The sequence below is a fragment of the Epinephelus lanceolatus genome, chromosome 1 (genome assembly GCF_041903045.1).
Source record: "Epinephelus lanceolatus isolate andai-2023 chromosome 1, ASM4190304v1, whole genome shotgun sequence".
Taxonomy (NCBI): Eukaryota; Metazoa; Chordata; class Actinopteri; order Perciformes; family Serranidae; genus Epinephelus; species Epinephelus lanceolatus.
Window position 1 is genome coordinate 44,813,281 of NC_135734.1, and position 144,179 is coordinate 44,957,459.

The following is a 144,179-nucleotide window of genomic DNA, read 5'->3' on the forward strand; positions in this document are numbered from 1 at the left end:
ACTGTTGCGCCAGCCTCTAGTGGCCATTCAAGAAACTACAGTTTTTGGCACTTCTGCTTTGTCTTAATTTTTTAGCTCTGGAGGTTGTCGCATTATTTTGCTCCCACTTGGATCTTTGTCACTTTTAGAGAGTCAAAGAAACACCATAAAACTTAAAGGCAAATATAAAAATCTGAATTTAATTTGATATACTTTAAACTAATGTCTTTAATAGGTAATGCATCATAGCTATCAGACAGCTTGACTAGCAAAGTTGAAAAAGGGCTGTTAAGGACAATTGGAATAAGTGAAAAAATAATTGAAAATTAAATAAAATATACAAAAATAAAAACACATAAAATAATGAGTAAATACTCTAAGATAAAAAATGTATCAAAATACATAAAATGAATATAATTCAATAAATTAAAATAAAGGAAATAAATGAATAAATAAAATATATAATATAAACCAAGGGAGGTTACATCATCCACCTTCTGTTTCTTCATTACCACCAGTGTCTGTGCTTTAAGAGGACATCCTGTCTTTTATCTTCATCCACATGCATTTTCATGAGGCATTTTTCTCTGCATCTATACTTCATCATCACGTCACGACTCCTGTCTTCTTCTTCCTGACCTCCAGAGACACCATATGGATAGCTGAGTTTTGAATACCTGAAATTCATAGAGTTCAGTTACATATGTGACTCGTGTTCTCCTCTCACTGACTGACTGATTGAGCCATTTGCTTCTGCACTGACAAACTCAGGTTCTTTTCCCCCAACTCTCATGTGCAGTGCTGATTAATTACAATGAAGCCATCATACATTATTACACTTGATCAATCAGTGTCACCTGCTGAGCTGAATCAGGATTTCTTAGATGGTGCATAAACAGCTCCCTCTCTTATTAAATATGTGGCCTGTGTGAAATGTCTCTGCTTCTACTCTGAAGGGATATTATAATAACCTCCTCTGAAGTTGACATAACCAAGCTTGATTTCAGACGAGGCATCACTGCTATACTATGCGGCGTCATCCAAGTTGAATGCCGTTTTTATTTGATTCTAAGGTATTTATTGCAGGAAACCACAGAGGCTGTAAAGTGAAACACTCAGTGAACCGAAGCTGAAGTGACTCTTTGAGCCTGCGAAGAGTTTCAGTGCAGCCTTATAGAAATATTAACCTCACATCTGCATCCAAATCCAGCGTCTGATGATGAAATATGGACTCTGACTGCTCCCTGCTGCTGGAGACAGCCTCATACAGAGCTCTTTAAACACACACACACACACACACACACACACACACACACACTGTCCAGAGTCAGGCTGACACAGCTGACGTGGCGTCCACACGGCACGTGGAATGATGTGTGGGAGAAGGAAAAAAAAATGCTTAGAGGTTTTCAGCTGGAGGGATTTAAAGGGGAGGTCCAACTTTAAAGATCTTTCTCTCAAACACTCAGTCACACACTATTTTGAACACATGAGCATTAAGATGAGTACATTCACAGGCAAAATGTACATGTACCCACACAATTCTACTTCCTGTTCTTGGTTAAATTTTGAAATGCAGCTCAGATTATTTCAGCCGTTACTCAGCAGGCTCTACTATCTCTCTCACACACACACACACACACAGAAGGTTCACAGTTCACATCACGCATACACTCATCCACACCTAAAAGCATCAAGATGCAGAGATCCATGTAAAATATGAACACACTTCATGCATGCATTAATATACTCATATGGAAAAGCAAAAAGAGTATCTTTCACCTCCACACACACCTTGTTAAAGTGTGGGAAGCCAGTGAGGGATGGCGTCAATGTTGCAGGACTCTGCAGAGCAGGAGCCTCCCACAGGTGTTCAGATCTCCAGGTGAAGCTTGTCACAGGCAGGTGAAGAGAAGCAACTGGGAAAAACACACGTGACACAGAGGTTGAACACGTCCATCTGCAGCCTTCGTAAGACAACAGGAGAAAGATCGACCTGCGTCAGCCTGATAAACCACAATCAGCCAGAGGTGTTCTCTGAGTCGACTTACAATAATCAGTGCGACTGCCTCGATCACACACACATTTTTTGTTTACTGACTTTAAGCTTGATCCTTCTATTTCGTGCTCAAGTCATTTCTTATGGGATTTTTCAGTCTTGGGAATAATATAATAATACTATATTATATAATAATATAAAATAATAATTCAACATGGATATTCATCCTTTATGCTGCTGTCTTGGCCAGGACTCCCTTGAAAAAGATATTTTGAATCTCAATGGAACTATTCCTGGTTAAAGAAATAAAAAATATATACCTCTATAATATTGCAAATTAGTTCTTTAGCCTCTTAAATATCACAAATAAAGACAAATAATTTTCTTGAATCGGCAGAATAAATGCTGACTTTGCACATTTCTGCAAACCACAGTTACGTTACACTTACGTTATCTTCAGCGTTGGGCTTTTTACGCTAAAAATGTAATAAATTGCTTTTTGCTTGTTGCTCGTCTCAAACGTACTTTACTTATCACTCTTTCCCAACAGTAATTTGTGACGCTACTCAAATTACTTTTCACCAAGAGTAAAATCCAGTTTTAGTTGTTGGTTGTGATGTCCACGGCTGAGGTGGGCACACCTTTGGTGGGGTGGGGTGTATTTCCTGGAGCTTTATGTTGTGTTGTAGGTCATAGTAGGTTTAAAAACGCATTTTTCACAGTGGAAAGAGTTTTAGTACAACTACCTGCAGCAGCAGTGTTCTTGTCATCTTTCCTCCCGACAAAATGAAAGTAATGGGAAAATTTCCAGTCGCTACGGTAAGCGTTTCCAGACCTGCCAACCTGTACGCATTTTGCGTACCAGGCACACATTTTGACATCAAAGTACGCTGGTACGATTTGATGCTCTAAAAGTACGCATATTGCTCGACCTCACATTTCTCCGGTTTTAGTCTATTGGTCTATGCCAGTTGTCACTCTCAAGTTGATGCCCTGTGAGCATAGGCACGTAGGCGGAGCAAAAATTTTTGGACAATCAGCTAGACAAACCCTCTTCGCCCACACCTCTGGGTAGTCCTCAGTGATGACTTTATAGTCAATTCAGACAACGTTGAAAAGGTAAAATGACGTGAGAAATGCAAAAATTGAGAGCTTCTGTCAGCTAAATATTTACCTCTGTTACTATGATTGCTTTTATTTTTATTTTGTATGACTTATTGATCACCTACATTTTGTTCTATTTTCATTTATGTTCGAAATAAAGATTCTACTACTACTATAAACAGTTAGCTTGTGTCTATTAGAGTTAGCTTCTATCTCTTAGCAGTTAGCTTCTGTCTGTAAACAGTTGGGATTGGGTTGCGAGTGTCGGGTAAGGTGGTACTCATAACCTTTCTTCAAGGTTGGCAGGTCTGCGTTTTCATCCTCCAAACTTGCTTACTGCTCTGTAACGTGCCTGCACAGCACGAAGATTATGTAAATGAGTCTGCTGGTGTGATGTTGTATTTCAAGTCAGTAGTGATGTCATTACAGAAGTAATGTTGTAACTAGTGGTTTGGTTTTGGGGTAACTGTAATTTTTACTGATATTTTATTGGTAATTGGCTACACTCCTCATTACTGGAAAAAGTAATATTTTCAACATTGGTTATTATGTAGCCGACATGTTTAAACTTTCCATTTCTTTACGATTCAACAAGGCTGTGGTTAACTTGGTTACATTTAGGCACTTAACCTGCTTGGTTATGGTCAGGAAAAGATTATGTTTTGGCTTATAACACCTGGTTCTGTAGGCATGGTCTCCACTGGAAACATTGCGATGCGTCGCAAAAAAATACCCAGTTTTGTTGTTTGTTGGCCTGGTAAGATCATCCTGATGACATGAGCTCAACACTCTGTTTCACTCTCTGTATCAGTCTGGACTTTGTGCTGCCTTAAACACTTTGAGAGGGCGGGAGTACACACATCAGGGCATCTTCTTCATCACTAACGTAGCCACTTGATAAATCAAGCTTTTGCTAAATCTAGTTGTTAGAACAGCAAAAATTATTTTCCTCTGAGAAACTAATTAATTTAATTGTTGTTATTGAGTCTATTTCTGCATTAACTTCACTTATTGTTTACTAACATTAGAGTTGGTGCTTGTTGCTTTGGGAGGCCCCATTATTGTTCTGCAAGCTACAGCCTGCATTTTATGTCATCAACTAAAACGTGGTCCTGATTGGCTACTTACATCGTCAACTATGGTGCAGATCCCTGATTGGCTCCGATTGGATTTTGATTTCTGGGAAGTGTTTTGGGCGGCAGCAGGACCAGACTGAGACAGAGAGTGAAACAGAATGTTGAGCTCACGTCATCAGGACGGTCTTACTAGGCTAGTGATCTGCAGCTTGGCAGGCGTCTCGCCATCCACCATCCCCGTCACCTCCTGATGACAAAGTAAACTCATATTTCATCTTTCAGAAATGTTGTTATGATTTGATGGAATGCACAAATGCAATTTATTATGAACTACGGTCATGAACTCTGAGTAGTGACCGAAAGAATGAGATCACTGATACAAGCAGTTGGAATGAGTTTCCTCCGTGGGGTGTCTGGGCTCAGCCTTAGAGATAGGGTGAGGAGCTCGGACATCCGGAGCTCGGAGTAGAGTCGCTGCTCCTTCACGTCGAAAGGGGTCAGTTGAGGTGGCTCGGGCATCTGATCAGGATCCTCCTGGTCGCCTCCCGCTGGAAGTGTTTCAGGCACGTCCAACTGGTAGGAGGCCCCAGGGCAGACCCAGAACACGCTGGAGGGATTATATATCTCATCTGGCCTGGTAACGCGTTGGGGTCCCCCCAGGAGGAGCTGGAAAGTGTTGCTGGGGAGAGGGACGTCTGGGGTGCTTTGCTTGATTTGCTGCTGCACAACCCGGCCCCAGATAAGCAAATGAAAATGGATGGATGGATGTTTCTTGAGTTACTGGAGCCCAAACGGATGTATTTTTCTGTCTGGTCCCCAAAACCCCAAAGATCTATTTTGAGCATCTGTAAACAGATGTGTAATATTTTCACTATAGTGAAATTTGTGATCTTTAGATTTCCTTTCATTTCATTTCAGCATTTTTCCCACTGGACTGATCTGAAGAGAGAAACTGTGGTTCATGTCACCATGAGGAGGCAGATTTTACGCTTCTTAAATCTTCATTCATGCATGTCATTATTTTCTCAGCCTTTAATTAATCGCTGAGGTCAGTCAGGGTCACATGATCTGACACACACACACACACACACACACACACACACACACACACACACACACACACACACTGCTTTAAAGGCAGAGAGACACCATGAGGTTTCAGTTGTGCAAATGCACTGTAAAATGATCATACATTACATATTATATATATTCATGTGACTCTTCATGTGACACCAGCATGTCATAAAACGGCTGTAAGGTACAAGAGGGACAATGTGTCTGCAGCCCTCTCTCAGTGGGTGGGTTACACTTTGTCACCACTTCAGTTGATTCTGATGGACAGAGTCAGGCTTGTAGCCAGAGATAATGTTTAACTGAAGTCTAGCAGCAGTCGCAAGGGTGTGGAGAGATTTTTTTCAACTTCCTGCAGTCCTGAGTAATAGCTTCCATCTATTATTAAATACATAGTTTATCTGTCTGATTCTCTGCTGTTTGTATCATCATCCGTCATCGCTCTCTGCTTCTTCTTTTTCTTCTCTCTGTCGAAGATGACCATGTGTGTTTAAAATATATGAAACTGGATTAAATGTTTGGCCCACTTTAATAATTTCACACTAATAACAATAAAAATAGGGCTGCAGTAATGAAGGGATCATATTGTGTAAGGGGGTTGCAGTTTTTCATTATTATATTATTAATTATTATGTGAATAACTAATAACTTAACTTCTGAAATAACTAATTAATAAAACAAAATCAACCAACAAACTCTGATCTTTGGAAAATAGTTTGAAATTGTTGCATTCACAGGAGGCTCAGGTGGTGGACTCCGGTGTGCTCGTTGAGCCTTCAGTGACAAGTAAGTCTGCCGCCGTGGTACTCTGCAGAAAACAATTGATTCGAGCTTCATGTGCCAGAAATCACTCCTTTGACATTGAGCACAAAGGCTTTAAAAATTTTGCACCTTTGGATTTTTGTAATAAGGCGCCCACTGTGCAGGTTTGCCTGTACAGACTCTACAACTCTTCACTGAGAGACCATAGAGACGGTCAAATGACAAACAAAAAAGTCACCACATAATTGCAGTACACACATTCAATGTCTGGCAGTACGGTGGTGTTTATGACTTTTGCCAGGCAGAGTACTTCTCCTCTTTTTTTTTTTTTTTTTTTTTTTTTTTTTTAGGTGGGTCCGATTCTTCTGGTAACACTCGTTGACTTCTTGCTAATCCACAGAATATTTTGGTTTTTCAGTGAATTTTGATAAAACCAACAAATCGTTGAGTATAAACGCCTCTGTGCATGCTCATAACTCATCTGCCATCTACGGAGGCCTGTGCCAGTGTGTCATGCTACTATACAACATATTCTCGAAGAAACAGTACGTATGATATCCTACAAAAAATGCATGCACAACAATTCATATGATATCCTACAAATTTGTGCCCCACGACTGACGTTACATCCTTAACGTACAGTTAGGTAATGAATTTAAAGTTTCGGAGGTTAGGTTTGGGAAAAGAAACATGGTGAGGACGTACGTTAAAATGCCTCAAAGTTCACTCGGAGAGTCATGGGCAAATGTTCAGTTCTTTGTGACCCATCCAACCTGCCACCTTACAAGCGCTCAGGACTGCCGAGGCTCTCTGCCAGCCAACTGAAGTGGGCTGCCGGGGGTTTGCTGGCGCTCCATCTGTAAAGCTCTGGCAGGGTTCGGAGTAGCCAGAGCTGCGATGAGGGGGGTAATATGAACCATCACAAAACTGCAGAGAAAGCCACTCGGTGGCTTTGGATAACGAGGGCAAGCCCGTGGATTGCTGGGGAACTGTCCATTGATCTGACAGCCCATTGGTCCGACATCCTATTGTTCCGACCATATTAAACCCATTGTTCCGAAATCCCGTTGTTCCGAAATCATCATGATGCCCTGTGGTTAAGGTCTGGTTAGGTTTAGGCACAAAAACCACTTGGTTAGGGTCAGGAAAAGATCATGGTGTGGGTTAAAATGAAAAAGAAAGCGACAAACACATAAGCCGTGAGCCTGCTTCGCCTCAAGCCTTTCCCAGCTGACCCAGAGCCGGTCGCGGCGCACCATCAAGGTAGAAATACGCCCGCCAGGAGCCGTTCAGCACTGTGGACCGTCGGACCAATGGGCTGTCGGACCAATGACATGGACCCGCATTGCTGCAGCTGGGATGCAGTCTGAGACTTGATCAACCCCAGATGGGTCACCTGGGTGAGGGGGTCTGATGCTGAAAGACCTGAACCCCTCTATGACCCCAAGAACATCACTGATGATGACCCCAGTGCATCCTAGAGATGTATCTTAAAAACCAACTTTCAGTGCATTCACCAACTGCTGTAAACTGTCAACAGCCACAACAAATGTAATCTTTCATTTGGTCATTTGGGTCAGGGGGTACTTGGCTGGAAAAAAGTTTGAGAACAAGTAAAGTATACGTTATTTACAGACTAGCTTTGGAAGGATGTTCAAATACAATTCAAGCCATTTCTTTGAGAGGCTTATTTTTCATTAAGAGGTGAAACGTGACTTTGACGTGGGCTTGTATTTGAGACTTTTCTGGAAACACCCTAATGTGCCCAGATTTAACAAAAACATTTGTCAGCAGTCTGACCACAGCCACCCAGACACTCTGTACAGACTGAATCCCTCATATTTAGAGGATATTGAATGAAGAACTTTGCGAAATAATTTGAAAAAAAAAATCCCAAATAGATGTGTATGGTTTTGAAAATGCCTGAACTTCCTTCCTCAGAGCCGTAGATGCTGGACTGACTCACTGCACAGTCGTCTGCTGCCTCCAGTTCCTCCAAAACAAAACAACAAATGAACATGAGGAATTAAAGAGTCAGGAGTGACTCTCAATTCCTCATCTGTAAATATAAACCGGGTTATGGTGACATTATGAAATGAAACTCAGACTCAGCGGTGTGCAGGTTTGAGGTGGGAGCTTAATAAACTGTTCACACAGCGTTGCAGAAATAAAATAAACATGGTAGGAACTGGGGCTGCCCCCCTGATAGCCCACCAAATGTTAGTCGACCAGAAAGGTTGTTAGTCTGCAAGATTTCGTTGGTCACTTAGTCGCAAAAAAAAATAAAAAAAACAAATGTGAAACTCTATTAGGAGCTGCGCCTTGTCAAAATAAGTCAAAACCTATATGACTGGACCATGTGGGCATTTAATTTGAAAGGACAGACACAGGAAGTGTCCACGCTCAGCAGTCAGACAGGAGTCAGGTTAATTTCCAGGGCTGGTACCTGCGGTTATTCCACAGGCTAGTTAATAACATGTCGGGCAGGAAATCCAAAGTGTGGGTTCATTTTGAGAAGGTGAAGGACGAACCCAAGGTGATATGTAAACTCATCTTCATTGGTCGACTACAAACATGACGTATCATCTGGAACATGGAAGTAGCTACATGCCCATTAGCCCACAGCGTCATTAACAGGCGGCTCGCTCAGTGTGTGACGTGCACTTGTAGATAAAATATAGTCCTATATTAATGAAGGATCATTAGTACGGTTTTGTATTTCTCTGTAATGTAGCACAGTGTTAACAATGTTACTGATACTATTCTTTCTCACACCTTCAACTCAAACCACCAAAATAAATCATTCAATAATTAGATTAATATCGTAAACATGAGGACGACTAGTGGACTAATGGCCCTAAATGAGGACTATTGGTCCAATATGAAATTTCTTAGTCTGGGGAAGCCCTAGTATGAACAATAACCTAATGTCAGACTACTTGTAAGAAAACAAATCCAAATCATTTATACAACTCTACAGAGAAAGCAGCTTTGTATCGAAGAGGGTCACAGAAATCAAAAAAGAAGGACGTGAAGAGCGAGCACCAAACATCTACATCTTTTTACATCCCTGTAACCATCTCACCACCTCTCAGGCTTATGACTCCATAGGCCTGTTTCCACTGCAGGAACTTTGGGGTAATTTTACGGGGCAACAAAATAGCCGGCATTTTTAAAACTCAGCAGACGAGGGTTAGCTCGTTCATATAGCTTCTGCTGCCATGTAAAAAAACTCACTAAACGGTCCGTGAAAAAAATATTTTTTCCAGCGGATATCTTAGTTACAACATGATTGAGCTAGCAAAGCAGTTTTGTGTTGATATGTGTGGTATGTATTCAATTTTGGGAAATCACGATGTCTAGAAAGCATCAGTGGCTGCAGCTGACAGGGACAGCTAACAGCAGCAGCAAAGCTAACATCAGGACGTCATCTGTTAAAAGCCTCCCGTTGTCGGATACGACATGAAACTACTCCAGTTAGCTCAATCATGTTGTAACTAAGACATCCGCTGGAAAAAATATTTTTTTTCCACGGGCCATTTAGTGAGTTATTACAGACACCGCTAAGGGCTATCAGCCCGGTAACTTTACAGGAACCTTCCTCCTACTCCGCTCTCTCAGTGGAGACACGGTGGTTGAGAGGGCCGAGCAAGAGGACGTTACTGTAGTAGTTCCTGCCCCCCAAATAGTACCAGGAACTTCTTCAGTGGAAACGGGCCTCATGGGTGTCCTCACCCCCTGGATTAGATCCACTAACCTACATCTACATCTACATCTCTAGTGGAAATGGACACGTTTTTTTCTAACTTATCATTATGAAGCTAATGTTGACACAATGTATCTGCTATAGAATAATGACATAATCAGCGTTAAGACTGGTTCCCTATAACAGTGGTTCTCAAATGGTGTGCCACAGCACACTGCAGTGTGCCGTGGGATTTTGTGATAACCACACATTATTATTGCAACATTCAACTGGGCCTATACAAAACGTAATGACGGAATTTTTAAGTGACTCTATCAGTATATTGAGCTCACCCATTAATAAAGAGGCAAACTCTTGCTAAAAAATGTATTCTAATTCAGTAAAATTTTAACAACCTTCATGGGGAGCCTATTTGTTGCCATTCACACATGGGGATTATGAGCATGTGACACACCAAAGGCCCTGATTGGCAGCCAGTGTGAGAGATGATAACATTTAAAAGGAGAAAGTTGTGAGTAGGACGATGGATCACTTTATTGTATGGAGCAAATTACAACAAAGCACCAGCAAAAAATCTAAAAAATCTATCTCTTAGTAGTGAAAATAGCAGATGGTGGAACAACCAGAGTGACTATAGTTGCTTGTGTTATGATGTGTGGTGCAGAGAAACATAAAATCATACAACTAAATCAAGGATCCAACACAGACTGAACTCAAACCCAGGACATAAATGCACCCTGGTCTGATGAGGGGATGAAGTGCAGGTGGAGAAAAAAGGGCAGAGGAGCTCAGGTAAGGGGAACATGGTGATTAAGCAAAGAGGAAGCAGGGAGTTGATTGCCTGGGGAAAACACAGGAGCAGAGAAGGACTAATGAAGCTGACGCAGGGCAGGTGTGTAGATGGGCAAACGAGGGAAAGGCAGCACAGGAACACAGGAGGGAAAAAACACAGTAAATTGAACCTAAAAACAATAAAGACACAATTTTCTTAGTAATAAACCGACCAAATGAAAACAAAGACAGATTTAGTAATACAGGCCACTTAAATGAGTATTTTACAGACACTTAGTCCAGTCTTCCCCAAAGTCTGAAGGCATCATGATGGAGAGGGGGGTTGAAAAGCTGTCTGTTTACACTTTAAATGCAAGTCAAATTAAAGTAGGTAAAAAAACACAAAACAGAGAAATGCGTATTTTAGACAACACCAGACAGTGAATAAAAAACTAACAGATAAAAACAGGTTTTAAAAAAGACCACAGCAGTCCAGTAGCTCTCTTCCATTGGAAAAGATCCCATTGGCTTTTTGTCAAGGGAATCAGGGTGGTGCTAACTTCCGCATCAGCTTACAAAACAATGGGCCTTTCCCAGAACACACCGTACTGCCCACTTTAACCCCGTTTCCATGTTAACGCAGAGTGTCCGCTACATTGAGTGCCATCCCAAACCAATTAGTGAAGAGTGGAAGTGGGTTAGAAAACCCTCGAACAGCGAGTCTGTACTGATGTCGACTTACTGACCATGTATAGCCTCTGACAGTGGTCATCATGGAAGACGCTCCTTACAAGCAAAGTTCTGTGACTACCCTTACAAATGTAATCAAACTAAGATAGACATCTATAGTGTCATGCAGACGTTCACATCTTACAGGTTACATTGTATTTAGGATAATCCTCTAGTCTCTAGGAAACAGCCACGTTCATTTGATTGTGGTGCTGTATATTTACAGGAACTGTTGTGAAAAAATATAAGCTGCTCATAAACAATAATAATTCTACCAGAGATGGGAGTGGTAACTCTGTTTGCACCCTGGCGTCACTTCTCTGTCGGCATGTGCGTGCTACGTTGCTTCCTGTAAGCATCAGCTGAAGGATAATAATAATTAATGATTAGCCCAATATGAAATGTTGCCCATGATCAGGATTGTGTGTACACAACAATTAGCAATATGGATTTATATTTGGCCTAACTAACACAACCAGAAGTGTCATGGCTCTGAAAAGTGTTTTTCTTCTTGACCTTTTTGATTGGTCTCCCACGTAGGGCTCATTAGAAGAATGTCCACTATCACGACTGCCGACAACACCAAATGCTTCTTCAAGCGCCTCCATCATCGAAAATGTTGTAAACACAGATAAATGGTTGTAAACAGGATGTGATGAAATACAGAAGGTAAAAGTCGCCGTCATTTTTACTGACATTTTCCGTAATGATTACAGACATGGCGCGTTCGGACGGGACTAAAATCCCTGGTAATAATTACTTTACCCCACGTCTCCACGTTAAACTAATCCCGTCCGAATAGAGCTTAAGGGCCATAATACACTTGCTGCAAACAACGCAAATGCGACCGCATCATGGCTGTTACGTGTGCTCTGCGTTGGTTTGACGCGTCGAATGCACATTTCAACGCAAGGCGTGCGCGAGATGCAATATTCGTATAACCGCTAGAGGTGCTGGTGCGAATGCACACAGTGACCCGACCGGATGATCAGACCAGACCCTTCTTCTTCTTCTCATGAGATTCTTCACCTTTTCCGGGTTATATTTCTGTTGTCTGCCCCAAGTGGTGACCGCCAGTATTGTGCATTTTGGCTACAAAGTGCTGCGTACACAACGTGAGACATGGCGCGTTGTGTATGCGTATGTTCAATCAAGCAGCAAGTATATTACGGCCCTAAGAAGTAAGTTTTATTTCTATTTATTCATTTATTTCATATTTATCACTTTATCAAGTTATTTATCTCTTTTAATAATAAGAACATAATACACAAAAATTAAGGTAAACAATAGCAGCACATACAGATTAAATATAAATGCTACAAATACATATGAAGAATATGAAATTAGATTAGGCTTTATTTTTCTCCATGCTTACGAAAAGTTACGACAGTTCCCCTTTCCACCGCAGAGAGGGAAGTTTGCCTCTGTGTTAATCCCATAGACTGCATACAGTCTGTTGTTTACCCTCTGCACCTTGATGAAGGGTGCATTATTCAGCTGTAAAGGTGACTACAAACAGATTTACACTCCGTGACAGAGTAGGAGTAGGTAGGGTCTGGTTTTGGAAAGGCCCAGTGTTTTCTCTGCAGCACCCCATAGCTGCCTGGAAGAAAGGAAGGAAATCAATACACAGACAAATATACAACACTTTTGCCAAACCACCAATAAGGTCCATTAAGCAGACTTTTAAACATTTCTACTGATTCATCCGTAGTGATTTCCGTGAGCTTATAAAACACAGAGCGACCTCAGCGTGAGTCACTGCGGATCAGAGGGAGACTAATGCCTGAAAAAAATCGGAATAAAATGATGGTGGATTCTTTTTGGTGCATTTCGGTTCGTGTCTGATGTTTTCCATTTTGCCGTGGAGGATATGACCCATCTTCAGACAACACCGTGAGTCAAATTCAGCTGTCCACTCTCTGAGGGAAGTACGGTGCTTTTCTTAAAGTGTCTGCATCTGGTTGGCAGAGGAATTCAGTGCAGGAAGTTCATCACTCAGTCACCGCATCCGGAATCACTTCAGTCCACTGCTGTCCCCTTATATTCAATCAGATCTCCACTGGGATTAATACAAATATACACCTGCATTATTTTGTTGATGTTTCAGTGAAGTGTTCCCAGCATCAGTTTCCACTGCTCGCTCTGCACTGCATTCTGAGAATTTCTTCGAAAGCTGGAAGAATTTTCGCTCATGTGCAGACTAGAAAACCTCCCTGTGAGCACAGACCTGCTCATTTCCATGTCAACTTTTTTTTCAATGTCTAGGTTACATATAACTGTTGTTCAACAACATTTAAATGTGTAATTAAGACTCACTTTATCCTGAAATACAGTCATTTAAATTCCACAGAAGCAACTTATCTGTGTCCTGGACGTCTGAAAAATGCCCACTTCTCAATCATATGTAGCCCAGTTTGAACTTATTTTTTAGTCTAGACGTCTTTTGAGCTGCAAATCACAAAATTAGTGCTTATTTTTAGGCAGTTCACCACCTACTGAAGCAGGGAGAGGCACGCCCAGAGATCAGATAGAAGACAAGATGAAGAGAAACTAAATGAATACTGAGAAAGAGTGAGATTACTTTTTCTGAGTAATGAACCCAGTCACTGTTCTACTTTTGGTTCTGATTCAGAAAACCAACACATCTGGTGAGCAGAACCACCGACTACGCCTTTTCCTTTTTCTACCAGCGAGCCAGTGTGTGTGTGTGTGTGTGTGTGTGTGTGTGTGTGTGTGTGTGTGTGTGTGTGTGTGTGTGAGAGAGAGAGAGAGTGTAACGGGCCCACTGTGTGTGTGTGCAAATCCCAAAGCTAACATCCGTAGCTGGTAGATCCCAGCTGATAGAGCAGCAGCTCGCACTGATGGCATCATAATCCAGAGACAGGAAGTAGCTGGATGAGTGTGTGAATACAGCGCCAACACACAGAGAGACACACACACACACACACACACACACACACACACACACACAGCTAACAGAGGGGAAAGTATGTACAGGCAGGCCCTTTAAACCTCAGATGGGGTCACTGGTTTGAGTGGATCCAACTTTAAATTACAGCACTTTTAATTTACAGTAAGTAAAGACAGAGACGTTATGTTGACCACACCACAAGTGAAACTCTTCCAGAAGATTTGTCTGCTTTAATATTGATACAGATGATAAATGTGTAATTCAAGATGGCAGACGAACCTCCTTGTGAGCCGATTAATGAAGATAGATGATGGAGAAAAGCTCCGGGGAAAGTCTGAGGGTCAGTGCGATCAAACGTGAGAGTGGTTCCACGGTAACGTCGTATCTTATCTCATTTGTTTATACACCAGTTCCAGTAAGTACGTCAGTCCACTGGAAACTGGAGGGAAGCTCCCAGGCCGAGAGCTTACTCCAGAATTGCCACAAGATGTTAAAAAGAAATAAATATAAATGTGTTGTTGTCAGTAGTTGATGTAATGAGAACATTTATGGGATATTAGTAACTGAGAGGGGCTGTGGTTTCAGTGTTTTACAAATTATCTTCTGTGTTTCTGTTCTCTATATCTGACTGTTGCACAATATTTTGTGCAATAATCCAAGCAGGAAATGAAAACTTGCCAAACTATGTGGCAAACTGAGAATGGGAGGACACACAGATCAGTTTCCATTTGGGACATTAGTATCGTTACTGAACTAATCTTAACCGTCTTCTTCAGATCTTTCAACATTGACCATGAGTTATGGTCGACAGCTACACCTGTTATCTTCACTGTTACAAACGATCACTCGAGAAAAATAAAGCCCTGTTTTTCTGAGTTAAAGAGATTATTATGGGGAAAGTTTTCAGTTATGTTCAGTTCATTCAAGTCAATAGGCTTTCATTTCAATAATGGCATGACATTTCATACATGCTGCCAAAGCACGATTACAATTTGAGATGGTTCAGAAACATTTCACAACAATGTACTAATACAAAATCATAGACATAAATTTTAAAAAAAAACAAACTAATTAAGTGAAGGAGTGCGATCTGTGAGGAGATGACCCATATGTTTATTGTTTTTCTGAATTACCAAGAAAAAAATCTTGTACATTCTTGTTATTCTGAATTAATGACATTATCTCAGAATTCTAAGGAAAGCTTGAATGGAAAAAAAATCTGCACTATTTCTGAATCAATGAGATAATAATTGTGTAAAGTCCTGTTTTTCTGAATTAACATGATTATTACCTCAAAATTCTGAGAAAAGTTCACGTGAAAAAAAATCTGCTGTTTTTCTGAATTAATACAATTATTATCTTGTCAATTAAGAAAAAAAAATCTCAGTTGAATGCATCACAGCCGGTCAACCCAGTCTCTCTCCGAAGTTGTCAGATAGCGATGCTTGGGCAGTGACTTCCAGCATCAGACACGGATGAAAAAGGCTGTCCTCTCTTGTCAGCATCATATGCGGCTGACGTGAAAGGACAGCGACATCAGGGGAAAACGCGACGGGACAACATAAGTCAAGGCAGCAGAAGTCTGAGCAGAGTTGGCGACACAGGTGGTGGATGGGTCCAACAATCACTGACTTTCATCCGGAAGGCCAGCGATTGCTTCCTGTTAGATTGTAAAGCCAATCCCTGTTCTTTTTTCCTAAACCAAACCATGTGCATGTGTTGTTGAAGGAAATTAAAGCATCAATTCGCAGGGTTGTACCGATGCAGTGCATTTATTTTGAAAGAGACCGTTTGCAAACTGTACATTTCCTGTGAAAACAGAGGTGTATTCTGAAAACAGACAGAAGTTGACACAGCATCCCAGAGTGTCAGCAACCAACGCACCCACAGTAGCGTGCACGTCATATCTAGACGTGGAGAGTCCATGACCAAACATTGATATGAGACGAGGTCGGAGTGAGAATGTGTTGACCCGGTGTACGTCAGTTCAGACATATTTGGAAAGCTTCCCCAGTTTCCCTGTGGCCAAGTGCAGTACTGCAACTCAGAAAATTGACCAGCAGCTCCTAAAACTTTACCCACAGACCTCCATTATAAATGACATTTGTATGACTGACAAGACACCTCTAGCTCCAAATAAAAGAAATCATTATTTTGTTTTCTGTTTTTTTAAGATATAAACATAACACAGTTTTGTGCTTGTAACATTTTCTAAAATGCTAAAAAAGATATTTTTACACGTGAGATGCCATCTTGGTGTAGCAGGCGTGGGAGGAAACACTGTGCACATGTGTGTGGAAGTACATGAAGGAAAACAGCAAAAACAGTTTGGGCCCATGGAACCAGGCAATATTCATTCAAATGAATGGGCACCATCTTTCTTTCCTTCATACTTTATTCTTTATTTAATCAGGATGTCTCACTGAGATCAAGATCTCATTTGCAAGAGAGACCTGAGTACAATATGTAATTACACATACACTGGTAACAGTAATGAGGTGCATACAGGAAACCAGTCTGCCCCAGCTCAGTGTTGGTGTGAGGGACTTTTAAAACCAGTCTCTCCTGTGATCTGGCTCCATGTCGATGATTTTGGTACACAACTATGGATGTTAGGTATCCTGGTAGTTTGTACAGCAGGGACTTATAGATGAAGATGCAGGTGTGTACGTGTCTTCTAGCTGCCAGTGATGTCCAGCCAACCTTTTTATACAGGTCACAATGGTGAGTACCAGCTGTAATGAAGCGCAGGGCACAATAATTCTATTTAATGTCTTTTTGTCTGGTGCTGCTGTGATACTTGAATTTCCCCTCTGGGGATCAATAAAGTATATCTTTTCTTATCTTATCTTAATAGACAGCATCAAGGGGCTTGAGGGCTGTGGCAGCAGCATGAGTGTACGGGACATCCCCAGAGTCTATTGTGGACAGTTTGGTGAATTGTATAATAGTTTTCAAAGGAGAGGCAGGCCATATTGCAGTATAAGAATCCATTTTGTATATATATATATATATATATATATATATATATATATATATATATATATATATATATGTTTTCTTTTAAGTAATATGGTCTTTATGAGTTTCGTATGATAATTTGCTGTCTAACCAGATTCCGAGATATTTATGGTGCAAAACTCTTTCATTTGTGTCACCTTTTAAAGTGCAGATTGAATTAGGGGTGTCTATGAATTGTGCTTTTGTGAAATGAAAGTATTTGGTCTTTCTGGAGTTTAGAACCAGACAGTTTTAAGTTTGACAGAGATGTCTGCAAGTCATTCAATGCAGTCTGTAAGTGGCAGAAAGCTTGGTTTGCGGTGGAGCCGATAGCATACAGGATGGTATCATCAGCATAATGCCCTATTCTGTGATCTTAATCCCGTGCGAATGCGCCATGTCTGTAATTTGTAAAGTAAAGTAAATTCCACTGCAAATTACCTACTATATTTCGCCAAACACAGACGTCCTGTGATAATACTAGTCCCGTGTGAATCTGCATCTCAGTGACTGGGGGGTATTTTAGTTGTAGTTGTTTTTATTGCGCGCCTTTTTTCTACCTCTTTCCCAGTTGAATTATGGAGGCTGTGGTGGAAATTATGAATGACAGTTTTGACAGCATTTTAGGTGCAAATGCAGGAGTCTCATCTTCTCGGTACACAGTATGGAGACCCATTCGCAGAAACAGCAAGCTCAGATCCATCAGAAGAGTGAAATTTCGGATGATATTGAGATGGATGACGTGCGTAGCAGCATGCAGTAAGGAAAATTTTTCTATCTTTCAACAGGCTTAATACAAATGCCCTGACGGCCCGTTATTCTGACAGCTGCCCATTGTTCCGAAGCCCTGTTGCTGCTTTGACATTTCATTTACTGTTGCCATGACGACTATCACATACCACGTTAAAAGGGATCATTTTAACACAAACCATAAGCTTTCCATAAACCTAACCAAGTGGTTTTTGTGCCTAAACCAAACGAGACCCTAACAATAGTGTTTTTACAACATAAGATTTTAACAGTGATGTATAAGGGTTTTGGAAAGCACAAATTATGTTGTCCTGTCATCATATCCGGGACGTAATGTCAGTAAATTCGAGTAAAATACAGCCCTGCTTATCCCGTGCAAATGCACCGCAAGAAACACAGACGTGGGGGAGTAATTTACAAATTACCAGACGTCCCCAGGTAATACTAATCCCGTGCGAATAGGGCTTAAGAGTGAGCAGTACAGTGTGGGGTTGGAGAACAGATATGGTTTATCTTTGAATTGAATCTTTTGGTGTCCAGTAAACAAGACACATCCATGGTCAGAAACATTCTTAATTAAATATAGACTTTGAAGCAGCACATGGGTTGTCCATGAGAACACAAGTACAGACAAAAACATGGGCGTGTGATCTTTATGAGCTTTGTTTAGCTCGTGATGTAGATTTCACCTCAGCTAGCTTCTGGAACTTCCTGCTATCACAACAACAAACCTGGAACTTCGCTGTGGTATTGATCAACAACTTGTGACAGTATAAAACAGTCAACAACACCATCAGCTCCTGTTAGAGCAAATGTTCTGTGACACAGATCAGTAAAAATCTGACATGTTTTATTAATGAGTCTGATCTCTATCAACAGAAAAAATGTTGTTTATTTATTTATTTATTTTTCTTCAGTCTGACTGCAGCACACAACTGCAATTAACAAAACCACAAAACACCCACACACACTCAAAATGTGTGTGACACCCTGCTCATCAGTGTGAGGTTTATTTTTAAGTCTACTTGTGAGGTCAACATGCTCTCAAGAATTTCAGCAGAAAATTATTCCTGTTTGTTTGCTAAAGTGTAAAATGTGTGCATATTTGTGAGAGGTCTACTGCATGTGAAAGTGCAGCCAGTAAAGGCTGTGTGTGAGTGTGACTGTGTGTGTGTGTGTGTGTTCGGGGTGCTGCAGGGTGGGACATTGTGTGAGGTGGTGTGTATGTATTTGTGTCGTAAAAGTAAAAGAGATGTCTGTCATAATATGTACTCACTTGTGTTTCACACCAAAACAGATTATAAATCATACGAGAGAGAGATTACTGTCCTGACTCGGCCCCGAGAGAAGAGTCAGTGTTTGTCCTGAGTGGAAACACATTTACACAGCGTGACAACCTACGTCTGCAGATAGCCAAAATAATCAGCGTCCTTAAAGGAACACCAAATGAGGCTGGGTAACGAACATTGATCCTTTTTTGGTACTGACTGAAATGTGTCTGTAGCACAGAGTATCGAAAACATCCAAGTGCCAAAAGGTGGCACTGAATGCTTTTCTTCTTCCTTTGATCACATAGATCCTGATTCAAGTACAATTTGGGCCAGTTTAGATTTTGTGCAGCTGTTTGTGTTTAGACAGAATTTAATTTGAGAACTTTAGTTTCTTTGAGAAGAATGACTGGGAAATGAACTGGGATTTCACTGTTGCAGGCAGATTTCCAATGTTGAAATAAAACTCAGTCTGAGCTGTTGTAAGTCAGACCTTTTCTTGTCTTTATGTTCCCACAAAATCAAGTCTTGGCTCATGCGAATACTGAAGTTCAATGATGTGAACACTGTCAACGACCAATAGCTGCGCTCTCTCCAGCACCAAACAGGAAGCAGCAAACTGGGTAAAAAAATCAAGGGGACTCGAACAAGTCTTGGTTCTCTTGTACTGTGGAAAAGGAGAAGAAACTGGTGAGACTGTAGAGTGAACAAGAGTCAGTGTTTAATTCGGCGTACTGATCCACCAAATGGCACTTGTTTTACTGAGAAATCTTAATTTTTAAAATGGTTCACCACTCATTTCCAGGTTTCTCATTTCTCCTCCCACTCAAACCACCAGGAGCAGGATGTGAAATAAACTCAAAGGAATCTGCAGTAGTTATATTGCAAAAAATGACCCGCAAGATCCTCGGTCTTTGTGAAATATTTCAGTGTGTGACTAAACACTCACATGTCTTCAGATGTGAGAGGGGGTCAGACATTAGACTTTTAAATGTCTTTTCAAAGTCTTCTAGTGTATGGTAGGCATAAGGGATCCATTGTTGTCATGCTGCCATGTCATGTGATCTTGTTGAGAAGGGGTTAAATTTAGCCAATGTTTGGCTAAATATTGGTGAGTGAAAAAATGCCATATTACAAAATGGAGGACTTGAATATTTTTGTTTAATGGGGTCCCTGAGCAGTGCACAGATAGCCACATTACAGACACTGGATTTTTTAAATTGTGGCAGATGAAGAGTGCATTCACTTGTTCATTCATGATTTAATGCTTTGAAGTAATTTCTTGAAACAATGTCTAATTTTACTTTCCTCAAATTATTCATCGGAGGGCATTTTGTCTCTCCTTGTTTTGTTTTTAAAGGAAAAGGAGGAACCGAGCTGTCACAATATTGTATGAAAGAAAGATTTTGTCAGTGTTTTGAAACAGCTGACTTGACCTTTTGTACTTTGTAATCATTTTATCTATGTACGCAAAACAGAGCATGGCCTGGATGAGTCTTTAACGCTGGATTGGGAAATAGTTATTAGAGACTTCATTCCTGTCACTGCAAGGCTAATGGCCAATTTGAAAGCTGGTGTGGGTGGTGCTGCTGGAGTGGTTGTGGATGTAGGGTCCAGGTAGGAAAATTCTGTCCCCTGTCTGTAACTCTGAATGGCTAAGCTGATCAGATCTGTGGTTCCCAAATTTCTTGGCTTTGGGCCCTTTAAAGCAATGGTAGGGAAATATGCTCAGAGATGCTTTATACCGCCCTCATGTCTGTGCAGCTACAGCTAGTTAGCTTAGCATAAAGACTGGAAACAGGTAGCCTGGCTCTGTCCAAAGATAACATTATTCTCCTACCACCTCCTCTAAAGCTCAGTCACAGAGTGTGGAAGTGAAAGTGAGGTCTGTTTTATGGCCTTGTGGCTGCTCATTGTCCTGATTGTCTCACAGGTGCGGCTGCCATATTAGTGTGACTGTGAGCACCTGGGACTGATGCTGCTCAGCTTCTACCTCAGCTAACGAGGTTCTCTCCATGTGCAGTGGTTTGGTTTCTTTATTCCTCACACATCAGTTCACTTATGACCACATCCTATCTCCTTATTTATCATCTTAACTTGGTTTGTAAATAAAAGGCTTAACGTGAACATTTCTGTCTCGTCTCTGACGTTATTTGCAAAAACCTACAAGTCAGTCATGACAGCTACCGAGATAAAAAAAAATCTTTAAATTAACTTTGCTGTGTAAAATTATCAGATTCATCACAAAATGGAAGTTTCAGTAGCAAAGAGAGCTGTTAGAAATTTCACCTTGAGTCACATATTGCTGCTTTGTCAGTAGACCTTTACGTATACATATTACACGCTAGGTATCTTTCTGCGTCTATTGTTGATGTTCCGGGATTGGACGTCAACAAAAGCACATGGTTAGGTTTAAAAGAACATCATGGTATGGCTCTACATTCATATGGGAAGCAAACACCGGGCTCTTGGGTGAAAATCCAAGGTTTGTTGGATCCATCCTCAACTCATCCAACTGGCTGTACATACTACCATGAAAGTTAGCTTTTGATGTCGGTGTCTGACGCTGAAATCACTGATAAAGCGGCAGTATTTGATGACTTTGGAATGAAGACAGGCTGGATATGCCAGTATTAAATGGGTTTTAGGCGCATTCTTTAGGGCAGGTCTAAAGGGCATTCAGAAAATGCGTCTCAACTGAGGTTTTTACCGGAATTTATGACATACATTGAACACAAGCCATTTCCAAACAGTTTGCAAAGTTGAGTAGAGACACATGACCAAAAGAAAAGCCAACATTTCTAGTTGGAAGGACAAACACATCTACTTTTAAACATATTTAAAGACTTGGATTTTTCAAGAAGGTTTTTGCTCCCACGGTCCAAAAAGTCCGCCACCAGTAGGAAACTGAAAAAAATCCTAGGACGCAAAATGACAAGCAACTCCAGCCGTTCCACTTTTCTACATTTTGACGTGATAAACAACATGTTAGAATCTGTTAATTGGAGTGTGCACTGCTGCATATAAACGGGCATATTAGTGGAATATCCATTCTCATTAGACATGTAAACAGCTTAGTAGGACTATTGTCTTTTTTGAAATAGGGCAAAAAAACCCTATTTGGTGCATGTACATATAGCCAGTGTGCTTTAAATTGAATGCAGAGCAAACCTCTTCTTAAACCTCAAACTCCAATCTTGACTCCGACCATAAATCCTGCACCCTCTAAATAAACCACAATCCTAAACTTCAAATTAAATCTCAACCCTAGCTCCTGACCAAACACATTTTAAACCCCAACCCCCCAGAAATAAACACAGACATTGAAACCTCTAACCTAAAGTCTGACCCAACTTCAAACTATAGACCTTAAATCCTCTCCCCAAAACCCATTAACTACTACACTACACTCTAAAGTCCAAAAGAAAGACCCTGAAACCTAACCATAAATTGCACCTAGCACAATGCATTCACAAAGAAACATCTTTGAATCTTGAAAGTATAACCTAAGACTTAAAATAATGACTGGTTGGCTTTACATCCATAGTGATCTTAAGAAAGGCACTGAACCTCCATAACAGCACCAGGGGTAATGAGCTGTGGTTGATTTCTGGCCCCCATGTAGGGTAACATGTGGACAACAAACACTGAAAGTAATCATCTTTTTCCTAAAATAAAACACATCAGAAAACTACTTACCCTGCAAATGAACCCTGACTGATAAATTAAACCTTAATTGTGAACCTCAAAAATGAAAAAGGACCTCTAAATTGTTTGAGTCCTGAAATGGCAACCTGGTCTCACAGAAATTCGTAAAATGACTTCAACCTTTTCACTCCACATTACATGGTGGTGGCATGTTATGTGTTCAGATCAAATGTCGGCAGCACTAGTTCAAATAAACACAAGAAGTTTGTGCTCTAGAGAAAGGATCAGCGCTCAGTGAAGAACCTCCTAAGCTCTATGATAAGCTATTATGGCAAGGCTAAACTATACAGACCAATGAGCAGTGATAACTAACACATCTTTGGGGTCATCAGGTGGGAACCTTCTTTCACCAGTGTTTCGTCTTGTTGGTCCCACGACACCTCCAGGAGGCTAGACAGTGATCTCTGGCTTCCCAGAGACACTCCCCTAATGCCAGGTCTCACTGCTCCCCACACCAACCCAACAACCTCCTTTACCTTACCTATACTACCACAGAGGAGGTAGACCCAGGGAAAGAAGCCTTGCTAGGCTGTAACACTCCCCCGCCGGGTTAGGCTGTACAGTCTACCTCCCCAAGATGAGCCCTTAAAACAACCTCCTTTACCTAACCTTTTATCACATGGCTTTCTCAGCCCAAATAGCACGCAAAACAATACTGATGGAAAGTCAATTAGGATCCTTTTTCATGGTGGACACACAAGTCCCCTGTTTTAACGACATCACATAATGGATGATAGTTAATGTGACAACCCCATAGGCAGTATAAAGAGTGATCAAGTCCACATAGGGAGGAGACCAGGGCAGTGGATGGGTCAAACAAACACAAGACTTCCATCCAGGAGACTGCTTGTGTCCCGTGTGAAACTAAAGTCAAAGTTGACTTCTTTTAACTTTACATATGTCTGTCCATTGCGTAGTACTGCGTAAATATGTCCCGTACTTGACAAACATAGTTATTTTAACTGAAAACAATATTTTTCTAATCCTAACCAAGTGGTCTTGGTGCCTAAACTGAACCGTGCTGAGGTTTGGGCAATTTCATGTGTTTCTAAAAGATAAGGTGGAGAAATTCTCAAGGCCCCTGAAGTTAGACAGCTGTCAAATTAGCATGTGAATCTGAAGATGTGTACTGATGTATTGTGATGTCTAGAACATTGGTTCCCAACTCATCCAGCCATGGGGTCCAGATTTCTCCTTAGCCATCAATTCAAGGTCACACAGTTTAATACATTCTGCATCATACTTGCGTTTGGCCATGTCATCAAGCTAGTGTTCTGTCCCTGCCAGGTAGCTGTCTATCATCTACTCACTCTACAGCAAGAAACTGCACCTCAAAATAGAAACTCTGTGCCAGAAATTCACTGTACTTAAAAATAAAGTGGGTTTGTGAGTGACTTGCAGTCCATTCTGAATACACCTGCAACCCACCAGTTGGGAACCACTGCTCTGGAACATGATGGACCTTTAAACATTACAACTGGGAAATATTAAAGGACCATTTTGAGGCAGGAATATTTCCATTTTATATGACTTTATACTTCTGCTTTTCTACAGTTCAGAGAGAAATATTGCCTCACACTTTCCTATCGCCCAACTTTATCTAATTGACAGTTGGAGTCACCAGTTACCTTGAAGATCAACAGTTTACATACAAAGCATGAGATCATTTTGTGGAATATGACTTTGATATTGAAGAGCGGCACGGTGGTGTGGTGGTTAGCACTGTCGCCTCACAGCAAGAGGGTTGCCGGTTCAATCCCGGGTGTGGGAGCCCTTCTGTGCATGTTCTCCCCGTGTCAGCGTGGGTTCTCTCCGGGCACTCCAGCTTCCTCCCACAGTCCAAAGACATGCAGGTTAATTGGTGACTCTAAATTGTCCGTAGGTGTGAATGTGAGCGTGAATGGTTGTTTGTCTCTATGTGTCAGCCCTGTCTACCAGGTAGCCCTGTGTGGCGACCTGTCCAGGGTGTACCCTGCCTCTCGCCCGAAGTCAGCTGGGATAGGCTCCAGCCCCCCCGTGACCCTCAAGAGGATGAAGCGGTTAGAAGATGAAGACTTGATATTGAGCTCAATCAGCTGCAACATTAAAATGCTGCTTATGTTTTGAATTATCCATAAATACTAGTTCAGTAACATCACATAATGATAATATAACCCTTAGAACTTTTACATTTCATACTTAATCTACATGTTATAAATAATATTTCAGTATGGAAGGCCATTCCCACCAATGTGATGACAAAACAGATCCTGTAAGTCACTGTTATGAGGAACCTTCTCGAATGATGACTTCATTTTTCATTATTTTAGATAAGTCATTTAGCGATATAAAAGCTTCTCTTTATTCTGAGATACTAACTCATTATTTAGAGAGATTCTCTGATTATAATAACGGGATCTTGTCTCGTCATCACACCGGCAGGAACTGGCTTCCATAACTCTGTACTTCTACTTCGGTTCACGTCCAAGTTTTACTCATAATGACGTATACTGTTGCATTACTATTTTTACTTAAGTTAAAGACTGAGATACGTAAATGTGCGAAGCAAATCTCAGTGTGTCACCGTGAGAAATTGACCTGATGATGTCTCTCTGCTCCTGTGAGGACGTCAAACGTACATGTGATGGATTTAATGTGATACAGAGCACTACGCCCCAGACAGATAATTAGATTTCCAGTATCAAACTATTCTCTGTGGACTGCAACAGACTGCTCAGCCTTGCTTGGCTGTGACACACACTCACACACACACAGAGCCACACACAACCACAGGAAGTTACTCAAGCTGGCTGTAATTTCATTCAGATGCTCTGTTCGCTTTCTGCGTGCGTGTGTGTGTGTGTGTGTGTGTGAGAGAGAGAGAGAGAGAGAGAGAGAGAGAGAGAGAGAGAGAGAGAAAGAGAGAGGGCAATAGTAAGAACAGAGGACAGTTTGAAGTACCTGCTTGCCCTCTGGTGGTGGACAGATCTAACAGCTGGAAATTTCAAATTACTGAAGAAGAAATTAATGTTTTATGAAGGAGAAACTAATTACAGAACACATATTATTTCACAATTACATCACATAACTAATTTATGAAAAACAAGTTTTCACTCGTGTGTTTTAGATTTCCTGTTTGTATGATTTGATTTGGAAGAAAAGAGAAATGTATCTGCTTTTGTATTTAGACAAAGGGTCAGAGGTCAGTAAGGATCCACAGCTGAACTCTGGAGTTCATAATTTTGCTCAAGGGCACTTTGACCAGCCTTTGTTGTTTTGTTCAGAAATAAAGTCTGTGGAAATAAAAGATTAGTGAGTGAAGCAGCCAAAACAAGATCTTGAAAAACGATTGTACCAAAAATAAACAACATTGGCACTGAATCAAAAGAGACATGATGGCAGTGAACAGCGTCACGCTCTAGTGTGACATACTCACCGGCCACTTTATTAGGTACACCTTGCTAGTACAGGGATAGACTCCCTATTGCTTTCAAAACCGCCTTAATTCTTTGTGGCATAGATTCCACAAGGTGCTGGAAACATTCACCAGAGGTTCTGGTCCATATTGACATGATGCAGTTGCTGCTGATTTGCCCATGATGAGAATCTCCCATTCCACCACATCCCAAAGGTGCTCTATTGGATTGAGATCTGGTGACTGCGGAGGCCAATGGAGTACAGTGCACTCATTGTCATGTTCAAGAAACTAGTCTGAGATGATTTGAGCTTTGTGACATGGTGCGTTATCCTGCTGGAAGTAGCCATCAGAAGATGGGTACACTGTGGTCATAAAGGGATGGACACGGTCAGCAACAATACTCAGGTAGGCTGTGGTGTTTAAACCATGCTCAGTTGGGACTAAGAAAATCTCCCCCACACCATTACACCACCACCACCGGCCAATTTGCAGACACTTTCCACTGCTTGTTTTAGAGTTAGCTGCTAACTACTATCAGCTACATTTGAAATCTCTGGCTCACAAGCATAACACATCGTCAAAACATCACACTTGTGCTTCCCATGATCCCGTCCTATATACAGACATCATTTCAGTGCTGTTACTACCTCTGGCGCCACCTTAAAGGCGAGACAACTCTGTCCCCTCATCCCGTGATTGTACCCTTTATACGGAACAGTGAGGTGGCAAAACAGCATGACACTCCCATCTTCAAGATGCTGTGTAAAAGGGGTTTAATCTGGTGCCATGATTCGATCATTTTGATTTTGTCCAGTACTTCAATTTATGATTAAATACCTGCAAAACTAATGACATCACTGTCGTCCTCAGTTAGAATTCAATGCTAATAAGCAAATGTTAGCATGCCGACATACTGAACTACGATGGTGAGCATGGTGAACTTTATACCAGCTAAACATCACCATATTAGCACTGATGTCATGAGCATGTTAGCATTCTGACGTTAGCATTTAGCTCAAAGTTGTAAATCTGCTTAAATGTAAGGAGAGACTGAATTTAAATATTAAAACCGAAATAATTAGGCAGACAGTTGAAGCTGGTGTATTCAACATTTATTTTCTGTCATTTTAAAAACTGTTTGAGGACAATCAAAATATAAATACATTTCTCTCTCGCACTCACTCACTCACACACACATGGCAACTGGCATCCGAACACATCCACACACACACACACACCCATCCCCACACACACACACACACACACACACACAACCCCTGCCACTGATTTAGATGTTAAAAGGTGCAACAACCAACCACCAACGACTGAACCATCAGTAACTTTCATGATCAAACGTCATCATCCAGATTTCAGAAGCTTTTGAAACACACACACAGAGGAAATATTGAACAGGTTTCAGACTTATGATTATTAAAAAGTCTCTTTACAGCCATAATACTCTGCTTGAAGTGTCGATGTAACCTTCCTCACATCTTCACATCATGACTGGCTGAATAGGCTGTTACATACTGTCAGCTGAGTGAATCCAGAGGAGGGTCAATCAGATAAATTTAGATAAACAATGACGTGTCTGAAATTTTGTACTTCAAACAATAACCTGTGGCATATTTGAATCAACGTACATCACTACTGGGACAAAACCCTCCAGCAGGCAGGAAGTGAGACATTTCCAGGTTCTAGTTTGATAGTGACAGACAGAAACAGACAAACTGGGAGCAACATGGTGAGCTCCTCCACACAAAGAGAAAGTCAGTCATCATCTAAATGAGTCACAGCTCTGCTGACTTTGATTGATCACAGTGACTGGTGGATTTAGATCATCAAGGATCATGTAAAACTGGTGGTTTTGCATGTTTATAGCCTGATGTTTTCTGTTTTAATAAAACTTATTAAAAGCCTGTCAACTCTGAAAATCACCGTGCATTGATTTTAAATTTGCATGACAGTTAACAAAATAAAAAAGGCAACAAAAATGTTCAACTTATATTGTGCTGTGTGGTAAAGCAGGGACTATATGAAGAGAATCACCCTGACGTCACGCTAACAGCAGACTCTTCCGGGTATACAACTGGCAATTCATTTCAGTTGCAGGGATAAGTAAAATGGGCAAACTTGTTTATTTCTGTTGTCATTTTCACCCGTAACTGTAACGTGTATAGATAGATGGTTAAACACTGTGATCCGACCTATTTGACATTTCTGCTGTGCTAATTTTATGAGCTACGTTGCTAACTAGCCTTTTTGGTAACCTAAATCTACTGGCATAGGAGCCAACCAATGTTCTGTGATGAACAGGGCTGCAGGAAAATGTCATTTAACAAATCTAAAAAATAATATCAATTTAAGTGTATGCTGTATTTGGAATATTTTCCCCGCTTTATCTTACACACTAACCAATCAAGGCAGCAGTAGACCAGCAACTCCGGTGTTCTGCAAAGTAAAATTACTATTTTGTCAGTGGACTACGGTGGCTTTGAGATAATGGCTTGAGTTCCCAGTTGGGAATCGCTGTCTGACGGCAAGGTAAAGCATTAAAAATATACTATATACAACACACACTTGAAGTGGTATTGTTCAAAATGTGGGCCTTTTTTTTAGGCTCAGCACCTTTTCATTTCATATACACAACGTGAGGGTTTTCTACCTTAAAGTTATTGTAAACAAACATAATAATTTGGTCTGTAAAACACCTTCCTGGTAAACTTTGAGAGATTTGAGATCCAACTGTTTCAAAATTCACTACATTAGAGAGCTTTGTTGTTGGAAAAATCCAGTCAGACACAGTGAGTAAACACAGACACTCTGTAAAGGATAATGGTCCATGGGGTTTTCTAACATGGTTAAGAAACTGCAACTTCGACCAGAACCTCTGACTGACACTAAAACTGACCAATCACAGACCACTGCTTCGGTGCAACATTATACAGAAGTCAAATTTGGAAATGGCCTTTAAAGCTCAAAACTCCAAGAAACATGGTGGTGACATGGTGAAACTAGTGACTTTACATTGCATTTGGACGTGTGTAGACACTTGTGACTGTCGTGAATAAACAATCTGAGTGGAGCGACAGAAAAGGAAAACTATTAACTATTTTGATAATTAACATTTTCAAGCAAAAATGTCAAACATTCTCTTTTTCAAGCTTCTCAAATATGAAGATTTTTAAATAATTATAAACTGAATATCTTTGTTTTGGACAGTTGGTCAGACAAAACTTGAAGGTGTCACATTGTGAGTGGTACATTTTTCCAATATCATCCAACATTTTTTATACCAAATGGTTAAATGACTAAAAATAACAGATTAATGCACTTTGAAAATAACTTGCAGTCCTATTTGTTACGGATAAAAAGCTAAGCATCATCAGCATCTGGCATCAGACACACTGAGCCTGTTTATTCCTTGTATCAAAGTGTGTCTTGGACTATTTAATCACAAATGGACATTGCTTAATACTAAACGACCCCCAAGGCGCATTGTAAACCGCTCACGCAAATCACTTGCTGAGGTGGTCTGGGACAAATCTATCCATGTCTTTTGTAGTGGAAATGCGTCCTGACGCGTCTCCGAAAAGGATGCTGGACATGGTGGTCATATTGGTGACACAATGAACGCGATGTGTCTTGGCTGTCCACTTGTATTCGGATCACTGAAACAAATATTAATACTCACTGACTTTGTAGATTAAAGTTGAAAGTGGAGCCTTTTGGGATCTGGAGGCTTTAAAATTGAGAGTTGGCTCTGAAATTTGGGATTTCCAGTTTTCCTGGAACACATCAATGTGTCCAGTTTTGCTTGTAACAACATTACGACACAATGGAAAAGAAAATATCAAAGGTAACTGACTGTTGGAATACCAATATGAAGCAACTTTCAATGTGTAAATTGGATTTTCTTAACAGAGTGAAATAAAGATGGCTGACTCGTGACATAAACTCTGCCTGATTTGTCATCAATGGACCAAAACATGCAAAACCACCAGTGCATTATTTTCAGAAACAAAAATCCTTTTAACCAACAATCTCACTCCTCTGGGTCTGTTTCTGTCTGTCTAACACTCAGGACGGTCGGAATGGGGTGAAAATAAACACAGAGAGGATCGACATCTGGGTCTCATATGGTGACTCAGCACGTGAGGTCAGGAATAAAGTCGGAATCTAGCCGACATTTACACACCGTCTTCTTGTGGTCGGGAGCTTCCTGCTGCCTCCCTGCCGGCCCTGTCATTAACTCACAGTTTCTGGATGAGAATAACACTTTTGAAAATCTCACAGGAGGATCCACATCTGAAGTAGCTGGTTGTGTTATGAGCCTTTAACATTTCCAACTCCGACAGACCAAATTAAAAAAAAAAAAAAAACTGTAAGCACATCGTTTAACAGCACTCTAACAGGGCAGATTGTGTCCTACTATCCATGGAATGAAAGAAAGCAAAATAGAGGCAGCCCCTTTCCCTATTAAAAAAAAAAAAAAAAAAAAAGTCATCTACTTAGTCTGAGTGCAGTGCAACACTAGATCTGGTGGGATTCACGTAGTGTTTAGTCATTAATATCCGTTCTCTGAGGCAGTGGTGGATGTGTCTGTACAGTATTTACACTCCTGAATGCAAACACAAAGAGTTCAAATCATACAAGGGGATCATTTCCAAATCGCTGTGTGAGCATGTCGAGGGAAGGAACTTCCCTGAAAATTGTGCATTTAACGTAGGGGGAAAATAATCTGAATTTCCATTAAATGATTAAAGTCTTCAGGCGAGGTTGGACGCAGACGAGCGGGGAGGAGAAGAGGCAGAGCGCAGTCTGAAAATTAATGAAATTACATGAAGCGACAGTGATTTTTGTGGTCGAGACTCATCTTCATATTCTGAGTTCAACTCAGCAAGCTGAAGTTAAAACGGGGGACAAAAGACACTGAACCACATGCTGCAAATTTTGGCTGTGGCTCATTGGTTTAGCCTCAACTGCCACTTAAACACAAAACAAAATGGACTGTTTGGCTTCTTAAATATCACACTGAAAACCTTCCTTGCCAACTTGTGATTATGTCAAGTCATTTTGTCATTAATTCAGTCTGAAATCAAGTTTTTTAAAAGCCACTATGTGTAAGATTTGAACACGTATGACTCCGGTATCCTCCAAAATAAACGCCTCAGCTTACATCAGAGGAGATTACACATTCTCTCTGTCTTTGTTTCATCTCTCTGATTCAGTTCAGCAAGTTACTGATTGACTAATCGGACACTATGTTCGCTTTGCAGTAATAAAGCAGAGCAGCGTTTCGTCATGTTCTTCTGAGATTTTACAGGCTGGGAAGAGTTCAGACTAACGACCCAATCAGCAACAATCAGCTGCTGCTGGGACAAAAAACCTCCCTGCTGCTCTGCAGGTCAAACACCATCCTGAAGTCAAGTTTGATAATCACCTAGTTGGACACAGGTGAAGTCAGTTTAAAGTTTAAAGTTTAAAGGGGCGCTACTCAGCCAGAACGACTCGTGACACGGCTCTGAGTGTCTATGTTTTTATTCTAAAGTTTGTGTTTCCAGCTGCACTCGTATCATCAATGGCTGTGATCAGACAGGGACGCAAAGTCAGACAGAAGAGAACAAAACTGAGTCTGATGATCCGGATAGACTAACATGTACATCCACTCACAGATCACATGGAGATCACATGGACATGGAGATGAGCAGCATCTTTCATGGGGATCCTTTTTAACAAACTTATAAAATCGTACACATAGTGGTTTTAATTTAAGTGAGACAGAAATCTTTTTTTAAGTATTCTTCTGTTGGGAAGTCTTAAAGGAACACATCACCCAAAGAGTTTCGTATTAACTATTCACATATTAGAGTACCATACGATCCCTCCCTCACATTCATAGAAAACTGAGCTTCAACCAGTGGACAAAGTTTTGTGTAAGTTCATTAAAGACTCACAGAAACATGATATCAAGCCACTTGTTTATCAAACTAACATACTTATAGTCTTCAGAGATCCTGTTTGGTTTTGAACATTTTTACCTGATTGGAATTTAGATTAAAATTACTGTATTTAAAACACTTTAACATTAAATTCTTGACTTGTCTTAAAACAGACTTAAAGAATGCAAGAAACAACCAATCACAGCTGGCCGATATCTTTCCTTTCTATGGTAAATATCAGTCGATGGTAACTATGGAGAAGAAGCTCATCATTTTAGTGCGGGGCTACCCAGAGCTTTACATCTGTCCCACGTACAACACTTTAGGCCTAATACACAAAGCAAAGCGACGCCTGGAAGAAGATCAGCTCTGCACTCAGGATTTCAGGTAAGTGGGCTATGAGACAGTCAAACGAAACGTCAAGTGCAGCCTGCCTCAGTTGGCACAGTGTAGGCACAGCCCAGCACCAACTTCGTGTTTTCCTGGCAGTTGAAGACATGGCATGTGTGCTGGCCCTTATTGGAGAAGGCAGGCAGGTTAGGGAGGCCAAATTGTGTATTTTTCTTATTGTCAACAAATCCCATGAAAAACCAACCACGTGTTAGTGTGTTTCTCACTGCTTCCTGACATAACATGTCTGGGGCTCTCCAAGCCCCAAACCCAATGGCTCCTTCTGAAGACTGATCTTTAATAGCTGGGCACTGTAGTCTTAAGCATGGTCTCTCAACAAGGAATAAATACTCCCAGTGTTGGGGACTATTTTCAGCGGCCGATTAATCCACATTTGGTGCTCTAGTAGTGTCTGTGGTAGCAGGATGGTGAATGTGGGATCAAGTCACAATAAACTAGAGTGTGTGTGCTCAGGATGAATGAAGGAACATGTCACCCAGCGGCTCACTGATGTGGTTTCAATAGTTTTTGTTGGATTTGTTGACAAAAAGAAAAGTAGAAATATCACCAAACTTATGCTTAAAACTCACAACCGAAACAATAATTTTCTATACTCAAAAAATTTGTTACATTGAGATCCCAAAATCACTTTCTTGTACTCACTAGAAAACATCATCTTGTGGACATTGCTTGATTCTGTTTAAAGAGATGTGAGCACAAACCTTTCTTCGTCAAACATTTTGGGGAGTAACTGATTAGAAAACAGAAAATCTGGGGTGACGTGTTCCTTTAAAAGTCTCCATGCCCTCTCATCCTCACCCCTCTGGAGCAAAGGCTCCACCACAGATGGTCCAGCTGACTTCAGTGTAGTGATGTGAGCGTGAAGCGGCGCTGAAGCAGGATGTAAACAGGAGGGAGGGTAGGAAGCTCCCTTTTTCCATAAAGACGCTTCTGTAAACAGACGAGGCGTCATCCTCTCTGCTCAAGTTCAATCACACAAGTCTCCCGTCGGTGTCTGACTCCGACTCTGTCCTGTTGGCATCGAATTTAACAGCGGAGAGTAAAATTCAAAAAGGCCCTCGAGTTCCTCTCCAGTGTTTTTTCCGTAACGAAAAGAGAGACAGAGGAATTAAAAACTTGGCTGATTTCAAATGTCTCTGTCTCTCTCTGTGTTTCTCTCACTCAGTCTGACAGCAGACAGAAAGACTGAAGGAAAACTACTTGATTCTGTTTCCAACCTTCTCCCTCTGTCAGTCTGTCCCTCTTCTCTCTGTGTCCGTGTCTTGATCTGTGTTGCACCGTGGAGGCCAGCGGGGGGCGCTGTTAGGAGGCCTTGCCCAGCTCTATCTTCTTCTGGATGACCCGGGCCGAGTGGTAGATGAGCGAGTCGATCAGACCGGCCACTGCAGGAGACGAGAAACAGAAATAACAGAAGAGAGTCAGATTTCGTCTGCTCCATTTAAATATCTATTCATATTAACGTTTCAGTCTGTGGTGTATTATCAGGTAACACATGGAGGGACTGACCTGTAAATACACCTCCAATAATGGCACAAACTCCTGTTAAGAAGTGTGTGAATGATCTGAACAGAGAGAGAGAGAGAGAGAGAGAGAGAGAGAGAGAGAGAATATTAATGTGCAATGAGATTTAAAGAAGCTCTTTTTTTATTAATATAACTGCTTTTTCCTCAGTGTTTTCAACCTGAACCATATTTTCCCATGTTTTTCAGGCTTTGTTTTTTCTTACCTGTGTTTCTCTGTGAATTTAACCATCATGGGTGACAGCTCATATAAGACAAACACGCCCGGCAGGCCCTGGTCTCCTATTAACCCGTTGGCCACTTTCTCGTGTCTGGTGACTGAGAACTGGTTTGTTTTTACCACCTGCAACAACAAAATGACAAGAAGACACTGTTAAGAAAGATGAAAGGTCAACTGTAGCCTGGCATGGCTTTAATCAAAGATTAGATTCAATGTTGTAAAAGAAACACGTGAAGCGATAAATGACTTTTTGCTTCATGGTACATGACATGTTTTTAAGTCTCATCCAAATGCTGAAGGTCGACTAAAAGATTATGTTTCTGTGTACAGCATTGTAAACCAATGAAATGCAACACTTTCTTTCTCAGTGTGCCTCTTTAACATCTCTCTGGTTTTACCAGTCTTGTAGGTTTAGTATAGTTTGGAGTAAAAAAAAAAAAGAGGAATTTTAGTGAACAAATGTAAAATGAACTCACCTCTCCATCAGTTTTCACGTAGATGGTCGGAACAATTTTCACAAAATACTGGTACATCATTGATGCTGTGGGGAGAGAGAGGAAATCTTGTTAAACTAAACTACACACAAAAGGCCCGGCAGGAAATAATAAAAACAATTTCAAACATCACAGAACAGACCAGAATAAAATTACGATTTTAAGTAAGAATATGGACGATAAGGATTGTTTAAGCAGTGACGTGTGTCAATACAACATAAACCAATGTGCGGTTTATTCTACTCTACTTTAATAAAACAGAAGACCGGCAATTCTTGGGATCAGCACCAGCTGTCTGATAAAAGCAGAGATGGATGAAGGACCTGAGAGACACTCTTGAGTATAAGTGCAGATATCTCACCAGAAAATAACTCTGGCAGAAGTTAAACTCATCTGTTAGAATATTACTTGAAAACACTTTAAGATTTTCCTTAAAATCCTAGTTAAGGTTTCCTCAAAATAAAATCAGTTGCAAAAAACACCCTTATGTCTTCTCCTTATACTTAAGGAATCCCTTGACTGTTGCACAAAAGACCTTAGCAACCAAAGCAGGGGAAAAAAATACAAAGGGTGTCTTTGACTCTGTCTTAACCGCCACATGACCGACTTTATGGTGATAAATGAAAAAACTAACACACCCCAAGATGAGTGTTCTGCGATCAGGAGAACCAGATGGATACACTTCTGATGTCACACCATAGATTTGACTGAATTAATCTTCATTGCAATTTCTCCGCACAATTGTTTTCAGGTATTTGGTGATCAAATGTATGTGCTTTCTATGATAGCATTCCTCCAGAAGTTTAATCTTTTCCCCCTCTGACCAATATGGTTTATTTGTCTTCTGTTCTTCTGCCATTTTTTCACTATCTAACTATAAGTCAACTTTGTGAGACAATAACAGGGGTCACAACCGTGAGTCCAAGCAAACAAACAATCTCCATGGGAACTTTTAACGCTGTAAACTGTCTTTCAACGCAGTAAATGGGTTAACATTTTCCCTTATGCAAGGAAACTGTTTAAGGGATTCTGTGCAACTGTGCAAGTCTCTCAGCTGAGGAGAAATTAAGCCTTAAGTGTCATACTTCAGGAGAAAACTTAGGTGTTTTGCGCAACCGGTCCCTGATATTCACTGTACATAAGCACAAAAGTGATTTTATTATATCAAATATACTTTAGTATTCAACGCAAAAGTCGGTCTGATTTTAGAGTTTAAGTTTATTTCTTTGTAACATGTACACCAGCAGATTACATGGTAGCCTTAAAAACAAGAACAAGTCAAGTTGTGCTGTAAGATCACTGGTGTTATTTTTAATAACCTACAGCATCTGTATGAAGCTGAGTTAATTATCTCGGACTCTCAACACCCCCTCCATGTTGAGTTATGCTTCTATCAGAGCGGAGGTTTTGCCTCCTTAAATGTAGCACTAAGCGTTACAGGTCATCCTTTGTAGCGTCTGCTACCCCTTATCTTAACCAGCACTGACCACTAATGTCCATGATTTACCCCCGGCAGTGTGTGATACTGGATTCTGTGTGTTTGTATTGTACTGTCTGTTCCGTTGTCTGTATCTCAAATGGCGCCTCAGGGACATTAAAGTTTAACTTTACCTTACCTCACCTTACCTTACAAATTTAGCCCACATTACACTTTAAGGAAATTTAGTTTTTTTTTCACAACTTAAAGGATTTAAAAAACAAAATTCAGTTTTTCCTTCCCTCTCATTCCTTCATTCATCTGTCCATCCCTTCCTCCTTCCTTGCATCCTTCCCTATTTTGTAGTAAGTAACTAAGATATTTAAGGGAAATGTCGTGGAGTAAAACTGAAAATTGACTGAAACATAAAAACACAAGTAGAGTTACTACCGGAAGTACTATTACTTTGTTCTCTTTTATGGTAAAAAATAAATAAATAAATAAATAATCTAGTAGTAGTAATGAACTCAGCCACATGTCGGCGCTGTTTCTTTTCCACTTCCTCCTCCTGGTTGTTCCTCCTCTTCATTTGCCTCTTCTGTCTCTATCCGGTTATGGAGGTCTGCTACAAAGACATTTAAACGCAGCTGCGCTCCAAACTACGATAATCTTCCATTTAGGAACCAGGAAACCAAAGTTATTTTAAACACATAATTCAAGGTAAGGTCCGTTTCTGACTCAGTGTCGTGAATGCGTTGATGTAAAGACTCAGTCTGTGGGTGAAAACGTGCCGTGTTTATCTGTCAAGGCCACAGGTGGCGTTAGCCTGCTAGTTAGCATGCTAAGCTAACACAACAAACCACCTGGAGGGATAAAGAATGACTTTTAAAGAATTGATGTTTTTATATGGTGGTGTTTGATCACCGTTTAAAGACTGCAGCGAAACAGCCCGCTGGTTATTTCTTCTTTAACGTTACGTCAACACCGGTGTGGTTGCTAACGTTAGCCTAGCTTACGTGCTAATTAAATAACTGACTAATCTAACGTCTCAGGCTTAGCTTAATCATTAACCAGCAGCTTAACTACCAAATGTCTTTGGTTAAGATTATGTTAGTAGCTTGGGTTGGATTTTCAGCTGAGTAATAGTTATGTGGCAGGAACTGATTTATACTGTATAGATAAATAATGTGTAACTAACAACCAAGGGACAAAGGTCAAATGCAGGGTTGGAGATGGGTACAAGCCACCAGCCAAATGCTGTTTAAATATGCAAGTGGCTGCTGGAGTTGCATCACTCATCAGCCAAAATAAAGGTCGTATTTTGAGTGGCTGCTAAATCCACCAGTCACAATGTCAGACATGTCACACATCTGTACTATTTCCAAGCAGTAACATTACGTAATGTGTCCACACTGGCAAGAAGACAAGTAAGGGAGTGTTTGTTATTTATAAGGGTGGCGCAAACACGGACATGTCACATATTTTTTAAAGTACTTGAGAGGGACTGTGGTTTTTTTTTTTCTTGGCATAGTGGGGCAGCATACAAATTTAAACAGTTGTATTTTGTATTTATTTTACTGCCAATCTTTAAAGAGAACAAGTATTGTTTTCCACGTGTGGATTCGCAAGCCATGTTTTCTTTAAAATCGTCAAAATTACACCATGTATCACAGTCAGAAACTGTTGAAATCAAAAATATCTCTATTTTAAAATTTTCGACAGTCCTTGAACACATCATGTGCAACGAGCACTTCTGTCTGAAAAAAAAATCTGAGCTTTAATAATAAGATTTCATCAAAATCACTTTACTCTACGTCTTCTACGTTTAAAAATGTGGCCCTAAATAAACTGTTTGCATGAACTAAGAAGCAAGCACGACGACAGTGGAAAAAACAAGTTGTTGCAGGATTTTGTCTTTAACTTTGTCATTAAATGGTAAGTTTGAAAAATCTAATAACTAATTTACAGGGTAGGGACGGTCGTGCATTTTCCACCAGTCACTCAGGGAGGCTTAAGGAAAATTATTTGTGGCTTCAGGGAAGGTCAAAAAACAAATAGTCACACCCAGCCACCCCACTCCTCTGATAAGTAAAGATAAATCCCTAATAGCAAAAAAAACATGGGAGTCAAAATAATAAAAAAAATCAGGTGCTCTTTAAGGATAGGGCAAGTAGTCAAATGAGAATAAAAAAGAACTACTGTCCAGCTCACAGAAGTCCATGGTATAGGTTGACAGTCTGAAAAGTATTTGAGGCACTCTGATCCTAAGTAAAAATCTTTTATTAATTAATACATTTTTATTTACAGTCAGAGTGCCTTGGTTGCTTTCCAGACTGCCAATACACCATGGACTTAAACATTAAGTCGAAATGTCAGTATGCTTATTAAAAATGTCTGATTTGAGTGTCAGGAAACACTGGCAGCTTAAAGGTGGAAATATTAAAACTTATTGCCGGTGGTATTAAAAGAAAAGCTCCAGAAAACTAAAAATAACTCTTACTTTTAAAAAGTTGACTGTGTTTTTTTATACACTAACTACAGAACAGTATAGAAAGCTTTTCTCCTCTTCCATGCTCTGTTTACTGATGGACCAACTGACATTAACATCCTAAGAGACCCCGAGGCAAATATGAGCTGCTGAGTCCTTATTAACTCCCCTTTGTAGCTTTTCTGTGTATTCATATGCTGTGATATTACCAGGCCTCATGTTTCATGTGTGATAATTTGATTAAACACACATTATTTAAGGAATATGTACTGTAATTATGAAGGTCTTTCAGCTGGACACTGACATCTGGCCTCAAGATCAATCATGACGGCTAATATTATACGTTAGCAGGGGAAATCTGGAGCAGACCGAGTATTGGTTTGCTGAAGCAACATTAATTACTGCTTCTGTGAGATGTTTTTGTTGTCCTCTGGTGATGAAACTACAGCATAAATTACTAAATCAGGGGACTGGACAATGCTTCTTTACAGTCACAGTGTTGTGCCACGTTAACAGACTGGATCGGGATGTGGTCTAGCTCAGCACGTCCAGTTTGGGAACCTTTAGATATGTTCAGTATTTTGTTCCCCATACTATCAGATCATACTGTATGTCACTGCTGATCCATCTGTCTCACTTCTACCCTGTCTTCTGCCTTTCTCTCCTCTCCAGATGCCCGTGGCTGTAGGTCCATATGGCCAGACCCAGCCCAGCTGTTTCGACAGGGTCAAGATGGGCTTCATGATGGGGTTTGCAGTAGGAATGGCTGCTGGAGCCATGTTTGGCACTTTTTCCTGTCTCAGGTAACTATGAAGTGTGCACCCAAATTATTCTGCCTTTATAGAAACAGCAACTGCATATGTGGTGAAACTGAGTATGTGGACTTGGTTGCTATCAAATGACACCCTGCAAACAGTGGGAAAAGAATATTAGCATCAGTAGTTGATGCTAACTGACAGTATTGAGATTAAACTTTGTATTTCTAACAAAGTAATAGAGTTAATGGTTCTGAGAGTAATTAATTAATATTAAAACAATTGGACACACGTCTGGCTTGCTGTCCACATCTCAGATTGTTTTATCAGTAGCTCAAAAGATCTGGCGTTGTGCTGTTTCCCTGGTTTTTATTAACAAAAACTAAAACTGACAAAACATGAACAATAATTAAAACTAAATCTGTCTCTTCTATCTCAAGGATCGGCATGCGGGGCAGGGAGCTGATGGGAGGAGTGGGGAAGACCATGATGCAGAGCGGGGGAACGTTCGGCACCTTTATGGCCATCGGTATGGGCATCCGCTGCTGAGGCGGACGAGGAGCAACATCCTTCTCCACCTCTATGCAATTACACAGCTATGGGACTTCTCAAGTAACTACAAGTTCGGCTTTCTGTCTGTTCAATGCTGTCACGCTCTCAACCGCAGTCTAGTTTTGTCAATTAAAGTTCAGTTTTGTCGAGTGGTTTTCAGAGTGGATTTATTACACTTCCTGATGCTGTCAAGACGATGATTCGGGATGTCACAACAACCAATACTTTGGTATGAAGATGATGTCAAAATTCTGGAAACATGATGGTATAGCATGGAGGAACAGCAGCAACAAGTGGAGGACGCTGACAAGCGCAGCTGCAGCGACAGCTCCACCTTGGCGTGTCAAAAAGAAATGCATTTTTCCCGAGGCCAGCGTATTTAGTTTATTCTTTTTAATGCTAGTGCTGTATATTTACAGTACAGGCCAAAAGTTTGGACACACCTTCTCATTCAATGCGTTTTCTTTATTTTCATGATTATTTACATTGTAGATTCTCACTGAAGGCATCAAAACTAGGAATGAACACATGTGGAGTTATGTACTTAACAAAAAAAGGTGAAATAACTGAAAACATGTTTTATATTCTAGTTTCTTCAAAATAGCCACCCTTTGCTCTGATTACTGCTTTGCACACTCTTGGCATTCTCTCCATGAGCTTCAAGAGGTAGTCACCTGAAATGGTTTTCCAACAGTCTTGAAGGAGTTCCCAGAGGTGTTTAGCACTTGTTGGCCCCTTTGCCTTCACTCTGCGGTCCAGCTCACCCCAAACCATCTCGATTGGGTTCAGGTCCGGTGACTGTGGAGGCCAGGTCATCTGCCGCAGCACTCCATCACTCTCCTTCTTGGTCAAATAGCCCTTACACAGCCTGGAGGTGTGTTTGGGGTCATTGTCCTGTTGAAAAATAAATGATCGTCCAACTAAACGCAAACCGGATGGGATGGCATGTCGCTGCAGGATGCTGTGGTAGCCATGCTGGTTCAGTGTGCCTTCAATTTTGAATAAATCCCCAACAGTGTCACCAGCAAAACACCCCCACACCATCACACCTCCTCCTCCATGCTTCACAGTGGGAACCAGGCATGTGGAATCCATCCGTTCACCTTTTCTGCGTCTCACAAAGACACGGCGGTTGGAACCAAAGATCTCAAATTTGGACTCATCAGACCAAAGCACAGATTTCCACTGGTCTAATGTCCATTCCTTGTGTTTCTTGGCCCAAACAAATCTCTTCTGCTTGTTGCCTCTCCTTAGCAGTGGTTTCCTAGCAGCTATTTGACCATGAAGGCCTGATTCGCGCAGTCTCCTCTTAACAGTTGTTCTAGAGATGGGTCTGCTGCTAGAACTCTGTGTGGCATTCATCTGGTCTCTGATCTGAGCTGCTGTTAACTTGCCATTTCTGAGGCTGGTGACTCGGATGAACTTATCCTCAGAAGCAGAGGTGACTCTTGGTCTTCCTTTCCTGGGTCGGTCCTCATGTGTGCCAGTTTCGTTGTAGCGCTTGATGGTTTTTGCGACTCCACTTGGGGACACATTTAAAGTTTTTGCAATTTTCCGGACTGACTGACCTTCATTTCTTAAAGTAATGATGGCCACTGGTTTTTCTTTAGTTAGCTGATTGGTTCTTGCCATAATATGAATTTTAACAGTTGTCCAATAGGGCTGTCGGCTGTGTATTAACCTGACTTCTGCACAACACAACTGATGGTCCCAACCCCATTGATAAAGCAAGAAATTCCACTAATTAACCCTGATAAGGCACACCTGTGAAGTGGAAACCATTTCAGGTGACTACCTCTTGAAGCTCATGGAGAGAATGCCAAGAGTGTGCAAAGCAGTAATCAGAGCAAAGGGTGGCTATTTTGAAGAAACTAGAATATAAAACATGTTTTCAGTTATTTCACCTTTTTTTGTTAAGTACATAACTCCACATGTGTTCATTCCTAGTTTTGATGCCTTCAGTGAGAATCTACAATGTAAATAGTCATGAAAATAAAGAAAACGCATTGAATGAGAAGGTGTGTCCAAACTTTTGGCCTGTACTGTACACTCTGCTACAAATGCCAGCAGCATGATGAGTGCTGTTCGTTTGGCTTTTTTTTCTGTTCGAAAAAATGTACAACTTTGAGTAAAACGCTGTGCTCTTCACTGTCACTTTAAATCCAGCCATCCAATCAGAGAGGGGGAGAAATATGTTAATATACTGTACGCTGTAGGCTAAAATGTTTTTAAGAAATCAGTGTATGGTGAAGTACACTTGATTTATTATTTTGTTTGAATTTCACTGGTATTTCTATCAACCAGTAAATATCTGGTATTACAACATGTCTAACCATGATGCAAAACAACACACTTTATCCTGAAGGAAATTTGCAGCACACCTTTTCTCTGCTAAGTTTGTCAAATTCTCCGTCACTACATTGGTTTCATCCTGTGTTTCCTTTCTCTGCTTGTTGTACATGAGTGCAAAATGCAGTATTAGAAAGAAGCTCTCACTCTCTGAGGTTCTGACAAGAAAACCTTAAGTTTAGTCCAAATGTTTGAAAATGGCTGAGTTTGAACACCGAGCTTTGGCGTTATACCTCTGTTTATCCTGCCTGTCTAGCCAGTATCATACTGACAACAGTCCAACCATGAAATCACTGACCTTGAGGCGCTGTGACATCTGTCTCGTCCAGAGGGTTAACGATGCCGGGGTAATCTTTACCAAACGACAGGTGTTTGATAAGATGGGTCATGTTTATCTGCAGTACGACAGATGGGAGGATTAGACGTTTACAGAAGACCTTTATAGTTGATAACAAGTATGTCTTCCATTAATTCCCAGCTACACTTGGTGAAAGATAACAGTGTCAGGTCCTCAAACACAAAATAATAAGGGAAGTGTAATGTGAACTGTATTGCATCACTGTATTTTGACTATTACCTGACTGTCAACTCAAGATTTTGGTCATGATTTTTCTAAAATTATACAAACTGCCAACAGGAAAAATTAGCACACAAAATAATGAGTAGTAAGCAAAGAAAAAACATATCGGTTGCGGTACATTTTTCAAAAATATTAGTTTGCAGAAACTTTGAACAGATACAGAAAATATAATCGCTCGAGTTACTCACGTTGTCCAAGCCGAAACTCTGCAGGTCGTGAACTGCAAACACAAACAGAACACGTCATATAGCTTAACTTGTAAATTACACACTTTAAATACACATTTAGCACAGAGTAAAGTTACTCATCTGTCAGAAATGTGAGTTATTGATCATTTTGGATTGATTAGTGCCCATTGATTCAGCCGCTTAATAGATGAAAGGCAGCGAATAAAGCTGAAGCCCACAGTCACACACAGGGTGATGTCATAGTCGCTGTGTGTCACATCTGGTCTCAGGGTGCTGAGGCTCTGACCTTTGACCTCCTGATTGTGTTAGTGAACATTTTAATCTCTTACATACAGTAAGAACAACCTCAGCATGCTGCCACTTCATGTGGGAGTTATGCCTGTTCACATAACAGTGGCAGTGTTTAAGTATGTTAGCTGTGTGAGTAGGTGTTATTGTCTTTATCTGTCGCCACTGTATCTGAAATCTGATTGGCTGCAGCTTTACACTGCACAACCCTGACCAGGCTTACCCCACAAAACTTATATCAAATATGTTAATAAAAATATTAAAAACTAAAGGAGTTCACATCTGATGTCAGACTTAATATGTATGCATATTAAAAAGACGTTCACAGGGCTCGTCTAAGCGCGCACTGCTACGTCCTGCAAAACCGCAGCCATGCTGCCGAAATACTAATTTTTAGGGAGTCTGCAACTGAGACAGTGGATTTCTTTGCCAAGAATTACTGTTCTGGTATTGTGAACTTGACTAGTGCACACCACTGGCCAAACTATGAATGAATGACACCATCAAAAGCTGAAGCTCAAGACACCTGCAGGATGAGAAAGTCCATCTTCAGTATATCAGCATCATAACTGGAAAGAGCCCTTGGCAAATATAAGTTCTTGGTCAAAACGTGCTGATACCAAAGTAATATTTAGATACTTATATGGTTTTAAAGTAACTTTTTGTCGTATTTGCTGAAACTGTCACTATATCCACACAGTAGTACACGACAAGGAGTCTGTAACACGACTGTCAATCATGTCAGTCACTGCTCATGAACTGCGGTCAAACTGTCAAACTATGAATCAAGATTCTGTTACTGCATTGCCTTTTTCTTGCCTCAAATGTTTTTAGGTGCACATGGGATGAGCTGCGTCTTCATAAACTGTCCTGTTAGTCTTCAGTCTAACAGGATTCAGACTGAAATCTAAAAAAAAAAATATGTGTATTTTATAAGTTGCAGGGCTGTACAGACAGAGAGAAAATGTGCACAGGGTACAAATAGTGCAGAGTGCAGATATATCCTTTACCTTCAAACACTCCATCCCAGTGTCTGTGTTCAGACACTGGGACGGAGTTCATTGTTCATTGACTCACTGTATGTATGAGTACAAGCATTTGTTTGAGACTATACTTAATAGTGCTTGCTATTAGACTTGTAATGATGTAGGTTTAATCAAGCTGCTGATGACTGACCAGGTGCACCTGTAAGAGTGACCTATGTATGTGGTGAACCAGTATGGATGCCTCATTCTGCACTGAGGAAAGTCCATAGTCTGTTTGTGCCACTCAGCAATATGTAAAATAGAGATTTTTGAAATCCAGACTTCACTCAGATGTTTTTAGAAACATATTTTAGTAGCTGTACAATGAGAAAGATTGTGACCCGGCTACCATGTTGCAAACAGCAGAGCCAAAACAAAGCACCGCCCACCAGCTGGAGCAAACTTTTTTATGTTACAGCTAAACAGATTCATATTCGATCAGCGCTGCCTAGTTTGACAGTTTGAACGCAGTTCACAAGCACTGCTGCGTTAGCCTCAGCTCTGATTGGTTGTTTTCCTTCAGATCATGTTTTTTTTCACAGGTATGTCTCATGTACTACTGTCTGAATATCTGAGATAGTTTCAGAAAATATGACAAAAAGTTATGTTTTATAAAACATAGTAGTTTTAAAATGTACACAATAGAACTGTACATTTAACAACTGAGCAGACACTATGTCTTCTGACTTGTAAACTGGATTCTATACAACGAATATCATCCTGCATTAACTTAAACCTTTCATATTACAAAATAGTTGTATACCTGCAATACTTCTTTTCAATATTTCAACAGACAGGTTACTGTACAGGTGTGAGGCTTTGCTTCAATGAAGTTTATATGTATTTATACGATTTAAAAAAAAACTTCAAATAAAGTTGGACTTACTTTCCACAGCGTGCACTGCAGAAAGAAGAGAGAAGAGTCACTATGATGATGCAGGTAGACAATAAACCATGTGATGTTAATGTGTATGAGGGTGCCAGTAGGAGCTGCTTTTATACTATATCTTTTTACAAATCTAATTTTATTAGGACATGAACAGTGATGCATGAAGACAGCTTTTAAAACTTACCTCAAGCTTTTGAGTTCTTGATTTGGTTGTTTTCAAAGTATTAAAAGCTCCAAAACACAAAGTGATTTTGAAGCTGGAGATTTTACAGAACAGCAGCATATCTCATTGAGGAGGATTTGATTTTTTTTTTTCTGTGCTAAAGAAAATGAGCTTTAGAAAATCATTTCAAAGCTTCTGTCAGAGTGACAGTGCAGCCCCACACACACACACACACACACACACTGCGCAGTGTTTCACAGTTTAAGGTCAGAATGAGGGCGAAGCTGATTTATTTCAGCCACAGCCTCGTTTACAGTCAAATCCTCAGCACAAGTGATTCTTGTCTCTTGTTTCTGCTGCCAAGCATTCAAATATAACACCCAACGCAATTAGATCAACACATTTAACCAGATTAATCATCTTATAGTGCAGAGATCAGGGGAAGCTGTTGTGTTCAGAGCAGGAAACTAACAGTGGAGCTCAGATTTTAGCCACTTGCACTTCATCAACCCACCAGATTTTCATCACAGCACAGTATTTTCAGTTGTCCAGATTAGAAGCAGCACATAAATTGTGGCGCTTTTCCTACTGAAGTGGCTGCTAACAAAGATTTATGTGAGCATGTGACGGCTGGCGACTGTTAATTTCCTTCTCTGGTTTTGTGCAGATGATGAAAACTATCAGCAGGCAGGTAAAACAGTGCAGTTCAGTCAAGATAACAACAACGATCAAAACTGACACATTATGACGGCAGAACAAATGTCAACAACAGCAGCAAAGGGAGGGAATGAATTAAAAAATGATCAGTTTTGTTCCAGGGTTGAGTTACAAAGCTCCAGTACTGCCTTAATGATGTCTCTAAGGCTTTTGACTCTCGGCAGGGAAATAAATCTGGACACAAACACTGAACTGGCTTTAAAATGATCACATTTACCCTTAGAGAATGTAACAGCTATACATATAACAGCTAGCTGAGATTATGTCTGAGAGTGAGTTTGAATCTGATATGTTTGAAAAATGCCGAGCAAGTAGGGAAAGATTTTTTTTAATTAATTTTTAATTATTATCCTCGAAAACTGTAAATTTTTTTTACATTTTATTTATGAAAATGTGTGGGAACCCTGCTTAGTCATTTATTTTTAAAACAAAATGAAAAATTAATTCTCTGATGACGATCATAAGATGCAGCTTAAACCTAAAAACATCTTATAAATGGACTTTGAGCCAAAATGATTTTGTCGTCTATTAATTTTTCATTCAAGTTTCTTGCCTGCAGAACACATGAAACCTTTTCAAAATCCAAGATCAAGACTTTTGAAACTAACCTTTGTTTAAATTTAATAAAAAAAAAAACCCACTAAAACCTGCAGCAAACATAGATGATGAATTACATTATCCTTTTAAAAAACTTGTGACTCAACTGGAACTTGAGTACTGATGACTAAGACTTAAAAAAACTTAGACATCTGCTCCAAAACATTTTTCTACTTGCTTAAAACTGAACCGGATCACCTGGGGAATTAAAAATAAGATGTCCAACGTGTTAAGAGAAGGTTTTAGATTCATATTTCCTGAAGGAGGTGGAGAAAAATCCTCCACCTCATAACTCAAGTCAGAGTGACGGCTATCGCTGTCCAATGCTAATGGACAGTGATAGCAATCTGGTTGCCACGGTAACAAATTACACCTAACTATTAACAACACCCACATTCTCCATTTGAGAGAGAACGTTGCCTGAAAAACAGGAAGTAACCCTGGCTGGAGCAGCGTGACGACCCTGCACTACTGCGCCTGACGTCCGGTCGAATTTCTTCCTAATAGTTGTGTTGAGCGACTTCACCGATAAAAGGTTCAGACAAAGACTGAAATCTTTCCATTTAGGGACTTACTGCAGATTCTTAGATCCACACAGGTCTCTAAAATCTGTGTTTTTTAAAAGAGCTAACATGTCAGCCGTTATAAGTTAGAAACATGTAGAACAAATGTCCAGTGTAAATCGTCTGCAACAAGAAACTCACACATGATGTTTAAAATCATTTAAATGCTTCTGTGAGTGTGTGTGTGTGAGCAGAGTGGATGAACAGCAGGTCTTACCGTGGACATGAGACTGCTGGAAACTTTTACCAGGAGCAAAGTGGAAATTTCCTGCCACCTGAGACACAAAGAGGAAGAAAGAGAATTGCCAAATCAATACAGTAGAGCCACTGTCAGGAAAGAAGGAAACAAGGAATGTTAATAAGTCAAAGGGTTGGGGGAAAACCAATAGAGCATAGTATTGCAATATTTATATCGTCACTCAGTGCCAAGTATCAATTTTTTATTATAATAATACAATCAACTGCTTTTTCAGTCCGAATTTTGCTGCTGCAAAAAAATGGCTGAGGTGAGATGAACACAATGAAAACTTCATCTTATTAGATAAAACAGACGTTGACAAAGTTTTCCTTTGGGAACATAATTTACAGTTGAAAAAAGGTAATAATTTGCTCAATATTTTATCGCAATACTCAGCATATCGTAACATATTTAAAACCGCAATAATATTGTATCGTGATAAAATCATATTGTGGATCATCTGGTGATTCCCGCCACTAATAAGTCATAATTTACTGCTAAAATAAAGTCATAGTGTTATTGTATAAAACTTTACAATACGTATATTCTTTTTCTTGTAAACGTTATCACATTATTTTCATAACACTGCAACCATTTCAACCATTTCTTCGAAAAAATATGATTCTATTGTTGTAATATCATGTCATTTTCTTTTAATTACAACTCTCACATCAAGACCTTCGTTTCAAATATTTTAACTAGTGCTGCACGATTTCATAAAATTTGTGATTGCGATTATGGTGGACAATATCGCGATTGTGATTACAATATAATTACAATATACAATATAATAAATAAATGGTATCATGAGTCTTTTTGCTTGATTCAGTGTTTCCCCTACATTATATTAGGGGGGCACTGACCTGACATTGTTATGGACAGACAGTGTGTCAATGACCATCAACAGACTGAGCACAGTCAAACACGCTGCTCACACAGCAGCGCAGCACGGAACTGTACACACAGCGGAGCGAGCCTGTGTTGCGTTCAGTCACGTAAATGACAAATTCCAGCGTCATAGCACAACACAGCAGCATGTCAAGTGGGCCGAACCCGAGCAAAATTGCTCAATTTTTCATTTGTTATGGAGTCCATGATTTCCCTGTGACACTGACAAATGTTTGCTTAACTGTGCTTGGATGTTGTTTTATGAGGCTCTGGCGGCTCTCAGTTGTCTCTTTGTCTTTAACGTTACACGGCTCGGCTTTCTCTCACATGCATCCTTCCTACATTTCCCTGTGCTGTCTCAAGTGTTGATATAGATTGGTCGTGTTGCCGCGGGACGTGGCGACTTTTACACAGCACGTCTTTCTGTTCAACATCACCGTACCTGAATCCAAAGTATCGCCATGTAATAGACATTGGGGTTTTTTTCGCCACCGATTCTGCCTGTTTATGGTCGTGCTCATGCTCTTCTTCAGCGTCTGTGTTGGTCACTGCTGCATGCACCAGGATAGCTTGTGGGCGTAATGTCAACAAACTCCACACACTACAGGAGAGGCAGTCACGTCCACAGGCACACATATTAACATTTATTTACATTAAATCGCAAATCGCAGCCTTTTATGTGGTTATGTAATCGCACAGCCTGATATCGCGATTGCGATTAGATTAATCGTGCAGCACTAATTTTAACCCTGCAGTGGCCCTTATACTCTGTCATCATATCACTGTGTCAGGTAAATGATGAATGAAAGAAAACATGAGCGAGAGCAGAACGAATTTCTTTGTGAGCGGTGATGAACGTCTGAGGAAGAGTTCAAACATGTTGTTTGTTTGGTCTTGTTGAGATCAACCTGATTTTCTACTTTGTTTCTTTAAGGAACTGTTAAAGAGTTCCCAACATGCGCTGGCAACAAACATCAAAGAGTTGAACACTATTCAAAGTTTCCCCAAGGTCTGCACGTTCGGGATGTTTCAGAAACTAAAATCATACAAATGTAATTTTGCAGCTTGATCTAAAGTAAAACTGTCAACTGAGTTGTTCACGTTGGCCGAGGCATTAAATGTCACAGACTTTTTGTATTTTCAGTTCCTAAAGTTTCACCTCTTCCTTGGAACATTAGGTGTCAGGTGTCCTCCAGACAGACATCAGGCTGCTGCTGCTCTTTGTGATAAACTGATGTTTTTGAGATATTAACCATAATTCACAGAGAGGACCTGGAGTACCTTGTTGACCTCCAGGAAGCCGTACACCTGACAGCCCTCGTTCTTCTGCTCCTGCATCCTCTGTGTGAAGCCCTCCCTCTTACACTGCTCGATGGTGTCGGCGCTCTTAAATGCCCAGCCTCGCCGCCGGTACGCCTCCCGCACGTCATCGCAGGTGTTACAGCACCTGCACACATACAAACACACCAAGCAGAGGCACGACAAATGAATACAAGATTATACAGAAAACGCAAAGAAAGAAAAAGCTGTGTGTGTGTGTGTGTGTTTTGGCATCTTACTTAAGGTCTTCAGTCTCAGCTCCGTAGCAGCTCTCACATCTGTTTGGGTCCAGTGAACTGGGGTCAAACACTTCGCCATCATCTGCCATACCAAGCTCTACAAAACAAAACAAATAAACACAACATCAATCTAAAGAATCCTGACACTAGCGCTCTGACGTTTCAGTGTCAGCTGTTTGTGTTGGCAAATCAAAAATGTGCACACAAACTTTCCAGTTGGACAGCTATGTATTGTTAGCTTTTAGCGGTCTGCTAACTCCACTGTTTACCTAAGGGAGGAGAGCAAACAGCTGCTGCCTGTCTTATAGTGATATAAATTTTGTGCAGTGTTTTGACCTCATGGTTCTCAAACTGACCTCCCTGAATCATCAATTCCCTGTAGTCCCTGGATCAGGGTCAGGAAAGCTCACACAACAGTCAAAGTTTACCGTGTTTTTCTGCCTCGGCCGTGACGGGTTTCAGGTCTTTGTCCAGACGTTGTTTGAACAGATTGTGCTCAACGTCTAGCTGCTGCTCACCGGCCACGTCCATCGCGTCTATACTAAGATCTGAGTGAGAAAAGAACGGGAGAAGGTGGGTGAGTGTTCATTACCAACATGTCGTCATTAGCAGGTCACTACGGCAGTGAGGTCACAGCGATGCTACTTACAGGCGCAGGGCATGTGAGGGAAAATGACGTCGATGTTGATTTTCAGTTTGTCCCCTCGAGACGTGTCGACGTACAGCTCAGGGTGAACCTGCGGGGGAAACAAGCGTGGACGGATTCTAATATGGTCAAAACACACAACATGGCCGACACTGACACATGAAACATTCAACTGAAAATATCTGAGATGTGACAGAATAATTCCCCTTTAGTTGTTTTAATTTCTGCCTCTCAGTTTCAAGTTTGAAACCTCTGAATTAAAAATATTTAAATGGATTTTCTAAACACAGGAACATCCACTCTCTCTACACTCCCACTGGTCTGATGCAACATTTTGTTCTATGAAACAAGACACATCAACGAACTTCAGCTGTGTACATTTTCTGTCCTTGATTTATTTATTGGAGCCCACGTTAAAATATGTCGCTAATGTTATCAGGATTAACAGCTGTGAGCAACACAATGATGAAGATTAATGCTGATTCACAGCTGTGTGTCGTGACTTTGAGCCTTCGGCAGTTTCCCTGTTTGTGACTGGACTCATCAGACCGGTCTGACAGGAAGTTTTTCCTAAAGGCTGGAAGCTGGTTAACCCCAGGCTGCTTTCATTATCATCACTACTTACTAATTTTATAATCATTATACTATAATTACATAATGGTGATTTGTACAAGCTGAACATCATTTGTGCAATCAATTGTGTGACGTGTTGATCAATAATTTATTTAGACAATACTCTTTGTTTGATTCTTGATTATTCTATTCTATACTTAACACACTTGGTACTATGACGCACATATTTGTACATGTTTATTATAGTTCATATATTCTTTCTGTATTTATTTATTTAGGTTTATACTGGGTTATATGCTGTGGCATAATGCACATTTCTTCCATACTTCTTATCTTATATTTCTATCTTACTATATAATGATGAAAACTCTGTGTGTGTGTGTGTCTGTTCCATGTTTTTCTCCTCACTGACTTGGTCAATCCATGTGAAATTTGGCACAGTGGTAGAGGGTCATGGGAGGATGCGAATGAAGCAATATTACATCAATTGGCCAAAGGGGGGCGCTATAGCAACCAACTGAAATTGCAAACTTTGAATGGGCATATCTCATGCCCTGTATGTCGTAGAGACATGAAACTTTGCACAGAGATGCCTCTCCTCGTGAGGAACACATTTGCCTCAAGAACCCATAACTTCCGCTTATACAGATTTTCCACCATTTTGAATTTTTTGAAAAACACTTCAAATGGATCTCTTCCTAGGAAGTTTGAGCGATCTGCATGAAACTGGGTGAACATAATCTAGAGACCAATATCTAAAGTTCCCTCTTGGCAAAAGTTGGAAAACTTACTAAAACTGAGCTTCTATAAGGCAATGAATATTGTGGAGGGCGTGGCTCATCACATATAGGTGTATAACATCTCAAGGGTTTCACCCATCACCACGCAACTTTGTAGGCATAGGACCACACATAATCTGAGGGGACCCCTACATTATTGACCCCATCAAACAAAATGGGGGCGCTAGAGAGCTAATTTCTTATCTAGGCCTAACCGCCATATGGATTTTTACTGAACTTGGTAGATATGTAGAACAGGACGCCTCAAGGTGACTGGAGAAATTTAACTCTAATTGGCAACTGGGTGGTGCTATAACAACAGAACAATGCGACCGATCGCTGTGGCTCCCCCTGTGGCCCAATGTTGTTTATTTTTCTAATTTTTGGTATGACTAAGTCATGGTATGGTATGCTGTTCATAATCATGGAAACTGTCAGTGTGTCATTCTGTCAGTCAGTCATTCTGTCTGTCCCACGATTTTCTACTCACTGACGTGGTCAGTCTATGTGAAACTGCACATAGGCATTGAGGATTGGCATAGGTAGAAGGTGACAAAGCTACCAATGGGTATGGACAAGTTTTCTTATAATTATCTGTGCATACATAAAGTAAGAGCAATTTTATGTCAAATTTCCCCCTGAGGACCAATAAAGTATTTCTCATCTCATCTGCATTCTTTATCTTGGAAATAGCTTTGTCAACAGCATAATTATTTTTTTGGGCACGTTTGGGACTTAAAAGTTGAACTAAGTGCTCCAAGAAAAAAAGAGAAACATTTGAACATCTGCAGCTCCACGATAGCTGAGCAAACTCCGTGTAATATGGTTTAGAGCGGGGCTGTTCAACTATAATGTTCAGGGAGCCATGTTTTAAGAGAGCCAAGGGCCCAGGGGCCGAACATTCCCCTGAGCTATTACTCTCATTATGTATGCATACCTGACACGCCTCGGCGTCGCCACCACATTTTCTAGACTTTTCGATTGCTTCTCTCTTCTCTGGGTCAACAGCCTGAAGTTCAGTTAAAGTTCCACTGAATTTTTGTCAAGTTTGTTGGTCTTAGTCGAGTCATTCATGGTTTCCTAGTTGTGCTGAGAAGCACAGAATTTCATGTTTTACAGGATCTAAATAGTGCAAACTGTATATTTTGGGCAAAATCTTAAATAAGACACTTAGAATAAAGTGATTTTGATTAAATATGACACATGATACATTCAAGGACCATTGGAAATGAAAAAAAAATGTGACAATCGTTTCTGTTTTTACAGTTTCTGGCTATGATAAATTGTGTAACGTTGGTGATTATTCAAAGAAAACGTGGGTTCAGAGGCAATAAGGCAAATGTCTGTTATTTTAATTTTTCCTCTTAAGGTTTTAAACTTTATTTGTAAAGCGGACTGATCAATCTGTTGGATAGGCCTTGTCTAAAGGCTGGGAACAAGCTGATAAGTGGATCTTGAGATTCTTTAAAGACCATTTAATGTAACATAGAATACAATTTAATACACTTTCCATGGTCATACAAACATAAGAACGACAGACACCCAGTAAGGACAATAAGGCCTAGAATTATTTCATAAGTACATGGATTTTATCAACATTTATGGCACATTTTGTCAGTACTGTCGAGCTGCATATACATCAATAATTCGTGGTAATTTAATTATTTAACATGACCTGAACCCAGATAAGTGGCTGGAAATTGATGGATGGAGGAGGCAATAAAAACATGTATCAATTTAAGTGTTATTTATTATATTAGTGTAATTAAAATGTTAATCTAAGTTTTTGCCCATTATGAGTCAGTGAGCTTCCTAGCTACTGTGGCTTCAATACTATTCAATTCAATACTGGAACTCAGTAGTATTCTTAAACGAGGCTGTGTGAATATTTCGACATGTTGGGCTTCCCTGGTTGGACACACTACATCAAACAAAGCCAAATGCAGAACTCCTCTTTGGCTGCGCACACATTATATTGCCTCTGTGAAATCTAATTTCACCTGGAGGATTCTGCACACGAAAGGACGAGATCAAATCATCAGGTGCTGTGGATGAACTCACCTCTTTAGTGAGATAGTACTGCAGCTCAGAGACAAACAGGATTAACATGATGACACCGCTGATGATGGTCACTGCAGAGACACAGAGGAAGTTCGCGTGTTAGACATTAGAAGAGTTCCTTTAAATCCCAGTTCAAAGTCTGAGAGTGGAGAGAGGAAAAATTCCTCAGATCCTCTAATGTTTGTTAAATCATATTTTATCATATGCAAGGAAAAAAAACATGCATTTGATCCTTGTTTTTCAATTGTTAAATACACTTTCTTCCCTCTGCGACAACCTGATATTTTCTGTCTAATGTTTAAGTTTTGCATTTTAATCAGGACTAAAAAAACACTTGAATCGTACAGATGACTATTCATAATTATGGAAATGGAGGTGACTGCTGATTATTGGATTTTAGTCATACAGTTAGCAACATTAAAACTCACTCATACAAGACTGTTTACAGTTGGACTCCTTCCTGCATTCACTTTATGTTGACTAATCAATTAATGACTTGAGCACTAAGTCAAAGTCTTCCCAGAGGTTAAACACTACTAAGGCTGAAAGCAAACATAAGATGAAGTGTTCTGACAATGGAGGATAATAACAATAATAATAATAATAGATTTTATTTATAACGCACTTTACATTTGAATACAAATCTCAAAGTGCACAGTACAAAGGCAAATAAAAGCAACAATAACAGTAAAATCGAGCAACAGAACAAAACAATAAAAACAGTCAGCAGATAAAATCAGATAAGATTAGTCAGGATAGGCTTTCTGAAAAAGGAAGGTTTTGAGTCCTTTTTTAAAAGCATCCACCGACTGTGGAGCCCTGAGGTGGTTGGGGAGGGCGTTCCACAGACGGGGAGCAGCAGCCTCGAAGGCCCTGTCGCCCATGGTCTTGAGCCGAGTCCTGGGCGGGCGCAGACGGTGCAGTTGGCCTGACCGGGTTCTGGCTGAGGTAAGTGGGTTGAGGAGTTCGGTGAGGTAGGTGGGAGCTACACCGTGCAGACAGTGATGGGTGTGAAGGAGGATTTTGAATTCGATGCGGAGGTGAACGGGGAGCCAGTGCAGAGTGTGAAGGATGGGGGTGATGTGCTCATGTTTACGCACTCTCATCAGGACCCGAGCAGCGCTGTTTTGGACATATTGGAGCCTTTGTAGGCTCTTGCCCGGGATCCCGATGAAGAGCGCGTTACAGTAGTCCAGCCTGGAGGAGACAAAGGCATGGACGAGCCTCTCTGCTGCAGGACGAGAGAGAGATGGCCGGAGTTTGGCGATATTACCGAGGTGAAAGAAGGAAGTCTTGCAGATATGGTTGATATGATCGTCAAAGCTAAGATGGGGGTCAAACCTGACTCCCAAATTAGTCACGGAAGGAGAGAGGGAAAAGTTGTGGCCGAGAAAAGAGACGGAGGAAATGTGGGAAGAATGGAGCTGGTGAGGGGTGCCGATATGAATGGCTTCCGTTTTGGAGCTGTTCAGCTGTAAGAAGTTTTCACTCATCCAAGCCTTTATCTCCTCCAGGCAGGAGTCCAGTTGAGTGACAGAGGAGGAGGAAGTGGATCTTATCTTATCTTGTTACTGTTGCTAAAATTGGTCAAATTTGTTGCTGTATCAAACTATGCACATTATTCATCATAAATAAAAAAGTTTCAACCATAAAACGTGATCAGGTTTTGTGTCGGGATCAGCTGCAGACTCGGCAGAGATGGCTGCCATCTTGTTTTTACATGGATTATTGTGGTCTTAACGCCACTAAATGGCACAAAAAGTGTCCATGAACAAGGACGACAGGTGTAAGTCAAGTAGAATAAAGTAAAATGTGATGCCCTCTTACAAGGACACAGGGTCTCAGGAGGATATATTAGTTACGCATTATTGTGGACATTACTTATGTTAAAGCTGGCAAAGTTTAGCCTACATTTTATTGATTAATATTCTAGCCTCTTAATATCCCCCTGAGGATAAATGTCATAAAAGCTTCAGCTTTATCAATAATTGTAATAAATGCAGTACAATAAGTATAATAATAAAACATCATGATGTATTTGTTGATTATGTTTTGTATTATTAATAAGAACCTCCAAAGTAGCTAGTGACTATACCTCACAGATGAATGTTACATTAGTGGAGTTAAATGTACAACATTTCTAAATTAAAATAAAATGTTGAACAGCTGAATACGAGAATAAGAAGTGGGCCTGTTTGGGTAAATGAAGCCTACTTAGTTAGTTAGTTAGTTAGTTAGTTAGTTTGCACAGCAGGTTGTCAGCCTGTCTCTGTGCTGATGTAACATGTAAATGTCCCCTAAGGATCAATAAAGTCTTATTTTAAATATCCAAAATCTCCAGCAGCAGGATTTGTGATATTACCACCAGTAATGTAAAGTGTTCATGGATTAAAACAAACTGGCTAAAACATGCAGCAAATATGCAGTAAAAATCCCTGATAATTAGCAGCTATCACAGAAGTTATTTAGTAACACATCTGTTCTGTGTATATTTGCATTTTTATCACTAGCATAGTGTTGCTGTTACTGAATTAGAACAATGGAGGTTAATGTGTGTATTCTGCTGCTGCTGAGACTCACACTGCGTTATAAAGATAACGTTAAGACTGTGACGTGTTTTATAAACGTTGTAGTTTAAAGCAGAAATGATTCAGTTAGCCTTGTTGTTAGCCGCAGCAGCTAACAGCCACAGTGTCTGAATGGCTGCTAGCTGCTCTCTGATAAACTGAAGCCTCTCACCGGTCGCTCCTCCCCACGTCTTCACTCGGAAATCCTCCAGAGTTTTGGGATAAGCGTCAAACTGCTTCAGCTTGTTTAACGTGTCCATTTTCTCAACCAGAAACCCACCGCGAAACACAAATGTAACCGACAGATTCCTGCACCCCTGACACACATCAGTCCTCCGTTTTCACTTCCGGGACACGCACGGGCACGGCTCGGCCAATCAGCGACGGCCGCGTAATTTCCCCATTTTCTTTTTTTTTCTTCCCTTTTTTTGTGTCGAATTTAAAAAGTAAAAACAGTTAAAAATGTAAAAGACGAAGAAACAAAGACAGGATAAAAACATATGACGTGAAGAATCATGAAGGCAGTGGTGGAAGTACTCAGATCTTTTCACATTATATTGGGAAAATGTGGTGTTTGGTTTTCTTAAGAATCCTAAAAAAGAAAACAATGTCTTTTTTGTAATAAATTTGATATTGATTCTAGCCAAGTTTTTTTTATCCATGAGTGAAAATTCAGTTGTAGAAAACCCTGTTTAAAAAAAAAAGTACTCAGATCTTTCATATTTCATCTCATTGCACTTTCTGTCATGATGTTACTGAAACTGTACAACATTTATTCTGGGATATGGAAGCGTATTGCATTCACTTGACAAATAAAAAAAAAATCTGTTTTATTGAGTAATTTTTGTGTTTTTCTGAGTATTTTTTTATTTTTCTGTTTTTCGTGGTATTTTTTTTCTGTTTTCCGCGTTAATTTTGTTACTGTTTTTTGTGGGGTTTTTTTGTTTTTTTTTCTGAGTATTTTTTTCTGAGTTAAGAGAGCAATAGAACAACAGACGCTTTAATTCCTTTTTTGAGAGCTCGATATAAGGGAAGCAAACATGACCCGCTTGTTTAGTTTAATCCAGTTTTACTTTCTTTTGGGTTTGAGACACTGGGAGATACTCTTGTCTTTAAGTCATATAGATGGTGTTATCATTAGTTTGTCGACTTTACGCAGGCACCGGTCACTTGCAGGTGCCAGGTGGGAGCTTCTCGCAAGATTTTTAAGTATCTTGTCTCCTCGTTCAGGAAAAAAAAAAAATACCACGAAAAACAGGGAAAAAATTCCTCAGAAAAACAGAAAAAATTCCTCAGAAAAACAGAAAAAATTACTCAGAAAAACAGGGCTTTTTTTATTTGTCAAGTGAATGCAATACGCTTCCGTACCCCAAAGACTCCAGTGTCTCGGAAAAAGATTTTGTTATTAATCTACATCTATTTTTAGCGACGTTTTATATCCATGAATGTAAATTTGCTAAAAGCCTGCCTCTTTGTCCTTCAAAGGAGAACTGAAAAGCTATATGGCTTCCATTGAACATTCGTCCAACTCTCTAGCTATTAACACACATCTACAATGTGCTATTTTTAATTTGTTCTGATGTATGTAACCTTGTGTCATTCTGTTAAACGTTTTTGTACTTTGTTCTTGTACGTGTTATACATGTCCTTAACATGGATGTTCTGTACAATGATTTTTCAAAAAGAAAAGTACTCAGATCTTGTACATTACCTAAGTAGCAATACTCCAATGCAGTCAGTTACAAGTAAAAGTCTCACATTATAAAATTTTTCTTAAGTACAAAATTATTACCGTCAAAATATACTTGAAGTGCGCAATCAAAAATTAAAAGCACTGCTCCATCTCAGAATAAAGTACAATATAATATATATTTGGATTACTGACGCATTGATGTGTTGATCTCTTTAAATATGAAGCTAGTGAACGTGTAGCTAATTTCAATTACTTTAAATACATGCATATTTATTCATTTATACTGGTATGTAATTATTTGTTTGAGTTGAAGCTTTGTCTGTAGTTGACATGTTTTTCCTATGTCAACTCAAAAATATGAATGAGAAGTTTATAACTTAAACAATATATCATGTTGAGCGCCTGCTAGTCTGAAACAAATAAAAAATGTTGCGGTGAATCTTTTATTTTCTCTCTGGTATTAAAAACACTGTCAAAGGTCTGCCCAGTAAAAACCTACAGTGTGTCTGTAACAGCCGTGAAAAGGTTGATGCATCTTAATGCCTGTTTCCTATGGAGAGGTCAGGGACGGACAAGATTCACATACTTTAGTTTTAATTAGACTTTGTACAGTTTAGAGAACAGACACATATTCACATATTAAAGAACATTAAACAAACTGATCCAGAGCAGCTCTCATAATAAAGTTTTATCTTTAAGACAACAGAAATATTTCCACAGTGTGCCTGATAAACGAACTTTTTGTGTAAACATTTTACTCTTGGTAGGGTTTGTAAGCAAACTGTGACTTCAGTTGTCACCGTTTGTTTTCCAGACATCCAGAAACAGGATGAGTTTATCAGCATTACTCCTCCTCCACCTCAAGCTGCAGACGAGAGGCGAGCCGCTGAGCGAGCTCCAGGTCACCTCCCGCATCCCGCTCAACCTTCAGATGACCTATGACCTCATGTCTGACCCCGAGGTCCGCCACGGCTGTCTGAACCAGCTGCAGACGGGTTTCTCTGAGGGAACGCCGCAGCTTGGCTCGCCGGTTCTGAAACCAGATCTGAGAAAGAGAGCGGAAAGTTAACATGGCAGAGACAACAGCAGAAGAGCTGCTTGTCGTTAGTGCTTTCATGTCGGACGTTCTCCCTTCTTTCTTCTTTAGTTTATATTCTCACACTCAGAATGTTCCCTTTTTTTCAGTTTCTTATATTAGTCACACTATGTTAACATTAAAACACATCTTTGGACAATCACCTCTGTACATAGTTGCACAAATTTTCTGTACATCATATTGTGATGTGCAAATATTCTACATGTCTTGTGCATCTTCATCGTCTCTCCAAACTTTCCAAAGATACTAAATGGGTGTAAAATACATACTTGGTATCTCTGGAAAGTTTGGAAAGATTTCCCTGGAAATTAAAATGAGGTTCTTTGGGTTTAAACAGAATCTGTATTGACTTTGCACACTGGGTTAGTTTAAGAAGTTAAAACAGCAGCAGCAGCAGCAGCAGCAGAGGAGCTATCTTCATTTCACAGAGTTAAATTCTCAGTATGTGTCTGAACCTGTATTCTGTCCTCATCCAGGTCCAGTCTGCCCGCCAGCTGCTCCCTCAGCTGGATACCTGGGTAACAGTTCACCTGAAACACTGTCTCCAGAACATTCACCTGCACAACACACACACATATGAGATTACCAAACTCACTATTTGAATGAAAGAGAGTTCTTTCTCTTGATCTGTTTTTGAATGATTAATTGACAGACTGACTGACTGATTACCTGGCTGTTGGTGAAGGCAGTGCGTGGTCTGCGTCCGATATACCAGTTGGATGTTGGCCTGGCAGAGTTCACCTGCTGAGGATGATGATGATGTGGTTTTGAGCACAAACTGTTTCTGTTCTCCTTCTCTGCTCCGATCTCTGGATACGTAGGAAAACAAAAGAAGAAGAGCAGATTGCACATGAAACACCTTTTGTAATTAATTATCAGTTCTTTCTCACAACATTAAACCTATTGGGGGAATTTTTCCAGTACTTTCAAATACGATTTTATGTCCTTGATCTAACACATTTTACACATATTAACCCTTTGAAATCTGAGCAATTGGCTTGATTTCTTTTTTTAAAAAAAAATGGCAAGAAGGCAGTGATGAACAAAAGAAGAAATGACCGATAAAATTAGCAAGAAATTACCAAAAAGAGAAAATTAAAAACAAGGAAAGAAAGAAAGGCAGAAAGAAAGTTAAAAACATACAAACAAGGAAATTACTTGAAGAGTGCCTAAAAATTATAATAATTCTGTAACATAATTTTAAACTGTAATGATAATAATTCTAAATATTGTAGTAATATATATACATAATATGTCTTTCCCCTATTTTTTCACGGTTTAAAAAAAAAAAAAATTCTAAATCTACTTTCCCCCATGTTTTTGAAAGACATTTGCCAAATCAATTTGTGAAAGGTGTCTGAAAGCAGCACAAGAAAAGTTTAAGGGTTAATATATTACAAATCTATATGTAAAAGTATATTAATGAGTTAATATTAGTCTTGAAAGAGATCAGTTTAATATTGATATCCAAAAGAAAACTTTGAATTGTTATCCATTGTGTGCTTTATTCCCTGACGTTCAGTTTTACTACTTTACAGTTCAGTTGTATTTAGTTGAACAATGAACAGAAACACTGAAGAAACTGAACGAACAACAGCTTGTTTAGAGGGTTCCCTTTCATCTATTGCCCCAGAACAGCATCTTGTAATAACTTCTTAAAGCCTGACACAAATTTTCAACAGCAATGGGTTTACTGATAGGAAGGATGGAATTGTTTTCTGGCTTTCCAAAACCAAAATGTTCAGGCAAAGGAAAATATTGCAAAACTGAAAGTGATTGTATGTGTACGCATGTACTAAACATAGCAGCTAATTTAAAGCTAAGCTGTAGTTAATATCTCTCAGAGGTCTTATACAATCACACAAATGAACCAAAAATTATATTTCTGCAATTATAGACATACACATGGAAAATTCAAAAATAATAATAACAATAATAAAACAACTTTTTACATTTAGTAGAGCAGAATTTTATATTATCAGCTGTAACTTTTTATACAGTTACAGTCATAGGTATAGATTCAAAAAAGAAAGACAGCAGCAGACTTTTCTTTTTGACAAACTCAAAGACATGTCCACCATATATTAATGCAGGAAAGGCACAAATTGGTGCATAAAGAAATCACCAGAATGCAGCAAATTTAAATGTTTGACTCTTACATGTTAAATTCTCTAATGGAGGACCCCCAAATGTTAAAACAATACCTGTGCCTATGGTTACAGCACTGTATGCAATACTGTGGTGCTCTGTGTCATATATTTTTACATCAAACTAAATGGTGTTTATGTCCGCAGTAATAATGTTGTACCATCTCAGCTGTGACTTCACATTTTATTTTCTGATCAGTTACATCACACTAATTTAGACGAGACAGAAAACATTGAATCAAATGGCATTTAAATACTGTTAACACATGAAACAAGACAACTAGTAATGAGTCAATTTGATTCTATAACGATATCTTTACTTTTTAGCACTACAGTAAGATTCAGATCAGACTGGCGGTTGGTGCTTTGTCACTAGTAAACAAACTTGTACAGAAAATAGTTCAAGATAAAGACTTTTATCTCCTCACCTGCCCACGGTCGGTGGAGTTTCAGGCAGGTTCCAGGTCTTTCCAGCTCCAAACCCAGAATCCGCTCGATGGAGAACGCCGGCCTGCTTTCTGCTGTCACAGGAGCCACAGTGGATGCCATAGTAATCGATCTGACTCAATAAACAACCTAAAAAACTACTGACGACAACCAAAAAAAGAAAACTGTCCCATAAGTTGATTTTCTCTCAATTAAAAACTGATGATACTAAAGGTTCTATGCTGTGGACCTGTGCTCTGCAATCAGCTGCAACAGTGAATGGATGATGAAGTCTGAGGAACATGTGAAGCAGCAGGAAGACAAACTGCTGACTGCTGGTTTAAATGGGAGTGGAGGATTTACAATGGCCACCTATTAGAATTAAGAAGTGTTTTTTCCATGTGAATGAGATTCCCTGAGGTTCCATGCAGCAGCTAATCTCTCACTCAGTGTGTGTGTGTGTGTGTGTGTTACTGAGAGAAAGCATATTTAAATTTTTAGTTTACTTAGTTTAACAACTCTGCTAAAAGAGAGTATTTGCAAACTTTGCAGGAGACAAAAAACATTTTATGTGTGAGGACGAACACGTGTGTGTATTTGTATCAGTGTTTTCCCACAGTGATTCGCTGAATGAGTGCGTGTGTGAGATTAGGTTGAGGAGCCTTTTTAGAAACTGTCACCGGTGTCACACAAACACAAAGCATAATTCCACCCTTTTCATCGGAATTACCAAAGTAGAAAATCAGTTTAGTTTTCCAACTAAAAATACGTCCATGCTTCTGTTACAAGTCTGTGACGGACTCTAATCTAATAATAATAATAATGATAACGACGGCAATAATTACGATCCGGGGAGATCCACTAATACTATTAGCCTAATCTGTGTGTGTTGTGATGCAGATGAAGCTCGTAGCGTCTGAATGCAGGTTGAAGCAGCAGGGAGGAAAACCTTTTCACAACCAGATTAGCTCCTAATGAAGGCCTGAAGCAGCTTTAAACTAACCGCACACTTGTTTATTTATCCCTGAATGAAAGGAAGGATGGGTGTAAGGATGTGATGACAACAGGCAGAGAGGAAGGCTGTCTAAACTCAGCTTTAGTGTGATGATGTGTGGAATACAGCTGAAGGAATATTTCAGCTTCTTTGGAAGTAGACTTCACTTTCTGCCTGAGAATGATACAAGAAGATTGTTATGAGTCTCATTTCTGTGTGTTAAATATAAAGCTGGAGCAGGAAGGTGATAGTTTAACTCTCCTGGGAGTCAAAAATGCCTGGGCAGTGGCCTGTGGTGTCAGATATGGACACAAAATGCACCCTTTAGCATCTGTATTAGATGCTACAGGCTTTTAACAAACTCCAATGTGAACCCATCAGTGTCATTATTAGACTATAAGAGCAATGGGCAGAGGATAAAGCACGAAAAGTCTACCTAGGGCGGGTGGTAGGGGAGATGGATGGGTCCAACAAGCACAGGACTTTGACCTAGTAGACACATGTATGTGCCCTGGGTGAAACTAAACATTGACGCTGAGTTACGTCGGTCATTACTCACTTGAGTCTGAAAGGTTGTGGTTGATGTTAGCCACATCCCTCCATCCATTCATCCATTTTCAACCACTTATCCAGAGCCAGGTCGTGGGGGCAGGTGGCTGAGCAAAGTCCTCCAGATGTAACTCTCCTCAGCAATGCTTTCCAGCTCCTCCTGGGGGACCCAGAAACGTTCACAGGCCAGATGACATATATATAATTCCTCCAGCATGTTCTGGGTCTGCCCTTGGACCTCCTACCGGTTGGATGTGCCTGGAACACCTCAAGGAAGCATCCTGATCAGATGCCTGAACCACCTCAACTGACCCCTTTCGACACGAAGGAGCAGCGGCTCTACTCTGAGCTCCCTCTGCATGTCTGAGCTCCTCACTCTATCTCTAAGGCTGAGCCCAGCCACCCTTTGGAGGAATTTCTGCTGCTTGTATCCATGACCTCATCCTTTTGGTCATTACCCAAAGCTCATGATAGGTGAGGGTTCGGATGTAGATAGACCAGTAAATCAAAAGCTTTGCCTTGCAGCTCAGCTCCCTCTTCACCATGACGGTCAACCGCCGATCCATCTCACGCTCCATTCTACCCTCACTCGTGATCAAGACCTGGGGATACTTGATCTCCCTCACTTGGGGAAGTAACTTACTCCCAACCCAGAGGAGGCAATCCACCATTTTGTGGCAGACAACCATGGCCTTAGTCATGTGAGTTGACTAATGTGACTTATGCCAACCACAATTTCTTCCTAACCCTAATCAAGGAGTCTTGTTGCCTAAACCTAACTGGCACTGACATCTTCCTAGACCATACTTGCCACCCTTACCAATTTCCCTGGGAAACTCCTGTTATTTTGGCCCTCCAGGGATCACAATTCCCCATATTTCCCCAAATATATGACACTTTTTTCCTTTTCAATATTACAATCTGTTTTTGTAACTGTACAGCAAGTATAAGCCTTATAACTTGAAAAGGTCTGCTGCTTCCACCTGGACATCAATACAGCTACACTAAATGTCAGTTCGTCCTCTCAAGTGAGTATGAGACGGAGAGAGAAATAGAGAGTATTAAGAGAAAGAAATACTCAGGGTAATTGCAGACATCCTGGAAAGAAGAATTCCCATTTCTCATGGAAGGCTTTAAAGAATTCCCTTTAATGAATATGGTCACTTCTGGCTCCAAAAAACCCCCCAAGATGGCCACAGTCGAAATGTATGAACTTGAGGCTTTAAACTGGGGAATCCACACACCAATAGGTGACGTCACAGTGGTTACGTCCATTATTTTACACAGTCTGTGTTTTTATCCCATACATTGACAGAAATGTAACAACAGGGGGAATTATGTAGTGGAAAGATTTCTTGGGAAATGGTTTATCCATTAAGATGGTACTTTGTTGGGGCAACTGAGGTTACGGAGCACTGGTTGTTACCAAAACCAGGCAACCTCTCTGGCTGCAAATAATGAAATTAATGATGGCTAAATTCCATTTAGTTGTTGTGATTTCAGGGGTTACAACACACCCATCGTTACTATATTTAGTAAAACCTGTGCTTTCCCTACTGTGACAAGTCAAAAAGTGTGCTGTGAGAAAGGCCTTTGGAGGAAATGCGAAACTCCCATTACCTCACAAGAGCCCCACCCTGTATTGTACCTGACTCATCTGAGACATGCCAGTAAGAGACTGCTGTTCTTCCTTGTTACCAAATACACACACTGCAACATTAACTGTCAGTTCAAACTAACCACATCCAGAGAGAGGACGGCTTGAAGAGAGGACACGGCCACTTAAACCTGTTCCAGCAGCCCACACTGCATGTGAGTTTTACACAGAAACTGGACTCAGAGTCAAAGTAAGTGTCACAAGTGATTCACTGTGATTTCTGCCTGGTGTCTTTCAGCTTCACTCAGAGAGAGAATGTCTGCCGGGTCTGAGGAGGATCTCTCCTGTCCTGTCTGCCGTGATATCTTCAAAGACCCTGTTGTCCTGGCATGCAGCCACAGCTTCTGTAAAGACTGTCTGCAGAACTGGTGGACGGAGAAATACATACAGGAGTGTCCAGTTTGTAAGAGAAGATCATCAAGGGGTGATCCACCTTGTAACTTGGTGCTAAAGAAGCTGTGTGAGGCCCTCTTACTGAAGAGAGAGACGAGGGCTTCAGCAGGGTCTGAGACTCTCTGCTGTCTGCACTCTGAGAAGCTCAAACTCTTCTGTCTGAACCATCAGCAGCCGGTGTGTGTTGTTTGTCTGCATTCAGAAACACACTCTGGACACACATTCAGACCTGTTAATGAAGTCGCACTGGATCACAGAAAGGAGCTCCTGAAGTGCCTGAGGCCCTTACAGCAGAAACTGAGGCTGTTTGAAGACGTTAAAGGAAACTGTGACCAAACAGCAAAACACATTAAGGTCAGGGCCCGACACACAGAGAGGCTGATTAAGGAGCAGTTTAAGAAGCTTCACCAGTTTCTTCAAGAGGAAGAGGAGGCCAGGATCTCTGCTCTGAGGGATGAAGAGGAGCAGAAGACTCGGATGATGAAAAAGAAGACTGAGGCTCTGAGCAGAGAGATAGCAGCTCTTTCAGACACAGTCAGAGCCACAGAGGACGCACTGAGAGCTGAAGACGTCTCATTCCTGCAGAACTACAAGGCTGCAGTGGACAGAGTCCAGCAGCGCCCCCTGCTGGATGATCCACAGCTGGTCTCAGGAGCTCTGATAGATGAGGCCAAACATCTGGGCAACCTGACCTTCAACATCTGGAAGAAGATGAAGGACATGGTCTCCTACACTCCTGTGATTCTGGATCCAAACACTGCTCATCCAGAACTCATCCTGACTGAAGATCTGACCAGTGCGCTATTTGGAGAGAAACAGAAGCTTCCTGAAAACCCAGAGAGGTTTGACTACTTTCGGATTGTCCTGGGCTCCGAGGGCTTTAACTCAGGGACTCACAGCTGGGACGTTGAGGTTGGAGACAACACAGACTGGTTTGTTGGTGTGGCAGCAGCGTCTGTCCAGAAGAAGGGAAAACACCCATGTAGTTTATGGAGAGTAGGGTACCTTAACGGTAAATACACAGCACGCTCTCTATCAGACCCCTCCATAGTTCTGTCAATGAGGAGGAAGCTCCAGAGGATCAGAGTTAAACTGGACTGGGACAAAGGAAATCTGTCATTCTCTGATTCTGACACTAACACACACATACACACCTTCACACACACGTTCACTGAGAGGCTGTTTCCATACTTTAACACTATAAATGCACACCCACTGAAGATATTACAAATTCCTGTCTTTGCAGTAGTATGACAAGGAGCCTTATCCTGATGCTGATCTTATTCAGGAGATCATGTTTATATGGAACATGAGAAACCTGAGACACCTGAACTACAAAGCCAGTTCAGCATATCTAGGACATCTTTTTGTTACGTGCTTTGACCAACCCTAACATTTGCTGTCTGGATAACAGGTAAAACAAAGCTGTTTATCAACTAATTTAGTCAACTCTGGGTTTTCCTACCCTGAAGTTACCCCGCTAACTAGTACAGGCCTCAGGTTATTCTTTTCCTTGTATACAAGACGCTGCTGCCACTGCCAAGGACAAAAGCAGACTGCAGAGCATCATTTGCTCCGCCGAGAAGGTGATTGGCTGCAATCCGCCCTCCCTCCAGGACCTGCACGCCTCCAGGACTCTGAGGTGCGCAGGAAAGATTGTGGCTGATCCCTCCCACCCTGGACACAAACTCTTTGAGACTCTCCCCTCTGGCAGGAGGCTGCGGTCCATCACGACCAAAACCTCACGCCATAAAAACGGTTTCTTTTCATCTGCAGCTGGCCTCATCAAAAAAATAGCCCCCCCCGCCCCCCGGACCTAACACACAGTCGGACATCTCTTCATCATCTTGGTCATTCACCTGTCACACACTGCATTCCGTTGATTTTGCACATCCATACTTTGCACACAACCCTATTCATATTTACAGTGTACATATTTTTTATATTACTATTATTATTTGCATTCAGATTTTATATTTAATTGTTTATAGTATTTCCTTTTTATACTTATACTTCTAATTACTCTTTATTTTTATGTATTTTATATTCTTTGTTATGCACCAATTCACCAAGTCAAATTCCTTGTATGTGAAAACCTACTTGGCAATAAAACCGATTCTGATTCTGATCACACTAGTATCCAGGGATCTGATCATGTGGGTGCAGTTGTGTTCATTTCTTTCTATCTTAGCCAATATGCTCTGTACCACCAAAGACTGGATATTAATGGATATGGAGTGGAGTAACAAGGACCCTCATGCACATGTAAATGCACTCATTGTAAACACAGACAGTTTTATAAATGTGCACGGCTCTTTGTTGCTGCAGTCAAAGCAGGGTCTAAAATTAGCACCCACCACCTGCCAGATCCAGGTTAATTACTGGCAGTGGCGTGTGAAATAGTCAGGCCATCTGCCACTTTGGCAAACAGGGAAAAGTGCAAAATGGAAACACATTCAATAAGCATATGATTGAATAGAGCTGCACACAATGCTGTTGTCATTAGAACCGTATTCGCTTTGACAGTCAAAGATCACAGAATTCTGATGCTGTGTTTAGGGATGCACGATAATATTGGCACGTTGTGGGAATCAGCCAACGTGCTTTTTCTTAGTTTGCACAATGAATGAATATTAGACGTTGAAAGGCACAGTATATGTCTCCATCTGCTGGTTGGCCTTCATGATAAGAGCATGCATGCATTATATGATGTTAATTCCACTACAGAAGAGACTTACTGTTTTGTGACTAAACTGTTTTCCAGATTAATCAGATTCATTTCCTACATTTTCAAAGGATTAGTGAGGTTCAACTCTGGAGGTCAATAAATTATTACCTCATAAGAAAGTTTGTTCATTCACCATTTTATTAGATATTTACACGACAAAGTGTTGAAGCAGATTCTGCAACGAGTCAGACAGAAATGATTAAACTGTGTGTGACATGTGTCCTGCTGCTATGAACAAAACAAACCGCCCAAGTTTCCTTTGAGATAATTTATTTTGTACAGTAAAACAGAGATTCAGAGGTTGCATTGCATCCACTGAGTTTTTGTGGTGATGACAGGGGAGGATGGATTAACACACACCCAGGATGATGTTACACAATCTAACGGCAACCTTTTCTCAGCGTTTGTGTGACTATTGAATATCTTACAAAGATGGGCAGTCAACTGACTTCTCAGTCGATTGTGACAAAGTGTCTGATACGAGATGTCGAGACCTGAACTGCTGCCAGCGATGACTCGATGCAGATCAAACAAACTTTGTGAGGGGTGGGTTCAAGAACGCCACAACTCTCAGACACACTTGCACCACAGTATTCCAGATAAAGAAGAGTCTGTCACACAAATGGTTCTACCACGCCAACAACTAAAAACAGGCATTCTTCTGTAAGAACAAACATAATATATACTCTCATTTCTCTACCCCCTCTTAGAAAGGCATGTGTGTGGTTGTCAGTTGTTCTTAGTCCGTATAATCATCGTGAGGTGAGCGTTGTGGGGTCGTTGAACGCAGCCCCTCTCTGGTAGCTTTAGGCCCAGGTAGGGGTGTTTGTTTCAGTTTACTTTGGAGGCCTGTAGGCGATCTTCCTGCTCTTCAGCACAGACCACCTGTGTCTCTTCATATAGTAGATCAGAGGGATGAGGATGCCGGAGCCCAGCAGCAACTGGAAAGAGAACAAGAGCACAAAGATTAATCTCATGAGCTCCACGTTTACACCCAGTTTTCACTGGTTCTACGTTCTGACAATTCTTTGTTCAACACAGAGAACTTGAAACAGCCGTAGTGGTGATACAATGATTTCCGAAGCAAGTGTATTATATTAACGTATTTTAGTCTGTAATCTCTGGCAATCTTTGTGTTGTGTTTTTGTACTGTACTGTGTTTGTGTGGTATTTGCATTTGGTCTTTGTCCTGTCATTAAAATGTCACTTTAAGAAAGAAAAGGTTAAACAAAAGGGGATTTACAGGTGTTTTTTACAGTTTATTGAATTCTGCATGACCTGAAAAATTTGCAGTCCGAGCAACTTTTCCAAAAATTTGAACAATCACTGTAAATTCTCATGAGTTGCCAAACTCCCTTGTTTCTGGTTGTGAAGATGCAGACGTGCGACGCTAATGCCTCACATTTACCAGCAAACATTTCTGCTTAAGACCCTGCAAGGCAATTCACTGATGTTCAGCACGGAAGTGGGGGTACACTGTTTTCGCTGCATACAACTTTGTGGTGGAGCACAAATGGCATCAATTGACACTTTGTAAGATACATCACGATGACAGAGGTTGTTGTTTCTATATTTGTTGCCCATATTCAGAAATTCAGAACAGTGTGGTTTTATTCTCACTGGAATAAGATGCTTTCAGTGTTTTTACTTAATTACACACACATCAATATCACAACTATTTTTGCAATTTTCATTTGCTCCTCAATGTCTCTGCAAAACAGCTTCTAAAACAATCATAACATGCAAAGCAATTTTTGAGAAAAGCTGCAGTGAAATCAGGCAATTAAGGCTGCAACCATCCCAAAAAAAGAAAAAAAATCCTGGAGGGGCTGCCATACAACAGGGAAAAAAAAAATCAAAAACCTTGCCTTTTTAAAGGGCAGAAAGCCGGTATCAAATGTCAGGTCAGGTTTGTAATCCGTTTCTTATTTTGTTATCATATATTTACTGATTTAAATAATATTAGACTCTACTTTATTCAGGAAACCTTCTTGTGTGGCTGCTTGTGTTATAGTATTATCTAACAGTTAAAAACTTTGGCTCCTATTGTTAAAAGAAAACCATGTGTAAACGCCCCAAAGAAAAGTCTAGAAATAAGTACTGGTTCAGTACTGGTACCTAATCTAAGGTTTCACATTGGACCTAGTATCAGTGAAGCTTAATTTCAGCCCAGATGCAATCTAAGGTACATGTTAGGGATGGGCGGATCGATACCAAAATATCAATACTCTTGATACTTGAGTTAATAGGATAGACACCAAAAAAGGGATCACTTTCTCTCTTGTGTCTCATTTATTCGTATTTCAAGAGTAAATCTGTGTGCAAACAACATTCTATTGCCGTGAACACATCTAATGCATGTACTTTTTGCTTTTCCGCTGCTTATGTGTAGTCTGCACTCAGACAGCTTACTCTAGACCCAGCAGCGTTTTCTTAGTTTCACTTTCACTTTCACCCAATGTTGGCATTAAGAGGATGGTATGACCGCCTCCCAGCCCTCCTGTCTACTGCTGGGACCTGCGAACCCTCAGTTGTGCTATGTATAAAACCCTGTACGCATCCATGTGACTGTAGCCGTCTGTGGGCGTTCGATGCGGAGAAAAAAACGACAAAGAGCTTGGAGCTGCAGCTAAAAAGAGGGGAGGATAAAAAATAAGTAATATACTAAAAAGAGTCGTATCAGTATTGATATCGGCGACTCTGGCCCTGTATTACTTGGTATCTGATCAAAACCAAATTTTGTGGCATCGCCCACCCTTCGTATACGTGTGTGTGTGTGTGTGTGCGTGCTGTACCTTCAGTCCCATGCGTTTGCGTTGGTCGTGCTCTGGCTCGGCAGCCCACCTCAAGAACGTACATACATCTTTAGCGACCTGGCTCATGGTGGCAGGAGTTCCTATGGCAACAGACGCAGACAACTATCAGCACAAAGATTTTAACAACAGCAAACGGTTACACACTCTCACACACAGAGTGGCTGTAGATAAAATGGTTACATCTTCTTTCACAGTATCTTCAAAGCTGTAGCAACTGACTGAAATATTAAATGTGTACTGAAAAATTAATGTCTATCTATCTATCTATCTATCTATCTATCACAAAGTAAAGCATGTGATGAGATACCACTGTTATTTAGTGGGACCGGTCAATTGAACGGCCCGACAGCAGACTGTGCTGCACGCTGCATATTTACATACCATCGTCATACTCCAGCACCTCGTTGTAGATGGGTGGAGCCATGCCGATGGCCTGGCCAGGGAAGTATGGGTTGTAGTAGAGTCCCTCTCTCACCGTCACTCCTGCTGGAGGTTCGCAGTATCCTGTCAGCAGGCTGAACACGTAATCCTCTCCTCCATGTCTGAGGGAAGCGGGGGGACACAATGAGTACACACCAAGGACATGTGGATTTCAGGTTTCACTGTGCTGGTATTTTGTCTTTCAGGAGTTACCTGGCATTGACAATGTAGCTGAGGTCTGGAGGCAGGGCTCCGTTATTGGCGACCCGAGCTGCCTCGGCATTGGGATAGGGCTTTGGGAAGTAGTCCGACAGCTTTCCTGGCCGGGTGAACATCTCTCCACTCTCATCAGGTCCGTCCACGACCTCAACCTGAACACACAAGACACCTTTAAAATATGGCTGAAAACAGACTATTAGATTGACACATGCCCAAATACAATGATAGTTTTTCTTGTTCATGTTTATAATGTCTAATACTACAACATTTTTATGTGGTCAGTTTGAAACTGCTCCACCGCTGAGTCTATCATTCTTATGCTCACACACACACACAGCCTCACCTCCTCAGCAATGGCCTTAACCTCAGCCTCCGTATGCGACACTCCCACCAGGTTTCTGAAGGCCAGGTACTCCATACTGTGGCAGGCCGAACACACTTGCTTATACACCTGGTAACCACGACGAATACTGAAGGGGCAGAGAGGGTGACAGAGAAAGATGGTTAAAAATATGGTCATCCTTTGCAAATGATGGGTCAGATTATTGCAGACACCGTAGAATGTGTGTGTGTGTGTATGTGTCCATTCTACACACCTAGCGTGGTCCAGAGAGGAAAGAGGTCCAGCGTGGCTCCAGGGGTAGTTAGGGGGGTGGAGCTCAAGGTCAGAGGCTTTAACAGCTTGGTGCAGCATCAGCGCGAGCCCTGCCCCGCCAGCTGTAACCACACCTAGTGTCGTCAGGGCAACCTTCTTGTTTCGAGGCAGGCTGGCGAAGGACATGTTGGCCTGCGGAGGATCAAGAGCACAGGATATCTGTTAATTACCTGAAAACATCCCAGTACGACGATGTACAGCTAATAATTCAAAACACCCCATTACGTCATATACAAGTACTTTAAATTCTGTGGGATACGACTGAGATCAGGACCCATTAATAAACTAATCTATTAGTAGATTAACATAACATTAATGTTTGGATGATTTTGAGCAAAAATACCAAGAATTCTCTGTTTTTTGTAACCCAATGTGAGTACTTCCTGTCTGAAACATGTCTGGTCTATAAAATATACAAAAATACTGAAAATCCTAATTTCTGGAAGCAGCATCTTCTGTGACATCTTCACCTTGCCCAAAATTATTCTGATAACTGTAACACAAGGTAAAAAGGAGCAGCAAACCCTCACATTTGAGAGGCAGGAACACGGTGCTGTTTGGCATTTTACTTGAAAAGTGAAGTAACGAGTAAGAAGATGATCAAAATAGTTGCTAATTAATTTTCATATTGATTCAACTCTAGTAAGCAGAGAGAAAAGTCATGTTCAGGACAGTGCTGACTGTAACAACATGTGGGTTTTCCACAACAATCATCTGTCAAACTAAACATTCACCTCCAAACACAGCTTTACCACATGGATACTGTTTGGTGAGTTACATTCATCACAGTGCCCTTGCTTGAAGTGTGTGAGTGCTTGTTGTCCTTATGGAACTGCCCTTCAGTGGTGCCTATGTAACCAGGCAGGGGGCATCACATGACAGCATCTCTGCATCAGCACACAAACACATGCACACCAACCTCCATCTCCAGACAGGCAACACTCACTAACAGTAGAGGTAGCTAAGGAGTGAGCCATCTTGCTTCCCTCTCATCCCTGTCTAGAGCTGCCACTGTTTTGTATCGATCAGACACTGATGAGAAAATGGTGGCGGGTAAAGACAAAGCTCACATTTCACTTATCCTGGAGGATGTGGGTGAAACTCTGACTAGAAACTGCACAATATGCTTAAATGTTAAGAGCAAGGCAAACAAAATGGGGTCATTTTTCTTGACTATTAACTCTAAACTGTTGTTATTTGATGACTGCCAATAAATAGCACAGTTTGTATAAGGGCAAGTCAAACGTGACGTTGGGCAAGTTGAGTTCTGGCCCGTTGCACCATAGACATTTAATGTAACTTTGAACCCAGTACAAGATCAGTAGCTTCATACCAGCACTCTTGAGTGGCATTCATTGTAAAGCATTATGGAGCTGAAATTCGATCAATTATTGAAGCATTTTCTAAGAGAAGAAATTTTGCATCTATTGCTCTTCTTTTCTTAATCAATAATATCTAGTTGTGTCCAGTTTTCGAGCTGTCAATCAGACAAATCAAAGCGTCTCAACATGTCACATTTGACTGTGATACATATTTTCTGACATGTTATAAAAAAAGTAATCAGAAAAATAATGAGCAGAATTATCAGTATAGACACCATATTGTTGCAGCCATGAAAACAGGAGGGGCTCACTATGATTACTGATTAAACAACACAAAGACATCAAATATTATATTTTTCAACCCCATTGAGCGCCAGCAAACACATAACGTTACAAAGCAAAGAGTTCAAACTGGTGCCAGGACGCACCCATAGGTGCCAGTTAGCTCACAGACGAAGGATAACGCATACGTTACAGCTATAAACGACTAAAGACGGCTCTCTTCACCGGAAGTCCTTTCAGTCCTTGAAATGCTAACATGCTAGCCGATTAGCTCAGCTGCTATGGCCGTTGATGCTTATAATGGAATGTGAACGCATCGTGACCCATGTCGAGATAACGATCACATACTCCAACGTGCACATAAGTGTCCGTGTACCGTTAGCCAAGGTGGAAGTTTAATTCTAGTGGCCCTGCACATTCGCCGGGTGGATGACACGACTTCATGAGTTAGCTAACCGGCTAGCTTGTGAATGGCTAGCGATGGCTATCGAGTAATTGAGACTTGTGACATTTGCTGTCGCAGTTCTTGACGCCATGGCGGTCTCTACGGTTCAAGAGTGACAAAATATCCTGAGAGCTACTTTCACAGTCGTTGCTGACATCCTAAAAATGTGTGGGATCACGAGTGACCTTGTCTCACCCTGCTGACAGCAGTCAGGCTAACATTAGCTCGGTGCTAGGACTCCACACAGCAGCGCTAACCCGTCAAAATGTCATTTTAAACACACTGTGTCCTGGATAGTAAATATAATATTCATCTGTCGACCTACCACGGGGGTCTTGATAGCTTTCGGTGTGCCGAGGAGGGCTCTCCCACTCCCCGATAGCACCACGACTCGTAGCGCCGCCATCTTCTCTGCGGTTCTCTGAGCTCAATGAGAAAGCTGCGTGGACTAGCGAGAAGCCTGGCATAAGTTCTTCCGGTCGGAACCTTCAAAATAAAATCAGACTTTGTGAAGTGCACTGAAGACCCATCGAATCTGAATTTAAGGTGGACTTTTTAAAGCCTATATTAAGAAATCTTAATCTAAGACATTATGACTTTTTAAAGACCTGTAGACATCCTGCTTTAGTTACTAAATTGTGCTTACTGAGGCCTAATTTCAATATCTAAAATTCCAGGGGAGTTTAAACAAACACAAATTTTCAAAAGAAAGGCAAACTTTGGGCTTGAAAACTTAAAAGGGTTAGCTGAGGTTGAAATCAATTTTTGACTTTATTGTGTCATTCTTAACATTTTGTACTTGAGTGAAATTTCATGTCTCCCATTTTATGATGTAAAATGTAAATTAAATAAATAAACAATATATATTTATATATTTAGCTAATTTTCTAACATTTGCAAGAAATCAGGAGGATTTGCAGCTCGCTGCAGGGACTGCTTTGAAAAATGTACATCACTATTTATCATCACACTATATTGTGACAAAACTCTCACATTAAAAACAAGTTGTTTCTATTTGACACTGGTTTTTGCTTTTGCTTCTTGTATATTTGAATGTTTTGGCAGATATTTTATACTTTATTATTGTAATACATGGGCCCAAAAAGTGACCCTGACACGGGGAACACGCTGGTTGTGAATTGTTAAAATTGTGGTTACTGTACTTTGTGTTACTGTGATTTGAAGCAATCTCTGGCACAGGAATTTCCTTCGGGATAAATAAAAATAAATTTCTATTGAATTTAATTGGATGACACACAATTTATACAGTATGCTTTTCATTGCTCAATGGACCTCACTGCCACCATATTTTCCCTTTCGTCAAGTCATCTCTTATTTTGAAGGTACCCCTCAACTATCGACCGGAACTACCTAACCGGGCTGATTCTGGGGAACTTGACGTCAAACTTACACAACCTGAATTTTACACAACCGTTTTTCGCATTGTTTAGTAACACGTTACAAAACAAGCACAAAAATATATATAACATTCATAAACCCACAGTTATCAGTCTCAGACGTTTGTTTTTAATAATCAGCTTGTTTGAGATAAATCAGGTGTGAAGGTGATTTTGTGGCTCCATCCAGCGGCTGCTTCGTGACTCTATAACATCTGACCTACATTAAGTTGCAGTCACACTGGAACTCAACAGTAACATGATCTCAGTCATGACAGAAACCTTTTTATAAACTCACATCGACTTTGTTCATGTTGTTTAACACTGACATGAGGACAAGGGGACCCGAGGACGAGAGGAGGCTCCTGACTGTAGCCCTTCACCCCACATGACTTTTGAAGGAGAAAACTTTATTGAACCACTGATGACATGCAGAGCTCCCAAATGGACTCAGCATAATGTTTTATCCATAATTTAGGACTCCATTTGTCCTCCTTGGCCTTTGTTACCACAAACAACATTGACATTTAAAGTAACATTTAAATACAAATATTTTAGTTGTTTTCCTCTGAGGGTTAAAACAAATTACTAGCCTACTAAAAATTACTTAATATTACTAAAATTAAATTAAATATTTCAGTGTCTTTAATGTCATATGCTCATCTGATTACAGTGAAGCAGTCGCTCAATAAAATTCCAAGATGTCAATTTCAGTTTCAGTTTTATTTATTAAGCCTCAGACCCTCCTGCAGTGCTCATTAAATATGGATTTAATAAAGAAGTAAAGGAATAAAGCAGAGTGAGTACAGTACAGGTGGGTCAATATTAGCAGTATTAAATGCTAAGTGACATCCATGTACCAGTAATAATAGTAATTAGTAATGATAATAATAATAATAATGAACTTTATTTATATAAAGTTCATTCTTTCATACAAGAAATGCAGCACAAAGTGCATTACAGTGAGTGCAGTATCAGCACTGAGTGCTTCACATGAAAATGGAATGAACATAAAACAGAACTGATTCATCAAATCATAGAACTGTAAAACTATCAATCATAAAATTCAATCAAGAAGAAGCGAGTTAAAGTCTAAAGTGAACAGATACGTTTCAAGCTTTCTTTTGAAAATATTTAGCGAGCTATCTTCCCTGATATATAGAGGTGGTGTGTTCCACAGCTTTGGGGCGTAACTGGGGTCATATGTAAAAAGTAGAGCTGCAACTAACTTTTATTTTTGTTAATTCATCTGCCCATTACTTTTTCAGTCGCTCAATTAACGGCAGAAAATTGTGAAACACTGTCCATCAAAATATCCCAGAAGTGTAGTGAGTGTCTTGTGTCGTGCAACAACCAGGCTTAAACCTGCACGATGGGATGTGTCACTGTCTGGTTGTTTTTGGTTATGTTTTTTAGAGTTGTTTTATTTCCAGAGGTGAAATGTAATTAATTATAATTCTTTCAAATAGTCAAATAAAATGGATATGTTCTAAAGTTACAGCGGTGTTTGGGCAGAAGTGTTTCCCCCGAAAGTGTTTCCAAACTTTCCATGCTGATCTGTGGTAAATGGCTTGTTACAGAAAAAATGTCATGCTATAAAGACCAACTTTGGAAGTTACTCACGTCAGCCTCACATTCCTATCAGCTGACGCTTCAGATGAACTTTGGAAGGATTTTTGCATTTTGGATTTTGCTTCCCTTCATGTACATTAGAACAATGTTTGGAGGGGATCTTAAACCGGCCATTGTGAGCAGGAGGGATGATGACAGCAAGCAGTGCACATATGGGTGCTTGACAACGTTGTTTTAAGATAGACTTGAAATATTATGAATCTTTACTTCTACATCTCAAACACAAAACAGACTATCGCCAACGTTCATACTGTTGTTCTTGTGTCTTCCAGAAGATGGAAGCACAGCATCAAAAAATAAAACACACTGATAGAAACCCACTCACTTCAGTTCACATTAGAAAAAAACAGCTATAAATAAGAAATGTTTTTGTTTGTTTTTATGAATATGTATGTTCTTTATTTCAATGTGTACCCAGATGACACTCATAGCCTAAAGATGTAACCTTCTAAAAGGATGTTTTGAGGCCTTGAACACGTCAACAGGTGGAGTGGACGGGCCAAACCTGCCTGCCAGCATCTTTAAGGCAAGGTCCTGTAATGCGAGGACAAACGGACAACAAGAAGGATGCTGTTTGTGTTAAAGTGCGTAACTCAGGCCGAGACTGGAAACAGCAGGAATGAATCATCATGTATTTAAGTATGTAAATAGAGCAAATAAAATGTCTCAAAACAAACCAGAACTCCAAACTTTTCACACAATAGTAAGTCAGCATCCATCAGAGACGTGACAGAGACGGACGATTCAATCTAAATAATGAAACAACAAACATTCAGCCTGAAATATTAAGATACATAAAAACACCCGGCTTGTTTGAATGAGCTGAAGTTGGTTGTGAGCGTAACCGCAGATGGATGTTTGCTGTTTGACAGCAGGTAGGTAATAAACTATTCATCAGCCACAGCAGTGTCTGTCATCGGCTGTCATGTTTGCTTGACAGGAGGCCTTCTCTGTGATGCTTCCACTGCTACGTGTTGTGCATGCAAGCGCTCCAACTCTGCAGCTAGATGACAGCTGATGCAGCTTCGAATTAGACTGAATATCAGCTTATCAGAGATCACACATGAGCAGCAGTTAGGGACCTCCAGCCCGACTTTGTGCTCTGGACTGTTGCAACAACCCATCAGCAGAATAAATGTTCACACTGTGATTTTACCATGGATACATTATATTTGTAATTATTTTGTAGCGGATACACTGAAACTTTATGTTTCGCTACAATGCTGTAGTGAAGCTGTGGTTAGGGTTAGGCACAAAAATCACCTGGTTACAGTGAGGAGAAGATCATGTTCTGGCTTAAAACACTGACATTTGGTGGAACACAAGCAGCTTGAAAAGCAGGAACAGGTCAGTGGAAAATACACCCAAGTTCAGTAGCTCAGACGGAATGATTTGTCTGTGATAAATGACCAGGTTTGGTGCCATGAACGCTGCTGAAAAATGAGGGGATAAATCACTAAAAACACAGGTTCAGTGACACAAACGCCGCTGGGAAACACTGCTATGTGTCAGTGAGAAACGCCCAGTTTTGGTGCCACAAATGCCGCTGAAAAACACCACAATGTGCCACTAAAAGTTTTATTTGATAAAAAACAACCAAACCAAAACAAAAAAACCCCAACTCACTCTAAACATAAATAATGCCCAGGTTCAGTGGCTCTTACACCACTGCAAAATTCTGAGATGTGTTAGTAAAAAACACCCAGTTTTGATGCCACAAATGCTGCTGAAAAACACCACGAGCCACTAAAAACACCCGGTTTTGGTGGAAAAAAACCTCCACCCAGGTTCAGTGGCTCAAACGGCACAGGGAAATGCTGTGATGTGTCAGTGAGAAACACCCAGGTTTGAAGGCTCATTCTCGGCTGCAAAATGCCAAGATGTGTTGGTAAAAAACATCCAGTTTCGGTGCCACAACTGCCGCCAAAAATGCCATGATATGCCACCTAAAACACCCAGGTTTGGCAAAAAAAAAGCCCTACCAGGTAAAGTGACGCCACTGGAAAATTCTGTGATGTGTTAATAACAAAACACCCAGTTCTGGTGCCACAAATGCGCTACTGAAAACGTCCAGGTTTGATGAAAAAAAACCCACCCAGGTTCATTTGCTCAAACGCCACTGGGAAATGCTACAATATGTGTCAGTGAGAAATGCTCATGTATGTGGGCTCATATGCAGTTGCAAAACGCCAAGAGGTATTGGTAATACACACCCAGTTCTGGTGCCACAACTGCTGCTTAAAATGCCACAATGTGCCGCTGAAAACGCCCAGGTTAGGTGGAAAAAACAAAACAAAAAAAAACATAAACGATGCAATGTGTAGGTAAAAAATGCATAGGTTCTGTGGATCATACGCCACTGCAAAATGCTGAGATGTGTTGGTAAAAAATACCCAGTTTTGGTGGAAAATAACCCACCCAGGTTCAGTGGCTCAAACGGCACAGGGAAATGCTGTGATGTGTCGGTGAGAAACACCCTGGTTTGAAAGCTCATACTCGGCTGCGAAATGCCAAGATGTGTTGGTAAAAAAGTTTCGGTGCCACAACTGCCATGATGCCATGATGTGCCACTTAAATCACCCAGGTTTGGTAAAAGGAAAAAAACCCACCCAGGTTCAGTGACTTAAACGCCACTGGAAAATTCTGTGATGTACTGTTTAAAAAACACCATCAGTGCACCGCTGAAAACATCCAGGTTTGATGAAAAACAAAACAAAACAGAAAATGCCCAGGTTCCATGGCTCAGACACCACTGGGTAACGCTGTGATGTGTCGTTGAGAAACGCCCAGGTTTGGAGGCTCATATGCAGTTGCGAAACGGTGGTGTTGGTAATACACACCCTGTTCTGGTGCCACAACTGCCGCTTAAAATGCCACAATGTGCCACTAAAAAAAAAACCCACCCAGGTTCAGTGTTTTTTTTAGCACCACTGGGAAATTCCGGGATGTGTTGGTGAAAACTACCCAGGTATGGAGGCCCATACACTGCTGAAAAACATCACTATGTGTTTGTAAAAAAAACACAGTTTTGGTTCTAGAAACACTGCTGAAAAATGCCACAATATGCCACTGAAAACACCCAGGTTTGGTGAAAGAAAAACAACCAAAAAAACACCCAGTTTCAGTGACACAAATGTCACAGGAAAACACCTGTGAAAATACCACAAAGGGTCGCCAAAAGACAAATATTGAAAGGTGGTCTGCAGCACTGCAGGCATCTTACCTAAGGTGTCACACCATTTACCATCTACAGTCCCCTCCATCCCACCAATGACAAAGTCAGCTCATATACTATGTCACCTTAGACATGTTAATATGACACATATGAAATGTACAAATGCAAGGTATTGGTGGTTTGCAGAAACACAGAATATCAACATTTTCTTCCGCTGACTGGGCTCGCTGCAAAATAACAATGTACTGACTGTCTCAAACCAGCAGCTGTTTGAATGAAGTAGGCAAACACTTTGTGCCACTACTGAAAGTCTTAAGAGTTATCACAGTTTATCACAACTTAGGTCTTATTATTGTAGTTTTGTCCATCTGTCCTATCAATAATAACAATAAAGATGTGGGAAATGAGTGACATCACAGAAAAAAGGGTGATGGGTACAGAAACATGAGCATTCAAACGAACCAGACAAGAATATGAAGGACTCAGCAGTTGTAATTATTAACACCCAGTAAAAATTGTATGTGTCCTTATTTGTGTGTGTGTGTGTGTGATGACTCCTGTTTCTGGTGGGATTCTGCACACAGCAGCAGTTTCCCACATCAAGGCCCCGTTGCATTGCGGAGGCTGATCGATGGGAATGTAGTGCTGCTGTTGAACTCTGCTATCAGATCAGAGGATCCATCATGGCCGTGTTGGACACTTTCATTCTTTTATGGTTGTTGCACAAGTTCAGCGGCACAAGAAGCAGGAAGAGGAGGAAGTCTTTAGCTTTATGCTTCAAAGGTGAAAGAATTTGAACCCTGAAATGTAAGAAAACTTTACAGACGGAAGAACAGAGGAGGGAGACACAGAGTGGGCAGGACACAGAATATGAAGTCAGAAAGATCAAGTAAACAAGTGAGTTTTAAGATGTTTGTAAAAAAACAAAACCAATTCAGCTATTTGGTTTGTCTCAGACTTTGCATGTGGCTGTGAGCCAAGGATGTAGGTTTTGCATCAACATTTGGGAGGACCTATATTAAGCATCCAACACCTTATTCTGTTGAATTTTTGTACAACCATTTGTTCCTTTTCTGAATTTTTCTATGGTGGAAATGTTGTGGTACTTCCTGATTTAAATGTGCATGCTTGTTTCATCTTCTTTCCATTTTATCGCAGATTGCAACCATTGCTTTTGAGATTGCATACTGCCATCACCTGTTCCACCAGAGGCATTGCTGCATCTATAGTGTTGCAGCCACAGCCTGGCCTCCAGTTTTTTCCTTGTGTTTCCCCTACCCTTGTGTCCCCTGTGCTCCTGTCTGTTTCTCTGTCTGTGTCTGTGTGGTGGGCGTGGCGCTCCTCTGCTTCCGGCTCCCTGGTCACTGCTGATTTGACACACCTGTTCCAAGCCAGTCACCTGCAAACCATCAGCTCATCAGCCCTGCAGTATATCTACCCCAGTTTTCCAGCCGCTCATCGCCAGATTGTTTCACTGCTGCGGTAGTACGCTTCAGGCCAAATCTATAGTGTTCTAAAGCTTTGCTTCTCTGTGACTCTTCGGTGCTTAACTTAATTTACTTTTCTGCTGCAGATCCATCACCTGCTCATCCAGCTGCCAGCCCCTTACCTGCACGTCCGCCTCTCCACATCACTGCTGCCTTCATCTACTGTGGATCTCCTTGCCCTTGCCATCAGCCCTCCATCCAATACCCCCCCTCTACAATAAAAGACTTTATATCAACAACACCCCTCTCCGTGTCCTGCACTTGGATCTCCACCTTTGTTCGTAACATATAGCCCTGTTTCCACCAAGCAGTACAGGTCAGTTCAGTACGCTTTTTTCCATTTCCACTGCAAAAAGTTGTGGATGGTGCCAATAGAACCAATCCGTACCGTCCCCATGTTTGGGCCCCCCTCTGTTGGGGTACCTAGCACACAGATCTGGTACTAAAAGGTGGAGCTGTGAACACTGCAGTCTGATTGGTCAGTAGAGGACGGTCACTCTGCTCAGGGCTGAGTTGTGTCTGGTTTTGAGGCTCATGTAACCACTGTTCATACTGTGGAGAGTTTTATTAGTAAACTGTAACTATAAAATGAAAGGATGTTTTGCTGCCTCTCACAGCAGCTGGAGTCTGAGGAAAGAAACTTAATTCGCTGGGCCGACTGCCGGCAACTTTTAAGGTGGAATGTTAACTTGTAATGTTACTCAATGTATGAGTTGATGACATGAATCAATCAACACACTTTGACATATCTGACCATCACTTTAGTTTTTATATGGCATACACTTTTAGTAGGCTAATGAGTGGATCTTTCAGAGTTTATACCTACAGTATAAATTTTGGCCGGGTTATGTGAACTGCATATTCTAATCCTCACTTGGAGAAAAAAAAAGCATCGTGGAGTGCAGTTCCTGTGGGCTATGTCAACACTAAACCCCTGAGCTTGCCTGAGAAGGACTAAATGCATAAACCCGCTATTTCACATATCCCAGGGAGAGAGACTCTCACTGCAGCCTGATTTATTTTGTTCTGAAAACGTCAGCGTGCAGCCTCGTTCTGTGGACGATAAACCAGGTGCAGACTTCCATCTGTGTCACCGGTATTGAGGAAATACAGCGAATGCTGGACGGAGCAGTGCATGACAACAACCCCATCCAGTTGAAACACTAGGGTCTAGGTACCTTGGTTCCAAAGGTACCATACTGAAAGTGTTTGGTGGAAACGGGGCTTATGAGTTGTGTTCCAGCAATTTGTTGAAATAAAAGTCCTCTGCTACTTTCACATTTTTATTGGACTGTACAAATGCTTGTGGTCTAAATATTGAGGGGGACATTTTCCCTGCACCCCCCCAAAAAATCTACACCTAGCTGCTACCTCATTTGGCATTCAGCTGGTGTGCACTGACTATAATTTTCAAGAGATGTATATGATATTTGGGGAACTAGGCATTCCAAAGTGGGAGAAAACGTGGGAAAAGGTTTTTGGATAATTATTCATCCGTAATCCTCCAGGGAGGCCTGGAAATCACAAACATGTAGGCAGGTGTTACAGAAAGTGTGAAGAACCGCTTTGGGAAAGTGTGTGACATAAACAGAGCTACTGGGAATACAAGAGCGCAGATCAGCATTAATTTCTCTTTTTGTTTTTACAGTGAGACATGAATTTGTCCTATAAATGAACGACCAGAATCAGTTTGCTTGAGGGGAATTAATTATACTCTCTATCATTGCTTCCTTCTTACAATTATGTTATAGTGCCATAGTGTCGAGAGACTGACTGTATAAATCTGACATCCAATTAAATTCACAGTGTTTCCTTTAAGTAGGATGCACAATTCAATTTTCCTGTTCTTTATGAATTCGTATCACTTTATGTATTTGTTGCTCTCCAGTGTAAACAGAGTGAGGTTGATTTAAGAAACAGCAGGGCTCAAATCAATGTTAATGTTGTGAGCAGTTGCATGTTCATGTATGCTGTGCAGCTGTGGTCCCAGGAGACTGAATGTGAGCTTTTCAATCAGCATTAAAATGATTGTTTTTTGTACAGATAGGAAAACAGAAGAGATTTGGGTAATTAAAATAAAACGAGATTAGCCTGTGCACACTGACAGCTGAAGTAATTTATATACTTACTGTATGTATTTTTTGATAGGTGCTAAGTGACAAAAGTTTGGCTTTTCAATCTGCATTAAAGTTGGGTGTACCTGTGTTTAAAAAACCTACGTACAAGTGCTAATTTTGACACAATAACGTAGGAAAATAGGGTCCATGTTGAAAAATACAGGTGACCGTTTAATGACGTGCAATCATCCACAACTCTCTAGGTGTTCACAGTGTAGTAGCTGAATGCATTTACTATGATGGAGAAAACTGATTTGGATTTTTTTTTTAAATAAATGTGGAACAGATCAACATTCACACACTGGTGAGCAGCGCTGACAGCTCAAGTAATAGTCTCAGATCTTTTGAATGGCTGCCTTGGATACATGCTGTGTAATTATAAACATGTTAGCTGTCATTGAGATTACAGGCTGTGCATCAGTCTCTGTGTGAGTGTGTGTCGTTGAGACTTGTGTATTTTCAAGCGTCCATGGCTGTGACTTTGAGTGTCAATGAAGGCATATCTTCCTTCATGTATTTGTGTGTATCACTTGTGTCGTGTCAGACGTTTGAATCACAGTGAGCGGCTCCTTGACAGCCAAATGTATCTGAATTCCAAATCTGTGACATCTGATGCATTAATTATACGGGTGTGTGCAGATAAACAGGCTGCAGCCTGAAAAGAGGAGACGGATGATTTAACAGTGACACAAGCCTCTCTTTACAAATAGCAAAATTGGTCTTTTTTTGGCCACCAGGGGGCAGGGTTTACGATGCTATGGAGACATCAGCGGAAATGATAAATTCAGTCCAGCTGCCAGGGGAAAATGTTGCTACTGTACGTTTCTGCAAACCACAGATATATTACATTAGTACATTTCATACACAATATATCAGCTTCTAAAAAGGGACATGGTGTCTGTGCTGACTTTGTCTGTTGGAGGTGGAGGGGATGGTGGATCCAGACAGCTAGGCAAGATGGCTGCCAAGTTGTAGACCACTGTTGGAGACCAACAAACAACAAAATCAGTTGGTTTTATTTAAGGAAAAGCAGTGAGAAAATGTGAATGTTATTTAGTGGCCTATTACTGTTTTTTTCACCAGGGATGGTGCCACAAAAAGTGGATGTTTTTAAACAATCACTGTGTTTCCAGCCTGGATTGTGCCAAGAAAAGCAGTTGTTTGTTGTGTTTCTCACTGGGACAGTGCCACCAAAAGTGGTTGTTTTTACTAAGATATTACTGCATTTCCAGCTGGGATAGTCAGTACGTTTACATGTACAGTTTAATTCCACTTTCATTTGGAATGAAAGGCCATTCCGATTAAAAAACGGTCATTCCGATTGAAAATTAAATCTGATTAAAGGGGGTGGTTTATTCCGTTTGTCATTCCGAATGAAAGAATTTTGTGTGCATGTATACATTCATTCCTCTTTAAGTTCATTCCGTTCTTTCTGCGCATGCTCGTTTCCTTGCCCTTCTGGCGCGATGATATATACAGCGTGCATAGCAGCGGGCTGAGATAGAGCAGTCGGACTCGTTGCATTCACCGGTTTCCATTCGCAAAAGCACGGTCTTCTATCTCCCTTCTTCGACCTTCTACCTCCCTTCTCCTCCTCAACAGATGAAGCATTAGCAGAACAAGGTTGTTGTCGTACTGCTGCTTCAAGAATACAAGCAAAACAAGCCAAAAAAAGGCACTAAGAACAGCGTCGTCAAGCATCTTGTTATCCGGAGCGAGGACTACAGTGTTTTCTTCCTGTAAAGGTAAACACGTAACATTCGCCCCGCCCCCTATCCAATCAGAAACCTTCCCTGCCCCAAACCTTGCGCAGACCTGAATAAAGGCGATCAAACTGATCTCCTGTGTAAACCCTCATTCGTAATGAATATTTCCCATGTAAACTACCTGGAAAAACTTTAATTACGAATGATTTCATTCAGATTTATTTCATTCTGAATGAGAAGCCATCATGTAACCGTAGCCAGTGTCACAGAAAGTGGTTGTTTTTTACCGAGACATCTCTAAGTTTCCAGCATGGCTTCTGCCACAAGAAGCAGTTGTTTTTTTCACTAAGATATTGTTGGGATAGTGTCACAAAAAAGTAGCTGTTCTTTACCAAGAGATCGCGGCGTTTCCTGCTGGGACAGCATCATAAGAAGTGTTTCTTTTTGACTGAGATGTTCCTGAATTTCCACCTGAGATAGTGCCACAAAAAGCGGTTGTTTTTTACCGAGGCATTGCTGCATGTCCAGCTGGGATAGGACCATGAAAAGCAATTGTTTTATGTTTTACTAAGACATCACTGCATTCCCTGCTGTCTCCTCTATTATAACACACAAATGTAACACAGCTGTGGTTTGCACAAATGTACAATGCCAACACTTATTCTGGCGACTGGATTGGTAAATTACCAAAGGGCTTCCGAGATTGCACTCCTCTCAGTGGGCGTGACCATTGATGCTGGCCGAGTTGTCATGGTGGCTAAGGGTCAGAACAAATTTCTGTATAGGCATTATTTTTGATGATCAACCACATGTTTGAAATCTAATTGGTAATTTCTTAACTGAAAGAAATATGAAAACTTTATTTGGTACACATTAAGAGTTGTAAATTAAGTGGGCTAAAAATATGTAGGCTATGTCTGTGTCTAATGTTTTTTTGTTTGCTTCTTTGGAGATTGATAAATGTCGTAAATGTCAGACTGACTTTTCATTTGGACTGAAACGTTTCCCTGTGGATGCTGGTGTACAAGCTTAAAAGGAACTTCAGAATAACATGTAATGTGCGTTACGTACTGTAGTGTGCTCCTTTGAGGCCAGAAACATCATTGCTACTGAATCCTCAGTGGTATCCTTTGTTTAAAGATGCACTGTGTTGTTTTGTCCCTGTCATTTGGATCAAAGACCAAGATTACAAAGCCGCATTATCTCAATATTATACAGATGCAATACATCTTAACTGCAATTTTCTTTTCCTTTCCCTGTATATTCACTCACAGGCTCTTTTCACTGAATCAAATCTCCTCATCTCTGCTCACACAAGCTGCTCTTAAAAGTCTTTCTAAAACAAACCAAATGTTTCTATGGATGAAAAGCTCGATTTGCTTTGGAGTTTGTTGCATGGAAGCCTGAGGTCATGCAGTTTCAACAATGTTAGGTTATTTCTATGAGCTTTACATAAAAAAAAAAATCAAAAATTCAAAAACAAGTTGAGTTGCTGGCTTTGTTATAGTCACTTGCAACCCCTCACATTTGCCAGGCTATTCTCATGCGCTGTTTATGTGTTTTCCTACGCAAAGTAATGCACCAATATTTGGACATGTCCCACGTAATGATGAGCCAATAATTCGTTCATAACCCACACATTTTGGACAGCTGCAATCACTTGACCAGTGTGCTGATGAGAGTTAAGAAGGAAGTGGTCCAGTTAGGAGGCAGGTTGGGGTGGAGGATGGATCACAAAGCACAGGACTTTCCCCAGGAGACAGTGTTGAACCGTGTGAACTTTGAGTCATTTTAAACTATGTCATCACCATGTTTCTTTTCCTACTCCCAACCACAGTAAGTTTACAGTACTTATGTAACTCTGTGTTATGGACATAACATCATTTGTGAGCTGCTAATTTGTCGGATATCATACGAACCACTGTATGAGGATTTGTTGCTTTGGCACAAGTGGTTGTTTTAGGTTACTTGTATCTGTGTTTCACTTGTTAACAGTCATCAAATGTTTTATATATTGACCAGGAAAGATTGTAACAGCATGGGGTATGGGAAGTATTCTATTAGGTGTTATTCAACATGTACAGCTGTGTACAAATACGTGTCAAAAGGCCCAGACACACCAAAATGACTGTTAACGAAAACCGCCTGTTGTTGTGTCTCAGCCAAAAAGTTGTGCATGTACACACCGCAAAGACTACAGCCAGTGTACAACCAGCATGTACGTCTTGCGCCTGTTTTACAGGAAATATCTCTCCACACCAGCAGACAGTGGTAGTCTGTGATCGTCATTCTAAAAGGGAAACCAGAAGACTGGCATGATGCTAGTTAGCCAGTTAGCACATTAACGACATAATCCAATGTTGAAAGAGCAGAGCATATTTACTGTGCGCCAGTCACCAATAACACAAACCATCCTGAAACGTTTCTGCTAAAGAGCTCAATGGCTAAAAAGAAACAATCTTACCTTATGTAACAAGTTTGTGTTGGTCTCACTCCCTCTTGACTTTCGCAGTTTGTTTACTTTCCTCACTTCTGTTTCTCCTCTTGTGCCCTGAGCTGAACTGCCAATCAGAGTGATTTCACTCACTGATGAGCTCCGCTGTCTCTGACACCAATTCAACATGCTGAATCGGCTGAAAAAAGCCTACAAGGACCAATGATATGGGACACACGACAGACACTCATTGACAGCCCCACAATGACTAACGGCTGACCATCAGCTTGGTGTGTCAGGGCCTTAAAGCCCTTCTCATGTCAGCAGATGTGCTAAATATCACCCAGCAGAAGAGGCAACACCTCTACTTGAAAAAAATCCTTGGGAAAACACTGTGTATTTTTAAACTGTTCCCCCATGCTTCCAGTCTTTATGCTTGGCTAAGCCACTAGCCTGCTAATGCTATGTACTTAATGCACAGACATGAAAGTGCTATGGATTTTCTCATGTGACTCTGCTTTAACTGCAAACTACAACCTACAGAGGGTGAATATTTGACACTAAAACAACTTGGGATGGGAAGTTATTGAGTGAAATCAGATTTCTTTGTGTTTGCATGCTACAACTCACAAAAAGTCATCATAGTTGAAGTGAGTGTGAGGAATACGTGTGTGCTAGACACAACGAAACATGCACACTTGCCCATTCTGGCATACACCCATACAGGATTGTTGCACACACAAACACACTGTGCTTATTAGCGACCTTGCATGACTCTCTGCAGAGTTATAAGACCTTCAATGTCACGCCGCACGCCAGATCAATACATTTATTAATGAGGGCTGATGACTGCAGTCTGTTCGCCACATCGCATCCTTGAGACTCATAAGCAGGTCATTATTCGTGACCTCGATGGATTCTTAATTCAGACAAGTAGAGCGAGCATAAAACCGTCTCTTCCACCTCCCACGGCATCACTGAATAATTAAACACGGCTTTCCAAGATGAACATCACATGGAGGGAGGGAGGGGAGGTGGGGCAACGAGAGCAGTGAGAAGAAGCTTGCGGGGAATGGTCAGGGTGTGCTGGGTGGAGGTGAGCCGCTATTTTGGAGTTTGGAGAAGTCTTCTTCTTATGTATTTTGTTTGTCTGTTTTTAACACAGAGCATGTTTTATTCAAGTGGTGGAATGTATGAATGGGCATGAGACCCTAATGTGAGACTCAAACTGAGCCAGGTGAACGAGTGCCCATCAGATGCTGAAAGATTTCCACTTTCAAGGTTTTCTAGACGTTGCATTAATAGCAACAGTTTTCTAAATTTAAGATTTTGGATGTCTCTCTGTCAAGGAAGCCATTGGTGTCAGTTTGTTTATTAGGTTATCAACCATCGTAATCAACTCTTTCTTCTTACATTACAGGAAAGGTTTTTGTTGCACTGTGATGCTATGGAAGCCCATATCTGCCAAGAAAAGAAATAAATAGGAAAACAAATTAGGGAAGATGATAATAAAAAATAATGCTGTATGCCGTAAAAACAAGGAGCTAAAGATTAATACGTGAAAACAAGTATTCTCCATGAAAGCCTGATAATAAGACTACTATTTTATTGAACGTATTTCATTCAACTTCTGGTTATTGTTAATTGATTTTCATGGTGGGAACTACAGTTGTTTTATTTTGCTCTGAAGAGTCAGTAGTGTTTCCCTCTGGCGTCATTTTCGGCCAACACAGAGTGTGTGGTTAGGAGCAGGTAGTTTGTGCTACTTATTAGCTTTGCCCATAGACTTTAAAAGAAAAAAATGGACATAGCTACTGTGATGTTACCCACTGGTTTGTGGACTGGTTTGAAGCTGACACTATCTTGGTTTTTGGGAGCCAGAAGTGACCATATTTGGGCAAGAGGCTGGACTAGGTTGGACATTTAACATTGGGGTCTATGGGCACTGACTGACTTCTGGAGCCAGCCTCAAGTGGCCATTTAAAGAACTGCAGTTTTTGGCACTTCCTTCTTGGCTTCATTTTTTAGCCCTGGGGGTTGTGGCTTGGCCTCATGACTGTTGATATTAAAATGGATTTAAATAGATACTTTGCAGATTTTCAACCAGCTCTGTGTCATGATGACAGTGTGGGTAATATGTGTAAATGAACTGTCATTAACTTCCCTCCATCTTACCAGATCTCCTTGCTCAAATCTGCTGGATGACTTGAAATGTGCCATTGGGCAGATTTTCACTGGTTCTCAGACTGTTGCTCAAACTACAGATTGTACTTTTGTATGCCCGCCACCACAGACACCAGGAGTATAGAAGGCGATCGAAAGAGAGACCCACCCCTCTTTCTCAAAGTCAGACCAAAGTCAGATCAAAGTCAGATCAAAAACTAAACTAAAACTAAGCAGTGTTGTTCAAATATAAAACAAGATTCTGTTACTGTTCGGCCTATTTGTTGCCGAAAATGTCTACAAAATCATATTTTAGTGTGATGTTTGGCTGTAACAGAGTGCTACATGGATGATGTTTCTTTTAGGCCGACCCACACGTTACCATTGCCCTCTTCAGGAAGCCAATAGAATTTTTCCATTGGATTCTGGATTGTTGAAGAAAATAAGCCTTGTGACAAACAAACATTTATGATACTTACACTTTTTGTTCAGCAAGATAAACTTTATTAATGAACACCACTTCTATTATTTTCATAGCGTTAAAGCAATTGCCAGAGGTACAAAGCTAATGTAAAGCTATGAATGAACTACACCATGGTTGCATGACGTTAACGTGCCACCACAACGAGACCGTAAAGCCGTGTTCAGTGTATTGACGTTCTGTAGTCTTATTTAGCCACTTGTTTGCAGTGTTGGGCAGTAATGCCTTATTAGTAGCGCGTTACTGTAACGCATTATTAGTAACGCGTTACAGTAACGCCGTTAGTTTTGGCAGTAACTAATAGTCTAACGCATTAGTTTTTAAATTCAGTAACTCAGTTACCGTTACCAAACGGTGCGTTACTCCGCTATTTTTGGCCAGGTTTTAAAACGACGCGCAGCATGCAGTATTCCTTCACAAACTGAAGATCCCTTTCACTAAAACTTTTTAGCCCTAAACAATAAAAGACAGTCAAGTCAGACAGAGGTATGTGAACAATTCTTACCAGAGCATCTTAATGAAACACGTCTCTCACCATCTCTGAAGTCACTGTTGACCTGCTGGCCTCACCACAGTGCTGTAACGTTACATTAAACGGTAGCTCTTCTGTAGATTTTTAGTCCCAGTAATGCTATATCCAGTGACATGATATCCATTGTTATCCCAAGGAAGCTTTTAGCTCATTTTCCATATTTGGGTCCAAGTTCCGTAGTTGTAAAACGTTTAGCTGACGGCGAGTGACTCCACTGTAGAAGACGGTTGCATGTTTCCTATACCATTCAAGTAACGCATTACTTTTTGGTTTAAGTAATTGAGCTACTGAGTTACTTTTTAATGAAGTAACTAGTAATAGTAACTAGTTACTATTTTTCAGTAACTAGCACTAGCATTAGTTTGTATTAACCATAAAAACCCATTAAAAAACCCCACAAACTTCAACATGAGGGAACCAGAGCACTAAAATGCTAAAACTTCAGGATATGAGCACTTCTGAAGCTGAAACATTTTATGCTTACAGTGAAGTAGGATAAATTAGTGTCTGTTTGTATCTTTGAATCAACTATGTGTGATTCTGCAGGCCCTAAAATTCAGGCTGTGCACCACTTCTCAAACCACAGTGAGACAAACACTTTCTTGCACACTTTTGTACTCTTCCCATCACTGTTTCTCGACTCTAACACTGTCCAAACTGTCTACAGCAGAGCTGCAACATGTCAGTGGACTGCCCACTTTGAGATAGATATGATACATAAAAGATGGACACAGCAAACTAACAAGGTTAAGGATTCAACCAGGAGTTGTTTTTTTCTTTCTGTTTGGCTTTGGTTTTGAATTTAATTGACTCAGGAGCATGTTTTATTCAGATGGAGGGAGAACAGCAGGAAAGGTAGGATGGACCCAGGCAGTGGACGCTCTGTGCTGATGCGACTTAAAGACAGACTAACTTCGTGTGTTGCAGAGATTAGGGACTCCGCTGCTGAACCTCAGGCATGTTGGAGACAAAGTGGTGGATTTTGTCTCTTGAAGAATAAATGTGGAGTCAAATTGGATTATGGTGAGAAGGGGAATGAAATAAAATATTATTTGCTGCATTTTTAACTTTGCCTTTTGTTGGCTCAAGAATAAATGAGTTTGCAAGATGTAAGAAACTAACCCTTAACATAACTTTGATCTAAGCCCCTAATGATCAGACTCATGATGTCCTGAAAACTCTAAGAGTTTCTGCTGTTGGTAACAGAATATAGAATATCTTTTAAAGGCATTTCTACAGATCCAACAATACAACCCTCACTGATCCGTTCTTAAGTTCTTAAACAGTTTCCCCGACCTGTAGTAGGCTACTTTTTGAGGTTTTATTATTAGTGTTTGTTAACGTCCTTTTTGTGACAACGAAATCTGGGGCCAGTTGCAGAAAGCACCTTAAAGGGCAACTTTGGTATTTTTCAAACTGGGCCCTATTTCCCCATGTGTATGTGTGCGTATGATTCATGGGTACAACTCGTAGAACAAAACGTGCTTTCCAGCCACTAGATGGCGCTATTTTCACCGTCTTTAGAAACTGGAATTGCTGCTGAGGCTGTCAGACGATAGATTTTATTTATTATTTTATCCACTTTGCTTCAACCAATCACCACCAAAATTTTATCATCTGTTCCATGCCCCATTATCCACCTTTCCTGAAAATGTCATCAAAATCTGTTCATAACTTTTTGAGTTATTTTGCAGACAAACAAACAAACAGACAAACAGACCAACGCCGGCAAAAACGTAACCTCCTTGGCGGAAGTAATGAAGGATTCACTGTTTCCACTTCACCACTGTGTCATTCTGGTTGTTCCTATTACAGAGAGTGTTACTGCTGTCAAGGTCTGTTTACCTCACGCACACACACACACACACACACACACACACACACACTTAACAGATAAAAAGAAAGAGGCTTACATGACATAACACTTTACGTCTTGCAATCTCTCAAACACATGAACTAGTGACAGCACCCTCATTTTCCACCATAATGTGATACATGATCGTATGGTACAACTGTAAATGGGCTTCAGAGGCATAATAAATATTCCGACCAGTTGTGTCAGCATGTGTAATAGACCTTTGAGGGTGAGTTCCTGAACCACAGTTTTGGCACTGCTCAGGAAGTGATACCCAATCCAGGTTCCAGGTACTCTCCAAGGCTATTCAGTGCAGGCTGGGACATGCTCTTGGACCCCATGGCAGCTACGGGGTATGACATATGCGTGATGTAACCGGAGCTGCCATGTTGTAAGGTTACAGCAGATAGCGCGAGAAATAAAAGAATGGTGTCTGTTCAGGTGCTCTTTGGGTGCTCTCAGCCTGACAGAAGTTTTTGGGTACATTCAAATGGATGGCGGTCGATCTACAGTAGAATGTTTTCATAAATTAAAAATATTGTTAAAGTCCTTTATTAAGGACTTTTCCAACAATAATATCATAATTATAATTCTCACCCATATCTTTATTTTTTGTTTAAAACATATTCCGACTCAAGGCTGACTGCAGACACCTCAGCGTAACGAATCAATCATCTCTCATGTTCTATGACTGCGCTCCAGCTGTTGAGCCTTTTGCCGAGTACAGACCAGATTTCACTGCACATGTGTTGTGCCCCAATTATATAGTGTGATATGATGCTATGACAAGATAAACTGCAATTAGTAAAGTAGGACCTGTATTTAGCTAAGTGCTCTAAGTAAGTGTGTTTCAGTATAGGCCACAGAATATCCAAAATCTGTGTATTGCTGCCTTGTTAATTATTCGTCTAGGTGAACCAGTCGTCATGTTGGAATTATATGTTTCTGCAAACCACAGATACATTTGTACATTATTATGTAGCGCATATGTTAAATTTTTATTTTACCTTTTTAACTTGTGGTTCGGTTTAGGTTTGGACACACTTGGTTATGTTTTTAAAAAAGATCGTGTTTTGGCTTAAAATATCTAGTTTTGGTGGTACTGTCCCAGCTGGAAATGCAGCGATGCCGCATAACAAAACTTAAATGTTGGCATGAAACATTTCTGCAAAATACAGCTACATTATATTTGTATATTATTATGTAGCGGTTACATTGAAACTGTCTTTATGTTTCAACAGCACTGTGGTTACATGTAGGCACAAAAATCACTTGGTTATGATCATGTGGCTAAAAATACCTGCTTTTGGTGGCTCAACCCCAACTGAAAAAAACAGCAACTTTTTGTGGTAATATCCCAGCTTAAAATGCAGCAATGTCTTGGTAAAAACCAACTGCTTTTTTGGCACTATCCCAGCTTGAAACGTGATGATGTCCCTGTAAAAACGACTGCTTTTTGTGGCATTATTCCAGCTGAAAATGCAGCGATGTCTCAGGAAAAAACAACCAGTTTCTGTGGCACTATCCTGGTGGGAAACACAGCAATGTCCCTGTCCAGACAGCTACTTTTCCACTGGCAAAAGTGTCACGAAACACTGTGACATGTCGCTAAAAAACACACTGCTGGAAACACAGCGATGATTCAGTAAAAAACAATCAATTTTGTTGTTTGTTGGTCTCAAACTGCGGTAACTGTGGTACCTAGGCATCATCCACCTCCCCTCCACCCCCTGATAACAAAGTCAGCTCACAGTTTAGAAACGTTGATGTCATGTATGAGAGGTACAAATGTAACGTAGCCAAAGTACACAGTTTGTGTGTTATTACTGACCCACACTGCAGTCAGAGAAACACTCATTTTTAAAAAGCATTTGGAGACACTGATACAGCTGTTACATATTTAAAACTTTGCCTCACATTTCTCTCTCTGTTAAATCTCACTGCTGCTGAGCTCTTGGCTACAGAATGGTGATTTCACTCTTTCCTCTTCTTCACTCATTCATTTTTCATAATGATGTTTAAACTCCATCCTGCTGCTGTTGCCCATTTGCTTGAAGAAAACTCAGCTGCAGGCTGCTCTCTCTGTGCACACTGACACTTGTTGCTGTGTTGTGGTGCATTTGGGTGCTGTGGGGATACTGACAATTAGCTGATGAGGTTTACATCACAATTTACTTTATGTTTGATTGTTTAATTTTTTAACATTTGCTTTACTTGAAAAATAGATAATGTGATGCTGTTTTGCAGACAAACTCACCTTCTGGATATCTGGAGAATATCTGAAGTGCATTAAGCAGTCCCAGTTCAGCCAATGCCTTTGAATTCTGAGTGACCTTGCAATTTTGTCCAATCACTGCAACTTAACAGCAAATTTTAACTATTTAAAATGGGCACAGTGTTAATTCACCCAGCCCGTCTCTCTCTCAGTGTTTATCATGAGACTACTGCTGCACTCACACACACTGACAGAACTAACTGTTAGCATCACATGGCTAATGTTGCCTAGGCTGACCAAACGTCCTCTTTTGCCCGGACATGTCCACTTTTCACTTCCCGTCCGGGGCGCCTGGGGGTTTTTTATAAACTGATGATAATGTCCGGTTTTCCGTGTGTTTGTGTGTGTGTGTGTGTTAGAGTGCGGCACGGGCCGCATATTTCTGTCCGCACTGAGTTTGTGTCACACAGTGGTTACAGGCTATTTAACAGGCCGGGCGTGCGCCGTGGGTGCTCAGCTGCGGAGAGGGAGACCTCCGTGTTTGAGACGGGAGTGGGAGGCGGGAGGTTCGACGCTTCTAGCGAGAGGAGAGGGAGAAATATAACAAAATAAGATAAAATAGGAAAAACCTGTCTCCCTCGTTTATTTTATTTTCAGCATTTAATCAAGGCGGAGGCAGGCGGCTGGAGGTCCGAGACTTCCAGAGAGGGGAGAGGTAGAAACAAACAGCTAATGTGTGTCTGTGTGTGTTATGTTCAGGTGTTGTCACGTAAATAACAGTGCCCAAGCAATAAACAGGACAGACAATAGGATTTTATCTATTTCTTCATCTAAATCATCAACGTGTCTCTTAGACCCCATCCCAACTAAGCTACTTAAGGAGGTCTTTCCTTTAGTTAACACTCATATATTAGATATGATCAATCTATCCTTATTAACAGGCTATGTACCACAGTCTTTTAAGGTAGCTGTAATTAAACCTCTACTAAAAAAGCCCACCCTGGATCCAGAGGTGTTAGCCAACTATAGACCAATATCTAATCTTCCCTTTATGTCAAAGATCCTTGAGAAAGTAGTCGCAGACCAGCTGTGTGATTTTCTCCATGATAATAATTTATTTGAGGAATTTCAGTCAGGATTTAGAGTGCATCATAGCACTGAGACAGCTCTAGTTAAAATTACAAATGACCTTCTGATTGCTTCAGACAAAGGACTCATCTCTGTTCTTGTTTTATTAGATCTTAGTGCGGCGTTTGACACTATTGACCATCAAATTCTACTGCAGAGACTAGATCACTTAATTGGCCTAAAAGGTTCAGCACTAAGCTGGTTTAAATCTTATTTATCTGATCGTTTTCAGTTTGTTGATGTTCATAATGAATCATCCTTACGTACCAAAGTTTGTTTTGGAGTTCCGCAAGGTTCTGTGCTTGGACCAATCCTATTTACTCTATATATGCTTCCTTTAGGTAACATCATTAGAAATCACTCTATAAATTTCCATTGTTATGCGGATGATACACAATTGTATTTATCGATGAAGCCAGAACAAAGTTATCAATTAACTAAACTCCATAACTGCCTTAAAGACATAAAAACTTGGATGAGCACCAATTTCCTGATGTTAAACTCAGACAAAACTGTTATTGTTATTGTTCTTGGCCCCAAACAACTCAGAGACTCTTTATCTGATGACATAGTTTCTCTAGATGGCATTGCTCTGGCCTCTAGCACTACCGTAAGAAACCTCGGAGTAATATTTGATCAAGATTTGTCTTTTAATTCTCATTTAAAACAAACCTCACGGACTGCATTTTTTCATCTGCGTAATATTGTGAAAATTAGGCCTATCCTGACCCGAAAAGATGCAGAAAAATTGGTCCACGCTTTTGTTACCTCTAGGCTGGATTACTGTAACTCTCTATTATCAGGTAGCTCTACTAAGTCCTTAAAAACTCTCCAGCTAATTCAGAATGCAGCAGCACGTGTACTAACAGGAACTAAGAAACGAGATCATATTTCTCCTGCTTTAGCTTCTCTGCACTGGCTCCCTGTAAAATCCAGAATTGAATTTAAAATCCTACTGTTAACTTATAAAGCTCTAAATGGTCAAGCTCCGTCATATCTTAGAGAGCTCATAGTGCCATATTATCCCACCAGAACACTGCGCTCTGAGAACGCAGGGTTACTCGTGGTCCCTAAAGTCTCCAAAAGTAGATCAGGAGCCAGAGCCTTCAGCTATCAGGCTCCTCTCCTGTGGAATTATCTTCCTGTTACGGTCTGGGAGGCAGACACCGTCTCCACATTTAAGACTAGACTTAAGACTTTCCTCTTTGATAAAGCTTATAGTTAGGGCTGGCTCAGGCTTGCCCTGTACCAGCCCCTAGTTAGGCTGACTTAGGCCTAGTCTGCCGGAGGACCCCCTATAATACACCGGGCACCTTCTCTCCTTCTATTTCTCTCTCTCTCTCTCTCTCTCTTGTATTCTATTACTGCATTGACTAACTCGGCCATTCTGGATGTCACTAACTCGGCTTCTTCTCCGGAGCTTTTGTGCTCCACTGTCTCTCAGATTAACTCATATCGCAGCGGTGCCTGGACAGCGTGACATGTGTGGTTGTGCTGCTGCCGTGGTCCTGCCAGATGCCTCCTGCTGCTGCTGTTATCATTAGTCATTAGTCATACTTCTACTGTTATTATACACATATGATTATTGTTACATATGTATACTGCCAGATATTAATACATACTTTCAACATATTGTACCACAGTAGCCAGAACTATAATATTATTACTTTCAATAATGTTGTTGTAAGCTACTGTTATTACCTGCATCTCTCTCTCTGTCTCTCTCTCTGTCTCTCTCTCTCTCTCTCTCTGTCTCATTGTGTCATGCGGATTACTGTTAATTTATTATGCTGATCTGTTCTGTACGACATCTATTGCACGTCTGTCCGTCCTGGAAGAGGGATCCCTCCTCAGTTGCTCTTCCTGAGGTTTCTACCGTTTTTTTTCCCCATTAAAGGGTTTTTTTTGGGGAGTTTTTCCTTATCCGCTGCGAGGGTCTTAAGGACAGAGGGATGTCGTATGCTGTAAAGCCCTGTGAGCCAAATTGTGATTTGTGATATTGGGCTTTATAAATAAAATTGATTGATTGATTGATTGATATTTTTACACTACATTTTCACTGAAAGCTGACCGAATCCGACCCAACCTGATCTCACAGAAATACATGAAATGACCACGACCTATTAACAACAATGCCAATGTAAAGTCAATTAGGGTCCTCTCCCGTGGTGGACACACGGATTCCCTGATTCAATCACGTCACGTCAACCTCGTTTTCCTCAATGATATCTTTAACATTCCTGTATACACGCAAAAACGCGGAAGTGTCCTTGATAACTCAACAATATGACAGGTTAATGTCAAGGCCATAAAATAAAATAAATGTATTTTGCCAGCTTTTGATAGCGTAGGGCTTTAAGAGCATTGTGCTGTGGGCGGATGGGGCGCGTTCCACTACTGTTTTGTAGCTGCTGTCCGCCGTCTGTGGGCTTCATTCCATTTCAGATTGCCATCCGTCTGCCGTAACTGAATCCAAACGCCAGTAATAAATAAATAAATAAATAAGAAGATAAAAATAAGGCTGAGCACGGAAGAACCAGAGAGGAAACACCATCACATGGAGCCGTCTGCCCCTGGCAACCCGGCCACCCTCCACTCCACCAGGGGAGAGTGGACCCCAAGCCAACGCCACAGAACGAGCGGCTGCCCCGCTGGTTATACCTCCGACCGTGGCAGCTGTCACACAAACCGCTGCTGAAAATTATACATTTTGATACAGGTAGGCTATATACATATTGCAAAACTCTGTAAAAGTACACCAAAGCATATTTTCGTTTCCAAATATTTATTTGAAAATAAAACCATTCATACGGTCAATATAAAACATTTTGTTAGTAATAAAAAACAAATGCAATCTCAATGTGAGCCAGCCGGCGGGACTGTGGCTGAACCACTTCCAATGTTCATTCATTCATTCATTCATTCATTCATTCAATCAATCGCGTGTTCAATGTGTGTGTGTGTGTGTGTGTGTGTGTGTGTGTGTGTCAGAGAGGAGTATCAATAAAAAAAAAGTAATTATTTTGGTGTTTATTTCTTTTATTCTTCCGTTTTTTTTAATTAAAATGCGTAATATAGCCAACAATATTATAGACCAAATGTTAATCTAATTATAATTGTAGAATGTATTTAGCAAATCACCACTCTCAACTAGAGACAGCAGCAAAAAAAAAAAAAGGCATTATAAAAAGCCGACAAATAGTGTTAATTAATTGACGTGAGACATTGAAGAGGTTGTCTCCTATAGTCTGTAATTTTTTATATTTTTTTATCATAACTTCTCGGAAATTACTCAAAAGTAGAACATGCTAAAAGTAAATACAATAATAGGCTAAATAGTATCTAAGCAATAATAAAGTGTCTAAACAATAATAAATATTATCTAAGTTATCTATTAGGCTACCATTCCACTCTGTAAATAGGTTTTAACATTTCAATATGATTTTAATATTATTTTTGCTTATTTCATTATTGTTATTATTGGTTTTACTTTTTAGTAGTATTGTACATGGGGCCTCCAAAGTGCTCTCTGAAACTACACCTGGCATGGCTTGTGTCCAAAAAATGAAAAAATCTAAACTTTGTCGTAGAGCTAAACCAAATACATCATTGGAAAGGTCTCAACCTGGAGAGTAACATATGTCAGTATGAAGATTCTACATGGCTCCTGCTTTCAGCCATTGACCTTTGAACCTTGACCTCAGTGCATGTTTGAGGGCTTATAACTCAGCAACTAAAGGGGGTACAGACACAGGTCCAACTGTTATAGAGAGCTCTTGACCTCAGCTATCATGTGAGTGTAGTCAACAACTGAGGGTGCTGTCAGATATGGATAAAATATGGATAAAATTAATTTTCACCCATTTAGAAATTAGATATTTAAAATCTGATTTCACAAATGTGTTTACCATCCCCTTAAAGTCCACAGTGTACTCTCAATTCAATATTTACAACTTCCAAATCTGGGAAAAACACTTAGATTTTTAAAAAACTACAATTCCCTGGGACCGCGCCATGCAGTTTGATACATATCAGCAACATAGTTGTAGTTCTTCTGATTTGCAAAGTAGGGTTCTAAATAGGGTTGTAAAAAGATATATCTACTGAATATATCTAATATCAAGTAAAGCCGAACGAGTTATTACACTGCACCTAGATGAACTATGGTAAGAAAAAGTAAAGATGTCGGCTAATTTTCGATATTTTAGCTAATACACTAGAAACGGCGTTTTTGGGACAGTAGGTTCGTTTGCGGCTTGTAAAATAGGGTTGTAAAAAGCTAGATCTACTGAATAAATCTAATATCTAGTAAAGCCGAAGTAGTTATTACACTGCACCTAGATGAACTATGTTAAGAAAAAAAGCAAGGATATTGGCTAATCATAGTTATTTTAGATAGTACTCTAAAAACTGCGTTTTTGGGACGGAAGGTTTTTTTGCGGCTTGTTGTAAAACAGGGTCGTAAAAAGATACATCTACTGAGTATATCAAATGTCTAGTAAAGCTGAACTAGTAATGACACTGCACCTAGATGAAATATGTTAAGAAAAAGTAGGCATGATGGTTCATTTCAGATATTTTAGTAAGTTCTCTAGAAAAGGCGTTTTTGTGATTGAATATTTGAATAGGCTATAACAAATATCTAGAACAGCCGAACTATAACGTTATTATCATTATTATTATTATTGGTGGGAAATTATAACAGGGGAATGTATTTGCCGTTTTAATATCAAGAACACTTCCGCGTTTTTGTGTGTATACAGGAATGTTAAAGATATCATTGAGGAAAACGAGGTTGACATGACGTGATTGAATCAGGGAATCCGTGTGTCCACCACGGGAGAGGACCCTAATTGACTTTACACTGGCATTGTTTTCGTGGTGGCAGCACGTAATTTCAACCCATTACGTGCTGCCACCACGGAATGCGGTGTTAAGAGGTCGTGGTTATTTCACGTATTTCTGTGAGATCAGGTTGATCCGACCTGAGCCAGAATACAATTTATAGCATTGGGCTCGGATTGCCACACTCTAGTGTGTGTATGTGTCCCCTATTGGGGCCTATCTGAATTTCTGTCTTTGAGAGATATTATTTTGTAATAAAACTGAATTTTCTATCCATACATATAAATTTTAAATATATTAAAATGATAAGGCATCTTTGAGTAAACTGCGAGTATCATTTAAGTAGGCTATGTCGTGGCCGGTCGAGTGTCCTCTTTTTTGGAAATCAAAATATGGTCACCCTAATGTTGCCCAATGGTTAACAACAAGTTTCATGACAGAGTCGAGCCTTTTCACTGTCTGTGTGAGATCAATGGCTCAATGTCAGATGTTACCTGCAAAATATGAAGAGTAGGGATGAGGTCACATTTTGCTTTGTTTTGTGCCAACTGGGCAGAGAGAGCTAAGAAGTAGGTAAGTGGCTCAAAGATACAGTCCTTCAGCACTGTGTCAAACAGCATCGACATCTGATTGTTGGTGATCAGCTGTTGCTGGGGAGAATTCTTGATGGATTGAAATAAACAGACCACTTTTACCAATAGCAAAACTATTTCAAAACATCCATTTACAAACTCTTTTGCATCTCATACAGCATAATCCAATTCTTATTTATCCAGTCGTATGCTCAGTGCCTCCAAAACACCTGCATTTTTGCTGAACCCTTACTTTTTAAAACACACACTGAGCACTTTCATTTTACTGCATGAGTTGTGTCAAAATCTGTAAATGGATGTTTTGATACAGTATTAAATATGCCCCTCATTTACTTCAATTTATCAAGAGCCCCCAAACTTATCCAACAATGTCCCTGGGGAAAAACCAGTACAATGATGGGTGGGAACTGTCCCCTTCACACAGTCAGGCACACAGCAGGAAGCAGGAAGAAGCTGCTGTTGATGTCAGTAGTGATTACAGCTGCAGGTTAAATCTCCTGTGCCGCTGACAGACTAAACCTGAAGCTCTCTGCAGGCTGTCGCCACCTTTAACAGCCGACCTGCTGGCCATAATGCAACCTGACAGGGACGAGCAGCCAAGGAGAGGTGAACAAAGCTTCGTAGTACACCTACCTTTGTTTTGTCACCACTACTTACTGTTCTCCACTGCTAACGGGATAAGAAGTGAAAGGCTCCATGTTCAGACAGTCAGCCCAAATTTGTTTGATTTGCACGCCAGGTGTTTTGTTATACACCAGAAACCTGTCCATATCCACATTTTGGACCTCAGTAGTTTTCATTGTTAATGGTCCATCCTTTCATGCAGGAGTCATCCAACTGTATAACCACGCATACATGCACCACACCATGCATCATGGGTAACCATTCATACAGACGTAATGCAGAAAAGAAAACATGGTTCAGGTTTTTATTTATCCAGACTTGTCTTTCATACCATGTTTTAACGCATTGTCACCAGAAGAAAATGTTGTCATTGTACGTTTCTGCGAACCACTAGTATGTTACATTTGCACCGTTCTTATGTATCGTATCAGTGTTTTTAAAGTGTAGTAGATAAACTGACTTTGTCATCTTGAGGTTGAGGGGATGGTGGATGGTGTGTCACTTAGGTTAGATGCCTGCCAAGCTGCAGACTGCTGTTTGAGACCAACAAACAACAAAACTGCTTGTGATTTCATAAGTCATTGCTGTGTGTTCAGTGCCTTTAAGACACCAAACATGGGTATTTTGTAGCTACCTGACGCTGTTTTTTCCAGCGTTTTTTTTAGGCATGAAAAGCAGTTGCTTTTTACGAAGGCACTACTGCTTTTGCAGCCAGGATTGTGCCCCTCAGACTGGGTATTTTAAGGCAAAACATGATCCTTTCCTAACTATAACCAAGTGGTTTTTGTGCCTAAACCTAACCACATGTTAAAATGTAAAGTTTCAATGTATCCGCAACATAATAATGTGCAAATGTAAAGTATCCTTGCTTTGCAGAAACGTACAAAGCTAACATTTTTACATTTTTTCTGGGTTGCAGAAGTTCATCTTTTGTCTTGATGCTTCAAACCAGAGAGTTTCATGTCCATTCAAGTGTTGAAGTTTTCCAACTGTCACATACGGTAAATCTGTCTATGTGAAAATTAATTTTTACTTCTGGGTCCCAGCATAATGGAAGGAAAATTAATTCTACACAGTCTGTCAAACTAACCAAGTTAATCACTTTAGTAAATTGTTCATAATTCATTCAGACAGGAGTTCAGCACAGTCCTAGAAAAGTGTCATATCAGCGGTTTACAAGCATGGGGAAGAACACCAGTGCCCTTGAAGTATGTGAAATGGAGGTATTAGAAGAAAAAACCCACAAACACTTGTTTACAAAGACTTAAAATTAGCTGCTTATTATATACATAACTGACGCAAGTAAACCAGAAACTGTGGCTGCTTGTTAATAAAGCATTCACAGCACAAGGCCCATTTATTAAATTGAAGATGTTTAAGTTTTCATTTTCTACAGTGTTATAGGAGTTTTTGTGAATGAAAGGTCATTCTTGACCCTAGAAGATGAAAAAAACAACCTCACCACAAAATCCATTTAGTAAGTGGTCACTATGTTCAGTCACCTTAATGGAAAACCTCTAAGGCAGAGTCATGCACCGGGTGAGGGACCCACGAAAAGCTGTATAACGGGTAAAAATATGTAAATTCACGGTTACGGGCACTGGTAAAAATGAACGACACATGGGGAGAACAAAAATATTTTTTTTAATTTTCAGAATAAAATAAATGAAAAAGATGTGCAGTATATGTGTAATACTTTGACATCTAAATCACTATTATCAAGCCGCACTTCCTTTTATTTTGAAAGTCAGCAACACGAGTCAAACCTTTGACCCCTTGTCACATGTCACTGACATGGAGGACTCCAGCCATGAAACTTTGCAGCCCGAGGATAATAAATCGAGTTGAAGACACCCAAGGAGGTTGAGGTTTTGAGGTTTGATGGTGGTGAAAGGAGCATGCTAAAATGTTTCCTAACCTGGCAGTGATTGAGTGTTTTCACCATCCAGTGGAAGAGACGTCTCCTCTGCTGGATTTGTAATTCAAGAGCAGAGAACCCGGCTTAATGTTAGTGACTGTAGCCTGTGTGTGTTGAATCATGGGTGCGGTTGGGTTGCGGGACCTTTATTAACAAGTGCAGGCAGATGTGGCCTTGACTTAGACATAATTTCTGGTAACGGTTCGGTTCTGGTACTGAGCTTTATAGGTATGGGTGGGTTGGGTTTTAAAAAATAGACCTTTGCAGGACTCTGCACTAAGGACCCTTTCACACCTACCTTGTTTGGTCTGAACTGTTCAGTCTGAGCCGTACCAAAGTTACAGGTGTGAAACCTTCTCTGTACCACAGTCCAGACCAAACAGCCAAACCTTTGTACAACAAAAAGGTGATGTTGGTCCAGATTAAACTGAACAATTGGACTTTCTGATCAATTGACCTATGGCTAAGCCACGCCCCCCTCCACTCACTCAGACAAACCATCAACATTCAGTGACCGGCGCTATGGCAGGTGTCACAGTACACGACATTTCGCAGGAGGCAGTTGATGATTTTTGAGGACATAACGATCAGATGTCATTGAAGTAAACAAAAGGGCCTAAACTACGCATTGGAGGGATATATTCATCATTTTATTGTTGAGAAGGTCGATGAAAAGCTTAAATTACAAGCCAAAATTTACAGGTTACAGTGTACGCTTGTGAACCGCATCTCGTTGCCGTCACCATCAAAGACAACAAGTTAAAGTGCCACTGAAGTTAAGGTTTTTGGCTCAGAATGTGAGAAAAGGATAACGGCCTTTTTACCATCTTTACCAAGAGTGTCTCTCCGTTAGTTTGGTGCTACAGTATTTACACTGAATCATTCAGCATAACGTTTGCCAACCTTTGTTATCTCTGCCATTACAGATAAGTTAATGAAGCTAAGCTCCAGAAGTTAATGTTAGCTTAACTAGAGCCCTTTGGACAACAGCTAACAATGATGTACGATCACCAAAGTACAAAACTAGAACAAAACCGGCTAATGAACTCCCAGCAAACAAGGTGACATGATGAACAACGCAGCTAGGAGCTAACGTTAGGCTAACTTTAGCTAACGTTAGCTAGAGATGTTAAAGATAACTTTATATTTCTTTCCAGCAAAGTGACAATATGTTGCCTCAAACACAATGTTGACTTACCTTAGAACAGATGTAGACATCATTGTTAATCTTATTCATGTTGAGTTGATGTTGTGGTCTAACGTTACCACACAACTTTATCCAAAGGAGACACTTTTCTCGGTTGAGATGTGGTTTAAAGTGTAAAAAATACACCTCGTCGCCCAGCCTCTCAGGATACCTTGTGTCGGAGTTGCATGTACCCCATGCACACCGTTTGACCATTTTAAAACTTCAAATCTCAGAAAAAGCTCATAAAACCGAACAAAACTGACTTTCTGTAATGCATTTCAATGGACGTATAGGCAGAGAATGTCCGAGTGTATGGGAATGGCTATACGCACTGTGATTGGCTCATCACATTTGAGGGCGGGGCTTAGCCACAGTGCAAAATGCCAGACACAGCTAAGAGAGTGGCAACAACCAGGGAGGCAACTCAAGTGGAGAGAAGCAAGGGAGCAAACATGTCCACATTATGTCTCATATTGCATGTTTTTGCAATGAATGGACGAATAAAATGCAAGTCTGCAAGGTTTCCGTGCAAAAACTTTTTTTTACTCAAATGATGGATTTAAAAAATGCATACAGAAAACATGCACTTGGTGTTGTCGGGCTCGAGGCTCGTCCTACTCTCCAGTGTGCTATGTGTGAGCTCAGTCCTGCGTGTTCTTTAATGAAGCAATAGGAGAAGATATTCGGTCTTCGGTGTTCAAAGGCCTTTAGACAGAGAGAGTATATTGTAACTTCCCATTGGTTGGATAAAGGTAAAAAATTCCAGCAGCAGCACAAGGGTTTCATGCCAGTGTTTGGTGAGTGGATCCACAGGACAAACTGCCAACTCTACATTTTTAGATTTAGATCACGTACAGTGCATCAGATATGCTGTGCTGAGTGAAGTGAGGCAAAATGAAGCCATGTCCAAACTGATACAGGTACTGATAGGATCAAAAGATGTGAAACGTGTTTGTCACTGTATGACTACAGAGACAGGAATGTGTGATATCCTCAGTGGGTGTGCATTTACAATGTTAAAGTATGGAAACAGCTTCTCAGTGAAAGTGTGTGTGAAAGTGTGTATGTCTGTATCAGTAACAGGATCAGAGAATGACAGTTTTCCTCTCTTCCAGTCCAGATGAACTCTGATCCACTGTGGCTGCTTCTTCACTGAAAGAGCAGCGGAGGAATCTGGATCTGGGTCTGCTGTGTACTCACCATCACAGAACACAACTCTGAATAATCCAGACTGTTTGTCTTTGTTACTCAGGACAGACTCCGCTGATACTCCCACTGCCCAGACCGGACTGTAGCCAACCTCAATGTCCCAGCTGTGAGTCCCTGAGTTAAAGCCCTCAGAGCCCAGGACAGAGATGAAGGAATCAAACCTCTCTGGATTATCAGGAAGCTTCTGTTTCTCTCCACATCTCACACTGGTCAGATCTTCAGTCAGGATGAGTTCTGGATGAGCAGTGTTTGGATCCAGAATCACAGGAGTGTAGGAGACCATCTTCTTCATCTTCTTCCAGATGTTGAAGGTCAGGTTGCCCAGATGTTTGGCCTCGTCTATCAGAGCTCCTGAGACCAGCTGTGGATCATCCAGCAGGGGGCGCTGCTGGACTCTGTCCACTGCAGCCTTGTAGTTCTGCAGGAATGAGACGTCTTCAGCTCTCAGCTCCTCCTCTGTGGCTCTGATTGTGTCTGAAAGAGCTGCTATCTCTCTGCTCAGAGCCTCAATCTTCTCCCTTATCATCCGACTCTTCCGCCACTCTTCATCCTTCAGAGCAAAGATCCTGACCTCCTCTTCCCCTTGTAGAAACTGGTGAAGCTTCTTAAACTGCTCCTTAATCAGCCTCTCTGTGTGTCGGGCCTGGACCTTAATGTGCTCTGCTGTTTGATCACAGTTTCCTTTAACTTGTTCAAACAGCTTCAGCTTCTCCTGTAAGGGCTTCAGGGATTTCTGCAGTTCCTCTTTGTGATCCTGTGCAGCTTCATCGATGGGTCTGAAACTGTGGTTGTTGTGTGTTTTTGAATCTTTGCAGATGATACACACTGGCTGCTGATGGTCCAGGCAGAAGAGTTTGAGTTTCTCAGAGTGCAGACTGCAGACAGTTTCCAACTCTGCTAAAGCGCCCTGATCTCTCTGCAGTAAGAAGGTCTCACACAGGTTCTTTAATGCCAAGTTATAAGGTGGATCGGGAAAAGGTGTTTTCTCACAAATTGGACACTTCTGTATTGTTTTCCCTCTCCACCAGTTCTGCAGACAGCCTTTACAGAAGCTGTGGCTGCATGACAGGACAACAGGATCATTAAATATGTCCTGACAGACAGGACAGCAGAGATCCTCCTCTAATGGGGACGCCATTCTGTCTCTGAGTGAAAATAGAAAGACAGCAGGTACACAGATAAAACTTCAGTCAGTCAGTCAGTCAAGTACTTCTACTGCTAAATTTTTTTCCTTTTTAGCTATCATCCACTTCTCCAGTATTCCAATACTCACTATACTTCCAGTATTATTTCCTGTAGCTGCTTTTTCCCCAGCTGACGTCCTGGCTTTGCTGTGGATCTATCGGCTCTCAGTGTCTGTGTCAGAACAGCAGCCTTTCTTGTTATGTCTCAGCTCAGGTGAGTCAGGTAAGGGGTGGAGCTTTTGTTCTGCCCTTTTGTTCCAGGACTGAATTGCCTCTAGTTTTTAGTGGCTGTCATAGACTGAAACAAGTTCTGCCAGCCCAATTAACACTTTCCCTGCCAGAGTATTATTTTTAAGTTGGCAGCCACCAGCATTTTTGATCGTATTCACTAATCTTTCAAGACCCACAGAATTTGTATAATTTGAATAATTTGACCGATGAATATGAAACTAAAGAAGAGACCTTCTGCTTTTAAACACAAACAATATTTTATTCTATCTTATTCCATTCCTTTTTAATCAACACTTGAATTTGTGAATTTTCATAAAAAAACCCCCATTTTGCACAAAATTAATTTCACACATACATGTTTTGTTTTTCTAATTTCCCTTCATCAGTTTGAATTGTATAAATGAAAATAATAATGATACATTCAGTGATTGTTCAGTGTTCTGTTGTCTCCGTCTCCTCTGTGGTTGTCGTCACTGTCACCATCATGATGATCCCATTTCTTCCCACCAAACTCATTTGCCTCTTCGTCCAAATTGGATTCAGTATGTTGATCAAAACAGGAAGTGTCGGAGTCTGAATCCATCAACATCTCTACGGCTTGCGCAACCATAAACTTCTCTGTCTGCACCGGCATTTTCGTGCAGTTTACAAGCTGCTGCATTTCAGTAAACAACATCTTTTGGTTTCCAGCGGCTCTTGTTCATTGTTTGTTTTTGGATATAGCAGTGCAGTTTTATTTCACATGTGTAACAGCGCCTCCTCTCTTATAGCAGTGAAAACATGGATTACTGGAATAACTCGACAATGGCGTGAAACATTCTGTCATAAATGACGGAATATCTCATCAGTGGTGGGGAAAGTGTTAACTTACAGATCATGTTGATTTTAAGTATTATAACAAAGATATTTGCAAGTAATTTGTTTTAAAACTTTATGCTTACACCTGCCAAATGTAAAGATAAAGCCACTGCTCTCATGATACAGCTGTAGAGTACACTCGTGTTACGGTCTCTGGACCTTAGTACATTTATTTTCTGTGTTTAATGTGCTGTGGATGTCATTATGGGAATTATTCGGCCAGCACTTGTCAATCATTTATGTGTGTGTCTAACTGTCTGCTCTTCTGGAGGGAATCCCTGGCGGACCACGCCTCCAGCTCGCTCTCCTCTGCTGCTGTTCAGTGTTTCCTCGCTTGCTGGTCGGCCAGCCCCCTCGCTGTCGTCATCGGTTCCGGCCAGTCACCGCTGCACCGGCCCCTCGTCCGAACCTTTAAAGGCTGCACGAAGTCAAGAGCAATCGCGGCTGTGATTTAACCTGAGCAGTCCGCCTCGCTCCGTTTGTGTTTTCAGCTGCTATAATCTGTTTGTTGTTGTTGTTGTTGTATTTGGGAATATATGGGCTTTAGGATTTAGCTTTGTAGCCTAGCCACATCTCCTTTGCACACACACGTAGATTGTTTGATGTATGGTACACTAGCTTTATGGGTGTCGGTTTGAGTGTTGTTTTGTTTGTGAGGTAAGTCATAGAGCAGACAGACAGATTTGTTTAAGTTTTGTTATTCTGGGTGGCCTTCCACCACCGTTAGTTAAGTTAGTTGGGGTGTTTATTTTGTTGGTGACAGGTCAGAGTTTTGTTTTAATTGTTTTATGGTTTGCCGTCACCCGCTGCCCTTCCCTGAATTTGTTTAAATGTGATTTACCGCCGAGGCTCCTTTCGTGAAGCCCAATTTCTGGGTTGTGTTACAGAGCCTGCGAGCATGTTTTTCTGTTCTGTACCGCTTTTTTTATAAAGCGTAGCTTGTATTGTTTATTTTGTGAATGAATAAACGGCAGCTTGCCTTATTCACTTCATTGTTTGGTTTTATGTTGCTTCCCTTACCCCTAGACACATACTGGGTTGTAACAGCTCGTCAGCAGTCGCCTGGCTGTTCACACCAGAATTGATTCTACACTCTGCTATGATTAAATCACATGTAGATCCCTGTCTCTGTCTGCTTGTGTGTGTGTGCGTTGGTGTGAGCTGCATATGAGGACATTTCACTGGTAATTGTACTGACCTTATGAGGACACCACTGATTTGTGAGGACAGTGTCCATGTCCTCACAAGTTAAACACTGTAGAAGCACTTATCAAGTAGTAACAAAGTCTTTGCCCCTCAGAATGCCCCATAAGTCCATTATACCTGAATTTTTTGGTCTATGTGAGTGTGTGTGAGACTGTGAACAGCCTAATCGCGAAACACGGGCACCGAAATTAATGTAACATGTTCATAAACTTTTTTTAAACCTATATTATTTTTATGAGTTAACACAGACTCTTTGAAGCAATCCTCTAAAATGAATGGAGCTAAAAATGTAAAGCTTCTCTGGAGGGTAGTGCTTCAGCAAACAAAGGGGTCATCATTTGGGGAACATGAATATCCACAGCAAATGTATTCAATCTGACAATGAGTTGTTGAGATATCATGCTCATAATTTAAGTCATAAGGACTGAGTATTGACTTCCGATTCACTTATAATCCACACAGCTATGAAAAATACTCTGTACCTTTACTGTTACTGGTTCAGGACAAAGAGTTCAATGAAGTGATGACAGTTTAATGCCAGCCTGGGTGTGATGACTGGTTACTCAGGACAAACTGCAAGATCTACATTTTTTAGATTAGGATCACATTTAATGCATCAAAGATTTCACAGTAAGTGATACAATGTAAACTGAAACCATGTTCACACAACCCAAGATGAAGAAACAAGATACTAACAGTATTTGTTCTGCAAATGAACTAAGTAATATAGAGTATAAGGAACCTACCAAGCTAAATAATGTCAAAGTGTGCAGTATCCATTGTAGGTGGGTTTTTATTCTTCTTATTGATAGTTTTAAAGTGCTAAAATATCCAAAAGACTATAGAGTGCTCAATCAAGTTAGCATTTTTGCACTCCTGGTTCCCTCATCTCAAAGTCAATGGGTCTTTTGAATGGGATTTTTCCTTAATTGCCTGAAATAAGTTCTGTGGCTGACACAAGCTTAAGAGACTTTAATGTTTTGATTTACAACATAAAATACATCAGTAAATACCCTACACACGAATTTTAAAGCTGACAATGTCTTAAAAAAGGCAGTTGCTAACAAGTGGCTAAAGGAGACTACAGAACGTTGTCATGCTTAATGCGGCTTTGCAGCCTTGCTGTGGGGATGACGTTAAGTTATGTGACTATGGTGTGGTTCGTTCATAGCCCAGCGTTAGCTTTTTTACCTCTGGCGGATGCATTTACGCTTCAAAGAGCATAAAAGTGGAGTTAATTCGTGAAGATTATCTTGCTGAACAAATCATGTAAGTGTCCTTAACGTTTGCATTTGCCACAGATCTTATTTTCTGCAATGATCCAAAACCCAACAGAAAAATCCAATTCAAAAATTGCAGTCCCATTTTTACTGCAGGAACCAAAGTGACGCTAACTTACATGTTAGCTTACAAAAAAATCCCTGTAACACACAGTGGCATACAATACACAGAAAATATTCATTCAGATTCAGAACTAGAATTTATCAATCGTACATAGTGACATTTTAAAGAGACAATATACTTGGTGTATACACAGAGTTTTAACATACATTATTGGGTCTCAGTCGTTCTCAGTGATTTAGTAATAGAACATGATCTATGGCACAGGCCCTCTTTACATTTACTAACAGCATGAATGGAAACTGTGTAAGTTAAACATGACAACATTTACACAAAAAAATAATGCATAGTAGTTTACGGACATTGTAAGTCAGCTATATGCAGCACAAATCCATTAGTGACACTGGGCCTCATTCACAAACACTGCGTACGGACAGATCTGTGCTTAACCCGTGTGTACGAATGTTTCAGTAGAAATCTGGTATTCATCGATATTTTCTCACCTGAATTTGTTCATACTCTGGGAACAAATTTAGAATTGCCTCAGACTGTGCATACGCACAAACGATAAAAAGGCCGTTATCCTTTTCTCATATTCTGAGCCAAAAACCTTAACTTCAGTGGCACTTTAACTTGTTGTCTTTGATGGTGACGGCAACGAGATGCGGTTCACAAGCGTACACTGTGACCTGTAAATTTTGGCTTGTAATTTAAGCTTTTCATCGACCTTCTCAACAATAAAATGATGAATATATCTCTCCAATGCGTAGTTTAGGCCCTTTTGGTTACTTCTCAATGACATCTGATTGTTATTTCCCCAAAAATCATCAACTGCCTCCTGTGAAATGCCGTGTACTGTGACACCTGCCATAGCGCCGGTCACTGAATGTTGATGGTTTGTCCGGGTGAGTGGAGGGGGCGTGGCTTAGCCATAGATCAATTGCACAACATATCAAAACTAGGGATGCATGATATTGGATTTTCCCCCACCTAACTTAGTGATCATCAGGTCTCTTCTGTATTAGAATTAACATCATATTATGCAAGCATACTCTTATCATGATGGCCCACCAACAGATGGACACATGAAATTCTTTTCAAACCTCCAGACCAACATGTTACAGAAATAATTTCTCTGCTTCTTAACAGTCAGATGGATAAGTCAGAGTTTACAATGGACCTGGGAACAAATCCTAGTTGTCTCAGATTAGTTATCTGTGGCGTCAAAGTTTCTGAGAGCATTCATATAGAGATGCCAACATTGCTAGAGAAATGAAAATTTGGAAGTGTGCAGAAATGATTTGTATTTGTATTATTCTAATTTCTGATACACAGATTAGCCTATCTGAATTAGTTTAAAGATACAAAATAAACATATAGAAAACATATTGACTAAAAGTAATGACTAAAATGTCATGAGTTTTTGTTGACAAAAACTATGAAGGACAACAATGACTAAAATGTGACTAAAACTAATGAGCATTTTTGTTTCAAGAATAAGACTAAATCTAAAGCTGTAAAAAATGACAGTGTTTTCTACACACATATTAGTGAATGAGGCCAATTGAGTCCACTTCCTTGTCAAAATTAAACACTCTGAAGAGGAAAATTGAGCATTCTTAACTCAAACCCACATTAATTGAAAGGCCACCAGCTACTGGATACTTTGCTTTCTGCAGAGTCATTCACTGGTAATATCTTCAGTGGCAATTCTTGGTTAGTGTTAAAGTATGGAAACAGCTTCTCAGTAAAAGTGTGTGTGAAGGTGTGTATGTGTGTGTCAGTATCAGCATCAGAGAATGACAGCTCTTCTTCATCCCAGTCCAGTTGAACTCTGATCTTCTGGAGCTTCTTCTTCACTGAAAGAACAGTGTTTACACTTGGTATTGAGCACGCTGAGTATTCATCTTTATGAAACACTATTCTCCATAATCCAGATTGAAAAGATGCGACTCCCTGTCTTTGCACAGATTCTGCTGCTACACCCAGAATCCAGGCCGTACTGTCTCCAACCTCAACTTCCCAGAGTCCCTGAGTTAAAGCCCTCAGAGCCCAGGACAGAGTAGTAATCAAACCTCTCTGGATTATCAGGAAGCTTCTGTCTCACTCCACATCTCACACTGGTCAGATCTTCAGACAGGATGAGTTCTGGATAAGCAGTGTTTGGATCCAGAATCAGAGGAGTGTAGGAGACCATGTCTTTCATCTTGTTCCAGATGTTGAAGGTCAGGTTGCCCAGATGTTTGGCCTCGTCTATCAGAGCTCCTGAGACCAGCTGTGGATCATCCAGCAGGGGGCGCTGCTGGACTCTTTCCACTGCAGCCTTGTAGTTCAGCATGAATGAGATGTCTTCAGCTCTCAGCTCCTCCTCTGTGGCTCTGATTGTGTCTGAAAGAGCTGCTATCTCTCTGCTCAGAGCTTCAATCTTCTCCTTCATCATCCGACTCTTCCGCCACTCTTCATCCTTCAGAGCAAAGATCCTGACCTCCTCTTCCTCTTGTAGAAACTGGTGAAGCTTCTTAAACTGCTCCTTAATCAGCCTCTCTGTGTGTCGGGCCTGGACCATAATGTGCTCTGCCGTTTGGTCACAGTTTCCTTTAACTTGTTCAAACAGCTTCAGTTTCTGCTGCAATGGCCTCAGGAAATGTAAGATGGGTCTCTATGTAGAATGCTCTCATTTACTTTGCATTATCTCTGTCATGAACTGTCATAGCAACACATATGAGGGCTTGTTGGAAACGTGTTTGTACTGAATCCAGCGATACCAAAACTGTAAAGACAGCTTGCATATTCAGGGAGTCAGTCCACTAAACATATGAGGTGTCCCAAATGAAAGAAAACAAAACGGTAGCTTTTGAGTTCAGTTGATTTGTAGAGATCCCTTATGGTATTATTTAACAATTACTGGCCTGTTGTTTATGTTGGAAACATCAATAAAAACACTAAGGCACATGTAATCACCTGGATTTTAATAATAAAATTGTGAATCCTAATGTAGAGGGTGCTATATGTTGTACAATATGTCCAATATGGAGCTTCCGAGAGAGGTTGAAATCATTGGGGGAGATCTGTCTGAGAGAACAATGTGATCCAGGGTGACATACTGAGGGACTGGTGGTTCTGAAAAGGGTTTGGGTCTGGGATGGTGGGACAGTGGAAGGAAGGAGTCCAGAGACAGTGAGGGTGGAGCATTGGAGGGTGAGGAGACAATGGAGTTTCAGTGGAGGAGGCCTGGAAGAAGTTAAGGAGACAGCTGGTTAGAGTAGAACAAAGTGGTAAGGAGGATTAACTCTAACTACAAGTGTACATGAATATATGAAACTATACTCAAAAGCTTGCAACTGCCCAACGGTAGTCGGCTTTAGTGTGTGATCAGGGAGAGGGCGGTGAGTCAGGCTGAGCACTCCATGAGGGAATAAAAGTTGAGGTGACTGGAGGACAAGATACCGGGCAAAGTGTTGACTTACAGATCATGTTGATTCTAAGTATTATAACAAAGATATCTGCAGGTAATTTGTTTTAAAACTTTATGCTTACACCTGCCAAATGTAAAGATAAAGCCACAGCTCTCATGATACAGCTGTAGAGTACGCTCGTCAGCAGTCGCCTGGCCGTTCACACCAGAATTGATTCTGCTCTCTGCTCTAATTAAATCACATGTAGATCCCTGTCTTTGTCTGCTTGTGTGTGTGTGCGTTGGTGTGAGCTGCATATGAGGACATTTCACTGGTAATTGCACCGACCTTATGAGGACACCACTGATTTGTGAGGACAGTGTCTCAGTGTTCTCAGAATGCCCCCATAAGTCCATTATACCTCAATTTTTCTGTCTGTGTGAGTGTGTGTGAGACTGTGAACAGCTTAATCACGAAACATGGGCACCGAAATTCATGTAACATGTCCATAAACTTTTTTTTAAACCTATATTATTTTTATGAGTTAACACAGACTCTTTGAAGCAATCCTCTAAAATGAATGGAGCTAAAAATGTAAAGCTTCTCTGGAGGGTAGTGCTTCAGCAAACATTATGGGGTCATTGAAATCAAAAGGGTTTATCCTCTGAGTGGCATGAATGTACTGAGCAATTGATCATGGCAATGGGCCAGTTTGATCATCATAGTGTTTGTGAATATTCTGGCCTGACAGTGGTGCAAGAGGGCAAGCCATTTAGGCTCCACAGTGGAAAAGGTTCATCCTCTGGGGATCATGAAAATGCTCCATAAATCCTACGACTATGTGTCCGCCATGTTTTCATTGTTTAATATCGAAGATGACAAAGTTTGGCCTGGAGGTGGTACTTAAGGGAAGGTCTTGGGATCTTTACAATCAAAAGGGGTCATCATTTGGGGAACATGAATATCCACAGCAAATGTATTCAATCAGTTGTTGAGACATCATGCTAATAATTTAAGTCTTAAGGACTGAATGTTGACTTTCGATTCACTTATAATCCACACAGCTATGAAAAATGCTCTGTACCTTTACTGTTACTGGTTCAGGACAAAGAGTTCAATGAAGTGATGACAGTTTAATGCCAGCCTGGGTGTGATGACTGGTTACTCAGGACAAACTGCAAGATCTACATTTTTTAGATTAGAATCACATTTAATGCATCAAAGATTTCACAGTAAGTGATACAATGTAAACTGAAACCATGTTCACACAACCCAAGATGAAGAAACAAGATACTAACAGTATTTGTTCTGCAAATGAACTAAGTAATATAGAGTATAAGGAACCTACCAAGCTAAATAATGTCAAAGTGTGCAGTATCCATTGTAGGTGGGTTTTTATTCTTCTTATTGATAGTTTTAAAGTGCTAAAATATCCAAAAGACTATAGAGCGCTCAATCACGTTAGCATTTTTGCACTCCTAGTTCCCTCATCTCAAAGTCAATGGGTCTCTTGAATGGGATTTTTCCTTAAATGCCTGAAATAAGTTCTGTGGTTGACACAAGCTTAAGAGACTTTAATGTTTTGTTTTACAACATAAAATACATCAGTAAATACCCCACACATGAATTTTAAAGCTGAAGATGTCTTTAAAAAGGCAGTTGCTAACAAGTGGCTAAATGCGACTACAGAACGTTGTCATGCTTAACGCAGCTTTGCAGCCTTGCTGTGGGGATGACGTTAAGTTATGCGACTGCGGTGTGGTTCGTTTGTAGCCTAGCGTTAGCTTTTTTACCTTTGGTGGATGTATTTACGCTTCAAAGAGCATAAAAGTGGAGTTAATTTGTGAAGATTATCTTGCTGAACAAATTGTGTCCTAAATGTTTGCGTTTGCCACAGATGTTATTTTCTGCAATGATCCAAAATCCAACAGAAAAATCCCATTCAAAAATCCCAGTCCCATTTTTACTGCAGGAACCAAAGCGACGCTAACTTACACGTTAGCTTACAAAAAATCCCTGTAGCACACAGTGGCATACAATACACAGAAAATATTCATTGAGATTCAAAACTAGAATTTATCAATTATACATAGTTACATTTTAAAGACACAATATACTTGGTGTATACACAGAGTTTTAACATACATTATTGGGTCTCAATCTACGGACATTATAAGTCAGCTTTATACAACACATATCCATTAGTGACACTGGGCCTCATTCACAAACACTGCGTACAGACAAATCTGTGCTTAACCTGTGTGTACGAATGTTTCAGTAGAAATCTGGCATTCATCGATATTTTCTCACCTGAATTTATTCGTACTTTGGGAACAAATTTAGAACTGCGTCAGACTGTGCATACCCACAAGCCACAAAGGCCAGACTGTCTCCGAAAATACAAACACACACCTCTTAATAAATGCACAACATATCAAAACGAGGAAATGCATGATTGCATTGGAACTTTTGCAGATAATCAATGTCGATGTATCCACTTTTTCCCCCACCTAACTTAGTGATCATCAAGTCTCTTCTGCAGTAGAAAGAAATAAAGAAAAAGCATGTTGGCCAATTTCGATTCCGAATTTTAAAGGAAATATCAGCTGATACTGATGATGTGCCAGTATTATTGTGCATCCCTAATCAAAACCGTAATTACTTAACAAGGCTTTATTATACAGTATTTAGAACCATTAATTAACCAATGTATTGGTCAAATGTATTGATACCCTTTCATCCTCATCAATTATTAGTAAAAATAAAATCCGCTAGGGATACTGCGCATACGTTCATTTGCAGCTGACTTATTAATTGGTTTAGAATGATTCTGATTCACCGCACTTATTTTATGCGCAAAGTAAGAACGTCTCTACGCACATATTAGTGAATGCAGCCAATTGAGTCCACTTTTTTGTCAAAATAAACAGAACTCCATCCAGGTTCTCTGGAGAGGAAAACTGAGCACTGGATCCTAAACCTGGTATTATTTAAGTCCAAAATAACTGAGAGGCCACCAACTACTGTACACTTTGCTTTCTGCAGAGTCATTCACTGGTAATATCTTCAGTGGCAACTCTTGGTTAGTGTTAAAGTATGGAAACAGCTTCTCAGTGAAAGTGTGTGTGAAGGTGTGTATGTGTGTTACAGTATCAGCATCAGAGAAAGACAGTTGTCCTCTTTCCCAGTTCAGTTTAACTCTGATCTTCTGGAGCTTCTTCTTCACTGAAAGAACAGTGTTAGCACCTGGTAGTGAGCACGCTGAGTATTCATTGTTACAAAACAGCATTCTCCATAATCCAGATTGTAAAGCTGTGTCTGTCTGTCTTTGCACAGATTCTGCTGCTACACCCACAACCCAGATCGGACTGTCTCCAACCTCAACATCCCAGCTGTGAGTCCCTGAGTTAAAGCCCTCAGAGCCCAGGACAGAGTAGTAATAATCAAACCTATCTGGATTATCAGGAAGCTTCTGTTTCTCTCCAGATCTCACACTGGTCAGATCTTCAGTCAGGATGAGATTTGGATGAGCAGTGTTTGGATCCAGAATCACAGGAGTGTAGGAGACCATCTTCTTCATCTTGTTCCAGATGTTGAAGGTCAGGTTGCCCAGATGTTTGGCCTCATCTATCAGAGCTCCTGAGGGCAGCTGTGGATCATCCAACAGGGGGCGCTGCTGGACTCTGTCCACTGCAGCCTTGTAGTTCTGCAGGAATGAGATGTCTTCAGCTCTCAGCTCCTCCTCCGTGGCTCTGATTGTGTCTGAAAGAGCTGCTATCTCTCTGCACAGAGCCTCAATCTTCTCCTTCATCATCCGACTCTTCTGCCTCTCTTCATCCCTCAGAGTAGAGATCCTGGCCTCCTCTTCCTCTTGTAGAAACTGGTGAAGCTTCTTAAACTGCTCCTTAATCTGCGCCTCTGTGTGTCGGGCCTGGACCTTAATGTGCTCTGCTGTTTGGTCACAGTTTCCTTTAACTTGTTCAGACAGCTTCAGTTTCTCCTGTAAGGGCTTCAGAGCTTTCTGCAGCTCCTCTTTGTGATCCTGTGCAGCTTCATTGATGGGTATGACTTTGTCATCAGCATGTGTTTTTGAATCCCGACAGATGACGCACACCGGCTGGCAGTGATCCAGACAGAAGAGTTTGAGCTTCTCAGAGTGCAGACTGCAAACAGTCTCCACAGCTCTCTGTTCTCTCTCCAGTAAGAGGGCCTCACACAGGTTCTTTAAAACCAAGTTGCAAGGTGGATCGTTCGTCAATGAAATTCTCTTACAAACTGGACACTCCTGTGCTGGTCTCTCTGTCCACCAGTTCTGCAGACAGTCTTTACAGAAGCTGTGGCTGCATGCCAGGACAACAGGATCTCTAAAGATATCATGGCATACAGGACAGCAGAAATCCTGTTCAGATCGTGAAGACATTTCCTCTCAGAGTGAAGTCGAAAAACACGGCTGGCACACAGGTAAAAGTGACAGTCAGTGTGCTCCCTCCAATTTAGAGCACTTTCTCCTTCAGATGAGTGCTTTATAAAATCCCATCCACTGCTTGGAATATTCCTTCTCCTGCTTTTTCTCCGTCAGTGTTGTGGCTTTAATCGGATGGTAAATCTTTCTGTCTCTCTGTCTCAGTGAATAACTTGTAATAACCTGAATCTCCTGGTTAGACTCAGTGAGACAGGTAAGGGGTGGAGCTCTGTCATGCCCGTTTCTATTTTAAGTTCAGCTATTAACTGTACAAACCAGGGCTGAGATGTTTTCATTCCTGTGGGTTGGAGACCAAAATGGGGACAGCTGACCTGTAGCAGCTGGGGTTTCATTTAAAAAAAATCTTTACAAGAAAGATAGATCATTTTTTTTGGTCTTCTATTATCAATATTTGTTATCTGTGACTTGATTTTAGCTTTCAAACCAGCTCATGTCTGACTGATTAAGCAGGCTCTGGTTAAGAGTATTTGGACAATCCATGGCAGAGATAATGCAAAGTAATTGAGAGCATTCTACATAGAGACCCATCGTTTACATTCCCGCCTATTTTAGGTACGTGTTTATAAGTCTGTATCTCCTATTTGCATTGAGATATTTGCATTCTGTTGTTTTTCTATTAAGTAGAGGCATGTCCTGCTGTCAGGCATGGTAGCTCTCAGAGCTTGCATCGTCAGTTTACATGGATTTATATGACTTAACCTCCATTCGGCCAGGCTTTTTTTGAGTTCTTCTTTAGTTTTCCTATGGGGTTAGAAATCAAGAGATAGCACACAGAAAGCTACCACCGGCGCAAGGCTATCACATTTTTTCTAACACTAGAGATGTATACTTTGCTAAAAATCACTATGAGATTTATTCACCGACCAACCCTACTGGCTCACAGACTATACAGGCAACTTAAAGTTAATCAAAAGTACGAAAAAAAAAAAAAATCCCCAGTGTGATTCAATTTAGTGTCATTGTGAATAACAACCATAAGTTGAGTATCACCTGTTTAGCCCTACAATGATATAAAAGACATAAAAACTAAAAACTGTGCACCAAAAATCTCAAATTACTAAGACACGACTGATTAAATGCCAACACACATATAAACATGCTATTTCTATATATTAGAGGACAGTAAATGTATTATTTGGACATTAGTTTCTTTATTTCTGCGAATAAATTAAACAACTTTTGTTTCATTAAAAACTGGAACATTACAGTTTCTCAGCCTGCACCTCTGTCTGCCGGTAACACCCGGGTGAGACGACGTTATCTTTGGCCCAACCTATTGATCTGTGTGCGTTATCATTTGTCAGGCCGGCAGCTGGCATTGATAAGGGTCCAAGATTGGCTTCAGTAGCTGCTGGCTATTGATCCGCCCTTCTTTCTAATTGAATACACACACTCCTGGGTATTGATAACAGAGAGCTATAATTTGATACAACAGTAGCGGGTATCGATCAGTGAATCTGATGATGTTATCAGGCGACAAGGAGTATTGATAAATGTGATGGGAGGAGAGTATTGATAAGTATTCTGCAGGTTCAACAAGGTGAGGTCAACTGAGAGGGGATGGCAGTCACGACAGTGTGTATGTGTGTGTGTGTGTGTGTGTGTGTGTGTTAGAGTCACTTGTCTTGCTGCTGAGACCTCTATTTCTTGTTCTGGTGCTGTATAATACTTAAATTCTCTCTGTGACACACAAATAAAGGCCAGGTAAAACTCATAGAAGCAGTTGGATTCACCCGTCGTCTCACCGCTCGCAGGTTAAATTCTGTACAATGTACATTTCTAAAGCACTAATCCCTTCAGTACGAGGCCCAGTTGCCAAAGAAAATTTTGGATTGCACCTTTCTGCAAATCGCAAATACCTTACATTTGCACATTTCAAAAATCCTCGCTGCTACAGCAAGCGAATATGCCATCTGCGGTCATTCTGACTTGACCAGCAGACTTCACTACAAACCGATTGGCTGTAGAAACAGGTGACGTGCTTTAAAACCAGCCGCTGCACAGCAGCCAGTTCACACCGCTGCATCTTTTCGCTGCAACGTTCTGAAATAGTTTTGTCTCATTGTGAATGTTTGTTCTGAACTGAGCTTAATACATCCTGCTGACTTTTTGGGTTTTTTTTACATTAAAAGCACTCCATGAAATGTCACATGATGCCTTGGGCCCCAAAAGACTTTTTCCCATTGACTTATATAGTGAAAGAGATCTCCGTGAATCAGTGGATAAATGTTTCTGAGAGTCACAACCCCCATGAAATGACTTGCTTCACAATCAGAATTTGATCCATTTGGTCCAATAACATTTTAAAAGTCTAGAGGAGCATAGGGCATTTGATTAGGATGCCTCCTTGGCCTCCCTTTAAAGGTTTTCTGGGCACATCCAACAGGTAGGAAGCTCCGGGGCACACCCAGAACACGCTGGAGGGATTATATATCTCATCTGGCCTGGGAACGCCTTGGGATGCCCCAGGAGGAGCTGAAAGCATCACTGGGGAGAGGGATGTCTGGAGTACTTTGCTCAACCTGCTGCCCCCGTGACCTGGCCCTATAAGTGGATGAAAATGATTGGATGAATGGATGGAAAGAAGAGCCGCATGATTTCATTATTTTATCCCCATTCAAGTTAGCGGAGCACTTAACCGTAAGTTAGCCACTCACTTACTCTATGCGCCCAATGATGTGGAAGATCAGGGTCATTTTATACCTGGAAAGTCAAACTTTTTGGCTTCATGCACCACTGAGCAACATTCATAAGCCTCTTTTACACTGCCAAATTTTCGGTGAATGTTGGGCTGTTTGCCAGCAAGCTGTGAGCATTTAGACACACAGAGCCGGATTGGAACTCTTTTAGTTTAAAAAGAACGTGGCGCCCTTCCACCACGGGAGGAGCTGTTGAAGACTTGTGGGAGGAGCTGTTGATGACGCCGCACATGCGACCCACTGGCGGTGGATAAACAGGAAACAGCTGATAGCAGGAATTAGCTAGCAGCTAGTAGCAAGAGGGAAACGCAAATCTGACAGACACTGTAAAGATGAGCAACTGGGGAGACAAGGAATTGTGCGCCCTCCTTGTCCTCGCAAACGAAGAGGCCATTAACCGTCAGATGACGGGGACGGTGAAGGACGGGCCGACTTACGAGAGAATCACTGAAGGACTGACCAGCCGCGGCTTCCCTCCCACGTCACTGTTTACGTCACATGCTGAGCTACACATTTTGTTACTTGCTCACGCCCCCCATTGCCCCGACAAAAGCACATTCTGTATAAACAAAAGTAGGTAGGCGGCATTTTGCTGCACTCCCCGATTTTGTTTTTATACTGCCAATGCTGAAAAAAGACTGATTGGGCTTTCATGCAAATTTGCACAACTCCTGTCTAAAAAAGTGTTACAGAAATGAACGGAGCCTCGCCTCCAATGCAGTATCCAGTTCTCTTTATACAGTCATTGGTCTGTGCCTTTTGAGCTGTTGTGAGATGTTAAGTGATGCGTTTAATTGTAAAGCTGGAAAGCATAAAGCTCAAAACAATGGCAACTGCAAGTGACTGGGAGTAATCATTTCTCTTTAACACACACACACACACACACACACACACACACACACAGACAGGCAGTCAGAGTCTCATTGCAATCATCTAATATTTTCGGTCCCACGCAGTGAGTTCTGAGGAAAATCAGGAAGCCAGTAATTTCTCCCAGGTGATGTCTCCATGACATCACCTGGGAGCTGTGTGAACAAAATGTGTCTGGTGAAAGAAAAATGGAAACAAGATGAGAGAGCATGAGGAGGTTAAGAGCTGAGAGAGTGTGTGAGAGAGATCTTAGCTAATTACATGTAGTTTGAGACAAATGCTGAGACGCATTTCTGCCGATTAAACATGTGCGTTTGGTACCAGGATGTATCATTTGTCCTATAGACTTTATACTATCATGACCGGATAAAAGTGTTTCAGAGCTTCATGTCTTTTAAACACATAAACCAAATTAACACCAGATGCGAGATAATCATAACTTTGTAGAGTTGTGAAATTCATATTTTACAAACCGCTGTGCTGTGTTTTGGCATATGATAAGCAAACTGATTAATCAAACTGGCCGTGCTGGAGCACATTTCATCATCTCACTGGCACAACTCGCCCACATCAATACAGCCACTTGCTTTGTGTTAATGCAGTGCCATTTTGGGACTAAAAGCTTGCTCTGCCTCAATGAAGCATCCATCAGTCAGTCCATCAGTCCACCCTGGCTCTGACCTTTACAGTATCACTGTCCTCAGAACTGTCCTCACCAGGCGACTAGGATTTTTATTTCTCGATTTCTTATCCTCTGTTTAATGATGGTTGGTACAATTTGACGTAGATGTCTTCTTTCACACCTCTTTCAAACCGTCTGTCTTCTCTGGCCAAGATGTGAACATTGCTGTCTTTGAAGGAGTGTCCCTTCTCCTTTAGATCTAAATGGACAGCTGAGCCTGGTCCTAAGGGGCTGGCTCTCCAGTGCTGTGCCATGCGCTTGTGCAGTAGTCGTTTTATTTCACCAGAGATTGCCTCCAAAGATGTCCACGGTCTGGGCCTCTTCATATTAACACAAGACAGACAACACAAGAGTCCGCCAGTTACATGTGTACTAGGGTTGTGCCGATGGGCGATCGGATTGCCCATCCGCGATAGAAAGGTTGTTTCACGATGTCTTTTTTAAATGACGATGCAATCGCGAGGTATGGGGGGGAGACAGCGCGTGTGTGGAGCATGCTGACGAGATCGAGGCTGAGTGAGAGGAGACAGAGGGAGGCTGCTTAGTGAGAGAGCGGGGGGGGGATCAAAGCCTCCGCCCGCTCGACACAAGCATACTCGGGCGTACTATAAGCAGAGCGGACTCCGCGAGGAATGTCCGCAGTCATTCGGACTTTCATAGTCGAGCGCACTTCCGCGTTGTAGTTTCCTGTAAAAATGTCCGTGAAAAATCGCCGCGTGAAAAATACATGCCGAGCAGTCACTGGTGCGCGGAGCGGAGTCCGCACGGTCGTAAAATCTGAGCTTTGCGCGCACAGGGCTTGTGGACGTCCGCTTTGAGTCCGCGTGGACCTCCGCAGAATCCGTTCCGCGTATGTTCCGCCCGAGTATGTTCGGGCCTTAACGCGCATGTCGTGGAGTGGTGAGCAAACCAAACAACACAATGTCAGGAGAAATTGAAAAGATATGCTGTCTATGTAAAGTCACGCCAAAGAGAGGCTATAAGTGAACGTTTCAGCGGTGACGCGTAATGACCCCCCCACCCCCCCGGGCGATGACATCGTTCATCGGTGATTTCACTAGATGGCGATAGGACGATAGGATATGGACAAGATCGCCCAACTCTAATGTGTACACTACATTACTTTGCTTTTTCCTGGGTATTTTGTCCTTAGGGTGGACAAGCTTCTACTATCTGCGTCGAACCTGTGGTGCAGTTTTGGGATCCCTCCTCAGGCAACTTAACACCTATTCACACCTGGGCCCATCTAACCCTAATGAAGCACATGGTGGCCAGGTGGGTCAACGCCTCACATGTGACCTTGACGGCTCTCTAAGAGTTCACACCCTCACAGAGTTTAAAGCACGCGACTCTGCCCCGGTCAGTTAGAACTGAAGAATTCTCTTGGATGAGAGGTGAACCGTCTTCAAGAAACTAAAGTCCAGTTGCCTGCGATATAGCACTTAAGATTCCCTGCCCATTGTATCTCTGTGTGTCCACAGTGAAACCGAGAGCCTCAATCAATCATTATAAATAGTAATCTCACAACATATAGACAGTCGGAGATTTGTGCGGTCTACGGAGATTTCAGCTCCTACAACAGAAAATAGAAGCAAGAGGATTGCAGGGAGCTGTGATTTGTACTTAACACGTGCATCTCTCAGGGTCAGCGTGGAGTTGCATCTGTGAGACGGTCGATGGACGGATTACTGTCATTCCTCAGTTTCTACTGCTGAGCTTAGTGTATCCTTTTGGGGCGTTATGAGACACAAATATCAACTCTGTACATACTCTGTATTCACATTACAGTCTGTTCCATATGTTCCATATAGCCTGGCTGAGCAGAGCTGACCATATGGATGTTTCTTTGCCGGATACTCCAACCCCAAACTTTTTACATTTCCATTAAAATCAGTGACCTCTGAAACCTGTTGTAACCAAATTAACCACAGTGGCTGTTTGTGAGAAGCAAACTATAAAACAGTACAGTAAATTGATGTAAGAGATTCAGCCCTACAGAGTCAGCCTGTCCCTCTCTGCCCCCCCACACCCCACTGTCCCCACAAACACTTCACACAGACTGCCTTCTCCCCTCTTGCCTGCCCTGCAGGTGGCACTGTTGACACAGTTCAATCAGAATCTTAATAATGGAGACTGAGATTTGGAAATGGTGTATTTTAACCAGTTACTCTTTTTGTTTAGATTTTCCTGAGCAACCTCCTCTGCCTCGATGGACCAGCTTCCTGTGGGTACAGGATATTTTTCTGTTGAGAAGGAGCAAAGATTTGGGCGGTTGAGGCTTTACAGATGTGTTTAATGAGACAGAGACATCCCTTTGTTGGAAATCTGTTATAGATTTGATGCCACAGCTGATCGGACTGCTCTGACACTCTATCAGAACCAGAGTTGGGTATAACGCGTTACAAAGTAGCACGTTAAAGATATAAATGTAGTTTTTCCACATAAAATTTTCTAAAAACTTACTTTGATTACTTTTTGCAGTAACGAGTAACCTAACGCGTTAGTTTGTTGTTTGAGTAATCAAATACTTGAGTACATTTTCAAACAGGACATCAGTTACTTCCGTTACTTTTAGAACGCTGGTCCTTCAGCTCCGAAACAGCAATGGCTGTCGTTTGGTTCTAATAACGGAGATAATGTTAAACCTATCAGTCTGAAAGAAGCCACGGAGCTTGTGGCTCGCTACGTGGTCGGAGAAATGCTGCCGTTGTCTACGATGGAGTCTCAATAGGTGGAGTAGGACTTGCTGACAGACATATTTCAGACTCAGGACTTGCATTATGCCTGGTACACGCTACACGCTGGTACTCACCAATTATCCCCGGTCGTCTTTCACGGCGTGTGTGATGTCATCGGGTTATTCTTGTCCTGTTTTTATTTTACTGTTATTTGAGTCACTGTGTCTGTTCATGTGCCAGCCGACATATTGTTGTAGTCACCTAAAAGCGTCAGCAGATGGCAGGAGCTACATTTGAAGCGCCATAAGTAAACTGTCAAGCTACTGTATCTTCCACAGGAAGTTGTGACAAATGTTTCAGAATAAAAGCCTATTTAGAAAATGGAGGAATTCTCTAGCCGAGGTTATAAGGGGCTTTTAATTTGAAGCAAGTGTTGAGTTTGAAATGACGGTGCGATATGTTAACTTTGTTAACATGGCGGCGCAAGATGGCGACCTCTCTAAAGCAAGGCCCTTGATATATATATATATATATATATATATATATATATATATAAAAGCATAATTATAAGGCTGCGAAAACCAAACGAATTTTATTTTATAGCGATCATACACTTGTATAAACATATTAATGGGTAGAATATTCAGATTCAGATTCAGATTGACAATAAACCATGCCAAATATTACACACTGGCCCTTTAAGTTGCCAGCCACTGCCAGCATTGATCATGTTCATTAATCTTTCAAGACCCACAGAATAATTTGTTCTATAAATATGTGAACAGTATATACATGAGGCTAAAAAACAGACCTTCTGTTTTTTAACACAAAAAAAACATTTTATTCTATCTTATTCCATTTCTTTTTTTATCAACACCTGAATTTATGCATTTTGATTAAAAGAAAAATTCGTTGTCACGTTCAGGTTCAGTACTTTTGTTTTCCTCTCCTCTGTGGTCGTATTGTCCGTATGTACTTACTGTCATTGTCATGGAGATCCTGTTTTGTCTCACCGAACTCGTTTGCCTCGTCGTCCAGATTGGATGTAGAATGTTGATCAAAACAGGAATTATTGGAGTCTGAGTCCATCAACATCTCTACAGCTTGCGCAACCGTAAACTTTTCCATCTGCGGCAACATTTTATTGCAGTGTACAACCTGCAACATCTTCTTCTGGTTTCCAGCAGATGATCTTCCTCTTGGTTTGTTTTTTGGACACGGCAGTGCTGTTCTATTTCACAAGATGGCCCCCTACAGTGAAACACAGATTGATGGAATATCTCATCAATGGCGGGGAAAGAGTTAAAGACAAGCTGTGGGCTATTTAGTATCAGTCTGCAGGCCACACTCGGCCACTGGGCTTGATTTTTGACATGCTTAAGTAAGCACATTGACAACACAACCCAATGTTGAGAGAACAAATTATGTTTACCATGTGCTAGTGACAGGGCCGTCGCAACTGGACAGGCAAACTAGGCAATTGCCTAGGGCCCCGAGCTGGAAGGGGGCCCCCAGAGACGGCTGACATTGGTCCATATCAGTGACAATATGATGGAACTCCTATAGACACTGCAACAACGACAACACACTGGGATCCCCCCTAATGAGGCCCCCTACTAGCGGCTGCTTGCGAGTGGCTAAGTAGGGTGACCAGACGGACTGCACAGCATTTCTGTCTCTTTTCACGCGTCACGCAAATTGAGACCATGTCCCGTATGATTGGTTGCCACCCGCGCTAGCATTGATGGAGTACTGAAGTACTACGGTGCCTCACGGTACCACTACTGTGGGATAAGTTCAAAGTCCAATCGCAAGAGGGTGAGTGTCCATGCGCTGTCCAATAACGGCGTGCGCTGGTCAATAACGGTGCGCACTGGCCACCTGGCACTCAATATGCTGTTTTCATGACTGCCCAGAAATACCTGGACAGCCGAGCCGTGGCGGCACACAGGTATGTGACGTGTCAGAGGAGAAACGAGCGGTTTACATTTCTCTCTTTGTGGCAGGTAACGGTCCACAAACCTCACCGCACTTTAGGGACTGTTATTAACTTGTCAGGGGAGGAGGGTGGCTGGTTGATTTTTATTTCATTTATTTATTTTATTTTGATCCCCCCTATGTTAATCACTCATTGATGCTGTTTTTGAAGTATGAATAAGTCAGTAAGTAATTTATTCCATTGAAATATCATTGATGTATTATAGAAAAGTGATTTATCTTTTTATAAATGACAAAAGGCACATCTGCCTCATTTTTGCTGTGGTATCACGATACTACTCAGAACCATGATACTTTCACTGGTATCGTACCATGGGTCCCAGTTTTGGTACCGTGACAAGTCTCTGATGACTAAACTTCACGCTGGGGGCGGGTGTCCCACATTGTCCCTCACAAACCTATTCCTTGTCCCAAGGTTTATTGGGACCTGGTCACCCTAGAGGCGGGGGGGGCCTCCAAGATGCCTCTTGCCTGGGACCCCCAGAGTGTCTTGAAACAGCCCTGGCCAGTGAACAATAACACAAACATCTACGAACCATTTCTGCTAAGAGCTCAATGGCTAAAAAAATTATCAAATCGAATCAAATATAACAAGTTTGTTTCAATCTCTCGCTCTCTTGACTTTAGCTTTTTGGTTACTTTCCTCACCTGTTTCCCTTTCTGTTCACCGAGCTGAACTGCAAATCAGAGTGACTTTATTTGCTGACGGGCTCCACCGGGTCTGATGCTGATTCAACATGCTGAATTAGCTGGAAAAAACCCAATAAGGGTTGACTAGTCAGCTTGGTGTGTTAAGACCCTTCAACATATTTTCTGTGCCAAAATAATTATTTCTAAACGTAATTTCTAAGAAATGGCTGAAAAAATAGTGAGCACAGAGAAACTTCTCTTCTCTCTACTGATAAATGTGAAAACAATCTTTGAGTATCAAACTGCACAGTGAAAGTCAAACATCTAAGTGAAGTAACAATAAGAAAAACACATTTTTGAGTTGAAGGGGCTTTAAATATATATATATATATATATATATATATATATCATAGTTGTTTTTCCTCAGCAGTGCAACAGTTTTATTTTCCCAGCATTTAAGCCTCTAGTTAGGCTGCAGACATTTTGTTCTCCCTTCTCTCGTGTGATCTCTCCCTCTTCTCTCTGTCTCCATCTATACAGCAGACCCTGCACATAGATAAATGCAGTCATTTTCATCCCTGACTGCTCAGCCCAATAATTTTCTCCTCTCAGTCCTTTATGTTGAGCAGGGGCTGTTATACTGTGAGAATAAATGACATCTCTGGGCTCACTGCCATCACTCAGGATGAAGAAACGAGCAGCCGTCGACTCTGCGTGAAACCAGATAGATTGAACAGGTCAATCAATTCATATATTGATCTGTTGGTTTCTTGGAACTGTGGCTGTCTAGGAAATGATGCATAACATTATCCATCAAATATGTTGAGAGGAGACATAAACAATGCTGCAGATACTGAAAGAACACAGTAAGGTGTGTGTGTGTGTGTGTGAGAGAGAGAGAGAGAGAGAGAGAGAGAGAGAGAGAGAGAGAGAGAGAGAGAGAGAGAGAGAGAGGAGACAGACAGATAATTTAACTTTCAGTATACTCCAGAGCTGATATGGAGACATTTAAGAGTGTATGCATGTGTGTGTGTGACAGACTACCTGGAAGCTCTTACAGAGAGAGGTGAAATAGAGGGCAGACCGCCGCTCTGGAACAACCAAAGAAAAGATGTAGAATGAGAAAGGATTTGACAGACAGACAAAGAGGAACAGAGAGAGAGAGGGGGTGATGAAAGACAAGGTCTGGTGACAAGGTGAAAAGAGGAGAGCAGACAAGCTGCCACCGACATTCACGTCCAAGACAACCGCTTGGCCTTTCCATAAAAGCTTACACACATGCATGCACCCACACACACACGCACACACAAACACACAGTGTAAAGGTTGGACAGCGTGTCGTCCAACACGTCAAGAAAAGCCAAGTGGTATTTCTTTTAGAGCAGCCACCTTTGAAACTACAGGTAAGTGCTGGTTGTCATGGTGACAACCAGATGCTGTATATATCAAATGTTTCAGCGTTAAAAAAAAAAAAAAAAAAAAGTCACATTCACTGTGACTACAATAAATATAAGTAAAGAATAAATCATAAAAACTCAGATTTGGATTTTACAGTTTTCAGAATGTCACAGCAACATATTGTAACATGTTATCTGTAACTGTGAAAGACGTACCCAGAGCCAGTCTGAGACACCAGGGATCAGAACACCTGGGGCCCCACCGCTGCCTGCCACCCGGCACACAACACACCTGACCCTGATTCCTGTCCCTGCCGGTGGTGGGCCCATAGGGCGTTGGCTCCATGTTACTTACCACCAGATGCTCACAGGAGGGCCCTTCCCCAGGTCTGGCTGAGCACCTTCGACTTTGAGGACTTCATCCGATACCGGGCGAGGTGCTTGAAGTCCAAACATGCCGTGTCATCAAGGTCTCCCAAATTGCTCTTAGTCTGGCCCCTCCCTAGGGACAACTTTGCCTTGGGAACCCTACCAGGGGCTATTAGCGCTAGACAACACAGCTCCCAGTTTCACAGGGACACGCAAACCCCTTCACCACATTAAGGCGGCGATTCTCGAATTCTTCGTCTCCGTCAGTAAGTGCTACATCGTAGGCGACTGGACTTGCTTGCATTTCTTGAAGATGTTTTGCCTCTCATCCAAGACGCTTCTTCAGTTAGGGTTCACATCCACACAGGGTTTAAAGCCTGCAACTCCTTACCAGTCATTTAGAACTGAAGACGCTTCTTGGATGAGAGGTGAAACGTCTTCAAGAAACGCAAGCAAGTCCAGTTGCCTACGATATAGCACTTATGATTACCATGACCTGGATGTCTGAGAATCTTCACCGACAAGTTTGTGTCTGTCCCAACCCTCACCCATGGTCATGAGCTCTGGGAAGTAACTGAAAAAAACTGATTGCAGATACAAGCGGAATGAGTTTCCTGGCTGGGCTCAGTTAGAGATAGGGTAAAGAGCTTGGACATCCGGAGGGAGCTTGGAGTAGAGCCATAGCTCCCTTGCATCAAAAGGGTTCGGTTGAGGTGGTTCGAGCATCTGATCAGGATGCCTTCTGGGCGCCTCCCAGTAGAGGTGATCCAGGCATGTCCCACTGGTAGGAGGTCCTGGGGCAGACCCAGAACATGCTGGAGGGATTACATATCCCATCTGGCCTGGGAATGCCTTGGGATCCTGAGCAGGAGCTGGAAAGCTTTGCTGGGGAGAGGGACGCCTGGGGTAATTTGCTTGGCCTGCTGCCCCTGCAACCTGGCCCTACATAAGTGGGATGAAGATGGATGGATGGATGGATGGATGGATGTAAAAGACAGAGGAAGAAATGGCAAGGTGGATTAGATCACAGAGGAAGAATACGAGGAGAAAAAAAGCAGAGTTATTGTGTATCATGGCTATTTCAACTGAACCAGTGGCAACTCTCCAGCTTATTTTTAGGTCAGAGAAGAGAAACAGCGTTGTTGCTCTTTGTTTTTAGGATAATCAGATGATACATTGATCAGAGCTCAGCCGTCCTCCCTCCTTTGTCTTTCAACTTCTCCATAATTATAGCTGGATTTAAAAATACAGCTTTTGCCAAGCCTGAAAAACCCCTCTGATGTGTGATTTTATATGACAAGTTCTTCATTCATTTTCACAGGTCCATTTTGAATCACAGCAGGGAGGCTCGAGGTTCTTCTTTACTGAACAAAGGACATATGTTCAGATTAAAACCACTAACAGAAAACTTGGAGCCAGTACAACACACTGCATGAAATGAGATCATATGTGTGTGTGTGTGTGTGTGTGTGTGTGTGTGTGTCTGAACAAACATCAGCTCCATAGTAACGACTGATATTCTGACTATAGATTGTATAAATAATGGTTGTAGCCACCGTGAAGTCACCCACTGGTTTCTGGACTCCATTTTGGCCATCACCATCTTAGATTTTGGGAACACTAGCTGCTAGCTTGGTTAGCACAGGGCAATTACATTCTGTGGCCCCCGGGAAACTTTAACTCTTTTGCTTGGAGCAGTATCTCTGTCCCAACCCAGAGGGGGCAATCCACTGTTTTCCAGGAGAGAACCACGACTTCATATTTGCGGGCACTGACTCTCATCACACACACTTCACACTTGAATGCAAACTGCCCAGTGCATGCTGGAGGTCACAGTGTGATGAAGACAACAGAAGCACATCATCTGCAAAAAGCAATGATGCAATTCTAAGGTCCCCAGACCAACCTTGAGATCCTGTCCATGACGGTGACAAAGGACAACCCTAGTGGAGGCCAACACCCACTGAAGACATGTTTGACTTGTGGACACAACTCTCACTTTGGTTATACAAGCTCACAGTAACGACTCCAGTACTCTGCCTTGGCAGCTCTGCAAGGGTAAAGAGCTGATCCACTGTTACATGACCAGGATGGAATCTGCATTACTCCTCCTGAATGCAAGGTTCGACAATCCTAAACTCCTAAAAACCCACATAATTAAATATCAAATAACCTCCATGTGAAATGTTAGAGGGGGTTTTGTGTTTGTGTTATAATGAAACAGAATGGTTAACTTAGTCTTATTTAAAATGAAAGAATATGAAATGTAAATCACTTTTTTGGAAACAGATAATTGTTGATGGATTATGAATGCCTTCATGAATAAATTAGTGTTTGTTTCATAATTATAAAATGATGTAGAAGAATTTATTTCATGCATAATGTGGGTCAAATGTAAATGTAAATGTAGTTCAAGATCCACAGAAGCTTTTCTGCTCAATGTAGTCCATTTCCTCAATTTCTCTTTAATGCGAGATCCTCCCACTTTCATTAAAATGAAACATGTACAATATACAGTGTGGCTGGATATGTATTTCATATGTATTTTTAAAATAATATCTATGCTGCTGCTGTAAATACTCTGGTTTGTGAAACATCTGTAATGGGGTTCACATGCCTCCAAGCAGAACTGCGGGGGATTTGAAATCACAAACTGCAGTCTGTAAATTTGTAATATGGGCCAAATGTAAACAGCCTACCCCAGAAGAGAGGGGGATACATCAAGGCAGAATGTTAGCATATTTGTGGATAGATTGTAGGATGGTAAAATAAGCAAATCTGTGCAGCTTTGGATACTCTCATATGATGCCTTTAAGCATATCTTGATGTATTTCGTTTAATTTTAAAAAGGTGAGGGAACATTACGCTCGTCATGTTTTCGATCTCCGTCAGCTCTGCTCTGCTTCAGGCTCCTGCTCTGCTTCAGGCTCCTACAGCTGCACATATTTTTAGTGGGAGCTGCAGAGTACAACCACACAACAGCTGGAGATTAAACTCATTATTTACTCCCCCTCATGACAGAAGAAATACAGTTGACATCTTTACTACTTCAAAAAATATGCAGAGAATCCAAAACAAACGAACACAAACAGGATAATGAGGGATCTCAGAGCATGCGGGGACTCGGTGACAACAGGTGTTGGTGTGGCCCTGCCTGTCCTCAGCGGAGGGTTACAGGCTGCATAATTTCTCATAAAGCAACAGTTAGAGAAGAACAACTAGACGACTATGATGGATGGCCTGTCCTCACAGTGTGTGTGTTTGTGTGTATGCTCTTGTTCTTGCATCTTTGTGAGGACCAGTCTGAGCCTTGAGAATGAGGACTTTTTTTTCTGAACGCCACTTTTTCAAAAGGCTGTTTGAGAGTTAAAGGGACAGTTCACCCCAAATCAGAAATGCATATTTTTCCTCTAACCTGTAGCACTGTATATCGATTTAGATTGTTTTTGTGTGAGTTGCAGAATATTGGAGCTATTGACCTTAGAGATGCCTGCCTTCTCTCCAGTATAATGGATCTAGATGGCACTTGGGTTGTGGTGCTCAAAGCGCCAAAAAATCCATTTGAAAAACCCTGTTACTCGAGATAATCCACAGACCTTATTGTGAACAGTTTCATGAAGGAACTATTTTCTTTCTACCATATTACATCCACCAACCGTATCACCATGCAAAAGGAAGCATGCACCTACTCAAGGGGCCTTTGCTCATGACAGTATGCGATGTAAAAATTAATGGCATCCTCCTTGGCTAAGGCGAGGTGTTGGATGGATCCAAAAAGCTACGACTTTCACCTGGGCGGCCGGTGTTTGCTTCCCGTAAGATTGTAAAGCCAAACCCCATCCCAACCATGTGCCTCTGCTGCCTAAACCCAACCACGTGTTGGCAAAATGTAACCACTAGAGTGAAAACCAGAGTGTATTTTTAAAAAAAAGACAATGCATGTAATAGACAGAACTTGACACGGTGTTCCAGAACGTCAACAACCAACGTATCCAGGATACCTTGCACGTCTTATCTAGATGTGGAAAGTACATGACCAAACATCCATGTGTGACGAGGTCGGACTGAGGATGTGTTGTCTGCGCGGTGAGGGTCCATCATGTTCTGCGATGCTCCGTCAATCAGTGCTTTAATGTGAGGCTGCAGAGGAGTCTTTGAGCAAGATGGTGCAACTGCAGTGGGCTAACAAATTAACGTGGCTTGTGTGAAGCAGGATCTGGTGGTCTTGTTTGTACAACATCAGCATAGTGTTGTGGGTTAGACCCGAGTTTATTTTGTCTTAAAACCTGTAATTGGAGTCTAGAGTCAAAAACGGTTGTGAATCTCTCAGTTAGGGTGACAGTAGATCAGCTCACATCCCAGCTACATCAGCTGATCTCAAACAGCCTAATCAACTGATTGAGCAGCTGATTGATGGAAGGGAGTCAGCTGATAGATCACATGATTCCTGTCTATGCAACCAATTGGCAAATCTCATTCAGGGCGCCCTATTTAAACTGCTCTGGCCTGCCTACTGTTGCTGCTTCCTCTGCAAGCCACTTTGCAACCTGTCTCCACCCCAGCTCCTCCTTTTCATGCTGTGTCTGGCTTATCAATGTCATCTTTATTTGTCATTGATGCTGCTCTGTTCTGTTCCTGGGGGGTCCTTGCTGCTGCTCTCCCTGCCTTAGGCTTTCTATGTAGGCACATGGAAGGGCAGGGAGGTGTGCTCTCTCTGCTTTAAGGCTTGCCACAAAGGTGCATGGAAGGGCAGAGAGGTGTGCCCTCTTCACCTTAGGCTTTCTGTGTAGGCCAGAGGAAAAGCAGAGAGGCCCCAGAACAGAGCCATACCACCAGATATAATATTGCAATGGAAATAATGTTCACTTTGATAAAAGTGGTCCTGACTGAAATTATTTATATGTCCACTAATTGGGAGATTGTTGGTTCAGTCCAGTTTTTATGTTGAAGTATCCTTAGGCAAGATACTCAGTGGTGTAGTCGTAGTTCATGAGGCAGATGTACTATTAGTTAGGTATGTAGGAGGAAGTGGGGATATGGCTTTTTGGCTGATAGGTAGGTATACTGTAAACAGGCAGAAAATGATATGGTATACCTCTTATACCCTTTTTTATCCTCCACTACACCATTGAAGATACTGAGCTCCAAATTGCTGCCAAAGGCTCTACCATCAGTGTTTCAAACTTTACCAAACTGGTTTAGGCAGGCAGCTGATGTCTGCTCTTCCCAGTATTTTTTAGTTTTATGGAGCACTGGGCCATACCAGCCCACTTCCACCCATAGTAAGGGTTAGGAAATGTATTATGTCATGAAGACTGTTTAAGACCAAATACGCTTTGAGGCTGTGATCAAATGTTTATGTTCAATCAATCAATCAATTAATTTATTTGCCACATGAAATCATAGAAGGTATAACTCCAGTGAAATGTAATCCTGCATCCATTGTGTGTGTGTGTGCGTGCGTGTCTGTGTGTGTGTGTGTCTGTGTGTGTGATCAGGTGATTGATGTTTAGCTGACAGTGCAGTCAGACCGCAGGAACTAAACACATTTACTCCCCATTCATTTTCCTTCTAGAGGTCTACGAAGGAAACACACACACACACACACACACACACACACAGACTCAGCGTTTAACAACAAAGCAACAACCTCCTTCCCTCAGTCGTTTAATTCTACTCTTAATTTCCACTCATTTATTTGCGTCTCTTTGATCGATTACAGTTGGCGCTTCGACTGTTTTTCATTCTTTTCCTTCGGAGCTGATGTTTTTTTTTCAAACTTAAATCTCACCCTCACACACATCGTCTCTCATTGACGCAGTGCATTTATTTTCCTCCTACACTTTTTCGTCTCCGAGGCTCTTTACAGATAAGCACATCCAACACTTCAGTCCTAACAAGAGTGCTGGGATTTAGATTTGAGAAATGTCTGGGCTTCATCGGGAACAATTCAACATCTTTACCTTGTTACACAGCAGGTGTGTGTGTGTGTGTGTGTGTGTGTGTCCATGTGTGTACTGTGCATATCTACCATGTATTTGCAGTGTATGGATTTAGCTGGTATCACTCAGGATGTCAGCTGTCAGGTTGGAGCAGGACAAATTTAATTTTTAATGCACAGTTCGGTTCATTTCTCATGTCTGATTGGCTGATGACGCCATTCTGTGGTCTGTCGTCTGTGAATACCAGACTGATGTTTGACATAATGACCCACTATTCACTGAGCACAAAGCTGTTGATTGCTGGTTACAGGCGAGATGAGATGTTGATTTAAATGATTACAGGGTTACAAAGAAAGAAAAAAAAATAACAGCATCTATGTTAGAACAATGACTAGTGTTGTGGGATTCATGACATTTTGATCAAAGAAAGAAAACAAGATGGTTTCAGAGAACATTAAAGACATGCTTCACAATTTTTGTCTGAGAGAGATATGTGCAAACCAAACAAAACCAAAACTGTCTATGTGGATAGACGCTGCTTGAGACAGGGTCAGGGTCGTTCTCATGTGCTGTTCACATGCTTTCCTGTGAAGTGATGAAGTTCAAATAAAACTTTTTGGACGCAATAAGCAAAGGTATGTTTGGAGAAAAAAGGGTGCAGAATTTCATAAAAGAACACCTGTCCACTTGTTAAACACTGAGGTGCTTTGATCATACTTTGGGTTTGTGCTGCAGCCACTGGCATGAGGAACATTTCATTTTTACACCGTCTGTAAAAAAGCTGAAGATGAAGAGAGGATGGCTTCAACAACAGGACAATGATCCTGAACACACCTTGAAATCCTCGATGGACTACCCCAAGAGGAGCGAGCTGAAGGTTTTGCCATGGCTCACAGTCCCTGGACCTGAACATCATTAAAAATCTGTGAATAGACCTCAAGAGAGCTGCATGCAAGATGGACCAAGAGAGCTAGAAGCCTTTTGAAGGAAGAATGGGTGAAAATCCCTCAAAAAAGAATTGAAAGACTCTGGCTGGATACAAAAGCATTTAACAGCTGTGATACTTGCCAAAGGGGGCGCTACTAAGTACTGACCATGCAGGGCGCCCAAACTTTAGCTTTAGGCCCTTTTCCTTTTGTGTTATTTTGAAACTGTAGAAGATTGGAATAAAAAAGTAATCTTGCTTAAAATATTAAAGAAATGTGTCATCTTTAACTTCATTTTCTACTTACTGAACTAATCACAGTAAACAAAATTTTGACCAGAGGTGCCCAAACTTTAGCATGCCACTGTAGATAAATTTGAGGATGGCTTTATTGTTTCTAGGTGTTGAAAAAAGATAAAATTCATTTAATCTCCTGAGACCCGAACTTTTGTTTGGTATGCAGTTTTAATTTCTCCTATGTATTTGGGATCTGTAGGACAGAATCAGTATAAAACACTCAACGTTGTCAACAAAATTTGAGTCCCACTGTCCTCAGACAAGATGATAACAAAGTCCTAATGTCTTCATACAAGTACTTCCTAATTAACAGCATCTTATCTTGTTACTATTACTGAAATTGGTCAAATGTGTTGCCATATCAAACTACAAACATTATTAATCATAAATAAACAAGTTTCAACCCTAAAATGTGATCAGGTTTTGGACATGTCCACTTTTGTTTCAGGATCAGCTGCAGACTGACTTGGTAGAGATGGCTGCCATCTTGTTTTTACATGGATTAGTGTATTATGGTCTTAACACCACTAGATGGCACAAAAAGTGTCCATAAACGAGGACAACGGGTCCAAGTTAAATAGAATTAAGTATAAGCTCAAGTTAACCCAAAATGTAATGCCTTCATATGAGGACACAGGGTCTCAGGAGGTTAAGACTCAAGAAAAACTAGCAAACTAGCATTTCAGCAAATCCACATACTGTACTTTATCAAATAACAAAGCCCTCTGGCAGACATATGAATTATGACTGCAATTATAAATATGCTACATACAGCCCAGTAACTGCAGATAGATCATCGCCATCTGTCAGCGTTGCTGAAAGTTTGACAGATGACACATTTTTAAATTCAACAGATGGCACAAATTAAAGTCCAGAACAAGAGCAACCACACGATGTGTCAATCTGCTTTGCTGGCTGGTCAGAAATACAGATGGAAGTAATGCATGTGCAGAAGAGATGAATGTCCCCCTCAGGACTCGTTAAGCCCAAACACTTTGCAAGCAATAATGGACGTGTGTGGTTTGATGTTCTTAATTTAAAGCTCCGACAGCATCGGCGCTGCAGGCGGTACACTGAGGCGTCAGCAGCTCGAGCATCTGCATCTCACCACCATTATCAGATTACATGTTCTGTTCATTGGTAAAATATATTTAATATTTTACATTCCTGGTAACATCATTAAATTTGTACTGTAGTCTGATCTTCCTATATTTGGAAACCAGCCAGCGCACCACCAAATCAATATTTGTATTTTGTTCTGATATCTAGATATTACATGCTCCAAGTTGAATAACCCAGTGTTTGAAGTCAAACTTTATAATAATACAACATGGAATCACTGGGGAAGTAGAAAAGTTTTCTGTTTCCACGTTAAATGTTGCTCCAGCTGTCAGAGTTTTTAAATACAAAAGACACAAGGCTCTCCTGCTTTACTGAACTCAAGAGCAACACAGGCTCCTTCCTGTTTTGTATTTGACTGACATGTTTGTTCAATGAGCATCACCTGTTCATCTCGTCGTGCCTGTCAAAAATCTTTACGTGATGTTCTGCTGTCTGAATAAATCTTGCCAACATGAATGTTAATAACTCTGTCGGCATCGGAGCACCTGTCTGGGTATTGTTCTTCTTTAGTATCATCCACCTTGAGAAGCTCTCCACAGTTTTCCATCAGTCATATGTAAACCCATCTACAAAGGCTCTACGTTCCATTTGAGGTGTCGGTCAACTAGTTTTGAGAATGAACAGTTTATGAAACAACAGCTGCAGAGACTCATGGGTACTGTAGTATTTGTACTATTTTGACAAGTACTAGTTTTAAATCCGAACCAAACGCCAAAGTCACACCATAACACAAACAAAGTAACTGATCTAGGCAGTGGTAGACCAAAGACATGTACTACGAAGCAGGATTGGGATTTGATGAGGTAACTTTAGGGTTAACTCTGGGTTTTTAGTACTATGAAGCTGGTTCTCTTCTTCCTGAGATAAATCACACACTTTATGTACCCTTTCATTTTATATGGTATGAAGTGGCCTACTTCATGGTTCTAAAGTTGTCGGTTGTAAATACCACCCAGCCTCTTCCACATGAACATAGGACAACCCAGAGTTGACTGAACTAGTTGATAACCAGCTTTGTAGTACTGGTTATCCAGACAGCCAATGTTCGGATTGGTCAAACCAGATAAAGAGAAGCTATCCTGAGTAAGTTGAACTGGTTTCGTAGTACAGACCTCAGCAGCTCCTGAGGTCAGCGAGGTAGAATTATATGTTTTTATGGCTTTGAATAGAGTATAGATAGGTTTTACTTTTGGTTCAGTTCCCTGTTGGAAAGCGCTGTCTGTTTCGAAAGTACTCAGCACGTATCTAGATAAATGAGACTGGGATTATACTGCAAGAATTATGTGAGAGTTTCTAAACAGATTTTTGGATATAGTTTCTGTTTTGAAGCATGGACCACTGTGACTTCAGTTCATCAAGAATTTTATTAGTTTTTGGATTCTTTGTTCACTGGAGTCATGCAAGAAAAACATTGTTTTCCTCAAGAATTCCACATAACACAGGGTGAGTCTCTGATATACATTGGTAGGCTGACATATTTATTAAAATTATCTCGGAGACTCCGTGTCAGAAAACATTTAAGTTTCCTTCGAACTAACGAACTAAACTTCGTGATGTTATGGTGAAACCGACTCTGCTGTTTCCTCTGTGAGAACCTCACATTAACTTCCCTCTTAAACTTCAGTCTAATTAGGTCTGATGGAGAGGACTGGATAAATATCTTTACTGAGTATTTTCCTTATTTGTAATAGTGAGGCTACACACACACACACACACACACACACACACACACACACACGCGCGCAGGTTGCTGTCATTAATCCTTCCAGTCTCTCGCTGACTCGCACACACAAAGACACACAAACACACACACTAGCAAGTGTGTCTCTGTCACACACACTAACACGTAAACATAATTCACCTGCTACCTTCATTAATCCTCCCATCAGGACACACACACACACACACACACACACAGAGTTGGTGTGAGTGGTGTGTGTTGGCTGTATTGAAGTCTGAGGTTGTTAAACGGTCCTGAGGGACCACTCCATTACACTGTCTGCTAGCAATTAGCACCAGTGCTAATGACAGGACAGTGACTGATGGTGCACACACACACACACACACACACACACACACACACACACAACCATGGATACACATGGTTACACAAATGCACACACAAGAATGGATGCAGGAATGTACACAGACACACACGCACCAGAAGTACTTCATTATTCTGCTTACTAGCAATTAGCATCAGTGCTAACGACAGCAAAATGATGGAGGGTGCACAAACACGCACACACAGACACACACATGCACGCACAAACTACTTCATTATTCTCTCTGCTAGCAATTAGCAGTGATGACAGTAAACACACACACACACACACACACACACACACACATACACACACACACAGCCCTGCTCAGAACTTTAAAGTTGAACACACTGTCACTAAAAGTGTGTGGATCGAGGAGCTGAGCGAGGCTCGACGCTCTGACTGAATAATGGGTTCAGTTCCCACTTGGCTACAAAAGGGCATTCAGCAAGTACAGCATTTCTTTGAAGTGTTACAGAAATCAGTTATCTGACCCACAAAACAGACGCACTCTCATTTCTGTATCAGTCCACATTGACTGAGACATTAAAATAACACTAACAAGCAGATACAATAAAAAGAGTAGTGTTATTTTCTTTTGTTTTTTCTCATGTCTGTGCGTATACAGTACATTTGGGATATTTAGCTGGAGCAAGGAGATGATTAGCCTAGGAGGAAACAGCTAGCCTGGCTCTGTCACAACACATCTTCACTCCTAACTCGTCAAACACAGCAGCTTGGTCAGTGGCCCTTTGCTTCAAACAGTGATGACGCTTTAGGTGCACCTCCACTGTCTGTTTCGATAGGCCTCGTTTCCACCAAAAACTTTTGGTATAGTACCTTAAGAACCATGGACATGTAGGCTACCTAGTCCCTAGAACTGTTGAGCATTTCCACAGCAGACAGTACTCTTAAATGTGAGTGGGGTTGTTGTTACTAACTGCTTCGTTCAGCTCTTGCTGTGTTCTGTGTGTTCCGACTGGTACAGAGGAAATGTCTGCACCTAGTTTATTGCCCACAAAACGGTTGCATGCTGACATTTTCAGAACAAGCGTGAGAGTTCTAGCATCACCGTTTAGTACCAGATCAGTGTGCTAGGTACCCTAACAGAGGTGTGATGAAAAATGGGGACGGTTCTATTGGTACTATCCACAACTATTCACCATGGAAATGGAAAGTTAACTGTAATGTGTACCAAACTGAACTGAACTGCTCGGTGGAAACAAGGCTGTAGTGTCAGTTTCGGTGCCAATTTCTGCTTGTTACATGCCACAGTGTCTTTAAAAATAAACTTCCATCTTCACACAAAATGTAGGTTTAGCCACCAAAGCAACTCAGCATTTAGGCAGCAGACTGATGGAAGTGAGTCAGCTGATAGATCACATGATTCCTTTCTATGCAACCAATTGGTGAATCTCATTCAGGGCGCCCTATTTAAACTGCTCTGGCCTGCCTACTGTTGCTGCTGCTGCTGTGTGTGTGTGTGTGTGTGTGTGTGTGTTCATCTCTCTCGCGCTCTGTTTAGATAACACTAACTAATATGTATATAAACACACACACATATATACATCGCATTTGTCAAATGGGGTGTTTTATTTTGAAATTTGTTTTATTCTGAAAATTGACCGGATGCTGTTGTTGTTCCTTTGTTTGACTTCCTGCCCGGCTTGACACATTCGCTCGCGGCTTGCGCAGAAAATAGAAGGAGGGAAGGGAGGTTTGCTCTCTCTGCCTTAAGGCTTGCTGCAAAGGCGCATGGAAGGGCAGAGAGCGGAGCAGAGCCAAATCACCAAATATAATATTACAATGGAAATAAAGTTTCCTTTGACAAAAGTTGTCCTGACTAAGAGGTTCATGACAGAGTTTCTAACTTGATTTTTACCTGTGAGCATGAATATGATAAATACTTAGTACAGAGAAACTGTCAGCAGTGCAGAGGGATCAACAAATATTCAGTATTTTAAGCAATATAAATCCAAAATAGTAATGACGTCTAACCTAGACTGGAACTAAAATCTAAATTTGTCTGTTTCTGCTGTTAAGTTAAGACTCGTGGTACAAAAATCCCAAAGCATCATATATCACCAATGAAGTTTAAAACTTTGTCCCTTCATTCAAAAATATGTTTAGGATTAAGGGTGATATCTGATAACTAAGCAGTTGCATGCTGAAGCAGGTTTTAGAAGTATCAGGTTACTCAACTGCATATAAATGATTTCCAGCCTAAATCTGATTTCTCTAAAGATCATCTGCTACAGGAAGTAAAATCGTACCCACGACTCAGAGGTAAGAATATTAGATTTAAAAGTTTTTTGTTTCCACAATTCAAAACAGGGTTGGCAAACAGTTCAAAAAGGTAGACAACTGGTGAACAGGCCAAAACAGAGAGTGGAGAGCAGCCTGTAGATATATGCTGGGGAGCTGATGAGGGGATTGGGAACATGTGGGCAGGTGTGTGTGTGAGAATGAAGACTTTGTGGATGGCCGACTGAAGACAGGCAAGAAGTAATATTAAGAACTGGTTGTACCCATGAAAATTTCTCACAAAGACCCAGTTTGTTGCGTGTCACAACTGCTGTAAA

The 144,179-nt window shown here is 41.0% G+C and overlaps 7 protein-coding genes across 8 annotated transcripts; 2 read left to right on the forward strand and 5 right to left on the reverse strand.

The window, feature by feature from the left end:
- Positions 1–32,700: 32,700 nt before the first annotated feature.
- On the reverse strand, positions 32,701–57,066 carry ergic3 (ERGIC and golgi 3). 2 transcript variants are annotated; one of them, XM_033626569.2, is made up of 14 exons: positions 56,876–57,066; positions 54,137–54,207; positions 50,727–50,814; positions 50,506–50,625; positions 50,078–50,174; positions 49,800–49,965; positions 47,610–47,667; positions 45,350–45,364; positions 43,151–43,182; positions 42,681–42,777; positions 34,804–34,868; positions 34,314–34,450; positions 34,094–34,149; positions 32,701–33,969 (listed from the first exon to the last, which is right to left on the reverse strand). In XM_033626569.2, the coding sequence occupies exons 1-14, from the start codon at positions 56,961–56,963 to the stop codon at positions 33,890–33,892; spliced, it is 1,170 nt and encodes a 389-aa protein (XP_033482460.1). In that variant the 5' UTR covers positions 56,964–57,066; the 3' UTR covers positions 32,701–33,889. The 2 variants fall into 2 exon arrangements, with proteins under 2 accessions (XP_033482460.1, XP_033482461.1); XM_033626570.2 differs by lacking the exon at positions 45,350–45,364 and having other exon boundaries at positions 32,709–33,969.
- On the forward strand, positions 36,809–40,182 carry romo1 (reactive oxygen species modulator 1). The gene is made up of 3 exons (XM_033626571.2): positions 36,809–36,958; positions 39,399–39,529; positions 39,922–40,182. Exons 2-3 carry the CDS (start codon positions 39,399–39,401, stop codon positions 40,028–40,030), a joined length of 240 nt encoding a protein of 79 aa, XP_033482462.1. The 5' UTR covers positions 36,809–36,958; the 3' UTR covers positions 40,031–40,182.
- A 2,174-nt stretch (positions 57,067–59,240) lies between the features above and the next one.
- hesx1 (HESX homeobox 1) lies at positions 59,241–62,202 on the reverse strand. The gene is made up of 4 exons (XM_033627406.2): positions 62,068–62,202; positions 60,162–60,301; positions 59,948–60,049; positions 59,241–59,441 (listed from the first exon to the last, which is right to left on the reverse strand). Exons 1-4 carry the CDS (start codon positions 62,186–62,188, stop codon positions 59,241–59,243), a joined length of 564 nt encoding a protein of 187 aa, XP_033483297.1. The 5' UTR covers positions 62,189–62,202.
- Positions 62,203–65,289: 3,087 nt separating this feature from the next.
- LOC117257309 (zinc-binding protein A33-like) lies at positions 65,290–67,789 on the forward strand. Its single transcript, XM_033627405.2, has 2 exons — positions 65,290–65,420; positions 65,504–67,789. Exon 2 carries the CDS (start codon positions 65,521–65,523, stop codon positions 66,910–66,912), a length of 1,392 nt encoding a protein of 463 aa, XP_033483296.2. The 5' UTR covers positions 65,290–65,420; positions 65,504–65,520; the 3' UTR covers positions 66,913–67,789.
- Positions 67,790–68,639: 850 nt separating this feature from the next.
- Positions 68,640–75,009, reverse strand: cyc1 (cytochrome c-1). Its single transcript, XM_033625567.2, has 7 exons — positions 74,871–75,009; positions 72,438–72,628; positions 72,185–72,311; positions 71,836–71,993; positions 71,584–71,744; positions 71,182–71,282; positions 68,640–69,327 (listed from the first exon to the last, which is right to left on the reverse strand). The coding sequence occupies exons 1-7, from the start codon at positions 74,949–74,951 to the stop codon at positions 69,223–69,225; spliced, it is 924 nt and encodes a 307-aa protein (XP_033481458.1). The 5' UTR covers positions 74,952–75,009; the 3' UTR covers positions 68,640–69,222.
- Positions 75,010–106,557: 31,548 nt separating this feature from the next.
- Positions 106,558–108,626, reverse strand: LOC117256204 (nuclear factor 7, brain-like). Its single transcript, XM_033625473.2, has 2 exons — positions 108,519–108,626; positions 106,558–108,390 (listed from the first exon to the last, which is right to left on the reverse strand). Exon 2 carries the CDS (start codon positions 108,381–108,383, stop codon positions 106,992–106,994), a length of 1,392 nt encoding a protein of 463 aa, XP_033481364.2. The 5' UTR covers positions 108,384–108,390; positions 108,519–108,626; the 3' UTR covers positions 106,558–106,991.
- Positions 108,627–118,021: 9,395 nt separating this feature from the next.
- On the reverse strand, positions 118,022–119,880 carry LOC117256912 (nuclear factor 7, ovary-like). The gene has a single exon (XM_033626648.2). The coding sequence runs from the start codon at positions 119,878–119,880 to the stop codon at positions 118,447–118,449; it is 1,434 nt and encodes a 477-aa protein (XP_033482539.2). The 3' UTR covers positions 118,022–118,446.
- Between the last annotated feature and the right edge of the window lie 24,299 nt (positions 119,881–144,179).

Bases quoted from the DNA above. Each gene is read 5' to 3' on its own strand.
- romo1 (XM_033626571.2), top strand. From the start codon at position 39,399: ATGCCCGTGGCTGTAGGTCCATATGGCCAGACCCAGCCCAGCTGTTTC. The intron at 39,530-39,921 runs GTAACTATGAAG...TTCTATCTCAAG, and splicing joins GGCACTTTTTCCTGTCTCAG to GATCGGCATGCGGGGCAGGG.
- ergic3 (XM_033626569.2), bottom strand. From the start codon at position 56,963: ATGGACACGTTAAACAAGCTGAAGCAGTTTGACGCTTATCCCAAAACT. The intron at 50,815-54,136 runs GTGAGTTCATCC...TTTCCCCCGCAG, and splicing joins AGTACTATCTCACTAAAGAG to GTTCACCCTGAGCTGTACGT. The intron at 49,966-50,077 runs GTAAGATGCCAA...GTATGTGTGCAG, and splicing joins GCTGAGACTGAAGACCTTAA to GTGCTGTAACACCTGCGATG.
- hesx1 (XM_033627406.2), bottom strand. From the start codon at position 62,188: ATGGCATCCACTGTGGCTCCTGTGACAGCAGAAAGCAGGCCGGCGTTC. The intron at 60,050-60,161 runs GTAATCAGTCAG...TGTGTTGTGCAG, and splicing joins CTGCCTTCACCAACAGCCAG to GTGAATGTTCTGGAGACAGT. The intron at 59,442-59,947 runs GTTCAGACACAT...TCTCTTTCTCAG, and splicing joins TGGATGAGGACAGAATACAG to ATCTGGTTTCAGAACCGGCG.
- LOC117257309 (XM_033627405.2), top strand. From the start codon at position 65,521: ATGTCTGCCGGGTCTGAGGAGGATCTCTCCTGTCCTGTCTGCCGTGAT.
- cyc1 (XM_033625567.2), bottom strand. From the start codon at position 74,951: ATGGCGGCGCTACGAGTCGTGGTGCTATCGGGGAGTGGGAGAGCCCTC. The intron at 72,629-74,870 runs GTAGGTCGACAG...GATCCTCCGCAG, and splicing joins AAGCTATCAAGACCCCCGTG to GCCAACATGTCCTTCGCCAG. The intron at 71,994-72,184 runs GTGAGGCTGTGT...TTGTGTGTTCAG, and splicing joins TTAAGGCCATTGCTGAGGAG to GTTGAGGTCGTGGACGGACC.
- LOC117256204 (XM_033625473.2), bottom strand. From the start codon at position 108,383: ATGGCGTCCCCATTAGAGGAGGATCTCTGCTGTCCTGTCTGTCAGGAC.
- LOC117256912 (XM_033626648.2), bottom strand. From the start codon at position 119,880: ATGTCTTCACGATCTGAACAGGATTTCTGCTGTCCTGTATGCCATGAT.